General features: G+C 42.8%; 1 protein-coding gene and 1 pseudogene across 2 annotated transcripts; one reads left to right on the top strand and one right to left on the bottom strand.

Moving 5' to 3' along the window:
• Positions 1-8,673: 8,673 nt before the first annotated feature.
• Positions 8,674-70,483, top strand: PAPOLA (poly(A) polymerase alpha). Of its 2 annotated transcripts, XM_074326966.1 has the most exons (22): positions 8,674-8,900; positions 23,364-23,537; positions 23,951-24,017; positions 31,735-31,816; positions 33,760-33,869; positions 34,312-34,365; positions 36,615-36,726; positions 37,422-37,511; positions 37,602-37,740; positions 39,289-39,361; positions 40,667-40,787; positions 41,755-41,839; positions 46,977-47,030; positions 47,554-47,673; positions 48,979-49,088; positions 53,085-53,206; positions 57,076-57,218; positions 59,676-59,776; positions 60,006-60,226; positions 64,247-64,309; positions 66,137-66,211; positions 68,303-70,483. In XM_074326966.1, the coding sequence occupies exons 1-22, from the start codon at positions 8,893-8,895 to the stop codon at positions 68,396-68,398; spliced, it is 2,220 nt and encodes a 739-aa protein (XP_074183067.1). In that variant the 5' UTR covers positions 8,674-8,892; the 3' UTR covers positions 68,399-70,483. The 2 variants fall into 2 exon arrangements, with proteins under 2 accessions (XP_074183067.1, XP_074183068.1); XM_074326967.1 differs by lacking the exon at positions 64,247-64,309.
• A 2,356-nt stretch (positions 70,484-72,839) lies between these two features.
• Positions 72,840-73,347, bottom strand: LOC109457625 (small ribosomal subunit protein eS26; annotated as a pseudogene).
• Positions 73,348-127,648: the final 54,301 nt, after the last annotated feature.

The following is a 127,648-nucleotide window of genomic DNA, read 5'->3' as shown; positions in this document are numbered from 1 at the left end:
CTCTAAAATCCCCAGAATTCCCAGAATGATACTGAATGAGAAATTAGTTTAGGTTTATCTTAATGCATATATTTTATCCCTTTAAATAATGTAATCTCAATATAACTGCTCTATTTTTTAATTGTAAAATACACACAACGTAAAATTTACCATTGTAACCATTTTAAAATGTACAGTTCACTGACACTAAGTACCTTTACATTCTTGTTTGCTCATCACCACAATCGAGCTCGAGAACTTTTTTATCACCCCAGATGGGAACCCTGTACCCATTAAGCAGTCACTCCCCATTATCTACCCCCCACCCCCAGCTCCTAGCAACCACTAATCTGCTTTCTACCTCTACGGATTTGTCTATTCTGGACATTTTGTATAAACATCATCATACAATATGTGGCCTTTTGTGTCTGGCTTCTTCCATTCAGCGTGTTTTCAAAGTTCATCCAGATTGTAGCATGTATTGGTACTTCCTTCCTTTTTAGGCTGAATGATAGTCCATTGTGTGGGTAGACGATGTTTTGTTTAACCATTCATTTGTTGATGGACATTTGGGTTGTTTCCACCTTAGATATTGTGACTAGAGCTATGAACATTCATGTTAGTTCTTGTTAGAACGCCTATTGTCAATTTTTTCGGGTAGCTGCCTGGGAGTGGAATTGCTGTCATATGGTAATTCTGTGTTTAACTTATGGAGGAACTGCCAGCCTCTTTTCCAAAGTGGTTGTACCAGTTTACATTCCCACCAGCAATATATAAGGATTCTAATTTATCTGCATCCTTACAAATAGTTGTGTGTGTGTGTGTGTGCGCACGTGCGCATTTAATGGTGATGAAGTCTGTATCACATTGTGACTGAGTGTCTTTTCATGTGCTTGCTGCCCACTTGTGCATCTTCTTTGGAGAAATGTACATTCAAGTTCTTTGCTCACTTTTTATTTGGGTTGCTGGTCTTTTTGTTACTGAGTTGTAAGAGTTCTTTTTATATTCTGGATATAGGCCCTTATCAGATATATGATTTGCAAGTATTTTCTCCCATTCTGTGGCTTGTCTTTTCACTTTCTTGATGGTCCCCTTTAATGCACAAAAGTTTTTAATTTTGATGACGTCTAATTTACCTATGTTTTTCTTTTGTTTCACTGAACTACATTTGACCCTTATATTTTAATTAAAAAAATGCTAAGTAAGTAAAAAGAACACATTTTCAATGGTTTGAAATCATTAGTCCTTATAATAGTAATCTTTTCATGCCTTAATGGTGGTTACATTTCATGACCTTGCTTCTTAGCTCACTGAGAAAATCCAAGCAAGTCTGTCTACTTCTCACCCCTCCAACACTGCTGTCCTAGCCCAAGACACCACCATTTCCTACCTGGATTGCTGCTGTCACCTTGTCACTTGGCCTGCTCCTTTCTGTGACTACTCTCAACATATCAGCAAGGAAATCTTGTTAAAACAGAAATCTACTCAGATCTGCTCAGAGACACCCCCACCCCCCGCACCACCACCACCACCTGCCTCCCCATGTCATAGGAGTGAGTGGCAATGTGCCGACCTGGGCCTGTGAAGCCCGATACAGTCTGGCCCCTCGTGATGTCTCTGTCCCCCTCACTTCACTCCTCATTGCCAAGTATAGTCTGTTTGGGGGTCTTTGCCTGGAGTATTCGGCCCAAACATGTCCATGTGGCTCACTCTCACTTTATCGATGGCTCAGCTCAAGAATCACTGCCTCTGAGTGACCTCCCCAGACGGTTCTCTCTGTGACATCACACTGTTCCTTTTCTCTGCTCACACTTGACGTCATTTCATATGCCTCTGTGTTATTGTCTTTCTCCCTCATCAAAATGTAAGCTCCACGAAGGCATTTTGTTTTGTTTTCCTGTATCTCTAGAGACTAAAAAAGTACATAGCACATGGTGGAGGTACAGTAAATATTAGTGAATGAAAGCTATTTAGCTGAAATTTTGTTACACAGCCATGTTTTTTATAACTAATTTAAATCTCCAGTCATTCAATGAAGTCCATAATTTATTTACATTTCCCCATATGGCTGTGAAGGGACACTTAAGTAACTCTGAGGGTCACCAAGAAGCTTCCTTCACTAAATGGCGTTAATTTTGGCAAATTCACGATGGAGTCTAGCCCTCGCCATGCAAATGAAGAAGCACGATCTCAGCTGTGTTTTAGGATAGATAAGACCCTAAGATGCTGACTTGTCTTCACTAACCTCCTAAGCGACCAGGAGAAAAGACAGAGTATCGATGTATTAATATTTATGATGAGAAACATGATTGTTGAGTGGGATGGTACTTGCCCTGTTTCACCTCATGGAAACAGGTTACATAAGAGAGGCCAAATGATCAGAAAGGCTTGGGGGAATGCCAAACCAGGACAGGGCCTTAGCCTCTGCTAGCTCGGTCCATCGTTCCTGCCACACCTGTCCGGTGTTCCGGTCCTTGCTGACAAGGCACACGTCCCCTGACACCACTTGGTTGGGCAGTGACAATTATACCTCTGACTTTCCTCAACATATTCTCTCTTCAGACATACTCTTTCAGGTCTGTGTAGGTTAGGAGGCATTCACTCTCATTAAGGTGACTTTTCATATTTCTGGTTTGATCCATTAAGTGTCATTTTACAATTAAGCTCTCTGAAGGCAATTCCCCTGCCCCCCAAATCTGAGCAAGGCAGCTTGTCACTGCTAAGCATCCTGCTTACATAACTATAATTTCATTAGCCATAGTATTATATATTCCTAAATTTTGAAAAGACATAGCCCTATGTTACTTAAAAGAAGTGGAATTATTCACAGTAGAATACATAGGGACAAATCTAAAAAAGATGTGTAAGACCTCTACACTGAATATTAGAAAAGACTGCTGATAGTAATTTAAAAATGAAATCAACGGAGGGATAAACTACGTTAATGGCTTGTAAAGCTCAATATCATTAATACTTCAATTCTTCCCCAAATTGATGTGTAGTGTCAGTGCAATCCAATAAAAATCCCAGTATGTTTCCTCTCTCTCTCTCTCTCTCTCTCTCTCTCTCTCTCTCTCTCTCTCTCTCTCTCTCTGATGGAAATTGATCCTCTGATTCTGAAATGTACGTAGTGATGCAAAGGACCTAGAACAGTGCTGGGAATCTTGAAGCACCTCAAATTTGAAGGACTTCACTCTCCAGATAACAAGACTTACTGTAAAGCGCCAGTAATTAAGACAGACATATAGATCAATGGAACAGAAGAAGGAGTTCAGAAAGAGATCCACGCATTTACAATCACCTGATTTACAACAATGACACCACTGCAACTCAATGGAGAAAGTAAACGGTGCATGTCAGGTGAAGAGCCATATATTAATATTAAAACAAACAAACAGAAAACAGAAAAACCCTTGACAGTACTTCACACCACACAAAAAAATTATTTTGAGATGGATCATAGACTTAAATGTAAAAGTCAAAGTAATAAAGTTTTTAGAATAGAATAAAACATAAGAGGAATTCTCCATAAGCCTTGGCTGGGCAAAGGTTTCTCCAGAAAACATTAAAAGAGTGAAAAGGCAAGCTTCAGAATGGGGAAGATATTTCCATACATATATATAGGACAGAGGGCTTGTATTCAGAAAATATTAAAAAACCCTACAAGTCAATAAGACTGACAATCCAATTTAAAAATAGGCAGAAGTAACCACTTTGTGAAACAGCATATCCAAATGACCAGTCAGCATATTAAAGTGCTCAAAGTCATTAAGCATCAGAGAAATGCAAATGAAAACTGCAGTGAAATTTCACTACAAAGCTGCCAGATGGCTGAAATTAAATGGACTAGTTACACTCAGTTTGGGGGACAATGTGGAGAATCGGAATCCGCCTATATTGCTGGTGGGAGTATAGATGGGTCCTATCCCTTTGAAAACTATTTGGGAGTACTTACTAAAGCTAAATGTGGGTATACACATGATACAGCAATTCCACACTGGGGTATATCGAAGAGGCATGAGTACCTATGTCTACAAAAAGACAGGTACAAGAATGTTCAGAGCAACAGGACTCATAAAAGCCCCAAACTGGAAGCAAGCCAAATCTCCATCAATAGGAGAAAGATACTCGTACATTGTGGTAGTAGAGAATAATCCACAGCAATGAAAAAGAATTATCTGTTACCTCTGACAACATGAAGAATCTCAGACATATTGTCGTGTAAGAGAAATTAGATACAAGGGTAAATACTGTATGATTCCCTGTGTATGAAGTTAAAAACAGAAGTAATCTATAGTGACAGAAGTCAGGATAGTGGTTCCTTGGGGATGGTGGTGATGGTAGTGGTGGTGGGGGGGCGTGATAGTGACAGGGTTACCCCCTGGGAGGAAGAATACTGGGTAATGGACATTTTCTTTTTTCATTGAAATGCATAGGTTTAATCAATAGATTGATGGACATTTGCTATATCTTGATTTAAATGATAGTTACATGGGAGTATACAAGGTCTGACAAGTTCACGAACTTGTTGCAACGATGTCGCTAAACTTTTTTGATATCAGAGGAATTATTCATTATGAATTTTACCAACTGGACAAACAATTAACCAAGTTTTTTATTTGGAAGTGCTGAAAAGGCTGCGTGAAAAAGTTAGACAACCTGAACTTTTTGCCAACAATTCATGGCTCTTGCATCACGACAATGCACCAGCTCACATGGCACTGTCTGTGAGGGAGTTTTTGGCCAGTAAACAAATAACTGTGTTGGAACACCCTCCCTACTCACCTGATATGGCCCCCAATGACTTCTTTCTTTACTCAAAGATAAAGGAAATATTGAAAGGAAGACATTTTGATGACATTCAGGAAATCAAGGGTAATACGACGGCAGCTCTGATGGCCATTCCAGAAAAAGAGTTCCAAAATTGCTTTGAAGGGTGGACTAGGCACTGGCGTCGGTGCATAGCTTCCCAAGGGGAGTGCTACAAAGGTGACCGTAGTGATATTCAGCAATGAGGTATGCAGCACTTTTTCTAGGAGGAGTTCGCAAACTTGATGGTCAAACCTTTTGTAAGAACAGTGGGAAGCCATAAAGCTGAGTTTCAATGCAGGGAAGTGATAAAATCTAGTGCACAATAAAAGTCCCGCCACTGGATGGAGAGTGGGCTGGAGAAAAGTACGAATGGAAGTGGGAGAACAGTACCGAGGCAACGGCAGTGGTCTAAGAAAAGAGTGGCTGTGCCTGGGGTGGTGACAGAGGAGATGGAGAGAAGGGGATGAATTTCAGATGGATTTTGGAGGTGGAATCAATGGGACTCGGTCATAGGTTTGATGTGGGTAGCGAGGGCCAGGAAGAAATCCAGGATACTGGTTGGTTGTTTTGGCCTGAGCCTCTTGGAGGACTGCTCGTGACTGACTAGAGGATGCCCAGGTTCGGGTCAGTGCTTAACATATTATGGTGCGTCTTTCTTTCATGCAAATGTTAGAAGACACATTGTTGTAAATAAACTAACAAACATCTAAAAGGGGAATGCGAATGCAATGAAAGGACAGCTCAAGGGTACAGTACTCATTGGATGAAAGTGCTTATTATTTTTACTTTAGTGACTCACAAATCTGGTTTCAAAAATTTTTTTTAAGTATGCACCATTCATAGCCAAATGAATCATTGTACTTTTTTATTGGGATCAAAATCTCCGTATCACACAGTATCTCCAATTGTTACCACCTAAATGACACTGAAACCCAATCCACGTAATTCTAAGCATGTGAAGAGGTTGTGCTCTCAAAAATATTTTTTTGATGCGAATGTACTGTGGACGTAAGTGAACCAGCTTTGGAATTCTTCCCATTGTTTATGACATTGTTATGTGAAAAATGCAATCTGAGTGATACTGAAGATACTGGTTGAAAATATCTTCCTCATTCTTAGCAGCTGGTGGAAACAAGTGGTGGGTTGGGTGACGGCTGCAGGCAGGGGCAGTAGCAGTGGAGGGAGTGGGTCGGGGCTCTGAGGTCAAGCAAGGAAAAGCTAACATACAGGTATTGTCTTAACCAGCATCCTGGTAATTGGCTTGATCTCACCCTCCACTTTTCTTGGCTCAAGTTTATCCTTAATCGGGTCCTAAACGTTGGGAATATGTGAACACCTAGCTTATTACTCGTGTGTGAAAGTTGAGTTGGATTAGATGGTAGTGGCTGGGTATGTAAGGCCCTTCCAGAACTGACATGAGTCCAAAACACGGATCTTGCTTTCAGAGTTTATAACCTCTATCTCCAGTCCTGACTTCTCATTGGCTCCTGAAGCATGTTTTCAATGGCCTGGTAGACATTTCTGAAGGTCTCACAAGCACTGCCAAAACCCATATCAAACTACCCCCAAGATCTCATCCACTCACCCAGTTATCTTCCTGTTTCTTATTTTATTTACTGGGAGCGCCATTGATTGTTACCCTCTGTAGAACCTGTGTAATCATTTTTGTCTTCTTCCACTCCGTCACCTCTAACGACCAGGATTAAATGCATCGCCTAAATATCTCAAATTGGTCCCTTCTTTACGTCTTTATTTCAGGCTTCATCATTTACCTGAACCGTGGCAAGATCCACCTCACCTACCCAAAAACATCAAACTCTCTCCCAGTTTAAATTCATTCCCTATCCTCTGAGTGATCTTTCAAAAAACATAAATGTAATCTCATTCTCCTTTAAAACTTTCAATGGCTTCCCCATTCACAAAAAGACAAAGCCCAAATCTCTCAGAGTGGCCTCAATTCTCAGCTCAGAGGTCAGCACTTCTGAGACTTCTCCTCGGACCACCCTTATCTAAAGTTGACGTCCCCATAATTCTACCACCTGATTTATTTTATTCATGGTTCTTATCACAATCTGTAATTCCAGCTTCTGAATATACCTTATCATCTGCCCCCACCCCCGCAGAACTTAAGGTCAAAGTGGGTCAGAGATCTTGACTGTATTTTTCATAATGGAAGGTAAACCCTCAACTCAGCACCTTTCCTTTTTGTTTTTTTTTAATTGTTCCCCTCTACCTGATAGGCTGTTGTCCTCTTGTCCACGTATCAAATCTTAACTTTTCTATCAAGACATTTTTAAAGTTGCCGCTCAAGCAGGGACACTCTCACTACCAACGGGGACGACTCCACCCTGTTGGCCCAGGAAAAGCTTGGAAATCTACCTTGACTCCATCTGCAAATGTAGTTCCTTTTAATCATCTTCAGCAAGCAATATGGTACCTGGCACATTCCAGGTACTAAATATTCTTTAGTTCCTTAACATTTTACTCATGTCTCTGGATCTCAGATTTTCAAACTTTTAAGGACAGGTCTGCTAATGGGCCCCTAACCAAAGTCACCTTGATGACAAGAGGGTAAGGAGTAAGTGCAAGAATTGAGAATCAAATACAAGTCTGTCTCCAGATCAGGGCTGTTCAACAGAAATGAGAGTCACATATATAATTTAGAATTTTTCAGTAGCCACACTTAAAAAAATGAAAAAAGAGACAGGTGAAGTTAATTTTTATATTTTCTTTAATGCAACATATCCAAAACACAACCTAAAATATCATCAATGAGGTATTTCACATTCTTTTATTCATACTAAGATCACTGAAATCTATGTATTTTGCACTTAGATTACATCTTCAATGGACTAGCTTCAAGTGCTCAAAAGCCCCATGTGACGAATGGCTACCGTATTGGACAACTAAGGTTTAAATCCTGTTTTTCCCACTGAGCCATTAATCCTACAACGTTAGGCCCGCTAGATGTTCTGGGGGGAGAAAACAAATCCTTTGTCAAATTTCCAGAGGCTTTACAAGTGCACATTAGTATATTTAAAGAATTTAGAACTTTAGCTTTCCCATATTTCTTTCTTTCCCGCCGCTCCCTTCCATTCACCTTCCGTGTGACACGTTAGAACGCGCTAATTCGAAGAGCGCAGGACTATCGGTCTCTCTAATCCGAAGAGTAAAGGGACATCGGAGTCGAGACTGTCTCAGGCACCCGACTCCTGCGGGGGTGGGGGTGGGGAAGACTCCCAGGTGCCGCCCCAGGTAAATTAGGGCTGGAAAATGGTCGAAAACAGCCTTGGCTAAAATCCCAGTGGTTACTGCCATCTAAATTTCTACTGAAAGACGTCTTTACCAGTAAGTTGTAGAGCACCATCTATTAAACTGAAATTAACCCGTGTTCCAGAATTCGCTGTCATCAGTCCCACCCTGCGGATTTACTCATTCAACAAACACTTGTTGAGCGCCAGCGTACGTCAGTGGACGAGACAGCCGAACAGCTCCGTCTCGGGGAAACTCAGTCTAGTGGGGAAGGTGGGGTCCTAAAAACATCTCTGCGCCTTCGGGCCTTGGGACTCGTTTCCCTCCGAACTGCGGAACCTCACAGTGCGCCGGAAGCGGCGCCTCGCAATCTGGGGCCCTCTCCGAGTTCTTCCTCGCGCCATCCGGGCCGCGTCGCTCCGTTGGCGACAAGCGCGTCCCCGCTGGACAGACGACCTGCCACCCGGAGCCTCCGGCACCGCTCCCAGCAAGCGCATGACACCCCGCACCGAAGCGTGACGGGATTGGGGCGGAAATTGCCAGGCCTCGGGCCGCTTCTCGAACTACCCTTCCCGTGAGGCTTCGCGGCGCCAGCGGCCTCTACGCAGGCGCGCGCACGGCGTGCGTGGCGGCGTCACCGGTTCTAGAACGTTGCTGTGGTAGCGCTCGGGCGCCATGTTAGGACGAAGGGGAAGGAGGAGAAGCGCTTAAAGCGGCGGGTGCGGGAGTGGGGTTGGACCCAGGGCTGAAGCAGGCCCCCCTCCCTCCCGCCTCAGTGGATCATGCCCAGGGCGGCAGCGGCGGCGGTTGCGGGGGGGAAGTGACTGGGCGGTGCCGGCGCAGGAGACGATGCCGTTGTAAGTGATTTGTATTCTGTTTTCCTCAGCACGCCGGCGGGGCCTCGGGGGCGTCGGAGGGGGGGGAGGGGGTGGCGGGCGAGTCAGGCCCTTGCCCCGTGGGGGAGGCAGGCGGCACTGGGGCTCTTCCTGTTTCTTCACCCAGTCGCCGCCGCACTTCCCCTTGTGCCCCGTTCCCACTTCCCCCACCCCTTCCTGGCTTCGGCAGCCTTCGGGCCGGGGGCCTTCCCCTTCCGGAAGAGCCCGAGGAACCTCTTGTTCGCCTGCTCCCGCTTTTTCGCCCCGTCTGAAAAACAGAAACAAAACAGTGTGTGGCGGAGCGGGAAGCCGCCCCTCGCGGGGTCTGCGCACGGGCTTCTGTCTCGCCCTGCGCGCCTCCCGGGCTCCTTTCGCGGCTCTGTTCCCGGTCTCCCTCCGCCGCGTCCTTCTCTTCTTCCCGTTTGTAAGATGCGCAGATCGTGCGCCAGTGTTAACCCGTTTCCACGTCGGAGCTTTTTTGAGCACCAGTGAGAAGCCCCCTTTTGAACGTTGAGCCCCGCTGTTTGAGACCCTCCTGCCTCGCCTCAGGCCTCCCAGCCTTTCCCCCGCCAGGAAAGGGGCGCTTTCCGGGGTGCTCTCCGGAACGTGTCGGGTCCTGGTCGCTCGCCTGGTTTTGTTTTGGTGGGATGGCCGGATTGCAGCCCTGCTTCCTCCTCCTTCCAGGGGCACTGTTTTTCTTACTGTAGACTTCGGGCTAGTCCATCTTTTTTTTTTTTAATTAAATTTATTGAGGTGACAATTGTTAGTAAAATTACATCGGGCTAGTCCGTCTTACTAGACCTGCTCTTACACTCTTTTCCCCCCTTCTAGGGATTTTAAAAAGTGTATCTTTTTCAATGAAAGAATGAGATGTGATTTGAGAACTCATTGTTGGAATAGAAAGATTACAGCTTATTTTCTGCGTTTGTACAGCAGTGTTGAGGCCTAAATAGTGAGACTGCAATTCTTTCATTTTTGAAGATCGAGAGTAAGAGTGACCCTTTGAGACAAGGGACTAAGTTTTCTTCTTTGAAGCCCCCAAAAGAAGCATGTAATTGACACTCGAAGTTTTACTTGAATGCAAAATAAAGGTTTTATGGTTTCTAGATACCTAATGTGCCACCTCAGGTCTATTTATATTTTTAAGTAAAGATAATTTCTTTTCTGCACCTATCACCGATTATAGTTTTACGATTGTATTTATATTTATATACAAGTGTACATATGTGTGTATGTGTGTATGTCTCTTTACTGGTGAGGCTGTAACGTTGACACAGGCTTTAAAGACATGTATTGCATTGTACACAGTATTTTAAAAAGGAATTTCACACTCCTTCTCACCCACTCCTGTCATTTTGTTGAAAAGCCCATAAACATATTATTTCTGTAATGAGAATATTTGCTTTAATTAAATATATAGACCTCAGATTTTAGAATCTGCAAGATCCTTGTTAATTGATTCATTTTTCATGGAACGGTGAAAAGAGGCTCTAGGAGAGCCGAGTCTAAGCAAGATTTTTGTGGTATTTTTCAGTTCAGCAGCAATTAAAATGTTTGCAGTGATGCCATGTGATGTTTTCGTGTTAGGTCACATTTTATTGCTGCTTTAGAAAATGGACTTCTCTTGTTTATAATCTTGTTTGTATTAAAAATTGATCAGTGATAGGAAATGTATGCCTAAAAACTTTAATGAGTAAATAAGTAATAATTTGTCTTTTTTTTGTAGAAATTAAAAGTCCTTTTATATCTACTTTTTCCAAACTTTCTTGGAGAGAAGGAGGTATACATTTTCTTTGAAGACCTAAGTGCTTTAAATTTTTTGACAGTAATTCAACTGCATAAAATGGAAGACAATCAAAACAGTAGATTTATACATGGATATTGCTTTTCGAATGTGTTTCTTGAAATGTGAACAATATGGCTAGTTTTTCATTAGCTATCCCTCTCATTTTTAACCCCAAGTGTACTATTGTCCTTTAAAATTAAGCAACAAAAAGACCAGAGCCTGCCTTGGCCTTTTTCCTCATTAATTTGCTTTTTCCTGTTCTGGTGTTACACTGTCATTAAATTTTGTTTCTTTGATGTTTTGAATTGTGATTTCCAAGCTACACTGGTTTGTCTTACACTTTTCATTTTTGGTATGTCTGTCCTGTTAAATTTGGGTGGATGGGTGGGTAGGATTGAGGCTTAGACCATTGATGAGATGTCAGAATGGATTGAATCAAAATAGATTGTTAAAGTTTAAGTCGCTACAAAACATTGTGAACAAGTGTCCATACTTTGTCTAGGAATTATATGTAGTTGCATATGTAATTTTGAAAGGTTCATATGAGCCATGGTGATCAAACCTTCCAAAAATTTTGATGGATATTCTTAGGATTCATTAAGAGAGTTTCTCACATAGGTACAATTGACATTTTGGCTGAATGATTCCTTGCATGGAGCTGTCCTGTGTATTCTAGGGTGTTTAACAGTATCCCTGACCTCTACTTGGTGGATTTCAGAAGCCCCATCCCCCATTTCCCCACTAGTGACAATCAAAAATGTCTCCAGATATTGCCAAGCAAAATCTCTTTGTTGAGATTAATACAGAGTATAACGTATGGAAACTGTATTCCGATTTCTGCCCTACTCTGTGCTGGTCCGGTCATTATTTGCATCAGCTCAGTTCTGGCTATCACACTTGTAATAAAAAGACTTTAGGGAGAGTAACCAGTATCAGTGACCTAGCATTCATGCAGCATAGATGGTTGGTTGTTGGAGTTACTGGAAGAGACATTTAGCAAGAGTTGGGAGAGACAGTAGGTGTTCTCCCAAATATTTGTGGGGCTGTCATAAAAAAGAGGGACTTGGAGTAATTTCATGTAGTCATCACAGGTAGAACTGGGACCCATTGGTGGCTAGTAATATTGTGTAGCAGTGGTTTGGAGGGTGATCTTTGGAAGCCTGGGGGTAGAGAGTGGGCTGAAATCCTCTCTGGGAGTACATAAAAGCCAAACTATTTTCATAACAATATTGAGAAGTTAGGTGTTTTTTACTCTGTTGACGCTTACACTGGTGTTGCAAAAGCTATTACGGCTGATGCTGCTCATGCCTTCTGAGGAATCAAGGCAAAGGCGCCGTATTGTATTAGTAGCCGTCGTGTTTTTTCACTACACACCGAGTTAAAGTCCTTGAGGAAGCAGTAAACTGTTAATTTTATTAAATCTTGACCCTTGATTTAGTCTTATAAATATGCTGTGATAAAATGGGAAGTACACATAAAGCTGTGTACTAAAAAGTAGAACGGTGGTTTTGAGAAGAGCACATGTATGATTGATTAGTGAGCTAAACTAGTGCTTTTCTCATGGGCCTCTATATTTACCTGAAATAACAAGTGAGGAACGGGATATTCATACTTGACTATTTAGCATTTACTTGAAAATGAAGTGAACCTGTCTCTTTAAGGAAAATACAGTATTTATAGTCAATGATAAAATGTGAGCTTTCAAGCAAAAATTAGAATTTGGGAAAGCTTGACAGCTTCCCAACAATTAAAAAAATTTCTAATTAGATTTATGGTAATATTAATGAATATAGTCTTTTTTTGTTTGTTTTTGTTTTTTTAGGAGGGCGCAACTCACAGTGGCCCATGTCGGGATCGAACCGGCAACCTTGGTGCTACCAGCACCACACTCTAACCAACTGATCTAACCGGCCACCCCATGAATATAGTCTTTTTGATAGTGTATAATAATGTGTGAACATTTGGAAGATATGTATAATTCAGTGGACCCACATTTTCCAAATCACCAATCACAATGAAATAAAATCATCCATGGGTAAAAGGTACATTTGAAGTGCAAGACAGACCAATGGATGTCAGTGCAAGTGTGCAAAGCGTTTATTGATCCAGTTGCAACTTTCATAGTGTAATTAATCTTAATGAAATTACCACTTGTGGAGTTTTGGTGGAGTATCAGAGGAGAACATCTACAATTATTTGAAAAGGCCTTTAGCGTGCTCTTTTCTAGTTACAATGGTATGATGCCAGGTTTTCTTCATATGTGTCTACCAAAAACAACTTACTGAAAGGGCTTGAACACAGAAGCACACATGGGAGTCCAGCTGTTTTTGATTATGCTAGAATAAGATTTGCAAAAACGTGAAACAGTGCCATGTTTCTCACTAAATTTTTGTTTTGGAAAACATTAGAAAAAATTATGTTAACATGTAATGGAATTCTTGTTACTTAAATTAATAAACATTCAAAAAATTTGCCGGTTATAATTTCCAAAGCAGTAAATACTGGCAGATGTAATGCATATAAATGAAAGCTCTTTGGGGGTCCTCAGTAAATTTTTTTTTTTTAATTTTTATTGGTGAATATTGGGGAACAGTGTTTTTCCAGGACCCATCAGCTCCAAGTCAAGTTGTTTTCACTTTAGTTGTGGAGGACGCAGCTCACTGGCCCATGTGGGAATCGAACCGGTGATGTTGGTGTTATGGGCACTGTGCCCATAACACCAACTGAGTCAACTGGCCGCCCTGATCATTAATAAATTTTAAGAGTTATGAAAGGGTCCTGAGACCAAAAAGTTTGAGAACTGCTGCTGTATAGTGACAGCTAACAGCTGCCCCAAGCTACTGTTTCCAGTGGTGGTGTCAGTGCTACATCTATGGTGGTTTTTTATCACAGTCTAGAGGAAAGGACGCACATGATTTAAAAATTATTTGTTGTTGTCAGTGAAAAGCAATGCATGAGATACTAATAACCTTTAGGGAAGATAACTTCTAACTCTTGACAGATTTTGATAGCCAGATTTTAGGATTTAGAGATCTTGTCATGAATTGCTTACTACTTAGTAGATGTTGATTATGGTTTTGAAGCATGTTTTCAGTTCACGCTTTTTCATGGAGAAGTTGGGTGGGAAGGTGTTTGAGTCGAGTAAATGTATGAGTTGATTTCAGTTCTAGTCCCTGATAAACTCCCTCTGCCCCTTAGGCAAAAGCCTCTCAGCTTAATAACACAACTTTTAAAATGTTCTTGTTTGATTCATCAGAACATCCCATTTCTTGGTAACTAAGCCACCTTTAAGTTAACATTATAGTTAAATGTCAACTTCTCTTGCATCTAGGCAAGTTTATAAAAACTGTTTTCAGGCAAAATGAGGCCATTTGGATTCTTAGCTATTTCTCATTTTTGTGGGGTGGGAAGCATGTGTTTCATTCCATTTATTCATTGTTTTGATTATTCAGCAGCTTTTAAATAATCACACAATCTCAGTTTATGATTCACAAAACAGAATTGCAGGAGCCATTTAGTGCTCTTTAGCTTTGGTTAAATTGAGGCTCAGAGTAGTCACTTGTCCAGGGTATTAAATGGTGCTGAGGTGTAGATTGGGCTTTAATTCATTCATCTCTGGGTTCCATGTTCAATTCTCATTCTAGTACTGTACTATCATCTCCTGTGCACCTTGTTGGAAACTGATCAGCCCGGGGGGAGTCTGTTTACATGTCTTCAGTAGAATTAATTTTCAGTATCAAGTTTTTTGTATGTAGAACATTTGAATCTCAAATTTTTTACTGGTAACATAGTATACATAAAGTATAATATTCTATAGAACCTAAGATCTTAGTATGTCATCTTTTTAGTGAGTGTCTCATTTATCTAAAGCCATGCACAGATTTACCAGTTACAGACCTCATTTTGTGACCACTGCCTTCTGTGGAAGGTGTTTGTTTCTTCATCTTTGGATTGCAGGTTTGCAAAATGGTATATAGCATTCTCATTTGTGGAAATTTAAGGGTTGGGAAAAGAAAACAAGTAGGCTTTTTGTTTTTTGTGTGTTTTTTTGGTATCTTCTTTGTCATACAGAATTGTCTTTCAAATTCGTATTTTCTTTATATTTTGTCCAAAAACTAGCTTCTTGCATTTTATGGTAGTCTTTGGGTTAAGAATAGTGTTCCTGTCAATTTTGGTCATCAGAAACATCTAAATTGCATTTTCTGGAGTTATAATACTGTGATTTAATATATTTTTGGCTATTGCTTTCTGATAAATTTTTATACTTTTTCAGATTCTCAATTTTATTCACATTTCCTTCATTTTCAAGTGTATTTGGCAAATTGATACAGGAGTGCGTGGTTTGGCTGGTTTTGTTACTACTTCTAGCCCCTCTTGAGAGAGAGACAGGAGAACAGTTGAAAGTGCCCTTAGGAAGTAAGGAAAACTAGCTTGGACATTGTTATAATTGAATGCTGAGTACCCTTTCCCTGAATAATCAATCTTGCATTTCCAAAGTTTGGCATTGGGATTTATCAAGACGTATTTCTCTTGAGCATAAACTATTAGTTCGTTTGTGTTTGAGCCTCTGCTCTAAATATTGGCTGGATGATCCACCTGGAATACATATTTTAAGAATTTGGTTAGGTTCTAAATATATTTAGTACCGCTGACAGAACACATGGCAGGCGAATTAGCCATCCTTAGAATAATTTCTTAGGAGCAAATACATTGTCTTGGGTATATGCTTGACTCTTAAGTTACTAGTAAAATTAAAAAAGTTAAGCTTACTGTGAAAGGAGATTTGTACTATTTCTGCTAAGAATTAATATTTAATGCACATTCACATACTTTAGAAAGATCACTTATTCCTTTTCTGTCCAGTGTCCTTTTTTCCTGCTTTATCTGAATGGGCACATTATGTTTTAAGTTGAAGGCCATTAAACAGGAAATTATACAGTGGTGAATTGTTACATTAAATAAGTTATTGTGATTTATCTGAATGCTTCCAAAGAAAACTATGAATATCAAGTTCAGCTTTCATTTTTAACTTGACTGACTAAAACTACAAAGAAATGATAAAGTGTTTTTTTTTCTGTTGGCTGGTAGGTATACATTTTGAGGCATTTGATCCTGTTAATATAATGGGCCACAACATATACCAAATGCCCAATATAAGGAGGCAGGGATATATTACCATGTTTCTCTGAAAATAAGACTTAGCTGGATAATCAGCTCTAATGCCTCTTTTGGAGCAAAAATTAAGACCCGGTATTATATATTATGTTATATTACATTACATTTATGATATATTACATTATGTATATACAATATACATATTGTATATTATATATACAATATAATATATTACAATATGTAATATTATGTCTTGCATTATATTATAGTGGGTGTTATAGTAAAATAAGATAGGGTCTTATATTAATTTTTGCTCCAGAAGACTCATTAGAGCTGATGGTCCAGCTAGGTCTTATTTTCGGGGAAACACAGTAATAGTATTAGCTTTGTTCAAATTGGGATGCAAAGCCATTAAACATTAACTATTCCGGAAAACACCATTGGCGATTCCTTGTGTTATCTGCCTAGACTGCACTTTTCCCCCTCCCTTCCAGGCATTTAGAGTGCGCTTCTCTCTTAACTTTTTACTTTGCTGTTCTGTGTTTAAGGACCTGAATCCCCGACAAGATTTTGAGATTCACTGAGAACAGAGGATGTCTTTGTAGTCCTGATTTTAATTTAGCATTGTCTTTCATACACATATAAGAGTTCGGTAAATTTTAACCTAAGTATTTATTATGCTGTACTTTTTGGCAAAAATAAGTTAAATGAGAAAAAGGTGTTTTTAGGAAAATTGGATTGACAAAGTTTGATAGCTTTGGATGCCTTAACAGTTTTCTGGAGCAATAAATAAAGCATGATTTGCTTTGTCTTTGCTATTTCTAATCACAGAGTATTGCACTGAAAAATCTGTTTTTAAACTCTTGTTTTAATTCACATCTTTAAAATAATGTGTTTTGATTAGCATAAACTGGGTTTTTAGTTAATAATCAAAAAGCTACTTATTGTTTTAAATTGAACATTTGTTTGGTGTCCCTTTCTGCCAGGGAATGATCTTAGGGGGTGGTTTTAGCTTCCAAACTCTAACTTAATTTAGTGGTGAATAGTAGCATTAGAAGATTTTTGACTTGTATGACATCATTCATACTTATTTCTAAGAATAATTTTAACAAGTTGAAACAAAACTTCATGAAATACAAAGCGAATCTCCTCTAATCTCAGTTCTGCTTGGTGTGTTTCTATGCACATAGAAACATGATGCACAAATAATTTTTAAAGATATAAGGCGTTCTATTGTGAAAGATGTGTAGAGGCACTTCAGCCTCTGTACATACCGGTTACGATCATAGTCAGATACCTGGGTTCGTATCCTGGCGCAGGGAACTTAGGTGAACTTTTTTTCTCTTTAGTTTCTTCATCTGTGAAATGGAGAGAATTAGTAGAGTTGTTAGGAGCAATTGGGAATAATGTCAAGAAGTGCTTCCTATGCTACCTGGAATATGTTGGGGTTTCCATAAATACTAGCTATTATCATAATTATATTCTGCAGCTTTTCACCTGACATTGTGTGCATCTTTCCATGCAACTGCATGTAATACCTGCCTCATTCTTTTTATATCACATAGCATGACGTTATAAGAATCTCCTGTAATTATGCAGTGAACAACCTGGGATATCTTTTTGTATGAGTTCTATGAAAAGGGTCAAATTCCTGAACGTACAGGGTCAAGAGAGGTATTTATTTGCAAATTCCAAGCATGCCCCCTGGATGGGGGATAACCCTGGGATAGGGACTGCTCATTTCAAGCTTGTTGTCGCTGTACAGATTTGTAGCTGTACTATGCTTGGCCTGTCTTCTAATCCATTGTATCCTTACCCTGGGAATGGCCGGACATTTAGATTTTTTTTTTATTAGTTTCAGGTACACAAGACAAAATAATACTTAGACGTTTATCTTTTATATCCCCCACACTGTGTGAACCCACCCCCCCCATCCACTATCCCTCTGCCATCGAACAGAGCCATTACATTTCCACTGTCTCTATTCCTAATGCTGTACTCCGCTTCTTGTAAATACATACTGGACGTTTGGATTTTTATGTAATATTTTATATATTAAAATGTGAATTAAATAGGATATGTCTTGCAACTTCAGGACCTTCAGTTTGAATCCTGTGTCCTAGTAGTTCTGTAAGATAGATTGCTAGAGGTGAAATTGCTAGTCATAAACTTCAAAAATTGATATATGCATTTTTAATTTCGATGAATATTGCTTTTTAAAATGATGTACCAAGTTCACTTGCATTGTGATGGTTAAGAGTGCTCATTTTCTTACACCATTGCCAACATTGGAGGTTTATAATGTCTTTAGTTTTTATTAGATGTCCGTCATCTTTTCCTCCAGTGTGGCAGAAAATGGTTGTCTTAATTTGCTTCCCTGATTTGCAGTGAAACTTTTTTTTGGCGATTTAAGAACTCTATATGGATTAAGAATATTGTTCTGACATCAGTTGTGTGTCTTTTCCTCACTTATCGTTTGCTTCAACTTTGTTTATGAAGTATTTTTGCTATATAAAGGTTGGAGTATTTTTATGTAGGCAAGTCTGTTTTTGTGTATGGCTTTTGGGATTTGTGTCATGTTTAAATGTGGTTCTGAAAATAGTGTTCTTCATTTTTTTTTACATTTTGAAATAGCTCTGTAATTCTTAAATACTTGGAAATATCATTGCATCTGGAATTTGGATTTTACTATGTATTACTAAAGCCATGTGAGTATTCCAAACTTTCCTCACTAACTTGAAATAGTTATCAATAATAACATAACATGTTTCCCCGAAAATAAGACCTCACCGGAAAATAAGCCTTAGCATGATTTTTCAGGATGTCATCCCCTGAACATAAGCCCTAATGCATCTTTTGGAGCAAAAATTAATATAAGACCTGGTCTTATTTTTGGGGAAACATGGTACCCAAAGATTGATCATAGTTAGGATTTATGGCCACTAATCTGCAGTTTAAATACCATAGAGAGGTGCGCTATTTGAGTTCACTTTTTAAGTACTGTACCAAAGTAGTTTTTGATATTTCAGAGTGTATATTTTGGTTAAGTTGGATGCCTAAATTTTTGAAACAAGTATTGCCATAATCAGCCTGCAATCATATGCTAATTTCACAAAAGTGTTGCTATTTCTAAGTACCTAAATATTTGTCATAATTAGAATCAGGTCGTGGACAGCCTAGCATGGGGAAATGATGGAGCTTTCTTTAGAGTATTGGTTTAAAAACTTTCTGCGGTTGGAAACTGCTCTTCAGTGTTATAAACGTGTGATAGTTTTTAAATTCCTACTTTGCCATCCAACTTAGAGAAGAGATATAGTAAATTCTAAGGTAAATCCACAGAGATACAACTTACCAATGATAGTATATAACTAGTGGCAGAAGTGAAACCAGGCCTACTTTCTACTTTATTAGAGTGCTTCTGAGTTGAGAGCAGACTTTGTAAGACACATTTTTGAATGTCATTACCAGAAGTCGTAGGGGTTTTTAAGGAAGCTGTGTTGTATTTAGGAAGATACACTCAATAGCAGTGTAGATGGCATACTGGCATGGCAAGGGCGTAGAAGGCAAGGGGGGATCAAACTGTCAAGAGTCAGAATTGGAGTAGTTGGAATGGAATTGTTACATAGCATGTTGTTAAAATTAAAAGGAGACATGGGCATGTGTCTGTGTGAGCTTTGCCCCCGATGAAAATATTTTAAATATTATAAAGAAAGTACCCCATATTCTCAGGGAGAGAAAGGTTCTGAAAACATTTAACACTGTGCCCTCTTCTTCCCCCTCCCTGTCCCCAAAGAAGTGGGACGGGGGAAGGAGTGTTTTGCTGTCATTTGTGTGATTTTGAGAGGGAACAAAATTTGTGTATGTACTGTTTGTATATGTACTGTATATATGTAGTATGTGTGTCTTACTCTGATCCAGAAAGGATTAAGACTTCCCCCCCTTCTTCCACCTCCCCCCACTCTGGTTCTATTCCGATTCTAGCCATTGTCCCCCCACTCCAGTTGAAGCCATTGTTTCTCAGTCTAGTTGTGCAGGACAGAGCTCCCTGGCCCATGTTGGTACTATGAGCCTTGCATCCTGTAGTGTGTCTCCCCCCCCCCCGCCCCGCCCCAGGAGTCGGTTGCTGGCTGCTCATGGCAGCACACGATAGCCCATGGTAGCCCAGCTCCAGGGAGAGCCGTTGTTCACAATCTTAGCTGTGGAGGGCGGAGCTCCCTGGCCCATGTGGGAATCGAACCTGTGACCTTGGTGTTAGCCCAGCGCTCCAACCACCTGAGCCACGGGGTCGGCCCAGGATTAAGACTTTAGTCACATGTTAAAAACTATCAAGGTGTTTGTATTAAAAGTGGGTGAAAAGGAAGAATAAGGATAGAGATATAAAACAGGAAGCAATTAGGGTACTGAAATAGTTCTTACAGTAATACAGTGGTATTTGGATTTTTGTAGAGAACTTGCGGAATTGCCACCAGTTTCATTCTAAGAATTTAGGCAATATCTTAAAGGTGAATATAAATTATGTTAATGAGATGAAAGTAAATCAGTTGCTCAAGAAAAGCAAAAGTGTTCTTGATATTGAAAACCAGAAATTTTAATGAGTCACACATACTATATATCTAGTTTTTTTTCCATTGTTTCACATAACTGTAGAAGTTTTATTTTTAAAATAGCATAATGTCTGAAGAAGGCTAAATACTGGTAAAAATGTCTCTAGGAAGTGATGGACAATGGGCAAGTGTCTAATGTGTTCACACATGGGAGGAAGAGCTTGGCATTCTTGGGATTGATAGCTGTCTGGTGTTTGGTTCTAGGAGAGTCTGTAAAGCAGAAACTTTCAAATTATCCAATATTGCAGTGTGTATTTTTGTTTTGTTAGAAGAACAACAACATAAATTGTGTTTTATCACCCTACTTCATTTCTAATATTAAAATTAAATGGAAAAACTTAACTTCCTCCACTTAAAGCATAATCATGGTTAATGTTTTTACTTGGGATATTTGGAAATTCAAAGCATCTGGCAGCATGGAATTCCTAGCCCTGCCACTTAGCTAAGATTAAGCCATTTTTATTGGAGGCAGAGGTATCTTGTAACTTTTAGAACATGTATTTGTTTCTTTACTTTTGTTTGGTTGTGACTTATTTTTATTTAATTAATATGTTCTGTATGTATACTTGAATTAAATATATGTATATGTATACATATATAAATATGTACTATATATGTCCTTTCTTGAATTAGATGGGGCAAATAAATGTGTTTTATCATAGATGTGACATTATGAATAAAGTAAATAAAAATTTATGACTTGCATGTGATTTGTTGCCCAATCAAAATGTTAATGTGGAAACTAATGCAGACATCAACTTTTTTTTTTTAATTTTACGGTGAATAGACTTGGTGTGAATTTAGAAATCCGAGTCTGTATCCAAATATTCTGGTAATAGAGTTGATATAGGCGGCTTTCCAAGCATTTTTTTTTCTCTGATGGTGAAAAACCTGAATATTTGAGAAAGAAAAAAATAGCAAAGATAAGCGAGGAATCTTAACCCCACAGAGAATAGGTACTCATATTTTGTTGATCTAAACTGGTAATGAATTTAAGAAAGGGAAGGAATACAGAGAAACAGATTACTTGCTCAAAACAATAAAAACAAAACAATCTCTTTGAACCAAGTCGAGCTAGAATGAACTGTACACTCGTTTTCATTTCTGGCTCTACTCAAATTAAAATTTGTAAAACTTCATAATTCTGGGATAGTCATGAAGGGCTATAGTTCACTTGGAGAGACGCATGAAGCAGTGAACAGTACAAAAGAATGTAATTAGGATGTGTGGTAGGTGTACATTTTCCCATTTAATACCTAACTTCTCTGATAGAGTATGGTGTGAAGGAGGATTTTGAAATGACTAGGCAGTTTTGAGGGCCACCTTTTTGATGTCAGTTTTATGGAACCTGATAACTATTTGATGACTGATGAAAACGTAGTCACCAAGACATGAATACACTTACACTTAATTTGTATATTTTGTATATACATCATAGGTGATGCTACATAAATTTGAAAAATAGGACATCGATGTAAGGTATTTAATCTTCAGATGTTTCTTGGTGCCCATGTAGATCCCCAGCTCTGAAAAAATTAGATTAAGAGAGGACGAAGGGGAGCATTTAAGATCTTGCTTCCCAGCATGTCATCAGTTTGGCTCAAATAAACTCATTAAAAACTCAAGGAAAAAAAGGGAGTAGGAGGAAGTGATGAATTAACTGCTGCAAGAGATAATAAGTCTGATATTTATTTAGTAAATGTTACTGTAAAATCTGTGTTAAAATTGAGACAATGCATAACTAGACCAGGAAACATTGATTAGGTGATATACAGCCCAGTAGCTAATTAGTAACAGACAGTATGAGCTTCATGGCATTCTTAGGTCTGTGTTGATATCAGAAGACAAACTATGAAACACCGTCCAGCAGTCACAGTATAAACCAGAACCCAGCCAGTAGGCGGTGAATACATAATGGGACGTAACCTGCATAGGATTCTTGAACCTGGCACGTTATTCTCAAAGTAGATTATTGCACTTTAATTTAAAAAGGAAAAATGTATTTAGAACTTAAAAAACAGTGGAGGGGCATGTGTGTATAATAATTTTTTAAGAAACAGAATTTGGGGGATATAACTGATCCAGATGTTAGGTTATTCCTTTAGGCCCCTATCTTGTTTTGTATGTTATTTGACTTGTTAGTTTTTAAATAATAATTGTGCTTATCTTTAGAGTCCTTGTCCATTGACTTATAAAGTTAATTATAAGGATGGATAAAAAAACAATTGTTTTCACCAAAAAATAATCCAAGTCAAATTAGTTTTCTAAAGTCTTTAAAGCATGCCGTTTCTTTACACCAGTTATATTAAAATCCTATTGGTTTTTTAAAAATCTGAATTTCTCTTAAAATGGAAAAAACTTCTAGGCTAACATTATTGTTGAAGTGTAAATCTCTTACTAAAAATCTGTCACAAGCTTAGTGTGAATATAGTTCTCCCTCCCCAAAGTTTGTTATGTTTATGTTATGCCCTATTGTCTGAAATTTTATTCATTGTGAGTCATGTTCAGTTCCATTTGGGGAGTCTCTTGTATTGGTAAAGATAGTGTTTTTGTAGTATGTTTATCATTACTTTAGAAGTAATAGTGTAACAGATTTTGGCTCCTTTTCAAGAAGTAAAATATCTTGGTTTACTTCTTGTCTAGATTGCATTTTCTCCAGCAGTATATTTGATCTGGATTCTTAGAGTTTTGGATGTTTTAGGTAGTGACAAAGTTAAACTCCTTGGAGTGGGAAGAGAAATATTTCATTTGGTCACTTGCTTTTCGTTACTTTTGTTGTAACACAAGTAAAACGTCTTTTGTAAGTAAAGTTTTTTGAGGTGTGGCAAAGAACCAACTATGTTTAGAAATGTATTTTACTAAGCAGGTTTTCTAGTCATGCTGATTTGCTTCAAACTGTAGACATTCTTTGGCAGTAATTGTATCCAATTCCATTTGTAGTCCAGTTACAACGCAGGGATCACAACAAACACAGCCGCCGCAGAAGCACTATGGCATCACCTCTCCTATCAGCTTAGCAGCCCCCAAGGAGACTGACTGCCTGCTTACACAGAAACTGATTGAGACTCTGAAGCCCTTTGGGGTTTTTGAAGAGGAAGAGGAACTGCAGCGCAGGTAAACGTGTGTGTGTGTGTGTGTGTGTGTGTATTTTTATAATTTCTTATTAACATAAGAAACGAATTTTGAGGCATTCTCTACTCAGAAAAACTTATTCTCCCAAATATATGTTTCCTACAAAAGTGATACTTAGAAAAAACTTTTTCTACATAGAATTCTATTCCCTTAATTTTGATTTTTGATGCTGTCGGTTATCATAGTATAGAATTGTCAGGAGAAAGGGGAACGCCTTACTCAGCTAAAGGAATGCCTTACCCAATGTAACAGTACCTACATATATCTAGCTACTACATACTTTCTGATAACTTAAAAATTTACAATTTAGAAAGCCACTTATTGAAACCTTTTCATTTTGATAAGTAATGATTTGGAATAACAAACAACTTGATTGATCTTTGCTCTATCAACAGAATTTTAATTTTGGGAAAATTAAATAACCTGGTAAAAGAGTGGATACGAGAAATCAGTGAAAGCAAGGTAAGGTGCCTTATTTGTGCATGAAATAATTTGCCAACTGAACATAGCAGTTGTCTTACGTGACCTGTTATTTGAGTGAATTTAGTCTTTAACACAGAGTCCATTTTAGACTATTGATAACAGAATTTATATTTTGTTTCTAGTTATTTTGAAAGTAGGAAAAACTGAATTTAGTGATTTTTATAAGTCCTCTTTGGTTGCATCATTTCAAAGCTTAAATTCAGTAATTATTTATGTACTTTACTGAAATAGTAGATAGTTCCCTGGAAGGGTGCTTTTAAAATGTGTAATATTTGAAAGTCTTGTTACCTTTTAAGGAATCCTACAACAATGAGCATTTTTCAGGTTTTCAGATATTAGACTTTCAAACCGAATATTTATTTAGGTTTTTTATAATATTCTCTGAGTTCCTAATACTAATTTTGAAAAATCATACACACAACTGATGAATCCATGACTGGATTTCTGGTAAAGGAAATGTATTCTTAGAATTGTGTGTGGAGTTCATTTAATAAAAAGAACCCAAGATAGAAGAAGAGGTATCAGTGTAGAAGAAAAGTCAGTTCGTCTTTTGGTTTTTGTAAAATTTATAGTATTTTTTTCTTAAAACAGTGTATGTGTAGTTCAAGCAACTAATGAAAATTTTAACGTGGGAGTATTTTAAATTGGGAACTCTGTATTGCCTATTTCTCATTGATAGAGTTTGGTAAAAATGATTTTGAAAAGGAAGGTCTTTTGAGTTGAGGAAAGGTATTCAAGTATTTTTTAATCATTTATTGAACTTAGAATTTTTTTTGTAAGTACACACATTTTGTTTTTTTTTAATTGGGGAAGGGGAACAGGACTTTATTGGGGAACAGTGTGCACTTCCAGGACTTTTTTCCAAGTCAAGTTGTTGTCCTTTCAGTCTTAGTTGTGGAGGGCGCAGCTCAGCTCCAGGTCCAGTTGCCATTGCTGGTTGCAGGGGGCACAGCCCATCATCCCTTGCGGGAGTCGAACCGGCAACCTTGTGGTTGAGAGGACGCGCTCCAACCAACTGAGCCATCCGGGAGCTCAGCTCAAGGTGCTGTGTTCAATCTTAGTTGCAGGGGGCATTGCCCCCCCATCCCTTGCGGGACTTGAGGAATCAAACTGGCAACCTTGTGGTTGAGAGCCCACTGGCCCATGTGGGAATCAAACCAGCAGCCTTCGGAGTTAGGAGCATGGAGTTCTAACCACCTGAGCCACTGGGCCGGCCCCTGAACTTAGTATTTTTTTTAACCTTGTGTAGAAAACATAGATTTGTTTGAATGGCTTTTTTTTTTTTCCAGATGTTTAGTCTTAAGTTTAAAGCCATAGTCAAGTACACAAGACCAGAACTTAAATTTATTTAATGTGAACCAAGTACTGTCTCACTGATAGTTTTGTTTCAGGTACTTGAGTGCCCAGTAAGTTTCTTTAACCAGTAATTATTTTTAAATTATTTTTTTATCTTCCAATTACAATTGACTTGCAATATTACCTTAGTTTCAGGAGTACAGCATAGACATTTATATAACTTACAAAGTGATTCCTCTGATAAGTCTAGTACCCCCCTGGCGCCATACATAGTTATTACAATATTATTGACTATATTCCCTCTGCTTTACACCCCCGTGACTATTTTGTAATGGCCAATTTTGACTACTTAATCCCTTCACGTTTTTCATGCAACCCCCCCTCTCATCTGGCAACCAGTAATTGTCGATACAATACTTCTGCTGGTTTTCCTGAGGGTAAGAAAAATTGTTTGGATTAGTGAAGTTAATGCTTATTCCTATTCAGATTTCTCTGTGTCCTTTTTTTTTTTTTTAAAGATTTTATTGGGGAAGGGGAACAGGACTTTATTGGGGAACAGTGTGTACTTCCAGGACTTTTCCAAGTCAAGTTGTCCTTTCAATCTTAGCTGTGGAGGGTGCCGTTCAGCTTCAAGTTGTTGTCCTTTCAGTCCTAGTTGTGGAGGGCGCAGCTCAGCTCCAGGTCCAGTTGTCGTTGCTAGTTGCAGGGGGCACAGCCCACCATCCCTTGCGGGAGTTGAACCGGCAACCTTGTGGTTGAGAGGACGCGCTCCAACCAACTGAGCCATCCGGGAGCTCAGCTCAAGGTTCCCTGTTCAATTTTAGTTGCATGGGGCGCAGCCCACCATCCTTTGCTGGAGTTGAAGAATTGAACTGGCAACCTTGTGGTTGAGAACCCACGCTCCAACCGACTGAGCCATCTGGTCACCCAAGAGCTGAGCGGCAACTCATTAACTTCATTCTATTGGAGGGCGCCTCTCACTGGCCTATGTGGGAATCCAACTGGCAGCCCTGTTGCCCGGAGCTCGCGCTCTAACCAACTAAGCCATCCGTCCGCCCTGTGTCCTTTCTTTATAGCCTAATTCTGTAAGTAGTAAATTGGTTAGAGAATGGGAGTAAAGAGTTGAGGCTTCCCAAGTTTTGTTCTTTTGTGTCTGCGTTTTGTGGAGAGAATTTCTTCCTAAGCTGGTTAGTTTTAAGACTTGATACAGGATTTCTTGATGAAGTCACTATTTATATTTTTAGACTAGCTAATTTCTTTCTTAGGGGGGTGTCCTTGGATTGTAAGATGTTAACTAGCACCCCTGGCCTCTTCCTGTTAGATGCACTGTCCCTGCCCCTCCCCCCCCTTCCCCAGATTGTGACAACCAAAAATGTCTCAGACATTTCTGCGAGAGGCAGAATGATCCTTGGTTGAAAATTACAGATTTAATGTATATTTACAATAGATTTGTAATACTTTGGGGGGAAAATTGCATAAAATTGGAACTTTACTTTAGTTGTTTGGTTTGTCTGTCATCTAATAATATCCTGAGACTTAAAAAATTTTACACTGCAAATGTTTTTCTATGACTGGAATTAAGAAATCTTAGTTTGTGGGTAATTATAATAGCTGTAAACACATGTATGTCTAAAAGTGTACTAATTGGCCACTAGCTACATGTGACTATTTCCATTTAAATTAACTACAATTAAACCTTCAGTTCCTCAGCTTAGTAGTGAAGTGTAGCTAGTGGCTACTGCATTGGACAGTTCTGTTAGACAGTGCTAGCCAAGATACATGTGTGTAATCAGAGACGTCCACAGATCAGTGTTCTTAGGTAGTTTCTTCCTAACTTCCTTTGAAGGCCTGTTTCTGCACACACCTTACTCATTTCATTTAAATAATCAGGCCAACTTTGTGAGTTTTTAAAATACCTAAATATAGGCATACAAAGGCCTTGACTACTATAAAAACAAAACAGAATAGGAGAAAAATGACCAAATTTTTTATGTATGTAAATATGGGGGCCCCACAGAATATGGGGCCCTTGGGACAGATCGGACAATTAAGGCTTATATGCCATATTCTTTTTTAAGTTTTTTTTTTTAATCTTTTTTAAGTTTTTTAAAATTGATTTTTTAGTTACAGTTGACAGGCAGTATATTAATTCCAGGAACATAGTGATTAGACATTTATATACCTTATGAAGTGATCACACTGATAAACCTAGTACCCATCTGACACCATTCATAGTTATTGCAATATTCTTGACTATATTCCCTATGCTGTACTTCACATCCCCATGACTGGGGATCCCCATTTTTGTAACTGGCAATTTGTATTTCGTAATCCCTTTCACCTTTTCCACCCAGTCCCCCCAATCCTTTCCCATCTGGCAACCATCAGTTCTTTGTATCTCTGAGTTTGTTTCTGTTTTTATTTTCATTTATTTTGTTTTTTAGATTCCACATATAAGTGTAATCATATGGTATTTGTTTTTCTCGGATTTTTTTCACTTAGTGTAATACCCTCTAGGTCCATCCATGTTGTCACAAATGGCAAGGTTTCATTCTTTTTTGTGGCTGAGTAATATTCCATTGTATAAATGTACCACATCTTCTTTATCCAATCATCTATTGATGGGTACTTGAGTTGCTTCCATAACTTGGCTATTGTGACTAATACTGCAATGAAAATAGGGGAGCATATGAGTGTATGTCTTTTCTTTTTCTTTCTTTCTTTTTTTTTTTTTTTTAAAGATTTTATTGGGGGAAGGGGAACAGGACTTTATTGGGGAACAGTGTGTACTTCCAGGACTTTTTTATTTTTTTCCAAGTCAAGTTGTTGTCCTTTCAATCTAGTTATGGAGGGTGCTGTTCAGCTTCAAGTTGTTGTCCTGTCAGTCTTAGTTGTGGAGGGAGCAGCTCAGCTCCGGGTCCAGTTGCTGTTGCTGGTTGCAGGGGGCACAGCCCACCATCCCTTGTGGGAGTCGAATCTGCAACCTTGTGGTTGAGAGGACGTGCTCCAACCAACTGAGCCATCCGGGAGCTCAGCTCAAGGTGCTGTGTTCAATCTTAGTTGCAGGGGGCAGAGCCCACCATCCTCGTGGGACTCGAGGAATTGAACTGGCAACCTTGTGGTTGAGAACCCACTGGCCCATGTGGGAATCGAACCGGCAGCCTCCGGAGTTAGGAGCCCGGAGCTCTAACCGCCTTAGCCACCGGGCCGGCCCTGAGTGTATGTCTTTTCAAATTAGTGTTTTGGATTTCTTTAGATAAATACCCAGTAGTGGGATTGCTGGGTCATAAGGTAGTTCTGTTTAATTTTTTGAGGAATGTCTGTACTGTTTTCCACAGTGGCTGCAACAGTTTGCAATCCCACCACCAGTGCACGAGGGATCCCTTTTCTCCACATCCTCGCCAGCACTTGTTTGATGATTTATTGGTAGTAGCGATTCTGACAGGTGTGAGGTGATACATCATTGTGGTTTTAATTTGCATTTTTCTGATGATGGGTGATGTTGAGCATCTTTTCGCATGTCTGTTCATCTATATGTCCTCTTTGGAGAAATGTCTATTCAGGTCCTCTGCCCATTTTTTAATTGGACTGTTTGATTTTTTTGGTGTTAAGTTGTAATTGTTCCTTATATGCTTTGGATATTAACCCCTTTTGAACGTATCATTGGAGAATATCTTCTCCCATTCAGTAGGTTGTCTTTTTGTTTTGTTGATGGTTTTCTTTGCTGTACAAAAACTTTTTAGTTTGATGTAATCCCATTTGTTTATTTTGTCTTTGTTTTCCTTTCCCGAGAAGACATATCCCAAAAAATAATGCTAAGAGCGATGTCAAAGAGTTTACTGCTTGTTTTCTTTTAGGACTTTTATGGTTTTAGGTCTTACGTTTAAGTTTTTAATCCATTTTGATTTTATTTTTGTATATGGTGTAAGAAAGTGATCCAGTTTTATTTTTTTTGCACGTATCTGTCTTGTCTTCTCAACATCATTTATTGAAGAGCCTGTCTTCACCCCATGGTGCATTCTTGCCTTCTTTGTCATAGCTGAATTGACTGTATAGGTGTGGGTTTATCTCTGAGCTCTGTTCGTTCCAGTGATCTTTGTGTCTGTTTTATGCCAATACCATGCTGCTTTGATTATTGTAGTAGTTTGATCTAAGGTAGCGTGATACCTCCAACTTTGTTCTTCTTTTCAACGTTGCTTTGGAAATTTGGGGTCTTTCGTTGTTGAGGCCTTAACTGTTTTTTAAATTTTTTTTTTTTTTTAGGCCTTGACTACTTTTAACAAGTGTAATATTATGCATGTAGAGTGTCTCTTTTCCGTAAGTGGTGATTAAATGTGTTCTTATAAAACAGGGGAGTCCCTGAGTCTTACAATTTATTTTTAGGGTTTTGGAATATGAAGTAACACTTCATTTATGTCATTTTTGGCAGAGGGGTGGGTAAGTAGTCTCTTTTATGCTCTGGTACTGAATGAGACGTTACTGAGTAATTAGAAGGTAAAGAGAAATATTGACCTAACACACAGTAAAATTTTTTGTTTGAGCAGACATCGTCCTTACCGCCAGGGCCATTCAGTAGTCATCATGGTACTTTGTAGTAGTGCCAGGGTCAGGAAGGTGATTTTTAAGTGCTTTCCTTTCAAGCATCCTAGGTGTTTGTGAGCAGATGAATGGATAAAGAAGAAGTGGTACATACATATAGAATGGAACATTACTCAGCCATAAAAATGAATGAAATCTTGCCATCTGCAGCAACATGGATGAATCTAGAGGATATTATGCTGTGTGACATAAGTCAGACAGAGAAAGACAAATACCATATGATTTCACTTATATGCGGAATCTAAAAAACGAAATAAACAGACTCATAGATAACATTTTGATGGCTGCCAAATGAGAGGAAGGGAAGGGATTAAGCAGTACAAATTGGTAGTTACAAAATAGTCCTGGGGATATGTAAAATACAGCCAAGAGGGTTGTAACAACTGTGTGGTGTCAGATGGGTGCTAAATTTTATTGGAGTGACGACTTCGTAAGTTATATAAATGTCTAATCACTGTTGTACACCTGAAACTAATTAATGTTATGCCAACTGTAATTAAATAATAACTTATTTAAAAAAAATTTTTGTGATGAAAAATTCGTATTTCTGGTGTTTCTGCTTTTAAGAAACTGTCAGTAAGTTTAGTTCTGTCCAGAATCATCCCACCAAAGTCTTTTGGAAATCTAAAAAATTAAACTTCTGTATTTCCCCGAAAATAAGACGGGGTCTTATATTAATTTTTGCTCCAAAAGGTACTTTAGGGTTTATGTTCAGGGGATGTCATCCTGAAAAATCATGCTAGGGCTTATTTTCCGGTTAGGTCTTATTTTCGGGGAAACATGGTATTATCTAGCAGTATTGGTCTTAAAGTAAGTCACTTATTTTTCCCCCCTTCTTCCGCCCCCTCCTTCCTCCCCCCACCCCCACTCCGGTTCAAGCCGTTGATTCTCAGTCTACTTGTGTAGGACACAGCTCCCTGGCCCATGCTGGTGTTATGAGCCTTGCGCTCCCCCTGGCTGAGGCAGTCAGTCACTGGTCGTCAGTCGGCTGCTCACAGCAGCTCACGGCAGCTCTCACCAGCTGCCGGCTACTCAGGTTGGTCACCAGCTGCTCATGGCAGCACACAGCAGCCCATGGCTTCTCACGCTGGCTGCTGGCTACTCATGCTGGCCACCAGCCGCTCCTGGCAGCACATGGTAGCCCGCAGCAGCTCACGACAGCTCACGCTGACCTGCCGACCTCCAACTGCTCACAGCAGCCCAGCTCCAGGGAGAGCTGTTGTTCACAATCTTAGCTGTAGAGGGCGCAGCTCACTGGCCCATGTGGGAATCGAACTGGCGAACTCGGAGTTAGGAGCTCGGAGCGCCAACCTTCTGAGCCACTGGCTGGCCCAGTAAGTCACTTTTGATGTGGTAAAACTATACGCTAATATTATGGGCTATTTGGTATAATCATTGATTATAATATAATTTTTTAAGCAATCATATATTTTGTTATATTCTAACATGATTTATACAGCATCTTGGTTATGAATAGAATCTCTGATTCTAACATTGCTTCTGTGTAATCCCATGGTTTCTACCAGTCCTCTTTAAAGCAGTTTCTAGAAAGAAATGTGACAAAATTCTAAAATAGTAAGGGTCTTCATTAAAGAACACTCATTAAAAGTTCAAAAGTGCTTGAATTTCAAATTAGATTGATCTGTGAAGGCCTGGTATTTTGTAGAACTTATACAGTTTACTGTCCGTATAAATTTGCACTGAAATCTTGTTTTGTTCTGTTTTGTTTTATGTACAGTGTTACTTGAAATTTCCTTTGTGCTCCACTGGCAGAATAACTACTTCTTGTTTGTTTCAACAGAATCTTCCACAATCTGTAATTGAAAATGTTGGCGGAAAAATTTTTACATTTGGATCTTACAGATTAGGAGTACACACAAAGGGTAAATATTGTTTTCATTATTTTGGGAAGGAATACTTTCTTTAAGGTTTTTTTTTCTGGAGGGGGAGAATATTGGGGAACAATATGTTTTTCCAGGACCCATCAGCTCCATGTCAGATCGTCCTTTACAGTCTAGTTCTGGAGGGGTGCAGCTCAGCTCCAAGTCAAGTGATTGTTTTCACTCTAGTTGTGGAGGGCGCAGCTCACTGGCCCAAGTGGAAATTGACCGGTGGCCTTGGTATTATAAGCATTGAGCTCTAACCACTGAGCAACCGGCCGCCTACTGGTGGCTCAGCTCCAAGCTCGAGCTGTTGTTTCTCACTGGCCCATGTGGGAATCGAACAGGCGACCTTGGTGTTATGATCACTGCGCTCTAACGACTGAACCAAACGGTCGCCCACGTTTTTATTTCTTAAAAATTGTAATAGCATATCCATCTCAGTTACTTGTGGTGTATCATACAGCTTAAGTTTGCGTTAAAGAGAGTACTTCAAGGAGCCTAAATTGGGTAAGAAGAAAGAAATAACATGCCTTCTATACCTGTGCTGTCCAATGCAATATTAAGTAAAATGTAAAATTCAGGTCCTCAGTATAAGTAGCCACATTTTAAATGTCTGTAGCCACATAAGCTAGTGGCTACCACATTGAAAATTGCAAATATAGAACATTTTTCCCATTGGAGAATTCTTTTGAACAGTGCACCTCTCTATGTCATTTCCTCTACCTGAAGAATATCTCACTGTGGAAATCAGAACACAAATGATTTAAACTTAAAAAAAAAACCAAAAACCTATGGATTCCCCCCCCATGCTTTTATTATAGTTGTAAAATACAGTAAAGGAAAAAGTAAACCAAAAAAGTGCGTAGCTGAACCCATTGACAATTACTATCAATATTTTCTTATTTACACTTGTAATTTTTTTTCTCTGTGCAAATAAATACACAAAAATGTTATCATGGCAGAATGTTTATTGAGCTTTTTCTTTTGACTGAGCATGGAGCTAATACGTTTTTGATATTCATTGTCTTATTTATTTCTCATTCTATTCTCATGTAATATATAGGAGTCTGAGACTTAAAGAAGCAGTAAAGCATGAACAATATCTCCCTGCCACCTTTTGGCAGAACTAGGATTCTAACTTGGGGATTCTGAGGCTGTACTTTTCAACCGTTAACCACTGGCCTCTATGTTAAAAGTTTCTGTCAGTATATACGTGTTCTTTGTTCAGGCGCCCTTCCTTCTCCCCATCTCCCACTATGTGCCAATAGTAGTGTACTGTTTGCTCGTCTGCTTCATGAATATGCTAAGTGCACAGCCTTCCTAGCTCTTGAGTCTTAGGGAAATGTCTGTATTGACCTGATTCCCTGTTGCTCTCTCCTTTTTATGGTCCCAGTTACTGATTTTAATGATCTTTGTTGTGTTTTCCTATGTGCTCAGTGCTGGCCTCCTACCTATCAAGCACTAAATTAATAACAAATATCTTACCATGGTCTGCCTCATTGGATCTGTAGGTCCCATATAGGGGCCAGATAGGAGCCTATAAGCACCTATAAGTCACGTCATGTATAGAAGGAAACTATTTCTTTGTTTCACTAATGGGCACGGCTGTGACTAAATGACATCAGGATGTTAGGTCTGTTCTTAAGTAATTCCCTCTCCACCATAAAAGTCCTATCTGAGTCACCTTTCTTTGACTTCCATGTCACCTGGGCCACTGCAACTAGAGGATGCTGCAGGAAAAAAGATATATCCCATTAATTAGGATCATACTATTCCTATACTGACTGGTGTGTTTTTTTAAGGGGAGGGGTGCATTTTTAGATACTTAACAGATAATGTTAACCAATTCTCAAGCACAAATGCTGCAATAAGATATAAAATAATGTTCTAATAATAGTAATTAATGGTTGATGGGCTCGTTTTTTGTTTGTTTGTTTTTCTAGGTGCTGATATTGATGCCTTGTGTGTTGCACCAAGACATGTTGATCGCAGTGACTTTTTCACCTCCTTCTATGATAAGTTGAAATTACAGGAAGAAGTAAAAGATTTAAGAGTGCGTAAATGTTTGGGGTGAAAGGGAAGGAGTTATAAAAATTAGATAATTGAGTGAATTTTATGGCTGTCATTTATTGAACTCTTGAAATTTGCCAAACCCTTTTAAGTGCTTTTAATGTATGCTTGCATATTGTTCTTTACAAGCCTGAAATTATAAATCTAATCTCGTGTACAGAGTAGGAAATGAGGCGAACAAAATATTATGCAGTTTAGCCACTATCTCATATCCAAGTGTCAGAAATCAAGGATTTGATCTTAGGTTTGTCTGATTCAAGAGCCTACTGCGTTAAAGCTGGTTGCTGAGAATCTAGCCTGTGTCAGGCATTACGCTAAATTACCTTTTAATAATTTCAAGTATTGCATTCATTTAAAAGTACTAAAACTAGAATAGGTGTAATGTGTAGTTTCAGAGACACTGAACTTGTTTGATTTTCTTATAGGCTGTTGAAGAGGCATTTGTGCCAGTTATCAAACTTTGTTTTGATGGGATAGAGGTAAGGCGTAGTTCAAATAGACGGTTTTGCTATGTGTATTTGATCAATGTAAGTTAAAAACATGATTTATTTTAAAGTTTTATAATTAGTGAGTTGGTGTGATATTAATAAGAATTAACTTTTTAATGGAAATACTGCCTATTCTTTGTAGAGTACCATTTTTAGTCTTTTAAAGGAGTGTAGTGAAATTAGGAGCTAAAATAATCAAACTAATGAAACATTGACAATAAAATGCTGCTACAAAACAGTTTACTTGGTAGTTTATCCACATGCAAATTTTGTATACTTCTAGTCTTACTAGGATAACACAATATATTTTTACAAATAGAACTTCTCCTTGACTTCATTTAAATTAAATATTTAAGAAGCTGATAAAAAATTGTGACCTGATATTATGTCTGAGGAAATATTTTCTGATGGGAGAAGATACATGAGCTCAAATTCCCGAGATAATATGCATTTCTCTTTGCCGCTTTCACCATGTGTATTGAAAGTAATTTGAACAAAGCTGACAGTGAAGCAATTTTAGTTATTGTGTTACTTCTGCCATAAATGGTGGTGCTGGAAGCACTGATAGTAATAGTGAAGATTATAAAAATTCGTAAACTTGAAGAATAATACTCCATTGTTTTGCAAAAAAGGTGGTTTCTGTAATGTCTACATAAGATGCCCAACTCAATCTGCTATAAAAAGTCAAATGACTAACCTTAATAAATAGACATAAAGTATTAGTAAAGGATTATCAAGTTCAGGTAGTTTTAATTTACTGCCAATGTTTAAATAAATATAAAACAATCTGTAATGTAAGGTGATGTTCCGTTTTCCCAAAAATAACATTACCAACAAAAGGGAGATTTTTTTTTTTGCAGGACACTCAACCCAGTTGTGTAAACTTTTCAGGAGGGAGATGAAAGCCAAATGGTTACTTGAAATATTTAATGTGGTAGTTTTTTATCCATACATTGTATAGAAAATAATATTAGGGAATGTCTTTCCATTACAACATTTTGTGAAGTAATTTTATCCTTTTTTCAAATATCTGTGTACTGAGTTGCTTTTTGAGTTACCTGTTTTTGTGAGCATATAATCTTTATTTCTGTCTAAATTGGGGCTTTGAAATCAGTTTCATTGGAAAACTTATGCTACACCGCAGGTATTAGGTTGGTGCAAAAGTAATTGCGGTTTTTGCCATTATTTTTAACCTTTTAAACCGTATTACTTTGGCACCAACCTAATATTTATATTTGTATGCATGTATAGTTTTGTCTATCCTGTAGGTACATGTGAATCATTTTTTACAATAAGCTCTTAAAATACTTGTTTTTAAAGAGATCTTATAAAAGGCTCATTTATAGCAGCATTCAAAGTTTTGGAAGCATGAAATCATACCCTCGGGAGTAATTACCAAATCTGTGCTAAGTGTCTTTGCACTCCTACCTTTCCTTGAAAAAAGGAAAAACAGTTGTCACTTGTATTTTACAGAAGATGCCAAAAAAAAAGTATACATGTTTTAAGAACAGAAAACTATTAAAATTGTAATACTCAATATATACCGATAACAAAAGATGACTACAAGTCACATTTGACTTCTGCAATTACAAGAGGTGCTCAGCGTCAAGACACTTTTGATTATGGCAAACTACTGCTTGAGCAAAGTTGACCAAAGTGTCCACTTGTGTACATTTTTTTGACACCCTCCCCCATAAGTCTTCAGAGTTAGCCAGTGTTTGTTTTTGTTGTCTTAGTCAAAACTAAGCTGGAGGAACATGCCATAATATTATAGATATATAAGTTCTTAAATATAAGGAGCTCCTTTTTTAACTGACAGGTGTATTTGGGCTGAATATAAGGATATTGGCCTTATATTTGGGTATCTTTTAGTATGTAATCAATTCACAGTTTATATAGATGGAGAATTGAACAGTTAATTTTAAGTAATCCAGTTTATGAATTTAGCAAACTTAGTAAATCCAGTATGCATTTAATAAACTTAGTAAATCAAAGTTAGTGTTGTAAAAATGACAAGTAGGTATTTATATAAGTTCTGTTTCAGATTACCATGTTTTAACATTATCTGATTAGAATACCCATGGTATCAATTAATAGTGTTTGGGTTGCTGCAGGCATTTTCATGTTCATAATTGATGAGAAGATGCCGGCTTTAAGGAGTATGAAGTGTTTTGTTTTTGAAGAAATGCCTTAAAAATAGCCCAACAGATATGGAATGTTAAGTTTTGTTTTTGTTTTAGATTGATATTTTATTTGCAAGATTAGCACTGCAGACTATTCCAGAAGACTTGGACTTACGAGATGACAGTCTGCTTAAAAATTTAGATATAAGATGCATAAGAAGTCTTAACGGTATGTTAAAATGTGTTTACTTTTGCGTAGTGGCAGTTTTTGTCAAATATGAAATAGTTTTAAACTCAAGTTTTGTAATGAAGCTTCTTATAGCCATATTGTTTATCCATAGTCAGTCAAATAAAATGTGCTTTACTTAATAGTTAGACTGTAGGTAATTTATTTTACTCATTGGTATCTTGCACTTTTTTTTGTCTATTTACTGGGACATTTAAATTTAAAAATTGTGACATTGGTACTCTGTTGCTAATGATTTATGTTTCACTACATGATCCTAATTAATTTTGATCCTAATATCCTTTGTAAATCCTTTGTAATGTTATCAACTATTGTGTTTAAAAGGATTGCTGTTGGACACTTTTGTATTAGCATTGCTTGGTACCATGGTCTTGAAGAACAATTTTTTGAAATTTAAGTGGATCAAACTCAGTATATCCGGACTGGGAGAAATTTTAATTATGGGTTGAAAGTTTGAGATTAGGCAGATTCCAGTTCAGATTCTTTGGGTTAAGACAGTGCTTGTAATAGGAAATGAAAGTTTTAGGTTTTTTATTTGCCTCTTTATTGAATTAACATTACTGATTCTACCAAATAAGTTTTTATTTATTTGACATCGATCTCAGTAAATTTAAAAGAAGCATTAGCATTAAATTTTTGATGATTTAATGTTCTGTTTTTTTACTCCTGTTAATCAGGTTGCAGGGTAACCGATGAAATTTTACACCTAGTACCAAACATTGACAACTTCAGGTTAACTCTGAGAGCTATCAAACTGTGGGCCAAACGTGAGTTCAGAATTTGTTGGCTAGCTTATTAAAAATATTTAAACTGTTGTTCAACACTAACTTCTGTTTTTGCTTTTCCCTTATCAACAGGCCACAACATCTATTCCAATATATTAGGTTTCCTCGGTGGTGTTTCCTGGGCTATGCTAGTAGCCAGAACTTGCCAGCTTTATCCAAATGCAATAGCATCAACTCTTGTACATAAATTTTTCTTGGTATTTTCTAAATGGTATGTGTTTAGATTATATTAAAATAAAATTGATTGTAGACACTGAAGTTTAGTCTTATTTCTATGACATTTCTGCAGCTGGTTTCAGATTCAAATTTTAATTCATGATGTAACCATTTAGGTAGTCTTGGGGGGAGATCATATTGTATATAAAATGGCAAACTTAATTTCATTCCTTTTCCCCTAGCCTCCCCAGGATAGATAGTAAGACAGTTGCTATTTGTACTTCCATGTGTAAATTTACCCTCTAAATAAACTCTGAATTTTAGCTGTAATGTCTGCTAAAATCCAATGAATTAATAGGTTCGGATATCACTTTGGATAAATTTATATATACAACCTTTTACCCTTTGAATTCTTCTAAATCTATAGGCTATTAGATTCTTGCGATTTGTTTTTTGCTTTCAGCCGCCCATTTATCTTTGGTAAAATATTAAGATGTATATAGCAAGCTTTTAGGAATAACTGAAAGTGCTTGAATAAAGGCAATTGATCATCCCTTTGAGATTAGTCATTAACCGTAGAGGGATTTTTTTAAAGCTCCCTCGTTTTATTTATCATGTTCACATTTGTCAACCATTATTTCTTTTAAGAAAAGTAAGATAAGAGGTTATTGCCATTTTAAATTAGTTGCTTTGGCCCAAAAGCTTAGGGTTCTTGGTTTTAATGAAATTGATTTTAGAGATTTGTCTTCCCTACACAATTTCTGCCAACCCCTCTGCCAACTCCTCCTCTGAAAAATGAATCTTTTCTGCCTATTTTATAAAATCAGAGTTTTTGGATAGAGTTTATAATGTAGAATGTGCCACACCTTTTAATACACATTCTGTTATTTACAGATTTGCTAGCATTTAATTGTATATAACACAGGTTTGATGAGAGTGACTAAAGAATGTTAGAATTTCTCTTAGTGCTACACATACATAGCAAATGATATTTTTAAGAAGTTAACCTTGATATTAAGGATGGTAAATGTTTTCCAGTTTTTAATCTCTTCCATAAAGGACTGAAATAGCTAACCTATAGGGTGCATCTTGAAACTGTGTTCACGTCACAAAGTTTTGTAACACATACTCATAACCCTTAAGTCAAGAGATGGAGAAAAATTTTCCTAGTCAGTTTTTTTATAATTATTCATACTTCTTTGCCTGTAATGAGTTAGTTTTTTCATTCTCAGTTTTTTTGGCTGGAGCTAGTACAAAGACAGGATTTTTGTCTTTCAAGAGGGATTTCTCACATTTAGGGTTCAGGTGAACACATGAGATGTCTTGGGATAATACTTTTTAATTGAAATAGTGCTTTATCAGTTCTTTGAGAGGCAGAGATGTTTGACTTCAGTCTGAGAAAGCTACCAAACGGTTTAAGTTAATTTCATAGAAGAAAGGTATTTCAAGTAGTCTTAACATCGATGGGAATAAAAGATGATATATACCCAAAGGGCAAAATGAATGAAGAAGGATCACGTTCACAAATGCTGTATGTTTAACAAAATACGTTCAGATGGTAATATCCAATAGTCTTATCAAGTGCTACAATCTTTTTAAACAGGGAATGGCCAAATCCAGTGCTATTGAAACAGCCTGAAGAATGCAATCTTAATTTGCCTGTATGGGACCCAAGGGTTAGTGTATTATTTTTTCCCCTACAAATTCACACTGTGCAATAACAAGTAAAAGTCATCTGCGTAAACTTCAGGGAGACTTCCCATCCTTTTAACGTATGAGTGGACATGTTCGTATTACACTTTCTTTTAGATAACCTCAACTATAATTGTCCTCTGATGTGAGAAGCATAATTATGTACCCTGTAAACTACATTTAATTGTGCATAGTTTATAATACCAAGTTCACTAACATTTTAATTTATATAGAACTACCTTGTGTAAGTCCAAGTTGTGTGGGCATTTGTGCTTAAAAAAAATAAAAGGATCCTAAAAATTCCTGTATTTTTTTATTTGATCTAAATATTCTGTTAAAATTGGGTTGTTATAGGAAAACCGTTGCTTAATGTTTACCTGGGGCAGATACTAATTAGTATGATGTAATTATAAAAATTGCTTTGGGTATTTCAGATTACAAAACATGGTTGGGCCAATGAAGAGCTTCCATTCTGCCTTTTGGGAAGTTACGGCCTTTACTGCTTACTCAAATGTTGACAACATGCACTTTATTAATTGGTAAAAAATTTAGGTCTGTGGAAGGCTTCATAGGGTTATAAATATTTTATATTTCTATATTGTTTTGCTATCTTAATACAGTATCATAAACATTGTCAGTTTGAAGTTCTGTTAATTATATCAAGTTATGTCTTTTCAAGTTTTCCAAACCTCAAAGCATTTAATTTTGGAGGGATGTGAGTTTACAATTTTCTCCAGGGAAATATACCACTTATTCTTAGTATATGAATTAAGGTGAACAGTTACTAAATCATTACCTTTTAAAATAATACCAACATAGATAATGTAGTTCCGCCATGTGTTAATAAGCTTGTATGCTTTATAAGTTGAGGGTATGTTAAAAAACAAGTTTCCATCTTGTTTAAAGTTCATTTTACACAGAATATTGTAGTATAACATTTCTCAAAAGTGTAATTGTGTATGCATCCCCATTTCTGTTGTTGAAAAAGGAAAAACTAAACATCCATAGATGCCCAAGTAGAACCTTTTTTGCTCAACAGGCACACTGTTTCTAGTAAGGTCGCCAAAATAGTCATGCCCAAATGATTGAAACAAACTTAGTTTAGACCAAATCCTGATTCTATAAAGAATTCCCATAAAAACAGTGTCTCCTTACATGGTTTTTCTTTCTCAACTCCAGCTGTGAATGAAATGAAATTTAATCGTTGGTTCAGTTTAACAAGGGGTAAAAAGTCCAAGTATCTGTTGCATATGTACTTGAAGAAACTGATTGGCTGTTGTTGTATGTAGGTAAACCCCAGTGATAGGTACCATCTTATGCCTATAATTACACCAGCATACCCACAACAGAACTCCACGTACAATGTGTCCGTTTCAACACGGATGGTCATGGTTGAGGAGTTTAAACAAGGTAAGTGGTTATCCTTATGCTCTCCTTTATACACAAAGGATTTACCTACCATTGTAGACTCAGTAGTTGGGTATGCAATCTAAATTCAAGAAAGCACTGAGGTGAATTTTGATGTTTTTGTTTATTGGTTACAATATATATTAGAATTAACTTGAAAGACTTAGCTTAATTCCTTTTAGGCAGTTCATTTTTGATTATGTATTGGAAGATTAACCAATATTTAAAGCTGTATCCTTAGCACAGCTTTTAAGGACTGGTTTAGTGCCATACAATTGCCATGTCAAAATTTAAAGTGTCGTAGTTTGTTTCCATTGGGTGACGTGAGATGCTTTTTTAGCAGGCTATATTGGAAAGAGCTTTGATCAGGATTGTGGTCAAACTGCCCACTGATTTGGAAGACCCTCTAAACTTTCATGACTTCCAATAGCACTGTTAATTTGAAGGTACAGCTAGCTATTGGCAAATGGTCTGAGGGAGGTTACTGGAACGGGGTGGTTTGACTTGACTGACACCAGTCTAGGAAGTAGAATCAGCTGTCCGACTACCAACTTCAAACTCAGAAGTGTAAAGTTCTTTTCTGTGGTCTAAACAGGCTCTTCATGAGAACACATTGCTATTCTTTTAGAAACAGCAGGAAGCTTGTTTTTAGAAAGACAAGAAACAAAGCTGATGGGAAACTTTTCTTGAGTAACTACAGTGCTTAATTGTTGGAGAGAGTCAGTCTATGGGCATGGCATTTAAGAGTAATGGTGATTTACCAGAAACCTGGCTCTCAAAAACTACCCCAGTTTTTTTGAAAAGTATGTATATATGTAAGAATCTTTGTGCTCTAACGTCATAGACTGAAATTGCTATTTATTAAATTTATTGTAGGATCATAGTGAACGCATGTGGTATGTTTAAGATCTTTAAAACTCTAGATTGTTAGACCAAACCATGCAAACATTTTAATATGTTTTTAATTTAGGTCTTGCTATCACAGATGAAATTTTGCTGAGTAAGGGAGAGTGGTCCAAACTTTTTGAAGCTCCAAACTTCTTTCAAAAGTACAAGTATGTATTTTAAGGCATGTCGGACATGTTGCTCTCTTAAGTAATGGTTGCATATGTGAAATCTCTTCTTGCTAGACTAATGCAGTTTTGAATTTTCCTTTAAACATCTTCTATAGAAGTTTCCTTCTGTCACAAAGGGTGTACTGTTTTTAGTTAAACCCCTATTTTTACTTGTCAAGCAAAAGTATAACCCCTACAATTTTGCTGTCCTCTGAAACTGAACTCCTACTCCATTTGTAGCAGCATTAATTTTCTAGGCATATGGTATTCATCACCAAATCTCAGACTCTGTACACCTTGGCATGGAATGAACTGTAAAATTTGTAGTTAAGAAAGTATTTTCAGCTAGTTCTGGAAACATCATTAAGATTAACTATAACAGGCAAAGCTCATGTCACATATAGTCAAATGTTTTCAATAGTTACAGCACATGATTGGCCTAAAATTTCCCTCTGTTAATGAAGCCCCTTCAGATATTTCTACAATTTTTTTGGAATCTAAGTGGGTGTAATACTTTTCACTAATGGTTTTGATGGTTTAATACCTTAGTACAGGTTAAAAGCCTGCTTGTGTTGGTTTTGATGAAAATTGTAAGTTACAATAAATCTTACTTTTAAAACAATGGACTTGCACTTTTATTTGCCCTGAGCTGAAAACTTTCCAAAGTCCCACTTAAAAAATTTTTTTTCTTTAATGCTCAAAACATTCCTGACCATTTGATCTTGTGGATTGTGTTTTGTAATAATCTAAGCAAGATTGCTTTATGCTATTTCCCCAATTAAAAACAAGAATGATGACCTTCATGATGTCTCTGTGTTTTGTTTCTGTATCTTTTGCATGAAAAAGCAATAATGGAGCCAGCTTAATTGTTGTGTTCTGGGAGCACTACCTTCAGTAAAAATTTAAATAGCGTAACATTGAATGCTCATGTTTATTACTTATTCCCCATTAGTTGTGCTTTTCCATTTGGCAGATGATTTGTCTTTTATTTAAACCAATGTTGAGGAAGTACTTTTGAACATTTGATAAACATATTCTGATATTTAAAAAACTATAATTGTACAGAGAATAGTACATTGGTTCTGTAGAAAAGGATCAGCATCTCTTAATCCCTGAGAATCAAAGATGAAGCTTGATTCATTCTTTTTCCTATCTCACTTGCTTACAGGAGTAAGGTAGATAGAATGAAATTCTTGAAAGTACTCGTGTCTTTCTTCACAAGACACTTTTAAGAAAGATTATTGTTGAAATTCAACAAACCTCGATAGTATTATCCATTTGAATACATTTGAATTACTAGAACTTTGAAGATTTTCTTTTAAGACTTGCTTAATCTTTTTCTTTTAAAACTTCTAAGCTATCTTTCAGTCTGTGCCAAATAGTATCTATAAGCTCTTCAGTTGACATTAAAAGATTATAGATTACTATCTTTACTCTTGAAACAAATGATTTTAGGTTATCACAAATGACTTTAAATATAATTATATGAAGATGTAGCAACAAATAGAAGAAATTATATCAGGAAAATTAAAATTTCAACTGAGTCCTGGGATAAAAGATTTGAAAACATGACAACAATGGGCTAATTTTATTTATATCAAATTGTATTTCCCCCTAATTTCCCTCTACGTTTTGAGTAATTTTTATTAGACTTCAGAGGTATTCACAGATTTGAATTTTTCTTTTAATATATAAATTACCCCAAAGATTGACTGTACAACTAAATGGAAAATTCTAGTTTTCCCTGATTCCAAATTGGTTAAATCTTATTTGAAGACTATCTTGCAAGTATTTGTTATATATAGGATTTTAAATCGTATGTAATGTACCTGCCTGCCATTCCTGGAAGGGAGGGAACCATGGAAGGCCTTTGTCTTAAAAAGCAGACAAGTCATCTTCTAGAAGAGATCAGTGTTCCTTGTGAAAAGGGGTAACATTATTTTGTGAAGTTTTAAATAGTTTTAAGAAAATATTTTTCGTGTATTTTCTTGAAGGTACTCAAATTGACAAGTAACAGTAAAATAAATCATTGATATAGGAAATGTGAATACTTATTTCAGGTGTTCCCATTCGCTAGGAAACATGGAAAGGTATTAGGAAAACCAAAATGTTGTCTAAGATGTTATTAATAATTTGTAATTCCAAGGAGAAAACATGTATACAATAATTTCGCATTAAAATGTTTTGGAAACTTTAAAAACTGCACTGTACCTATTGAACCTGAAGTAAAGATGGAACTTCAAAGATTTTTGTCTGAGAGAATTAGGTTTTTCAGTGAGCTATAATCTACCCAGATAAAATCTTAATGTGATGAAATGGCCAGGAAACCTATTTACAGAAATATTTTTTGGGGAGTGGTAAATAGTTATTAAGTAATAACTAAGTGTTCTTAGGAGTTTTTAAATAGGTTTTAATTCATTTGGGGCACATTTTTATAGTTTATTGGAAACTGATAATCTTTAAATTTGAGGGAAAGTTAGTCACTATTCCATTAAGAATTCAAAGTGTCTTGTGAAGGCATTTGAGCATCTTAAGCATGATAGTGGCAGTGTGATACAGGGGATCACGTTTTTTGGAATAGCAACAAAATAGAGTCTAAATTTAGAAATACTACTTGGTTTTGTGCTCTGATAGGGATTTGAGAAACTGAATACCAGTTCCGGTTTTTAAAACAAACTGAGTTGGGATTCTGTTTTCAATTTCTTGGATGAGTTTGTTTTATAAACAGATTCCTAATGGCAGGTTATTTGTATTAAACATTGTATTTTGTATTTCCACTTTAAATTTGCTTAAATGTGGCTGAGTAAAGGACATTTAACCAGCATAAATACTTGTTAGCAATTGATCACTTTTAGCTATATTTAAACAAATGCATTTGTGTATAAACAATGTAGATACTCCGCCCATTTCATTAATAACCAAAGTTGAACTCTAAGCTTCAAAACTAAACTTTGAATTGCCAACAAAATTACGTTCAGATGTATTGTACATTTTTCCTTAAATAGAGACCACTGTACATTATTTGAGCTTTTGTGGAAGACTTAGGTGGTTATTAATTATATACATTTTAATAGTGCAGTAAAAGTGACTCAGAGACTGGGAGTTTGGTCCCTACGCTGCGTGAACCCAGACAGTTTGCTGTCTTTGAGTTTTTGTATGCATGCTTGCTTTTTATACTTGGTTGTCTCCTGTTACAAGTTGTACTTTGTCAGAAAGCTCTTCCTCCATCTCCCTTTCCTTTTTTTTTTTAATATATTTTTAAATCTTGCCCATTTACAATCTCTCAGGCAATTGGAAATTGGTTACTGAGCTGGTTAAGATTTTGTTTGATTTAAGAGCACTTCGGTCTCTGAGAGCAGATTTCTGTATACATAAATGCATGAACTTTTAGTGCTTTCATGTGACTTATTTATTTGAACCATCTGTGTTCTATATATAGTTGACCCTTGAAAAATGCGGTGGTTAGGAACTGTAATCTTCGTACTACTTTTGACTCCAACACTTAACTAACAGCCTACTGTTGACTGGACTCCTTACTGATAAATAGTCTATAAACACATGTTTTGTATGTTATTTAAGTATTGTATACTCTGTCCTTAAAGTAAGGTAGAGAAAAAAATCTTAAGAAAACCATAAGGAAGAGAAAATACGATATTTATTTTTAAAAATCCACGTATAAGTGGACCTGTGCAGTTCAAACCTGTGTTGTTCAAGGGTCAACTGTATTTGGTTTGCTCCAAATCATGCTGAACAAATTAAACAGGTAAAGGAAGTACTAGTCTGTGTGGATTTGGACTGCATAGTCACATATCTGACTCTGTTTTCATATTTACATATATTACCTCTGTTACCATAAGATTATAAATACTTGGAAGTTAACTCACTTGAACACAATTCCTCTGCCATAAGACCAATATTATCCCATTGTATAGATGTTGTACACAAATCTTAGATTTAGATTACATAGCTATTAAGAATTAGAACTATTTTCAAATACTTGTGAGCATAAATAATCAAATGGTCTGTTTTAAGGAAGTATGGTTAAAAAATGTTTCAACATGCCAAGTCTTCAGTACCCCTTGCTTAAATGTCTTTGTGTGTGGGGGGGGGGTGAGGGTGGGGGTAGGGAGGCGGGAGGGAAGGTGAGGGGCAGTTAATTTGAACTAAGGTTGGTAGTTTTTTTCTGGAGCTAGGTCAGACATTTGCTCTTAGCCAGAAATCTCATTTGTAAAATGTGAAAGAAAGAACATCATAAAGGTTTTATCCTTTTGAAAGAATTTAAAATTTTTTGTCATGCTCTGATTTTTCCAAACTAGTATCCATACTAGATACAGTTTGCTTTTTAAGGTAAAGTTTCTGGTGAGAAGTTTGGCTTCCAGCACCTCTAAAATGGATTCTGTAGAAGAGTATATGGGACTGAACTTTTTCACCTTATGAAATTGAATTATACTTAAAATAGATATTTGGTCATGATGGTATTTTCTCAAAACTTGTCTTTTCTCTAATTTTGATGGAATTGGATTCAAATTTTGATGGAATTGCATACAAATCAGATTTCTTTGTTGCCCTCAATTAGTGATGTCTGCTGCTTTGTTACAGAAATTTATACTCTTGCTTGAAGAGTCGTGAGGCCTAACTTAAGTATTAATTGAGTTTAACTTTTGCTGCCTTTTAATTTGAGTTAAACAACATGATGTGTTCGGTACTGTTTTTGAAGTTACTGGTGTAATAAGTATATTTAGTGATCCTGTTTTTGTGGCACAGCCTTGGTGCTTCATTTCCATTAAAATAATTTTGCTTTAATAAATTATATTTTAGTGAGCAGCTCTTGAATTTTACAGATAAAGCACTCCACTGGAGTCATTGAACCAAATTATCAGTTAATGTGCATTCAGCATTCTTGAGTTAAGGGGCTTTTGGAGTAATTATTCATAAAATAAGTATTTGTCAGAAGAATTACACTTGCCAATAGTTAGAAACTTGTGGAATTTAGCTTTTATGATTTGTGTGCATATTGAGATTGCAGTTCCCCTTTGCTAAATTGATGCTGATGTATAACTGTCACGAAGCTTATATATTAATATCCAGCACAAAGCACTTAAGTGAAATAAATAGCATGTTGTCTTTATCTTCAAAGGCATTATATTGTACTTCTAGCAAGTGCACCAACAGAAAAACAACGCCTAGAATGGTGAGTACAAGATTAGACTTTACAGAAAAACTAAACTTCAGAATGAATCAGATAGCCACAGAACGTATTAGGAGATGGGAGAAAGTCCTTAAAACATCCAGCTTGGTTTTATTCATAAATGGAGTTTTACTACTTACAATAGAAGTATAGGAATTTTGGGGATTCATATACAACTTTTGTTTGTTTTTTAACCTTATAGAAATCCAAGTATCATTTCCTAACTATATTTTAAGGTGCTTTGTTTTAGCTTACTATATTTTTTTCATTAAATACTTCTGGGGACGTCTTCTGTAATCTTCATAGTTTGAAATGTGGTTTGATTTTCTTCTCCCCTAGTTTTCTCTTCAGCATTTTTGGGTAGAGCATGAGATTTTGGTTTTATCTGTGGGGGTCCAGACAGTTGAACTGCTCGTGTATTTAAGTGTGATCTTCATGTTACTGCTTTACATAAACATTTGATTTTGTGCATTCTATCTTTTAAATTAACCAGAATTTTTATTAATACTAAGTGACATTTGTTCAGGGTGGGCTTGGTGGAATCAAAAATCCGAATCCTGGTTGGAAGTTTGGAGAAGAACGAATTTATTACACTGGCTCATGTGAATCCCCAGTCATTTCCAGCACCCAAAGAAAATCCTGACAAGTAAGCAGTTTTCTAATTTAATCTAGTTTCCTCTTCCCATTTTCAGCTTTTACTCGTAGAAGCATTTATAGGCAATTTTTAATAGCTACAGTCACTATTTTACTGATTACATACGGCTCAAAACCAATTTGAGATTTGTAATTTAGGTTTTCCTGATTAGAAACATTGAACAGAAAGACTTTCTTGAGAAAAATCACCACTGAAATAAGTTGTTTTCTCTGATGATAATAGTTTGTTATGATTGGGTCCCATTAACTAATTCGAGTTCAAATTCTGTAGATCTGCCCTTGAGCATTTCTTAACATCCTTTCTTGTCCTGTTTTGTATAGTGGTTGTCAGAGTAGCTATCATACTAAATATCAGTCTTTGCTTTCTTAAGTTTTAAAAAAGAGAACACACTTGGATTTGACTATAAAAATCTGATTTGTGATGTATTCTGGAAAATTGTGAAGATATGCTAAAGCAGGCTCACTTCATACTTTTAAAGGTCTTTTATAGATCGTTTTGTGGTTTGATTATTGCTGTATTATTGTATGAGATTCTATTTTGCAGACATGTACTTTGTTGCATTTGGAGGGTGATGGGAGTTTTAGTAATGAGCTTTTAAAAAAAATAAAATAGTATTAAGGAAAGATTGAAAAATATGAGCAAATGGGTCATTTAAGATTGTGCTGTAATAGAATAGTTGCTTTCTGATTGTTTATACAGATTATTTTCTTTTGCAATTATGTAAAAGAGTGATTTGAGCTTTTACAAATTTTTGTTGCTACAATCTTAATTTTTAAAAGATTGTATGAGCCATTCAGTTGATAGGTCATTAAATGTTCAAAGGTAACTGAATTACCCTTGTTCCTGTTACTGCACTGTAGTCGAATTTTTGTTCACATGGCCTTTCAATTGAGTTTTAAAAGTTTAAGGAACATATAGTAAGTTCTAGTTAAACTTTTATATCTAGAATATCTGTTCCTGTTTCAGATTTTTTTAAATGCGTTAATTCCTTTTCCTTTATTTTTCTTTGTTTGCAGTGCCTCTGGTACTTTAGGGTCATCATTAAGAAAGGTGGCTGTCAGTACATAGATAATATGAGTATATTTGCCCTAGAACTCTGTTTATATATTAATAGAAAGACAGAGGATAGATGTCAGGGGAGGACTTTGAATTTTGATGGAGTTTGGGTTTACAACTTAATTTACTTACACATTTATATTCCCAGTTTTCCCACATACCTCAGATTGCGAATCACCTTGATAACTGTATTTTCATGAAATCCTGATAAACTATAGTAATACTCTTCTTACTTTGCAGGGAAGAATTTCGCACGATGTGGGTGATTGGGTTAGTGTTTAAAAAAACAGAAAACTCTGAAAATCTCAGTGTTGATCTCACCTATGATATTCAGTCTTTCACAGATACAGGTATATCTCTATTTGGATAATCAAAACATGTAATTGTATATTTGGATTTGTCTATGTATACCATAGTGATATTTGTAATAACTGTTAAAATTACATGGGAATATTGAACAATGGCCATCAAAATAATTTTAATGTTTTTGGATTAGGTAATAGTTTCAGAATTGTCTATTATATAAATGATTTTTTTCTATTGTGGCAGAGCTAAAGTGAAGTAGAACCATTTTAAATTTGACTTGTCCACAATTACTTATGAAATTGGAAATCACCTGCATATTTGATTGTCTGAAAGACTGTGTCTAACTGCCTTAATAATCTGGAACCTTAGAAATTTATGTTAAATTTTAGTGAAACTTTTGGTAACTTGAGGAAATTTATCCTCTACATCAAATATAGACTCAAATATTAATTCATGGGTGGGGGATAGGATGATGAGAGCTGTGTTTCAGATTGACCTGTACCCTGAGATCGAAGGTAGTTTGATTTCAGTAAAGACCAGATGGTGGGTGTGGTTGGCAGAAGCTAAGGCTTTACATACACACAGCTTTCCAAGGGAATGGTGAACATGCCCAGAGATCGTGAGGAGTGTGCATCTTCTTTACCGACTAATTTTTCTTTGCAGCATCTCTCCTTTCCCCCCCCATTTAAAAAAATTTTAGTGTGTGTCATTTTCACTTGTCCCCAGTAAGGAGTTTTCCCCTGAGCACATTCAGATTTAACATGAATTTTTTTAATCTCCGTGGAGGAGAGGCATAAATTGGTACAATTTGTTAAGAAGTCAGTGTCACACTAAACATAAAGGAGAACTAGAACACGTGTATTTCCATGTGGAAATGCTCAGATGCAATGACTAGAAGGTACACTTTGCTCAGGTGATTGCACCTGTATGTAGAGTCAGTCAGCAGTGTGACATCTGTGAATTCCTGCAGATGGAGGTGTTATCTGCTGTGGCTCAGGGACCACCAGCAGCAGTGCCATCGGTGACATAATAAAAGTTAAAGTTTCAAATCTAAAGGTAATCGTTTGATACATATGGTAGTTACATTTCTGGAAAATTCAGATGAAAAATACTAGGTTTTTATGTAAAATTGAGTTCTTCGTTCAAATAATTGATAAGTAGGTTTTTTTATCTTTTCAAATGTAAGGACATGGTACAGCCCTTCGTTGTCAGGAGCTCTCCACATTGAAGGATATTTAGTGTCTCTAGCAAGTAATAATCCTTAATTATTGTGACGACAAAAGCACCCATACAGGTTTTTTAGCACGTGATTTGCAGGGTGATAACTATCTGCTGGATACCACAAGTCTTTCAAAGTAGAAATTCTGATGTGAACTTAAACTATTTATGAACTAGCAAATCATGTGGAGATATTTGAATTAGAAAATTTATTTTGTGCATTGCATCTAAGTTGAGCCATATATCAAAGGTTGTATTAATGAACCATCAAAATTTTTAAGGAACTTCCAGGTATTTGGAGCAGGAAATATTTAGTTATCCTGTATCTTGAAACATTTTAATGGAATACTTTGTGGGATTCTCAAATAAAACAACTTTTACATTTTCAAACCTCACAGTCTTACCTCCAGTCTCTTCCAGCTACTGTAAATCTTTTTGATTTCAGGTTTTGGCAACTGTATGCTTGTAATTGTTCAGGCTAGGAATCTTGGAGTCCTCCTTGCCTCTTGTTTTTCTCATGTTCAGTCCTTATTTAACATCTTTGATAGATTCTTGGAAATGCGACTTCAAGCCAAACGATGTATAACAAAACCAATTTTACCATAACTGCTACCTGTATAAACACTAGTGAAGTTCCTATGGCGTATTTCTGGTCTCAAAAACATCACCAAACTTCTAAATAAAGATCTCAAATACTTCTAATATTAAACATTGAAATAAATGTGAGCTATACAAACATTTAAGAAAGTTTAATAAAAACAGAATTATTTCCACTTACTCCAGCTCAGGGTGGTGGGTGGCTGGAGCCTCTCTTGGCAGCTCAGGGCACAAAGTGGGACCCACCTGGACAGGACACCCTTGTAATGCAAGGTACACACACACACACACACACACACACACACATACACATGCACACTCAACTCAGATGGGGACAATTAGACACGCCAGTTCACCTAACTACACATCTTTGGGGTGTGGGAGGAAACCAGAGTACCTGGAGGAAACCCATGCAGACAGGGAGAAGGTGAACTCCACCCAGACAGTGGTCCTGGCCAAAAATCATGTTTTTTCTCATCAACGTTATCATGAAACAATGTTATTTAGGGACCTGGTGTACTTGATGTAAATCCATTAAAAAATTCTATTGCCTCTGCTTTCAGAATACAGTGAGATTTCTGCTACTAATGTCTGCTGCTGTCAACCTAGTTCAAATCCTTTATCACTGCTTAGTTGGATAACTGCTGTTACCATAGGATCCCTGTTTTGCCCTTGCCCACCTTCAGCTATGGCAGTCAGCATCCAAAATGATACTAAATTAAATCATGTTTCCCGTCCGTCCGTGTAACTCAGAATAAAAAGCCTTTATTGTGGTTTGCAGGCCTTGACCTGATCTGACCTCATTATGTCTCTGACCTCATTTTCTGTTACAAGTTCAGAATTCTTTATCCATGTGTCTTGGGGCCAGTAGGTTATAAAGTTAGTAACTGACATTTCCATTGGGGCCTGGAGCAACATTTGGTAATCAGAGACTAACATTTCTGCAGGCAAAGGCAGAAACCAAATAGCCACGGATAGTTTAGGATTAGGGTTTGTTGCCAGATGAGTTTTGGTGCCAGTCTTTGGAAAAACTGTGTGGTGGGAGCTTTTGGGATTTGAGAGTTGCAGGTGAAGGATTACTGATCTGCACTTTTCCTCTTCCTTGTGGCCTTTTTGTTGTGTCCTCAAACATTCCAGATATGCTCTCGGGACATTTTGTCCTTGATATTTGCTCTTCCTGGAATGCTATTCCACCAGGTACTATCAGCTCCCTTCATGTCACTTCTTCACTTTCATTTAAGTCTCCACTCAAATGTAATCTCAATTTCCAGGTTGAGCTTCTTCCCTACTCAGTTTTTCTCCATAGCACTTAGCATCATCTGCTATGAAATACAGCTGGCCCTTGAGCAGCTGGGTTTGAACTGCAAGGATCCACTTAACATGCGAAGTTTTTCAGTTGACCCACACAGTTCAAAACCCATGTTCAAGGGTGAGCTCCATGGTTAGGAATCCACTTATGTGAGGGGCTGACTGTGGTTAAGTATTTTTGACTTTTGGGAAGTCACCACCCCTATCCCCGCGTTGTTCAAAGGATAACTGTTTTATTTTTTTTCTATTTATTATATTCTCCCTAGTGGATTGTAAACTTTGTGAAGTTCTTCTGGTCTCTTATTCCCTGATGTATCCCAGTGTCTAGAACAGCATGCTACAGTGTAGTGTAGCCACTCAATAAATATTTGTTGTTTGAATGAATTTTTTCATTTGGGGATCCTCTGAAACTAGATTATTTGGATTTAATTATTTTTGTTCTTGTGACCTGTTATTTGCGTTATTTCTATAATACAAAATATGTTATTGTCTTATAATTTTATCTTGCAGATTTTTGAAAATGTATCTTTAGGTATAGTTAATAAATTTGACTTTTGCTGCATTTGTTACATACTTAGGCAAGAATTTAAAATTATACTGGTAGCATAAAAGGGACAGGTTTAAGAACCCCTTTTCCTCCAGTTCCGCCATTTCTTAAAGAGGTACTACTTTAAGAGTTATTACACTGAAAGAATTAATACGCTTTGTTTTGATTCGGTATGTAGGCCTTGTGGTAAAAGGGACTTAGGGTTTGCTGAGGCCGTGAATTATCAGATTAGAGATAGGTTCTGAGCTAATAATTTTACAGATACAAAGTGTTGATGAAAAAGGATCCCTACTTAGAATAGCTCCTGCGTGAGTTTAACTGCCTTTATTAATATGTTTCTGTTTCTTGTAACAATTTCCTAATTGTATAGTTTATAGGCAAGCAATAAACAGCAAGATGTTTGAGGTGGACATGAAAATTGCTGCAATGCATGTAAAAAGAAAGCAACTCCATGAACTACTACCTAATCATGTGCTTCAGAAAAAGAAAAAGGTAAATTTAGAAAGTACTTACAAAAGCATTACTAACAGTATTTTATGTATCCAGGCTATCAGTATTTCAAAAATTTAGGTGCAGTGAATTAGTTATATTTGAAACAGATCTCAGCATTTAAAAAATCTGTTGTTACATGGAGCAGTTCATTATGTGAAACCTTGCTCCTAAGGAATCAGGTGTATTGCGCACAGTTGCTTCAGACTTCAGAAATATTCGTGGTGATGCTTTGCATCCTTGTTTTATATATACTGTCTTAAATCTTTTATTCTTATCTAATATCCCAACATCAGTATCTAATTTCCTTTAAAAAGTAAACAAATTAAATTAGATATTATGTCAATCAAGTTAATTATATGACTTTTTTTAAATGAATGGGTTCATTTTGGTAAGAATTATACATGTATTTTATTTAAAAACTTATAAAGATCACTAACAGGTAACTAGAGTTAATAGTTTATATTGTTGTTCTGTTGTTAGTGTTTCCTGTTGAATAACTTACAGCCTTTTCCTCATTTGGACTTATTATAGAGGGCATGTTAGGATTTTAGTGATGATAATTACATTTTTACTTTAAGTGGTTTCAAAAATAGATGACTTATTCCTATAATGGATTACTTAGCCATAGCAGTGAAAATAAATTAGAGGTGCATATTATGTTGAGTTAAAAAGGTACAGATGAATATGTACCATTTGCTACATTAAAGTTTACAAGTTTAAAAAATGTAAACTATATGATTTAAAAGAATATGAGATAAAAGTATATGTTGGAGAACAGTAACCACCACATTCACGATAGTGGTTGGTTAACGGGCTGGGAAGAGAGGAATAAAGTTTAATACTTAAGGGACTTTGACTTTATAACGTCCTGTTTCTTAAGACAAAATACATTGCAGTACAAAAGCATCTAAATCAAGGGCAAGGGCTTTGGAGTATTTGATTCAGTTCCAGGTCCCACTGCTTCCTAGCTGTGAGACTGGGGCAAGTTTTATAACAAATACCGTGTTCTGGATTTGCCTCATTTCTAAAATCAGGATAATATTTTTACCTTCCTCGTTAGGTATTTTATGAGGATAAAATGAGTTAATACCTGTAAAAGGTTGTTTAGTGTCTGGCACACAGTAAATGCTTATATTTGTGTTATTATCACCATCTTCATTATTCAGAACTCGGGGTAGAGGTACTTATTTAAATAATTTTGGTCTAAAATGAAAAGTTTTTAAAGCATCTTTTATTTAAAAAAAATAACACATAAAGCCTTTTATATGGCTTAACTTGTTATTCTCTTCTCAACCTAATGGTTTCATGAGTTAACTGAATAATCAAGAAAGTGATAAAAATGTAGTTATCTTGAACAGTGTTTTTTCTTTTTCTTTCTTTCGTTGTCATAAAATATACATAACATAAAATTTACCATCAAGTAATTTTATTTTTAAACTAAAATGTGAAGTCAAACATTTGTCTTCTAATTGTCCCTTGGTGTTACATTATTAATGGTTTTAAGCAACCATACTTAAATACATATTCACTACACACACAGATGTATAAACATTTTATATTTTCAGAAGTAAATTTAAATAATCAGATTTTTTAAACACAACCCATTTCTATTTTATTAAAACAGCTATTTATAATTGAGGTAATTAGATTTTCCAGAAACCTTAATTCGGATTACCTTTTAAAACTCCTGTTTACATGGCAGTATTGATATTTGGAACAACTAATATATGCTTAAGTAAATTTTATTTTTATTCTATTTCTTAAAGTAGTATCTAGATATAATCTTCTAGAATGTAAAAGGAATCATTAATGATCAGAAATTTATTGTTTAGTCCAAAAATGGTATTTATCAAATAAAGTTTAACCGTAATCTCATTACCCAGTAATAGTTACTCTTAACATTTTCATTTCTTTCCACACAGACTATTCAGTGCACATCACATATGTAACCACATATAATGTGTATTTTTAGAAGGTCTTTGATGATACCTTTTTGTGGCGCTTGTTAGTATATTGTGGCCACCTATCCAAATCACATTGCAAGTACTAATAGCTGCTTAGTGTTTCTTTGTATGGCTACACTGATTAAGTCTGTCTTCTAGCTGACATCATTTAGATTATTGCCAAGTGTCCACTAGTAAAATAGCACTTCACTTGTTTTTATGAATAACAGGTGTCTAGAAATGTGTATTTATGAATCTTTTCTTTGGACTCTTACAATAGCTTCCTTTTATTAACTGCTATTTGCAAAGCACAATGTACAAGTGTTTTTCTGTATTGAATGATACGGCAACCCATACGTTTAATCTGTTTTAGAAGAAACAGAGTGGTTAAAAAACTTGCCCGAGTTCATGTAGTATGAGGTGTGGATTGGATCTAGGTCTCAGTGCAAAGGATGTGTGTGTATTTCTCTCTGTAGTATGGTCCATATTTACCCTTTACTAGGAAGTTTTGATAGAATATTTATGATTTATTGGCATTAAAGTCTCTCGTGCCAATAAAGACACAGAGACATAGACACCTAGATACAGACACAGGCAAAGCAAAGCAGCTTGATGCTGCTTTGTGTTCAGAACACCAGTTAACGCCTCCATGTTCACAGTTTATCCCTAACGAGAGGCCTGGTGTCTCACAGGTGTTTGATTATCTGGTCAGGCAGGTATAACTATTTAGAATTGAGTGTAATTTACTGAACAAATCCTTGTCTGGGGGAGAGAGAGATTGATAACATTTTTGCATTGGAAAGATGCTCATTTAGGATATTAGAAAATTTGTTTCACAACTGACTTCATAGGTAAGTGGCATTGCTCTCACCTCCTCTCCCTTCTGCCAAATCTCATCTTCCTCATGTGATCAATATTGATTTATGTCCACAAGTGGTGTCTTTGTAGTTCTAAATTAACAATTAGAATAGAACATACACGCACACACATGGGGTATGGGCTTTTGTCAGCAATGCAAATTATTTCCGTTAAAATGTTTCTGTAGGTAAGTGAACACTGAGGCTAAAAATATTCTGGAGAAAAGGAAGCTGAAGAAATAAATTTGTTATTATAATAGCACTGATTACAGAAATGGAGACTTTAACCCACTTTAGAAATCAACTTTCATCCCATAGAATCTCGCAAAGTTGTTGTGTTTTTTTAGCTTTATTTTGGTTTTCCTACATTAAGTAACTGTCTTTGAAAGCTTTGAGTTTTAAGAAGCAGGACCAAGATTAGGATTTACATGTGGATGTTAGGTTTAGTTTTCAGAAAACTATTTTTGCTTTTTTTTCATTGGATAATTTACTCTATTAAATGTATCATGTTAAAATCCTGTTTCAGTCAGCACTAGAAATCCCTTTCTTTTGGAGAGACTAGGTATGGCACTAAATTGTATTTACTGATCGTTTTTTTGAAATTACACAATTTTTATGTTCGTTGTAGAATAATTTAAAAATCTATAAACAAACAAAAAATTACTTCTAATCCCACTAGCCAGAGATACTCCTTGTTAATATCATGCTTATTATTATAAGAATTTTTTTCTAATATGTGTGTGTGTATTTAAACCCTCTGATTTAAGATCCATGTGTTTTCATGTACTTTTTGATTTGCAATATGTCTTACATTCAGTGTGTACGTTTAATGCGCCATTCCTTTCTCCTTTTTTGTTTCGTGGAAGAACTGTAGGCAAATTGAAGGCCTCCTAGGAGTCAGGAAGTGTCTCGTCAGATCTTTGCCATCATTACGACACTTGTGATTTTCAAAAACTTATGATTTGTGCTTTGTAGTAGAAGTAATTTATCAGTGAAGGAAAAGATGTTAGTGTTTCAAAGATCTGGGTAAAATAAAAATATATTTGATTAAATATTTTATTAATTGCAGCATTCAACAGAAGGTGTCAGATTGACACCTCTGAATGACAGCAGCCTCGACTTCTCTATGGACAGTGATAACAGCATGTCTGTGCCTTCACCTACTAGTGCTATGAAGACCAGTCCATTGAACAGTTCTGGCAGCTCTCAGGGGTAAGGAAACGGAATGGAGTGTAGGGGCTGCTTCTAAGCAGGTTAGATAGACTCTCGTCGTTCAAGTCATTTTTGTAGAATATGGTTTTTATTCCATCTTGTAATATTTTTAAAATTGCTATTTAACTCTTAGCTTTGGAGCAAGTAATTTTTATTTTTTCCTACTGTGCCATGCGTGTATTCCATTACATGTCTTGATTCAGATGTGAATGTCAGTGCCGTAAGCCCTTCAGGTTTTCATATAGACTGAGGCAACTGCTGCCTACAGTGCACTGCATGGTGTGCTTAGGAGAACAGACAGAGGGACAAATCACCTTTCTGTCCTAGAGCTGCTTATACCTGTGGCAGGAGGACAAATCTGGGCAATATTAGGGACCTTCTAAAGAAGGTGTACATCTGTGTGGGTGGGTTTATGTTAGTGGAAACTTTTGAAGAATTAAATGTCTCTAAAAATATTTAAGGCAGCTAAACATTTTTATTATGAAAGAAATACTAAAATTAGAATAAAAGGCATTATTTATATTTAATTTCTATAAATCTTTGTAGTGTATCCTTACAGAATTTTTTTAAATGGATAAATGATGATTTTCAAAGGGAGCTGTTAATGGTAGACTTGGGGTACTGCTTGTGTTTTCAGTTGTGGAGGTTGTACTGAGCACTTGCTAACGCGGTTGATACATTTGAGCACTTAGGAATGCATGGTATATTTCAATTTTTAAAAGCAGTTTTGAAAGTTGGATAGTTAAACTATTACCAATGTGAGAGGCTCGGCTGGAATGATTCTCCGGATGAGTATGAAATAGAAAATGCCGAGGCATTGTGGATGGGGCCAGTTTTCTTTTGGGCTTTGAATGTGTGATGTGTTTTTAGGCTGATCTTGCACAATCTGAAGACTTCACGTGTGAACATGGCCTCTAAATTTTGTAGTTTTAAAACAATTCCCCACTTATAGAGCATTAACTTCTGGATTTTTACTTTTAATGGGTTTTTTTTTTTTGAGCATAAAAGAAATTTTAAGAATTTTAGGATTTGTATAAAAGCCTTTGTGTATTTTGAGTTTGTGCACATACATGTAAAATAGGTGTACATACTAAGTAATTTCAGAAGTTTTAATACTAGTTTCAAAAGTTTAATGTTAGAAGTAGTATAACTTGTGTAAATAACATTTCTGGATTTTCAGTTTATGATTATTTGCTTAAGAAATAAGAGTATTTATTAGGTACCACTTTGCCAGCTCTTTCAGGTGTTTTCCTGCATCTAGTTCTCCGGTCAACCCTCCTTTTCTGTTTAATCATTAGAGGTTTGTGCCCCTGGGGGCGCTCTCTTCAGGCCTTCCTTCCATCTTTGTACTTTCCCTGGGGTTGTGGTGTCACCTGCTCTGTTGACTTCATTTACTTCCATGTACAGTAAGTCCTCACTTAACATCATTGATAGGTTCTTGGAAACTGTGACTTTAAGCAAAACGACATACAACAAAGCCAATTTTACCATAGGCTAATTGATACAAACATGATTTAAGTTCCTATGGCGCATTTCTTGTCACAAAAACATCACAAAACTTCTAAATAAAGACCCTAGACACTTCTAATATTAAACATTGAAATAAATATGAGCTATACAGACATTTAAGAAAGATGACTACAAACAAGAGAATTCTTTTCTACGTAACACACTTGTTCCTGTGCAGAGTCCTGGTGGCTAGAGATTCTCTCTCTCTCTCTCTCTCTCTCTCTCTCTCTCTCTCTCTCTCTCTCTGTCTGTCTGTCTGTCAGACTGGGGCAGTGTAGACATGCCACTTCACCTCATGTGCACAGCTTTGGGATGTGGGAAGAATCCAGAGTATCCGGAGAAAACCCACACAGACATGGGGAGAACCTGCACAACTCCCCACTGTCCCGAGCCAGGAATTGATTTTTTTTCTTTCTCATCAACATTATAATGAAATGACGTTGAATGAAAACGTTATTTGAGGACCTGCTGTACCGGTTAGCTCCAAAACTTGAACAATCTGCATATTCTCTGGTTTTTTATGTAAATGTCACATAGACACCAGGAATCTGTAAGTCCTCTCGTGTTGCCCACTTTGTCATTACATCATCACTCAGCAGTCACACCATGTGCGCTTGAGCGGAAGGAGAGAGAGTGGCCCCAGAGGACTTTTTGCTGTTGTTTTTCTCTCAGGAGGTAGTAAAGATGGGATTTTTAAATGCTTATATACAGAATTTATTTGAAACAGAAAAGCTAAAGAGATAGGAGTGTAATGGAGGAATGAGTTGTATTTCCCGAGATGACAGGAGGGAGTGGATCCAGAACCCGGAAGGCAGGGTTGGGCTTTGAGAGCCTGTGCCATCTATCTGGGCCCCTAAATGGGATTTTAGGGTTTCATGAATCCTTAGATTTTGTGTGCAGAAACTTCTATTTTGCCCACCATTTTAACTTTTTTTTTTTTTTTAATAGCAGAAACAGTCCTGCTCCAGCTGTAACAGCAGCATCTGTGACCAACATACAGGCTACTGAAGTTTCTGTGCCACAAGTAAATTCCAGTGAAAGCTCAGGGGGTAAGGAGATTGGTTTGATAGGTTTGAGGGTGCTTATATTATGTGGAGTTTTAGCCGTCATTTTGAAAGATGGCTTTCTTTGTTAATATAGTGATTTGAATTCAGTTCTTTAATGCCTTTTTATTATTTGCATGTAAAATCAGTGAAATCAAATTTAGAGACATAAAGCTTTACTTATAACTTGATGTTGGTATAATTTAATTTTTATTAATGTATACTCATTACTTAGGTACATCGAGTGAAAGCATTCCTCAAACTGCCACACAACCAGCCATTTCATCACCACCAAAGCCTACGGTCTCCAGAGTTGTTTCCTCAACACGTCTGGTAAACCCAACACCTAGACCTTCAGGAAATACAGCAACAAAAATACCTAATCCTGTAGTAGGAGTCAAGAGGAGATCTTCCCCTCATAAAGAAGAGAGTCCCAAGAAAACCAAAACAGAAGAGGTATCTAGCTCTATATTAGTTACCATGGGAATATCAGCTTAACTGTTGTAAAATCCAGCCAGAGAAAACCTTTGCGAGCACAAACAGAAGCAGCAAGGAGGAAAGTGTGTAGAAAAGTTTTGGGTAGCTCTGCAGTGCCCTAGCTTCTCTTCACCCTTCCCACTCTTCTCGGTAACTTCCTCTCCCATCAAGCCGTGCCTCTCATTCAGGCTTCTAGTAGCAGGTCTAGTTTGTAACACAGTTTAGCATGGACTTACATGACATCTCAATTTATTACTCTCTTACAATTATAGCTTCTTTGTGCACTGATTCTTTAATAGCATAACCCCTCTGGACACAGTTTTGTGCTTCTGTGATCCAAATGGAGTTTGGGAGTTTCTACCCTGTACTTAGTATTATAGGGTCACTGAATACAAGTGGTTCTGAGGGAATTCTTATTGAATGACTGACCAAAGTTGCAAAGGCAGATTAGTTTTGGGACCTTGAATGATTATGTTTGCTAACCCTTCAGGAAATTTTCTAGCAATACTTTAACTTTTTATAGTGGATAGTTTATCTTGTCAAAGTCTCATATAGTTTTAGGAAAAGCATTATACGTGTAAATTGATTTTTGGTGTGTGTCTTAAAATAGAAATAGCCTTATTACACAATTTTATTGCTCCCTGGAATCACTCTCCTGTTGTTTTCCTTTTAGTGAGACATTCACCATTGCCGCAGAGATGACAGTCCAAAAACACCAATTTTGTAGTGATTTTGGCAGATCATTTCTTATTTAGGAATTTAAATCATTATAACAAAGTTTCTTTAGAATGGGGGGGAAAAATCTGTTTCTCTTGGAGTGTTTGATCTGCAGTGGTGAAAACTTATTGTGTAAGTATTCTATTCCCTAGGTTATACTGACGTTTTTGTTTTAGATTTTTTGGAAATAGTCACTATTAACAAACTATGAATAATTTGATAAATTTTGTCACTCATATGCTAAATGCTAATAAAAAGTGGGTTATAGTATGTTTTAAAACATGTATTCTAAAAACCCACCTGTGTCTGTCTAATTATCTCTTAAGGCAGTGATTTTGAACCTTTGTTATACATCAGAATTTTTCAGGATTTTTTTTTTTTTAAATGTTTTTCCTTAATATAGATTTTATGGCCTCCTCCAGATAACTAAATCAGAGACTCTCCAGGAGTTAGGCCTGGGAATTTCTCTTTTTTTAAAATGAGAAAATAACTTTATTTCTGTTTCTGTGTAAAACTTAAGGGTGTTTTTTGTGTGTGTGTTTTTTTTTTTAAAGAAACACCGCCAAAAGGGGATTAGCTCAGTTCATCCCTTCCTCAGCCATCTGCCTCCCCCCATCTTCTAAATACTGTCCTAAAACCTTTTGGAGGCAGGGAGTGGTGGGGAGGCAGCTAATCAGAGCCTCTGGTAATCCTTTATTAAAAGCCCCAATGCTACATGATTGCATTTGTAGCTGCCTGAGAATATATTGGTTTTGGTGCAATTCCACATTTTGTCTATTGATATTTGTTTGGAGTTGTCAGACCATGTCAGAATTCACATTTCTTTTTACCTTAGTGTAATACATGGAAGCATAATTCTAGACACCTATCATTCTGTTTCCTTAGTTTTAATGGCTTAATTTCTTAACTCTGCGAGCTCTAACTAAACGTGTACCAGCACGATGTTTGCGATTTCATTTGCTCTTACCTTGGTAGAAAACACTCACGTTTCCTGTCTTAGAGAAGCATTAGGAATATAGAATTTTTAAACTTAGTGTGGAAAGTTTTATACACATAAGTAAAGAGAATCATTTCATGTACCCATGTACTCATCATGCAGCTTCAGGATAATGAACTTGGCCAATCTCTATACCCTTAATTCTTTCAGCCTTTCCCATTTTCCGTTGTTCTTGGATTATTTAGATGCAAAATCCAGACATCGTATTATTTCATTAGTATTTTTAAAATCTCGTGTCTAAAAGGTCATTGACTAAATCTGTAACTAAATAAGATCCCTGGTTAGCAATTGATTGATGTCTCTTAAGTATCCTTTAAAATACAGGTTTCTCCCCGTATTTTCTTGATTTTTTTGTTCTGTATAGTTTCTTGTAGTCTGGGTTTTACTTATGGCAACTCCATGGAGTTGACTAATAAAAACAGAATTTTAAGATACAGAAGGGATCTTAGGATCTTAGTTATCTACTAGACTAATCTCATTTCTTAGAAGAGAAACGAGGTTCAGTGGCTTTCTCATTTATAAAGCTAATTAAGATCAGAGCCAGAATTAGGACCTAGGCCTAAATCTTGAAGAAGATTGTTATAAATATCCTAATTTTGAAGCTCTCCTAAACTGGGTCTTGCATTCTCTCTTAATGAGTATTTGGTATTAGAAATTTTAGCAAACCAGAAAGAAGCACTGGTCCTTCTCGATTAATAATCCTCTAACACGTATATAGATAGGAGGGTTTTAGATATTATTAGGGAGTTTAATTCTGCTTAATTTGCATAATATACTAAAGCTTTTCAAATACATATAAATGGTAGAAATGTAAAATAAAAATAAAAATGTTTGCTCTGTCACCTGGATTACGTGGCTAAATGATGATATATATACTGGGGGTGCCAAAAAAATGTATACAAGTGGACATTTGATCAACGTTGTTCAAGCAGGATTTCGCCGTAATCAGAAGTGTCTGGACGCTGATGGTAACCACTTTGAGCACCTCTTGTAGTTGCAGAAGTCAAATGTGACATGTATTCATCTTTTGTTATCAGTATATATTGAGTATCACAATTTTAGTACAGTTTTCCTTTCTTAAAATGTTTATACATTTTTTTGGCACCCTCTATAAATATTCTAAACTTACGGAAAATTTCAAACATGTACAAAATTATAATGAACAGTCATGTTTACATCACTTAGCTTCAACAGTTAACTCATGGTCAGCCTTGTTTCATCTACACATCTACTCCTTCCCCCATTGTTATGAAGCAAATCCCAGGCATATCATTTCAACCACAGATATTTCAGTGTGTATCTAAGAATAAGAACCAATAAAAAACACAACTATAGTATACTATCACCATACATATTTCTCTGTGTGTGTGTACACACACATATATGTGTATGTTTACCAGTATTGACAATAGTTTCATAGTGTCATGTATTCAGTTAGTGTTGAAATTTGCCCAGTGGTGACTTAAATTACTATTTGTTAAGTTTGTATGTTTGTAGGATACAAATGAGGTGCTTACCGGAATTTGTTGGTATTGCAATTAGCCTATGGTTTCTATAATTGTTTTAAAGCCACATTTATAATTAAATTTTAGTTCTGCCTAGTAAATCAGAGAAATTAGTGTCAAAATTACTTTTCTTAAGAAAGTGATGTTTATTACAAGTCACTGTAGGAATGGGAAAGTTATGCCATTTTTGCCTTTCCCTTTTCTCTCTTTATCAAAAATGAATTGTTTGTTTTGAATAGAATTATAATAAATTTAAAAATGAAGACCCTAGGAGAGCATTTCTCAAACCTTCTATTCAGGATTTTAATAGCTCCTACTAAACAGGGGGACTCTGTGTTTAATTAAGTTTGGGAAAGTTAAAGGGGTATTATTTATAGAGCTTCCCAGAACCTTTTATGTGCTAATGTGTGTGAATCTCTCAGAATACAGGTGGTAGTATTCCAACTTCCTAAATTGTTTGTTCAAGGAAATCTTTTTTTCCTCTTTCTTAACAAAAAATATTTTATGGACTCAGTGGTTTTAGGAAGGTACTTTAGGTGGTGATGATCAATAACAGTTTTCCTCATGTTCTTTTTAATTTTGGAAGATCCTAAAGCCAAGTTAAATTTGTTCATGTGAAAAAAAGTTTTAAGTGAAGCAGTCATCTATTTTAAGGCCATACTTGATCCTACAGGTTAAATTACTTTGTAATTTTAAAAATTTGTATAAATTAAAGCATTGATTGGCAAATAATCTAAAATTTTCATTTAAGAGAATAAAGCTTTTTTTTTTAAAAAACAGGATGAAACAAGTGAAGATGCTAACTGTCTTGCTTTGAGTGGACATGATAAAACAGAAACAAAGGTATATAATTTAGCCTTGGAATACATAACACAATTAAGAGTACAGAAGATGTGATAGAAATGTCTCTGGAATATTGTACTGTATTTTGTTCTGTAGGTTTTAGGTTGTTTTCAGTATTGTTTTTAGAGAAGTGTTTGTCCCTTTTAATGTTAATTTATAATACTGAAATTGAACTCCTCAAATGTTTGTGGTCCTACTAGAGATGCAGGGTAATCTGGTGAACATTTAATGAATAGAAGGATAAGTTACCTTTAAAGGAATTTAGATAAAGCAGAGAAGATTAGCAGTAGAAGCAATTAATTACATTATCAAAGAAAATCAAAGTAATTGAGGATGGTGGGGGTGGTGATAGGCGAGAAGAGTTAGATGTTACTTTTTGACTGCAGAAATAGCAAAGGCTTCATAGAAGGAAGTGGTAGTATTTGAGTTGTCCTTGAAGGATAGGATTCTTGGCCGTCCAAGATGAGAAGGTCATTTCACTTTTGGAGTGAAAATATGGTATGTTCAGAGAACTGGTTTTTGGCAGAAGGTTCTGGCTAGACCTGGGGTGCATGGGACTTGAAATAAGGTAGATGGAATGGAAGAAATTGGTTTAGCCAAACCTTATTAAAGTTTGAGTGAATGTCATTTTTTTCAGAAATTGACATGTACTGAACGAAGCCTTTTAACTTTTTCCCGTTGCTGTAGAAAAATTGGAAATCTTCCCCAAATTATCTAGATTCCCATTATTGATATTTTAGCAAGTATTGTTTTGATGTGTTTATAGATTTTGTCTGTGCATACATGCCAGTGTCTTTTACTTTCAAATCTTTATTCACTCTAAACCAAGAAAAAGCGACCAAATATTAATGGCTGCAATAGAATGCTATCGTAAAAGTAGTTACCATTTTTTTATGCAACCTGTTCCCTATTGTTAGCAATTGTTTCTGTTACAAAAATAAAGTAGCTCTTTCTATACTGTAGTATTGGCTATTGCTAAACACCTGCCATCCGTTTATGTTCATTTCATTAGGATAAATTCATTGAAAAGGAATTACTGAAGCAAACAGTATGCTTTCTTTTAAAGCTTGATACGTATTGCTTCAGAAACACTGTACTTCTACTCCCTACACCCTATTTTACCCTTTTCAATTTTAGAGGAGAAAATTGCTATCTCATGGTTGTATTGTTTTATAGAAATTCAAATTTTTGTTTTATTTTCATTTGTGTGTATATATGTGTGTGTTATTTTCTTTTGTGCACTACTTTAAAAAAATGTTTAGAGCAGTGGAATGACATGGTTCGCCCTGTGTTTTCTGATTCTACTTAGAGTGGAATCAGTGCATTGATTATTGAGGCGGGGAAGAAAAACCAAAAGGAAGAGGAATGTTTTAGAGATATTTTCTACTTTTAATTAAAGGCGTGGGAGTGAGTTTTTTGCTTCTGGGTAATTTTATTTAATAATATTGAATGAGCTGTGTGTTTTTCACATAGCCAAGAGCTTGGGTTTATATTCTGTTAATTATTGTCTGGGCAACGTTTCATAATGTGCCTGTGCGTGTCTTTAATTATTATTTGCTTAAAATGTCCAAATTGGAGCGAGTTGGAAAGTCATGAGATGCGTTGACCATTCCTTGTGAGACTTAAGGAGGCAAATAGAAATTCATGTGCATATGGATGGTGTGATGACCTGCAACGTGGATTCATAGATGATTTTGTAATGTGGTTGCATCTTTCTCTTGATCCTTCCTGTCTTCCAATTTGTCTTCTTTATTAGCCACCAAACCCAGTTATGTTCTTTTATTCTTTTTTAAGTCTCTTTCCTCCCCCATCCTCTTTGTCTCACAGGAACAAGTTGATACAGAGACAAGTACGACTCAATCAGAAACTGTTCAGACAGCAGCTTCTCTGTTGGCCTCTCAGGTACTAAGTGCAAAAAGCAAGGAGAGTTTTATTAATGTGGTTAAGATTAGTGTGGTATAATGAATTAAAATGAGCATATACAGAAGACTGTTAAAATTATCTTTGTGAAAGTAATTATTTGCTAGGTTATAAATGTGTTTATTGTAATTTAAAGGTAGAACACTGGATTTGTTGGAACCTTTTTTTGTTTGTTTTGCTCTGTGAAGATGCCAATTCATCCCCTTACATATTTGGTATTGCAAATCATTTAAATCATCACTAATCACAATATGCAGTGTTTGTATAGAGGTTTTATTTATAGCTCAAAGAGTGAAATTTAAATTACGACAACTAAAAACCATTCTTCATGGGGTCTTTTTTCCCCATGGTTGATAGGATCTTTTTTTTTTTTTTTAATGTGTTCCTGCCTCACTTTTTACCTCTGATTTTTCAGTTATTAATTTAATGTAATCTATAGTTTAAAATTATTTTTTCATTTGTCCTAGAAATTCTACTTGTGATAGTCTCTTGCATATAGTAGGCACCTGGAATCTTTTCTCATTGATTTGGGAGCCTCCATTTTGTTTGTGAAACAATTTTCTTTTTGAATTCTTTCAAAATGAACATACTGCAAAGCCTAGGTCAAACTCTTCACACAAAGTAAATATTTTCTTTAACTAGATATTAAACTGGTTAACCTCTACAAAAGAATTGGGTAACAACTGCTACATAGTGATGTTGCTGAACTAATACAATGCTATTTTGCTGCTTTGCGGTTCAGAGTTGTTTTAATATAATTCTAAAATGTGTTGTTTTTGTTGGTTGTTAACCTATGTCATAGTCCCTAAAGATAAAAATATTATGTTTACTGTTCTGGAATGTCTTTTAGCTAATAAAAATTTTTGGAGGGGAGTAACTAAAAGAACATTAGGAAGTGTGCTTGATATTGATACATGGACAAACCTGTTTATCAAACTTAAGAACTGTGCTGTGATTGTAATTGTGTGTCTTGGTTTGCCACGTTACTCTCCAAGAAACTATTTTCATAGTTCTGTCTCACCGAGTTCATCCCTATAGCGATTAGTACCCATGGCGTTTGTTATTTAGCTATTTTTATATAGGAAGTAGGATTTTCTTTTTAATGAAAAGATTCCTAGAGCCATTGAAAGGAAAATCACCCAGTTACAAAAGAGTGATGATGTTGATTTTAAAAATACATCCCTATATTTAATGATAAAAGGGGAATTTTTTTTCCTGGGGAGGTGATTAATATATTGTGGCTGTGTTTAGCAAGGAATCCTTTTTGTGTTGAGAGGAGATAAACTTGGAATATTTACAGCTGAAATGCTAGGATCTCTGGGATTTGCTTCAGGATAATCTGAGAGTGATGGTGGGAGGACAGTGGCTTGGCTTTCATTGGACAGTTGATGAAGCTGGATAATGAATGCATGGGAATTCATTATATAATGCCCTCTACTTTTGTGTATTTGTGGACTTTTCCATAATAAAACATTTAAAAATTACTATTATGTTTTTGAATGTTAAAGAAGGCTTGCAATTTAATTAATTTTTAACATCAAACATCTCTAAAATTTAGAATAATTAAGTTATTGCTCAGTTGTATAGATTTCATTTTATAATATACAGGGTCAGAAAATAAATTTACTGATAACTGCTGCTTTGTGTATAAGGTGAACTTTAAGTATTGTCCCACACGGGGGTGCTCCAGCACCAATTAATATTCCAGCCATTAGCTCTTAGTGTTCTAAGTAAAAATAGTTTAATGTGAGCTTAATAATTATATGATAGGTGGTTCTTAGAGGAGTGTGTTTATAAAAGCTGTATTCGAAATTACTCAGCAGTTTTCTATATATTGCTAAAATATTCCTATTATTTGAAAATTTCGACAAGTGGAGAAGAAATAATTTCATAGTAAGTCATATTTATTTGCACTCCATTTTGATAACGTTTTAGAATATTTTTCTTTAAATTCTTAATACTTCTTGTGATAAGGTCCCATCCATGTCTTAGGAAGTAAAGCAGTGGAAAGTAAATCTCATTGTTAAGTTTCAGTGCTTTGAACAACGTTATGTTCTTTGCTTTTGTTCTCAGAAAACATCCAGTACAGACCTTTCTGATATCCCTGCTCTCCCTGCAAATCCTATTCCTGTTATCAAGAATTCAATAAAACTGAGATTGAATCGGTAAAAACAACCTCAGGGGTCCATAAACAATATCTGCCAACTCAACCTGTTGTCTTCAAATGCTAAAAAAGGAGAATGGAGGGTACAAGACTAGACATGACTGAAAATGGATTTAGGTTTTTTTTGTGACCTCCCTTACTGGGCTAATCAGCACTTGATCGGAAGACCAGGTTAGTATGTGAAGCCAGGAGTACTATTATTATTGTGTTAGCAACAGTTGCATTAACTATTTCAAAAAATTACTGCCTTTAAAAAAAACGAAAAAAAAACAAAAACAAAAACAAAAAAAAAACACCTCAAGCTATATTTGTATCCATAATTGACATCTGGACTGGGTTTATGTTGGATGCATTATTTGGGAAATTTGCGATAACAAACTGGCATAAGAATTCCTTATTCTGATGATGCACTTTTATGTATTTTTTTTATTAGAAAGTAGACTAATTTTAGATTTTCAGCTTGATGGATTTTTCATTTTTCCTGAAGAATTTCCTTTACCATTGGTCTTCAAATCGGATACTATTGTGCAGTGATATACTGTTGTACTTCAGAGAAAGGATAAGAATACATCTGGTTCCGTTTCTGTGAGGTAGCTGTAACCCTTAAAAATGAAATGTCAATTCTAGGCTATATATTTGACATTGAAAGAATAATTAGGAAATAACTTGGTTTTGATGGGGTCATGATTAAGAAATGATATTTTGGTTTTATTTATAGAATTGTTTAGAGTGCATACAAATCAGCGATCAGCCGGCAAATATTTTTTTTTGAGCTTATTAAAGTTCCATATTCTTTTGCCTTTAGTCTGTTGTCTTTGAAACAAACAAAGCTTTTGCTTCTTCCCCCGTTTCGTTTTTCCCTTTTTGCTTGTATGCATAAGGTAGGATTTATTTCATACAAAACAAAATGCCAGTATTTCCTTAAGCCATGATGTGAAACCAATGACCCTGTGACCACATGGCACAGAACACTATAGTTTGGTCCCATGGCTGTAATTTCAGGGCGACTAAAAGTATTGCCTGTGAACATGATCCCTATCTCGATGGCCATTTGATCTCTAAATGAGAGGAATTTTGTACACTCCACAGAACTCCTGTCTATAGTAAAGTTGATTTTCAATTTTAAACATGTGGGCAAACAGGCATTTTCTCCAAGAATTTTAAACTAATTTTTACTTTTAAACAGTTGACCAAAATTTGTCAGTAAATTTTACATGTAGGAACATTTTAAAAATCATTTCTAGCAAGCACTTGCCATCTAGTCAGCTCTCTCCGTTTTCATTTTGTTTTATCCCGTCAACAGATTAGGAACTCTTTTCTTTAAGGAAAATAAGTCCTCATAATTAAGCAGCAGAACATCCATCTTTACGAAGTCTGAGGGATGCCGGATGCGATAAACTTACTCTTTCTTAATCTGGACAAAGCAGACCTGACAGTTTTCTGACGAGCATGTTTTATGAGTCCTCCATTGTGCTCCTTCTATCACATGTGCATTTTTCATGTTAAACTGCAATTCCTTCAGCCCTTCCCCATCCTTCTAAATTAATTTTCCAAAGTTGGAGTGTAGTCTTTCCCCCTTAGGCTAGGCATTAATTGAAGCTTTTTTCTCACCACTCTCGATCACGTGTAGTATACAGTATTTCTACTTCCCACCTCTGCTCTGCAGTCACCTTCCCCTTTCCCTCCGCCTAAGGAAAAAGATGGTCAGACAAACAGGTGAAGTGTACAAGGTGTCTGTGTGTTTTGTGTAGCTGCAGAGTTAGATTGAAATTGTCAGGCACAGATTTAGTCTTGTCATTTTGTTTACACATTGGGGGAAAAAATTCAGTTTATTAAACGTTTCATGTAACTGCACCCAAGTTTTGCCAAGCTGGAAACTTGGACCTTTTCTGTGTAGTGACTTTTTAATTCTAGTTTTCATAACCTGGAGGTCAGACTGTTGCTTTCGCATGATGTACGTAGTGTCTCATGACTGGAGTTTGCTTTGTTTTATAGTATCTGTACTCCTTGTATTTTTCAAGAGCTATTTTGTAAACAGATGATGTATTTCTCCATTGAAAACACAATAAAAAAAAAACAGCACAATCCCACAGTTGGCTGATTTCTTTTGACTGACTTTGTATTCTTTCGTTTTTTTCCGTGATCTAATAGGTTCTACTTATAAGTTTATATAGTATGGCTCTAAGTGAAGATTGGCAAAATAATATACTGCGGTTACTTTTAGAAAAGATTTGTTTCTGGTTAATTTATGCCATTAGCAGCAGCCTAATATTAATTGATAGCTCACATAATTAGGTATTGGTTTTTCATACACTTGCTCATTAGGGAGGAAAACATGAATATGTTACTATTAATTCACTTTCAGCTGTCCCATCATCTACAATATGTATTCTGTGTATGTAGACACTATATACATCTTTTCTGTATGTTTATTTCATGCATGTGGACAATACACCGCTGATGTGCTTCCTTTTCAAAGCGATTGGTTTTCAGAGCAGTTGGTACTTGAACGTCAGCAGGTGGCACTGTTGTTTTTCAGTGAATTTAGGATTATACACCACAACCAGCCAGGATCCTGCGTTTCTCATTTTACTAAACCCGGATCAGATGCTGCTTTTCTTTCTCCCTTTCTCCCTTTCTCCCTTTCTCCCTTTCTCTCTCTCTCTCTCTCTCTCTCTCTCTCTCTCTCTCTCTTTTTAATTGAAGTTTATTGGGGTGACAATTGTTAGTAAAATTACATAGTTTTCAGGTGTACAATTCTGTAATACATCATCTATAAATCCCATTGTGTGTTCACCACCCAGAGTCAGTTCTCCTTCCATCACCATATATTTGCTTTTCTTAAACCCCCAAATGCTCAACATTGCATATTTAACTCCTGGGTTAGGAGTGAACTGTTCTGTATGTTTGTGATGGCCAGTTCTTGGGTATGGTTCTCCTAAGTGCTTTGAGTGGAGGGATAATCGCATCATGTAAAAGCCATTGCTCTGCGGGACATGTAGGTGTGCTGCTTCATTCCTGAAATTCTAAATTCTAATGCCTTCACTATGTATCAAAGCTACATGACTACAGTGTGGGATAATGTTTTACTAACTTCTGTGACTATTCAGTAAAAGAGAAAATAGTGTAAAAATCACCCTCGACTCCATTGTTAACACCTACAGAGTTGAACTTCCTGTACTTCCTCTACCTTGATAGACACCTAACCATGGGACTGAATGTCACACGTTCTAAGTTTTTATCACCCACGTACGTGGCCTTTTGGCATTTCAGTCATCTCGATGAATTAGTAAAATGGTAATTGAAAGTTGTGTGTTTGGGGTTCTGGGTATATTCTGGAATAAAGTTTGTATTTTTCCAATTAACACCTCTTTTTCCTCCACACAGAAAAATTTTTTAGAGCTCTGTGTAGTATTAATTCTGGCTGCACTCAAGGTGGCAATAAATGATTGGCAGCTCCAAGTACTAATTGATACCAGAAAAATAAATAATTAGCATACCCAAACTTGTGGACAGCGCCCTGGGAATATTAACTGCTAGTGCACTTAAACGCATTTAAACAAAAAGGCATTCAGCAGTCCTCTGGATATACTTTTGCCTATTTTAATTCTAACGAATAATACAAGACAATTAGTTGCCTTTTAGCTGGAATTAGGTTTTTTGTTTTTTAATTCTCTACTTTATTCCTCTTCTGTTAGCTTTTCTTCACACCAACATCACAAAATGGATGATGGTGTCTTAAGTGAGACCTGAAATGTTAAGTGTGTTCTGTAATAAACATGACCTTCTGTCATATAGAGACAAGTGGTCAGTTTAATTCTGTGTAATACTTGTTTCTCATATTTGTGGAATTAATGTATTCATCCTTTCTCTATACTTACCAGTTTAAAAATTCTTATGACATTTTATATATCTTTATTGGCACCAAGAAAGATGGCATCAATATTTCTGAGCCACGTATTTCAGAAATGATTGTATGTACTTCGTTCTAGAAGTGATTTCATATACTTGCGAAGTCATTTCAACATTTTTTCCTCAGAGACATGCTTTTGTCTCAATGTTCTGGGAACATCATTGCAGTTGATCAAACCATATACGTATGTTGTTGAAAGGCATGGAATTTTAAGTACTTTTTCCATTTTTCATCCACTCCCAATTCACAGGCCTTTCCTTGAAAGGGTAGAATTAAGGCAGGACTCATGTCCACGTTTCTGAAAGCTCACATGGGTGTGAAAGGTTGCCGTTGTAATTACTGTGTTTTTCTCCAGTTACCTTTTCCAATGCTCCACGTTTTCAGATAGCTAAAAATCATATCTTTTACAAAGAGCACAGTATTGTTTAAAGTTTATGGAATTTAACCTTCTGCTATTTAAAATGTAACTTTGAAAATATTCATAATGAATATAAATAAAATAATGCAGCCACTTTCCTTCTGTTTTAGGTATCTTTCAGTTCCACTAATAGAATGGAAGATGTATCTTGAAATGACGAGCAGAACAGTCTATGTGCTTTAATCAAAGCTTTGTATTTTTATCCTACAGACTATTTCTTCAGTTCCTAAGGACTTGGCTCCTTACATGGGCTTTGGCGGAGGTCGTGGGGCGGCACCCGCAGATCTAAATGGGGGTGGGGTGTCGCGGGAACAATTCCTGACGACCTTGCGTGAATGGCACAACTCACAGTGATGTAGTTGTGCTCACAGCCTGGGAAGCACAGAGGCGGCGGAGACGCTCGCGGGGAAATAACCCTGCGCCTCTCCTGGCGGACGTCACGGCCCTGCCCTTGGCGCGATCGGGCGCAGTTGGTGCTCCGCGTAGGCAGCACATGGCCGCGGCACGACCTTTTTGGCATGACCACTGTTCCTGCTTTTCTTGGTCATCTTGGAAGGGGGGACCCGAGAGAGTGTGTGGTTTCTTTTTTAGGGGTGACAATGTGTTTATGCTAAACCCTCCACACAACCGTCCACACCTCCGCTTACTGGTCCAGAATTGACCAGGGAAGCCTAAGGGTGTGTTGGTTTTTGTTTTACATTGTGGAATAAAGAATAGGGTCTAGAAGCCCCAGAGCTGAATCACCCTGGGCTTGAACTTGCCACTGCCACTTTGGTGGCAGCAGAGTCCCTTTTCGCCCTAGCACAGACACCGCAGCCCTAAACCACTTTACATAAGCCATACCCAGCAAAATGCGTTATTGGCAGCAGTGTAAATTCAACCACACAGTATCACTTTGAAAACATTGTGTGAAAAAATGTTTTACCTATAGTTTTGAATATATTTCAAACAATTGCATCAATAGATTGACATACACAACAGATTAAAGGGAGCACTGAGGGTGAATCCTGCCCTAGGGTAGGTTTAAGTCTTGGACTGAGGAGAATGTCATTAACAGCTAAATGATAAAGCATCACCTACCTGGTCTCAGTAGGATGTGTCTCCACACTTGCAAGTATTCTCAGTTTTCAATTAACTTGGATGTTTTTAATTTCATATTAATCATGTGAGTACTTTAAAAAATATGTATATATATAAGTCTCTTAAAAATACTTTGCAAACCTTTTAGAAACATTTCCTTTAAATAAATTGTGAGGTGCTATTTTTGGATCCAGCAAATTTAAATATGAAAATACGTATTTTCAGTAATTCAAAATTTGGATTTTATGGGTTTCTTACAGCTCAGTGCAGACATTTATCTCAGTCTTGTATGTTTTCTAATGTCTTATAGCCCTAACATCATTAAATTTATTTTCAGTATAATACAATTTTTGCTCAAAGAAGACTTGCGTAAATGAAAATAACAAAGTTATTTCTGGGGAATAAAATGATCTTATGTCACTGTTATGCCACATACATAACACGCATATGTGGGTATTTGGGGGTATTTTCAGATTTTAGGTGTAAGAAAGTAGGTATGTGTATTTTAATATAATAATTAACTTTGTGCTTGTTCCCTGTGGATGCTGTCTCTCTCTTGGCATAACACCCTCCTTACAAACTTTCACACTGTGTGGTGCCTGGTGCTATGTGATTTCCAGAAATCTGGCATGAGAATTGGTCCTTGTTTGCGTTTTCTGACTGCAGTGGAGCTGTTAATAAAGAGATTGATGATAAAGTTGTCGAAAAGAGACAGTTGGGCAGAGCTGCTCCCCATGAGTGACAGAGGGCATGATCCGCCTTTGCAGCCAAGAAAGCCGCCCCCAGCAGAGAGCCGGCCGTGCCTGGACACGGTGCCAAGACTATTAGGAGGAGCCGTACTGCCCCGCTAGACTGCTGTGCCTCTAATTTAGACTTGTTTCACGTGCCCATTTTTATCTTGAAGTTCATGGAGTGCTCAGGACAAGTACACTTGCACAGAGGACACACTTCCCAGCTGTGAAACAATCAGTTTTGAAAATTCTTGAAAGCACTCATAATTCATCCTAAGTTGGTTTAGTAAAATTGTTTTATTTCGAAAGTATTACGACAATTTTTGTAGAAAGCCTGAGTTTCTTCTAGCCAGCAGCCTCCTCAGAAGCCTTGAGGGAGTCCAGTCTGACAGCCTCAAGGAGAACCAGTGGCTGCAAGAGCTCTTGGTTATGGGTAACTGTCTTAGAATGGTTGTGTGTATTTTCCACGTCTCGCTGCTGGTAAGCTTCGGCTACTGGCGTACACTCAGCTGTTACTGTTTTGTGAGGTCTTGATAGCCCACAAGAAGTTTGGACACTAGTACTAAAGGCAGATTGTGCCTATGAGTTTTAAGCTGCCCTGGGTTACACGTTTTCTGCTTTTGTTTCTCAAATATGAGAATGTTTTATTGGTTAGGTTTCTCTTACAAGAAAAAGTATATCATTGTGGCCTTTGCGTCTTTGCCTTCTTAAATGACCAAATGTGGACTCTATAGTTTCTGGACAATGAAAATTCTTGAAAAAGTTAATTTTGCAACTATGGTTTTTGCCATCTGCCAAAATGCTTGATTACTTTCTCTTTCTCTCTGTCTCTCTGTCTCCCCCCCCCCACACACACACACACAAATTTTAGATTGGGCTCAAGGTGGTTTCCTTGATCCCCAGGGGTCTTACTGTTCCTTTTAGAAGCAAGTTCTGACCAATCTCTACTTCCTTTAACATGAGACCTTCAAACATTTCTGAATTGTCATTGGTTGGTTTTCTTATCCCAAGTAAAATCATATGCCGCGGTGTGTTTTTTGGCCAGAGTGCATTAAGACTACAAGGCCAGACCAGGCCAGAGGACGTTAGCATGCCACTCATTGCTGATAGTCCTGGTAGCCTGACCCTTACTATACATCTCCAGGAACTGGACAACTGAAGGGGAATCCCATCAAGCCCCCTGCCTGGAATATATCACAATCAGGACAAATCCTCCAAGTGCAGTAGTTCTCAGAATAACACACTGACTGGTACCTTACGGTTCTAGCAGGTTCTTTTCGGCATCTGTGAGGTTCATGGTGAGCATGAGCTGTTGCTAAGCTGGGGACTCGTATTTGCCTCAAGGAAAGCATGGATGTACGCCAGGAATTTACAGTAGACAAATCAGCTGAAAGAACTTGTCAAATTTCATGTCATTTCTCTCCATGTCTGTGTGAATCAAAAGTGGTTTTTTCCTGCTATTCTGCATTGTTCTCTTGACTTAGCTTTGATTTGGGAAGGAGCAAAATGGCATGTTTTCAGGAGCCTGGTATCATGAGCCTCCGTGGTGTCCTTGAATCCTAGCATGTTTGTGAACCTGCTCTCCGAGGCTGGGTTTGATCTGAGTGCCCTGGCCTCCCAAGAAGTTTCATTGGCCAGATTGGCCAGGTTGGCTTCCCAGGGTCGGTTCCAATCACAGGCCTGTAAGCTGTAATCCCTACAAAGCAGGCTTGGGTACTGTGATGGGTGGAAGCAAGGTGAGCCGCGAGGACTCCTGGAATTTTCCATCAGCCCCCTTTTGGCCTTGTTATTACTTTCATGAAGAGCCTTGGATTTGGCAAACAGGCTGTAGGAAACCTTGAACATTTTACTTCATTTCCAGAAGGGTTTGAAATGATTTAGATTTTTGACGTGACTAAGAATGAAATTTTTTTAAAGGGTAACGCAGTCAGGATAAAGGAAATAAATGTATAGTCGGGTCAGGCCAGAAACCTAGGGAAAATACCTTAATGCCCCCCTTGCCCCTTGTTTATTCAACAGATGTTTTCAAGTTCTCTCTCGAGCACTTTTCTAGTTGTTGGCTTCATGGAATTTACATTCCAGTGGAAGTTGACTTCTTTAATTACATTTTAATTAGTAATGGCTAGTTAGTTGCTAAACCACAGAAACAGGAAAACTTCATTAATTAAGAATTATTTGGAAATTCTCATATGTAATTGTTGGTTTGATCACCACTCAAGACTATACCATTCAAAGCAATGGAGCTTCCATGAAGGATTAGAAAGAAGCATGGAAGGGGCTTGAGTGATGTTTTACTTGAAATCTGCCGTGATGGTTGCCTTGGGGAGAAGACTGGAGGGAGAACCCCACCCGGGTGTTTGAGGCATGACCAGACAGCAGCCTTTTGGGAGGTTGGGGCCCCGTGGAGAATAGGAGGGGACGATGAGGTCTGGGCTTTTCAGTGAAAGGCTCGAGCTGCCACTTCTGGAGGAGGTGGCCTTGTGGCAGAGGTGCCTAGTCCCTGGTATAAAAACGGACTTCCACAGGATACTGGATTGTCTGTGTCAGGGATGGCACATGCTAGAAACAGCCTTCAGCAAAGTTGCCCCTTAAGCCAGCCATCCTGACTGCCATTTTATCGTGGCCACTGAATTAAAACATTTAGCCAACACTGTGTGGTAGTGGAAAGAATGCAGTTTTCAAATCAGAGCTGCAGGCAGATCTTGGCTGTAGCACTTCACCGTTCACCACGGAGCACTCATTGGCCTTAAAGTTTTGACTAACAGTTTTATGTGCGTGAGCCACAGTGGTCTGGCGATTCGAGCTGTGGTCCAAGGGGGGGTTTAGGCAATCCAACATTGGAAGGAGATTGCATGTTTGAGATTCCATTCAAGTTTCAAATTTGCGTCAGATCAACCTGGTGGATTTTGTTTGTAAATAATTTCAGCCAAATATTATCACCAGTTCTTAGAATTTTATATCTAGTTGGTGTGAGTAGCCTAAATCTACCCCACTGAAGGTTTCCAGGTAATAGTGGGAGAGGGAAAAAAAGACTGTTAGGTAATTCTGATTTATAAGTTGAATGTTGCCAAGCCTTGGTCTTTTCAGTTGAATTGTACTCCCGTTGGCCTCAAGTCCTGAGCTTTGCACTTCTGAGGTTGCCGCCTGTGTGTGTAATATCTGAGGAGTGCTAACAAGTGCTGAAGAAATTTAAACTGCTCAAGAGTAGAGCAAATACAAATAGCAACGATACCTGTGAGGTGGCCCAGGTGGTGCTTCACCATATCCTAGCTGAAGGAATTCATTTGATAAATCTTGTTAAGAACAAAATTAAGGCAGAAGTCCCCTTAGAGGAGTTACATAAAAATGATACTTAATATTTTAGAAAAAGGTAAAAATAGAAATCGATAATCTGAAAACGAATTTTTTTGTGGGGAGGCCTTGTCCATTACATTGTATGTAAAATGCCATGACTGGTAAGTATTACGGGTGAATATGACATTTAGAAAATTCATTATTAGGTGAATTGATTTTAGGGAAATTGATGCTCTCTAGAATTTGTTAATACTGATTTTTTTCTGATTATAATAGAAGTACATAATCATTGTAATACTTGAAAAACACACAAAAAATATGAAGAAAATAAAAGTCATCCATAATCGACTTCTCCAAGTTAGTTTTCAAAATCTTTTATGTATTTTCTTTGTCTTCCTTTTTCTTTTTTTTTACATAGTTGAGATCATGCTAGTAAGCAATTTTGTATTGTAGGCATTTTCCCTACAAGTGGTCACGGCTGTTGACGACGGTATGGTGAAGAACGCAGGAGTATTCTGTGCGTCCCGATGCACCAGCCTTCAGAGTGTGGCTTTAGGGCCGTGGGGAAACGTGGTGGTGTCAGTACCCAGCAGGGACAGCAGAGGGGAGAGCAGGCTGTGTGATGGGGAAGCCCGCCCCTGCCGAAATTCTTGAGGAGAGGATTGAATTATGGCAGTATACTGTGATGATTGGCTTTGTGTTGAACTGAATACCCCATCAGACGGTTAAAGAAAAAACAAGTTCAGAAAGCCTTCCTTCAGCCCGATCGCCCTGCCCATTTTTGTGGTGTACTGATGTAATTCTAATGGATACTTCTGTGAGTGTTCACTCATTTAGCAAATGGTCACTGATCCTACTGTGTGCCAGGTGGAGCTAACAGAATCGGCAAGCAGGAAAAATGAGCCCACATCCACTGCACGCCCACAGTGTGCCAGGCACTTGGGGCGCTCACTGACGTCACACTGAGATGCAGTAACAACTCTACATGGGAGTGAAGAAGTGGTAGGGCCAGTAATGGGTCGAACCTGGCTGGTTCCAGAGCCCAGGCCCTTTTCACTGGTTCATTCAGCAGCTGTGTAGACACCCTGCTTGTTTGTGAACAAAACTGGCCATAGCCCCTGTCCTTGTGAAAGCTGTAGTTCACCAGGGAATGCGATGGCAAACAAATGACACCCGTCACTACAAGCCTCAAGGAACAGAACCCAGAGCTCAGAAAGGACAGAGACTCACCTTTATACTAGGCAGGCTGTGACCTGGAGGGTGTGGCATCAGCCAGGCACAGAGGGACCGGCAGCAGTTTTCCAAAGCAAGGAAGAGCTTAGTGAATTTAGAGGAACAGGAAGGTGATGGTTTCTGGAGCTGGGGTTGAGAGAGCTGTGAGTGCCCAGAGGTGTCACAGTATCAGCGCTGCTAGAGTCCCAGAAGCTGCCGGGAAAATGGGCAAAATAGGTACCATTTGGACGGTGAGTTAGTGGTGGTTCATGAAACAGCAAGGGCTTTTGGGGGGGGGAGGGCAGGAGACAACATTCCAGGCGGAGAGGAGGGCTCGTGCCCAGGCACTGAGGGGAAGGCATAGGGGCTCAAAGTGACAGCAGGCTCGTGCGTGGAGGGGGCAGGAAGCAGTATGGTAGGTTAACCAGAGAGTTGTGACAGCTCTCATGAAGGGTCCCGAAGGTCAAAACATTTCACCATGAACATGACATGTTCCAAGCTCTTCGTGGGGTTATAACCTCAGTGGGGGAGAACAGAGCACAAACCAAGTAAACAGATGGCCAGGGTCCATCCCTCTGGAGCTGTACCTGACCCTGACTCCCAGCCGCTTGCTACCAGCTTGCATTCTGCTTAGGGTAGCTGGTGGCCAGAAGAAACAGCCCTTCGCCAGTGACCAGCCTGCACCGGGACATTTTGGACCCTCATTATCAGGTCCTTGCTCCGCCCCCCCCTTCATTCCAGACCCTGTTACTAGTTCATGTCGCTCCCCTCTCACCCAGACTTCTGGGTTACAGCTTAGTGCCCTTGGGGTCCCCCCCTCCCCGTGTTCTCTGATCGGTCCATTTGGGGACAAACCATTCTGCCCTGCAGTACGGAATAGCATGTAGTGAGAGCCAGCCTTGCACTAAGGACCCCACCTCGTGGTCCTCCCAGCAGCCCCGCGAAGGGAGATGTCTGCAGACCCGTGGTTCTGATGCAGGACGGGCCTTGCTTGGTGTGCTGGACCGCTGGGCTCTCTGCTTGCCTCCGTGTCTCGGCCCCTGGGGGGCTATGATCCCCAGGCCTGTGCTAGTAGCACTTTCCTCCTGGCTGCTGTGGGCCCAGGGTCCCTGCAACACAAGTTCACTTGGCTTGCAAAGCAAGTAGAGGGAACGACGTGTCACTGGAACCAGCAGAGGCTGTGAGCAGTGTGCCCTTTCCATTCCGACACTTACGTGGGGGCCGTGACATGACCTATTAAGCCAGGGGCTGCTTCTCTGCAGAGTCCTCCCCCAGACGCTCCTAGTCCTTGACAGCCGTCATGGTGGGGCTCAGCTTGGCGAAGATGAATATTTATGAGTCTTTATTTAATTAGGGCTAGAAACAGCTCTTCTGTGCTCATTGATTAAAGCAGCCGCCCCACTACCTGCCCTCACCCCACCTCCCACCAGCCCACAGCCAACCTGCAGCCCTGCTTTGCTGCTCACTCTCCACCGTCCACCGCCCGAGGGTCAGAGCCCGCAAGGCGGGGCTCCTCTCACTGCCCCAGGCATGGAGGCGTCATGGAAGCACTCACACTCACGTTGGTGGGGGATGCTGTCGTTTGGCTCCATAAAGGGCACCCCAGTCCCAAAGCATTTAGCAACTTGGAACCCAAGTGGAAGATACTGGAGAAAACCTAACAGGCATTTGGGGAAGCACCCACCCGTCCTCCTGACGCTGCTGCTCTGTCTGCTGGTTCTAATTACAGCCTTCCCTGCAGGCTGAAGGGGAGGGTACGCAGTGAACAATAAACATCTCAGACAGAAGAGGGGTGTTGGGAGGGAGGCTGGAGCAGGGGCCGGGCAGGAAGAGGACACATGAGGACAAATCTCTGGGAACCTTTGCTAAAAAGAGGCCAGGGGAGTGTGGGCCTGGGGCCACCCACAGTCCTCGTGGTTCTATCTCCTCACCCCCTGAGCAACCTTGCCAGAACCTTGGTTCCAAACCCCAGGCCACTTGGCAGCACCCCTTGGGGCCCCAGCCCATTCTGGGAATCTGGGGACGCAGGGTGTGAGCTGCTCTCCGTACAGCCTGGCCTGGGATACTCACTGATGCCTGGGCACAGCCTCCCACTTGCTCCGCTCTTTTGTTGCTTATGCTCTGCTTCTGGCTTCTACACGGGAGTCTCTTCCCTGGAGACCTAGGGTGGCACCTGCTTGGGGAGGGAGGATGTGCGCCAAAGATAAGTAAGGCGGGCGCTAACCATCTGCAGCGGGCTGGAGGTTTACTTGCTCTGCCCTTCCTGAACCCCAAGTGCCTGGCAGGAGTTCTGGGTGTTGGAGGAGGGAGACAGCATACCCCTCCCCCACTGGCCATTGCATGCTCTTCCTTAGGCTCAGGAACGCTTGCCCCATCTCCTCACTATGCATCCCTTTTGTGCTCGGCTGGCTTTCACTCCCCCTGCGGGTGGTCGCTTAGCTGTCGTCATCTGGAGCAGCCCTTTGATCCCTCAGGCTGGGTTAGACCCTCTACTCCCAAAGCACTTTGGCTAAACCTCTTCGCACCTGCAATGCATATTGCATTGTGTCCCCAACTGGAAACCGAGCTCCTGGAAAGCAGGGCCATGTCTTGATACAAGTCTGAGGCCACAGCCCATGATGTGTGGTAGATGCTTGTCAGTGAAAGTTCAGAGAATGAAGGATGGAACAGTTTCTGTGCTGAGGAACCCCCAAGGTACTAGGGGAATACCAGCTAACGTTTGTTAACACTTGGGCTCCCACACTGTGCTAAATGCCTTACAGGGATTATCACATTGAATCAACAGTCCTTGAAGCAGATATTATAATTCCCATTTTGTAGGTGACAAAACTGAGGCACAGAGCAGTTCCATACTTGTCCAAGGTCCCAGTTGCTGTGATGGGGATGCTCGGAGCAACGGCGCGGACAAGAGGGGCACCTGATTCTGTCCTGGGCACTGTTGGCACTTGCTGTGTCTCATTCAGTTCTCAGAACAGCCCTGTGAGAGCAGTGTTGTTGCCCGGAACCTAAGAATTCAGAGAAATTCGGTGACTTGTTCAGGGGCACCAGCTGGGAAGCAGTGAAGTCAGAATTCAGACCCTCTGACCATTCCTGAGCAGGGGGACCCTGACGACAGGACTGTGAGGCCAAAGGCCCCCCAAACCAGGGGTTGTTTCTTCCCATGTTCCCTCCCCCCTTACTGGGAAGGCACTGGGATGTGACAATTCTTATTGTCATTACTGAATAAACCATGACAGGGAGCCCTGCTAATGGGTCCTTCCAGGTCTCAGTGGTCACTGTCCAAACCCTTTCCTTGTTTGAGGGCTAGCTGCTGGTGACCCAAAGTTTCCCAGTTCACCATGTCCCTGGCTGCGGTGGGTTTTGTGGAATCAAATGACAAGGGCTCAACAAGTTTGTGAGTATGGCCACAGCACATGTAGCGCGGGGCTGGGCCGGTGCTGGGAAAGGAAATGAAGCTGTAACTTACGTGATTTCAAAAAAACCCATCTTGGCCTGTGATTCATTTTTATAAAACATGAATATGGTATCACCTCCCTAATTCTCATTTCTTTCAATGGAGGCTAAGAGCATTCAAGAGAGAGCAGTGCCAGACTCGCATTCAGCCTTCACAGTTTGTCCTTCACAGGAGTGCGGGCTGACTTAAGAGTCATTGCTGCGATCATCACCAATGGAGTTGGCGCGGAAAAGGTGCAGAGAAGACGCGGGAAGGAGGGCAGGCGATCTGTGCGGAGAGTGAGAACCCATTTATCTGGGTGTCTGGCTTGCACATACTCTGTCCCTCGGGGACTCCACCCTGAATCTCTGAATTGTGAGTGCAGAAGGCTTTCCAGCTCTGGGAAGAAATGTCACACAGCGCAGGCACCCAGGCTGTGCCCCGTCTTTGGGCACGTGTCGAGGCCGTTCGTGGCTATGTCCCATCACACACCTTTGGTGGTTAACATCCCAGCTTATGTGTCTGTTTTCACAGCTCACACCAGGTGATCCTGGATGCCTTTACCTCCAGCAGCCTATTGACCAGGTACACGTACCTGATGGTCTGGACTCCTCGCCAAAAGCCTGTGACGTGGCCTTGTGAACTGCATTTCACAGGTTAGGAAGCTGCCTCAGATAAGAGGTGTGTAGCTTGTAGGCTGCATGCATCTGGCCAGATAACTGCTCTGCTAATCAATTTGCTAATTGTGCCGGGGGGGGGGGGGGAGGAGGGCTGCTTTGGGGCCTCAGTTGACTTTTTAAGAGACACACACTTTGAACCGTTGGAGCTGTTTTTTCTCTGCATCCATCTTTACACACTGGTGAGGTGTTTGGCACACCGTTTCTCTCGGAAAACCCTAAGGAAGGGGACTTGTGGGGTGGGGAGCCAGAGTGGGGCTCAGAGTGAAATGAGAGGAAGGTGCAGGTGGGAGTATAGCTGTGAGGCAGCTGAGAGCCCCTCCCCCACGCTCTGGGGGACACCGACCCCACGGGGATCCTGCCCAGCCCTGCATGGAGAGTGTGTTCATGACTTTGTTTGAGAGCACACAGTGTCCCATCCTTTAGTTGTTACTACAGTTTGTTTTGTGTTGCTGGCTGTGTTCTCAATAGCAGCTGGTCATTTTATTCCCAAACAGTATGGACACATCCTGAAGGTAAGGACCCCACCTTAGGCTGCTTTGTTTCCACACACGCTGCTTAGCGGAGTCGGCGTGGCCTGGGGATGACTAACCTTCTGAGGGTCCCCTGAGTCTTTCTTCACTATATGAACAAGAATTAGAATGAAACACAACCGTATTCGTATATGAACCAAACAAATTACAACTGGCTCTGCATGTCTCAGCAAACTAGTTTTCCTCTCTGGGCCTCAGTTTTCCCGTCAATAAAATGAGGCCAATTGACAGGGATCCTTGGAGGAGCTTCTGCCTCTCAGCTCCTTTGGGCTCTAAGTCTCCTCTTGGAGGATGTCATTCCCCCTGAAAACTGTGCTTTGACAAAAACTTGGTCTCTCCTCCCATCCCAGCGGCTGCTGCTTTCCCACCTGACTGTGGCCCGAAAGTCTGACCGCCCCCGCCCTCTCCGCATGCCCCACCCATCTGTCTTTGTGTGGCATTCGAGAAGGAGCCCAGCCCCTCCTGGCTTCTCAGAGAGTCCTGATGAATACAGATACTGCATTTTTTGCATATTAGCACTAGTGCCAGTCTGAACCCAGCTGTGTGCAACGTAAGGTGAAATACAGATTCCCCCACCCCAGCCACGGCTCCTCCGCGCATCTAATGGAAAAGGCAAAGCTTTTGGAGTGGGCTCGCATTGCATATGCATAAGCTCTCCTTTGGCTGGGGAGGGGGGTGACAATTTCACTCTCTCTCCCACTGTGTCTCTTTGTGCTTCTTTGAGTTTCCTTCAAGAGTAGCAGGCCATCTGGACTAAACAGCTATTGGAAGTGACGTGGCCGTGCCCTGGACTGCCCTCTGGGGATCTCTCGGACTTGAGTCTTGAACCAGAACCCACCCTCCTGCCCACCCACTCAGCACAGCAACAGGAGTCTTTGTCAGCAGCCTCCTGAGGGAACAGGCCCGTGCAGGATAAAGAGCAAGCCTCTTTCCTGGCATTGGAGGCCCTGCCCTGTCTGCTCCCTGGCTCCCACAGCCCCCGCCCTGGCCTGTCTGCTCCCTGGCCTCCACAGCCCCTGCCCTGCACTGTCCAGCCTAACTGCCAGCTCCTAGACTGGCCAGGCCTCTCGTGCCCCAGAGCCTTTGCACAGGCTGTTTCTTCTGCCCCCTTTCTGGCATTCTTGCAGGGCCCCTTCTGTGTTCCTGTAGCCCAGGGGCCTGCCTCTGGCCCACACAGGCGCTTGGAATGCACACCTGTCCCCACTGTCCCCTGGGCCCTCCCTGCCGCCGCCACTGTCTGGACACAGTGAAGAAGGCCAGGGCCAATGCCCTTTTAACCTCCTGTATCAAGAATTCAGTGTTAGAACTTTCATGAGTCTTGTCACAGATGTGTTGTGCAGGGGATGAGATTAGGAAGGAAAGCCAGTCTGAGGGGATGCTCTCTGCACTTGAATGGGAAACCTGAAAGGAAGGAGGGGTGGCTGGTGCAGGTTTTGTCGCTATTGTCACAGCTGCCACTGAAGGCTCCTTGGCAGGAAGCTCTCAGTTCTCCTGTGGGAAGGAGAGCTGGGCTGCCTGGTCACATGGGAGTGGTGGGTGCTGTGGGTGGCCACCCCGCAGCCTCCCCCACCTTCTCCTCCCTGCCCTCCTCTGCCTCTGCCAGGTCTCCTTGGCGCTCACTCGCCTTCCACTTCTCCATTGGAATAGCTGGGAGAGCAGAGGGGCTAAATTGAGTTCCTATAGCTTTCCCTGTATATATTTAGAGATAAGAAGTTCATTTAGGGATTGGGGCTGTTTCTTGTCTATGCATCATTAAGCACGCCACATCTGCTACTGAGCTAGCAATCAGCAGAATATTGAGAAAAGTTATAAAGAAATCTTTGCGTGGTTCATTTCCATGCCCAGCTCCGGCGTCCTGGCTCAGGCTTTCAGGAGCGAGTGTGTGGGAGGAAGTGGGGCTGGGGCTGTTGTAACCAGCCTCTCCGGACCTGGCACGGGATGAAGAGATGCAAAAGTAAATCCATGTTGACTGGCCACCCTCACAGTGTGTGTGGGCACGCGCGTGTGCGAGCATGGAGAGTGGACGTGATGGTCTGTGAAAAAGCTGCACGTGCATTTTCCCACGGGGGCCAGGCCAGGGAGGGCACGTGGCCTTGCCGGAAGCTAAGGGCCCCTGGCATTCCCGAGCACTGCTCTGCAGTCAGAGGCTGGAGACCAGACTTCGGTACCACCTCTCTGGGTGGCCTTGACCGAGTTGCTTCCCCTCTGTGGTCCTCAGTCTTATCTGAAATGTGAGGGTGTGGGACGAGGTGGGGTGAGGGGGCCAGGGAGCAGGTGAGAAAGTGCTGCACAGAGGACGTTCCTAACACATGAGCTCTCTGTCCTATCTCGCCGCCCGGCAGGTGCCGGCCTGAGCGGGCCCGGGTCTGCTTGCGGAGCGCTGGCTTTGGGGTGGGGAGAGCCGCAGGCTCAGGTCCTGATTCTGGAGGCTCAGAGCTGGAAACCCCAGCGGCAGGTGGGGCTCTGGCCTCTCCGGCTCCTTCACAGGGGGAGTCAGAGCTGAGCCGCCTCACCCTCTACGTGGGGAACCCTGGACAGCCTCCCACCCTGGCCCCAGGAGGGTGGCGGTGGGGTGGTCGGAGGCTCCCTCCCAGGCCGGCTCTCCCGCTGCATGACATGTAGTGGGTTAAACTGCAGGTGTCACTGTTAGCCCTGAAATGGGGGCCGGGGCGGCCCACAAAGGAATCCGCTCGCTCCCGGCCAGTGGGCTCCGCGAGCTGTGGCTTGGCCCGGGGTCCGGGAGCCGACGCGCTGCCCCTCTCCTCCCGCCGCCCCTTCCGCCTGCACCCAGATTAAATAAAGACAGCGCGGGTCCAGCACAGCCCGGCCCACAGGAAGCACCGCATCCCCACGGAGCGCCACGGGCTCCCCCAGTGCCTGCGATTAGGAGGAAGGAGCAAAACGGGGTTCGTGGGATCCCACTTAACCTTAGAGACCTCCCGGGAGGAGGGGATGCGGTTGCGCCCCGCGGAGGAAAGGGGGAAACGCGGGTTTGACACGGGGTGTCGGCGGGCTGCTGCTCGGAAGGAGGGGGCCGCACGCAGCTGCGTGGACAGTTGGGGCCGCCGTGGAGGCCTCGGAGGCCGCCGAGGGCCGGGGAGAGTTGAGGACCTGAGCGGAAGGCTCAGCGCGGTTCCCCTTCCTGGAGAAGCCGCCACGGAGAAGAGACCAAATGGCGGGGGTGTTCCCGCTGGATTCCCCGCACCTCACAAGGTGGCACCACCCTTCGCAGACACCACCAGCAGTTTAGTGGTTTAGATTGAAAAAGTCCTCCTTCTAAAAGTCTGCTTTCCAAAAACGAGCGGCTGGGTGCTGCTTTTTCAGGGAATTCGCCCCAGAAATCACAGCCCCCTGGTCATCCCGTCCTGCACTGGCTGGGAGATGCCAGCCACCTCCCGGCCATGGCCACGGAGATCCCTACAGCTGCCAAGTGAACCCCACCCTGAACTCGCTTTGGGGGGTTGCTCCATTTCTTTTGCTCGCCTTCGCTTTAATTCTGCGTTTCATTCTCGCTTGAGAAACCTCCTGGACATGGAACCAGGTTTTTTGGGGGGGGGTTCCCTATCTGGGAGCTGGAGGTCCTCAGGTCCAGTGGTTGCTGGGGAAGGGGCTGCAGGGTTCCGGTCCCCCTTCTCCTAATTCCTGTTTCAAGACATAGAAACGGCATGTACACGTGTGTTGGTGGGGAGCAGGGGCACCTAATATTTCCAGGCCTTAAAAAAAGAAGAAAAATAAATTTTTGAATAAGAACGGTCCGTGTACTGTGACCGCAGGGCAAATGCAAATGCGGGTTTTCAAACACAGTCTCGTGAATTCTTATTAAGAGTTCGTGACCGTGCCTCCAAGCAGGACATTACATATTCATAAGTGTGAGTGAGGGACCTGGCTCCCCACTTCAGGTGTGGCCTTCCCAGCACCCATGTCCCTTTAATCTGGGGGGCAGAAGAAGAAAAAGCAGGAGAAAAACCAAACCCCCTGACCAGCGCACTTGGTCTGTTTTCTTCAGCTCCTAAAGTGTTAAGGGAATATAGGAGATGAAAAGATGCACGCGGAGAAAGAAGCAGCCACAGCCATCCTCCGAGAAGATCTTTTTAGTGTCAAGTTAAATGTACACAAATAGCGGCTGCTGATCTCTTTTATTGGACTAACATGTATCCAGTAATATCCACACACTTTTAAAACCATTGAGGCCTCCTCTTCAGGTGTTCATTTGAATAGAAATAGCTGAATGAGTGTTTTTATAATTGATCCCCTGAGAACTGAATGTCTAGTGCTGCATAACCAACATTTTCCCATTGCTGAGGTTTCCCCGCCCGCCCCCCTCCCCCAAATTGCCACTCTGCAAAATTAGGATTTTTGTACGGTTTTGATAAGAGAATTAACCTCCCCCGTGCCAAGCTCCCCGAGTATGCAGCTCTCCCAGGGAGTCAGCCTGTCCTGGGCCAGCTCCAGGGACTGCCCCCAACTGAGCTACAGCCTGGCCTGGGGAGAAAACTCCCAAGATCCCCCCTGAGGAGGATTTAATGGAGGCAGAGGGAGGGGAAGCAGCTTCCTCTCACACCCACACTCCACCCAGGCCAGGCTCCTGAATTTTTCCGTCTGTGCAGCAGGGCGAGCCTTGCACTTGCCAGAAGTGCCTGGATGGTCAGCTGTGGCCTGATGTGCAGTCTGGGTGCTTGGAGCCTTGGACCTTGGGAACAAGATGAAAAGTACAGCACAGGGAATTTAGTCAATGATATTGTAATGCTGGGTACTAGACTTATGGGGGGGTCAGTTCGTACGTTATATAAATGTCTAATCACTATGCTGTGCACCTGAAACTAATATAATATTGTGTGTCAACTGTAATTGAAAATTAAATTAAAAAAAAAACAAACCAACAAACCCAAACCCAAAACTTTTCTCTCATTCCAGTGCTTTCTCGTGGGCTGTCGTGTGCTTTTTCTTAATGTTCATGCTAGTTTTCAGGTTACAACTGTAATATATGCTCAGTGTAGAAAATTAAAAAACTGTATAGAAATGTAAAGCTGAAAATAAATATTACCCCAAATTCACCATCCAGAGCTAAACACCGTTGTATTTCCTCCCAATCTTTCTGTGTGTGTGTGTGTGTGTGTGTGTGTGTGTAGTTGAAATTGGGATCATGCTGTACCTTCAGCTTTGTGTCTTTTCTCTCCCCTTTAACGGTATCTACAAGCGTCGCCGTGTGTTCAAGCACTGGTCATCACGATCAGTGTAGCAGCTGCACGCATAGCCACCAAATGGTTGTAGTTGAATGAATTTAATCACCACCATTGATGGACAGTGAACTGGGAGTTTTCCGGTTTGACTGTGTACGAAGGAATGTTCCTGGCCCTTTAGAGGGAGACTTATTTAAAGAATAAGAAAAAGTAAGAAAGTTACTGAGGAAAAAATGTTCCCTTTGTGGATGAGAAGAGACCGGAAAAGCAGTTTCTTTCGGCAGAAACTGAGCAGTGAAAGGCATCTCAGATAAGAGAAGCCAACAGTGATCAGGCCCCGCCCCCCCGCTCCCTCTAGCAGGGCCTGGGCCCCCAGTCACTCCTGGGCCACAGGCTCTCGGCCTGTGGACATCCCTTCCTGCTCTAGTAGAGCTGCAGCCAGTTTTAGTCCTGGTATCAGGCAGGCTGCCTTCAGCTGCATGGAACAGAAAACCCCTGCTCAACTAGCTTCAGAAGCAAGGCCACTGTCTTTGTCACATGACAACATTTCCTGAGGAGTCAGCTCCAGTTTCACTAGTTCGGGGACTCTGCAGCCTCACCAAGGACCACCACTGTCCCCCGCCATCCCCAGCATGGCAGCTCAACCTCAGGCCACCTCCCCTCCCAATCCAGACATGTATCCAGACGTGATGAAGTCCAGAGGTAGAAAAGGGACTCTTCCTTCAAATGGGATGGGTTTTTTTGTTTATTGCATCAGCAAGGACGATCTTCTCTAGAAGCCCATCTAACTTCCCTCACTTCTCATTGGCTAGAACCTGACACCCAGGTCTGAGCCGGTCAGTAGCAAGAAGAAAGACATTCATCTTTTCTGAGGCTGAGACTACATGGGAAGGGGTGGGGGGCACTGTGGGTGCCTGGGATGTGCCCTCTGGCGCTTCTGGCCCCCTGCACCCCATGTCTCCAGGCCCCTCTAGGCTGTGGGCATTGACTTTGAGTTGCAGGTTCGCACAGACCCTAAGGCAGCCCTCGCCAGTGAGCAGAATGTTAACTGTCCCAGCCTCATGGGTTGGTGGTATACCCAGGGCCCTGGAGCCCACTGTGCGACCTAGGCCGGTGTCCGTGGTGGTCTCCCCAGATCTCAGCAGGCCCCAGGAGCCTTAATGAGGGCCACTAGAGGCCCTCGTTATTGCCACTCCCTCCTCTGCCCTCTGTGCCCTGCTCTGTATGTGTTGTCCTGCCCTCTCAGTCCCTTCCCTCCGACTTCTGGAAACAGAATGTTAACTTTCTTAGGCAGAACCCCTCCTCCACAGGCCGACCCCAGTCTGACCCCAGTCCATCCCCAGCGCCAAGGGTGGGCCCAGAGTGTTGCCGGGCCAGTCACTGCATCACACCCCCAGCTCAATCTGGGGATGGGCGTGTGATCCAATAAAAGTTGATGTCTGCTGGGATTCACGGGACAGAGGTGTGCTTCCTTGCCCGAGGTCTCTAGGATGTGAGTGTGGAGCTGGTGGTCCCCATCCCACCTCCACAGGGTAGAGTCTGAACCAACATAGAAGAAGAAAGTCAGAAGATGGAGAGAGAAGATACAACAGGTTCTAATGACTTCTATTGAACCCCTGGATCTAGCCATGCCTGAAGCAGTCCTACCTCTGAAATGATCATTTATGGAAACCAACAATTTTCTTGTGCACATAAGCCAGTTCGAGGTGGGTTTTTGTTGCAACTGAAAAGAGTTTTGTCTAAACCACCCAGCAACAGGCTACTCTTCCAAAACCTCCACCCCAGCGCCCCACTTTGTAACCATCCCCAATGCCCCAGTGAGCCTGACTTTGCCACTTCCTCTGGGCGCTGAACACTGAAGGCTGGTCACACCTCCTGGGCCCACCGCCTCCAGTTCTCAGAGCTTCTCTACAGGACAGCTGCTTGCCCTGTGCCTGCTGAATGACCTGGGCCCCCTTTGGAGAAGCCAGGCAGACACAGAAACGTGTTTCCTCCCTCCCTCTGCCCAGGCTTTCACACCTCGAGGGGTGGTTTCCTGATAATTCAGCTGGAAACTTCCATGGCTCAGTTTCTGCTTCTCTGAGTTTCCCTGGCGGGCTCCTCTAAGGACTCAGCTCCTTGCCAAGGCCTGTGGTCAGAATGCATCTCTGGGCACGTCCCTGTTTAGCCAAACTTGGCACATCTCCTGGGTTCATCCTCCTTCATAAGCATGGCTCCCACCTGCTAACTGCCATGGACACATTTAAGGGATGCTTTGCAATTTTCAGCAGCTCTGGTGTTGAGAGGCCTCCTAGCTTCTTCTAGGAACTTTCCCCCCAAAAGGCTGCATGTCCCTGTGTCCAAAAAGTCATGGGACTGGAAATGAAACAAACTGAAGGAAGCAGGCCTGGAGTAAACTGGGGTGGGCATGCAAAATAGGGCCCATGACTTACCCAGAGGGACAGCTACCTCTCAGGGCCAGTCAATTGTCGTCACATGGGAATCAGGCACAATGTTTGTAGAGGTTGTAATTTCTCAGAGGAAGATGGAAATCCATGTTTTTATGTGAAATTTCTTTCTTTTTTTTTTACTTTTTATTGGGGGAACAGTGTGTTTTTCCAGGACCCATCAGCTCCATGTCAATTCGTTGTTTTCAATCTAGTTGTGGGGGGCTCAACTCAGCTCCAAGTCAAGTCATTGTTTCAGTCTAGTCGTGGAGGGCGCAGCTCACAGTGGCCCATGTGGGAATCGAACCGGCAACCTTGTTGTGAGCACTGCACTCTAACCACTGAGCGAACCAGTCGCCCCTGTGAAATTTCTTACGTTTCTCAAACAGCTGTCAACAAAATAAAAAATTTTGAACGCTGTGAAAACCAACCCTCTCTGTCCCAGTGCATTAATAAAGCAACAGGTTCAGACCACAAAGAGCAGGGCGACCTGGTGGATGGATACCAGGCAGGAACTGGAGGCCGAGGTTCTGGGCCCACACAGCGTGTAACCGTGGGCATGTGATTTAGTTTCTAAACATTTCTAGCTGTTTATCTTTTTATTTTTTAAAGATTTTTATTAAAAATATAACTAACATACAATATTGTATCAGTTTCAGGTATACGCCATAGTTAGTCAACATTTATATACCTAAGGAAGTGATCACCATGATAAGCCCAGCGACCATCTGACACCACACTGTGCTGTCACAGTATTATTGACTACATTCCCCATGCTGTGCATTACATCCCCATGACTTACCTATTCTACATCTGGAGATTTGGACCTCTTGTTCCCCTTCCCCTTTCACCCCCTTTTTAAATGTATCAATTACAGTTGACATTCGATATTATTTTATATTAATTTCAGGTGTGCAGCACAGTGGTTAGACATTAATATAATTTAAGAAGTGATCCCCCTGACTAGTCTAGTACGCACACGGAACTATACATAGTTGTTACCATATCATTGACCATATTTCCTGAGTTTTACTTTACATCCCCATGACTATTTTGTAACTACCAGTTTGTATTTTTACCCCCCCACCTTGTCCACCCTGCCCCCCAACCCCATCCCATCTATCATGCCAACAAATCTAGTGCCCATCTGATATCCATAGATATTACAATATCGTTTACCATATCTCTTATGCTATACCTTATATCCCCATAAGTACTTTGTAACAACCAATTTGTACTTCTTAATCCCTTTCCCTTCTTTCACCCACACCCAAATGGGTTTATTTCTGTTTTGTTTGTTTATTTTGTTTTTAGATTTCACATATAAGTGAAATCACATTGCATCTGTCTTTCTCTGTCTGCACTCAGCCCTCAACCCTCCAGGTCCATCCGTGCCACTGAACATGGCAAGAACCCATTCCCTTCCCTGGCCGAGCAATATTCCATTATATATATGTATCACCTGCTCTGTGTCCATTCTTCCATTGACACCAGGCTGCCTCCTTGTCTTGGCCATTGTAAACAATGCTGCAATGAACATATGGATGCACATGTCCCCTCATAGTAGCATTTTGGGTTTCTTCAGATAAAGACCCAGAAGTGGGACTACCGGATCTTTCATTATCTCTTCATATAGTAGGATGCTTACCTCCATTTTATTTAGTTCTTTTTCTGGATTTTTCTCCTGTTCTTTCATTTGGGACACATTTTTTTATTTCCGCGTTTTGCTGCCTCTCTGTGTTTGTTTCTATGCATTAGGTAGATCTGTTATATCTCCCAGTCTTGTCCGGGTGGCCTTATGTAGGTGCCCTGAGGACCTGGCACAGTCTCACTGGTCACCTGCTCTGGGTGCTCCAGAAGTGTCTCTTGTGTGGGTTGTGTGTACTCTCCTGCTATAGTTGAGCCTTGATTGCTATTGATACATCAGTGGGTGGCATTGACCCTCAGGCGGACTGGCTGTGGGGTTTGGCCACATCCACAGCTTATGGGCTGCTGTGTGGGAGGCTTACCCCACTGAGTGGGATTCAGCCCAGCATGGTCTGGTGCCTTTTGAGACCACCCTTTGTGTGTGCTACTTGTGGGGCTGCTTGGGTGGTGCTCTGCTGTGGTCTGAAGCCAACCTCCAAGTATATTGGTTCTGGGGCCTCCTGAGAGGGGCTCTGGTATAGATCCAGGTAGGCACTGCCTGTGACCAGCCGAGGACTACCTGGTAGGAGCTACAGGTGATCTGGGGTTGTTCGCTGCCTGTACTAACCCTGCAGGCATTTGGGAGAGGCCACACTGAGAATCGAGGATGGCTGCCACCCGTACCAGGCCTGGGGTAAGTTTGCAAAAACTGGGACATCCAGAGGCCTGCTGCCACCTGCCGGCTCCCTTAAAGTTCAGCCACTGATAAAGCCTCGTGCAGTGTGTGAGTTGGGTGGGGCAGGGTCTCAGAAGTCACTAGAGAGGGAAAAGTTGTGTTCACCAGGTTAATGTAGACTCTGGTTTGGTGTCAGTTCTGAGCCTGGAGTTATTAGGTTGGTGCAAAAGTAATTGCGGTTTAAAAGATTAAAAATAATTGCAAAAACTGCAATTACTTTTGCACCAACCTAATACTTAGCAGAAGTCTCAGAGCACACCAAGGCCAGTCACCACCAGCCTGGGGCCCATGGACTTGGATACTTTTCCTACAGAGTGCAATGTGGGAGTGGTTGGCTGCTCAAGGAGAAAGTCTTCCAGCTGCCAGGAGTTGCATGGGGTGTGGTCCCAGTGAGTCAGCAGGGCCGTGCTGGAGCTCAGCAGGCCAATCGGATTCAGAGTTGGCCGTAAGCGTAGGGGGCGGGCTCAACCAGGAAAGATGGCGCCCACCTGCTGGCTGCGTGAGGAGGACGTCCCACAGGGAAAATGCTGACTGCCCTCCAGTCCGTCCCCCACCAAGCCACACACCTCAGTCTGCCTCCCCAGATGCCTGACATCCATTATGTCACCGTCCCTCTGCCCAAGGTAAGGGCCTGTGAGTGAGTGAGTCTGTGCGCGGGCCGTTTAAGAGGATGTCTGGGTTTCACGCAGCCTTGCGTCCCAACCGAATGGTCAGAATCACCACTGTTTTTCACAGCCAGATGTTGTGGGAGCTCCTCTTCCCAGCAACAGTATTCTGGGCTGGGGAGTCTGGTGTGGGGAGCGGGGGTCCCTCGCTCCTGGGAGCAGGAGGTAGGAGAACCTTTGCGGCCGAGATATCCCCCCTGATTCTCAACTGCCACAGGGAAGATTGGGGCCCGTTCCATGTCTCAGCCCCTCCTACAAGTCTCGATGTGTTTTTTTCTTTATATTTTTAGTTACAGGACTTCTGTTTGGCTAGATTTGAGATGGTTCTCCAGGTTGATTGTTCTGTAATTTAGTTGTAATTTTAAGGTGTTCAAGGAAGGACGCAGGCAGTGTTTATCTACTCTGCCATCTTGTTTCCCTCTCCTAGCTGTTTATTTTTTAATCCTATCAGATGGACTTCATTATTCCCATTTTGAAGAAGAGAAAACCCAGGTCAGAGAGGTGAGCAGCCCCCAAGGGCAGAGCTGTGAAAGGGCAGAGCCTCTGCTGCCAGCACTGGGTTGTTTGGGTCCTGCAGTCAGCTCTTGGCTCTGAGTCCCCAGACGTCTCCAAGGCGTCCAGGAGATGCCAGTGCGGAGCGGGAGCCTGATCTGCCTTCAGCAGCTCAGGCTGGTTGCAGAGTCCAGGGCCCTCAAGGGTCACAGGCTTTTTCTTCCTCTGGACCTGATATTTTCTTCCTCCTCTCTCCTCCCCTCCCCTCCAGTCTGCCCTGTCCCTCTATGTGTGCAGCATATTTTATTTCTGTAGCCCCATTGTCTTGTCATGTTCCTGGTTTAGGTGATGTTTCTAAAAGTACTGGCAATGGGTTAGCGATTTCATGGTCTAAGTCAGAGAAACTCCGAGAGGAATACTGTGTGTGCACTGTCCTGCCCATGAGCTTGTGTCCGCCTCGCGACTAGGACTGTGGCGGCCTGGTCCTCATCGCTTTCTAGTCTTCAGTACTCTTTTCTCTGCCCAAGATAATGCTTTCTAAAAAGAAGGACATTCAAACACTCACGCATCTAGACCTTTTAGCTCTCAGCCCTGGCTTCTTGTTTCATCATTGGTACTTAATCATGATAACGGTGACACATTGGAATGTCCCCTTGCCACACTCTGAGAAGGTCACCGTAATTTGCAGAAGCTTTGAGCTTTTATGCTGCCCTTATATAATAAAACAGACAATGGCAAGCTATTTGTGTTGTCCCATTTTACAGATGGGAAAATAGAGGCCAAGCCTACTAAAATAAGTGGCTCAGTCAGCCCACATAGCAAAGTAATAGATAAAACTCACTCGGCCTAATTTTTGATCTTAAGGTCTAGGTGATGTCCTCCCCCTACTCAACCATTTCCCCATTTGCCTTGTTGGCGCATACTAACTAATTTGGATTCAGAAGCAGAACTTATATGTTCCTAGAAATTGTTATCTGGCACTTACTCATCTTGGTTCCGACTCTCTCCATTATCTCTTCTTCGGGAGTGGTTCTTTGACTTCTGGAATATAAAAATCAGGCATGGACTAGGAACCATGGGGGGAGTGCCAAGCTCCGGAGGGACAGGCAAGAATGGGTTCATCATCCCCCTTCCTCCTCCAAACCAACCTTGGACTCTGCCCATCCTGCCCAGAGGGTGCCTGCCCCTCCTTAGATGCCAAGGACAGCTGCCGAGTGTCAGGGCCCTGAGAGGGAAGTGACCGCCCCTTCCCTGCACACCCAATAGCCATGCAAACCTGACCTCACATGCTTGTCCCCTGGCCACTGGTTTTTATTCCCGCAATTCTTAGGCGAGCTTAGCACATCTATCTGCCTTTGTGCCTCCTGCTGGCCTGTGGGTTCCCTCTGGTCTTAGAGTAACCAGAGGAACTACCCTCTCTGTGTGTGAGGGGGCTCGCCTCAGTGGGAACTCCGTGCTGTATTTATCTGCCCCACCCCTTGCGTATCCTTTCTCTTCACGCTCTGCTCTGTCTGAATCTGGCAGGCCTCTACTAAGAGGAATTTCAAAGCTTCAGGTCTTGGGAGATGGAGCCCTGAGTCTGGAGTGGGGACAGAAAGAGTTGAGTTACCCTAAGAAAATAGGAGGAAGGGCTTGTCACTAGCCCTGAGAGATGGAAGCAGAGGCCCAGGGGGGAGGAGAATCTGCTGGGGTCCAGGGACTAGGAGGGGACAGGGAGGTGCCCCAAATCTCAGTAATCAAGAGAAATGGTATTTTCGTGCCATATTTGAAAACTCAAAATTACTGAAACAAAACAAAACAAAAAACCCCACAATGAAGAAAATACCAAAATTTTAAAGACAGGATTAGCTGTGCAAAGGCAGATTGGAGCTTGAGACGAAGGAAACGTCTGTAAGGACGAGCCCGTCTTTAGTTAAAATGGTGATGTTTGTTCACCGTGGATTTTCCCCATTACTTTTTGGGCAGCGTCTTAAATTCTGCACCCAAGGCGAGCGCCCCACTTGCCTCACCAGAATCCCAGCCCAGGGAGGACGGTGGGTCCCTGAGCACACTGTGAGGCCACCGTGGGACCTCTAGCGGTTTCACTGCTGCCATGGGAACCCCTGCAGCCCCCTGACTTCACTAGGATCCCTCACTTACATGGAGGCTGCACGTGAGCATTTTCCTGTGAAAACTAAGGAGAAGTGCTACTTGTAACATCTGCAGGGATGCCAGAGGAGCAAAGGTGACGGTGTGACATGACCTGTGGACTGGGCACATGGAGACAGGGGTGGGCATGGACCTTCCTTGGGAAGATCTTGGGGCTGCACCCGCTTATCTAGGGCAGGGTGGGCTGGCTGACTTCAGGTCACAGAGTGACGCCGGCTCCCGAGCTGTCCCAGGCTGAACGCTTTGTCCTAACCCCACTTGGGTCTCACTCACCTCTGGCCAGGGCACCTACAACTGCAGGGGCTCCTTGGGGCGGGCAGGGCCCAGCTCCCCTACAGTTGAGGGCATCTGAGTCTGGTCACAGGCCCCCAAACTACGTAATGCTCACTTTTGTAGTTGGAGGGCCATCCTTCTGGTTCCACTCTGCTTTTCAGGGACAAATACCTGCCAGGAAAGCTGCCTCTTTTCTCCGACGTCTGGGGCAGACATAACTAATGGATCACAGCTGCCCAGCCCCTCCTAACACAGGAGTGTATGTCGTCACAGCTAACTCACGGGAGTTGGTGCAAAAGGATGAGATTTGTCATCTTTGGCTGTCAGTTCTTCTCTCTGCTCTTCTTGGTGGTGATAGTTTTGTGCTTGAAAGCCTCCTGGAGGGAGAATTTGTGGGTGAAGAACTTATAGGGAAATTTGTATTAAGGCCAGCGAGATCACAAGTGAAACTGTGACTCTGTGGAAGTAAATGCATTTGTATACCTTCGCTAAAAAACTGGAAATAGCAGTCCAGCTAAAGAGACTATCACACACATTGTACAGGTTGTAAGTCTGTAATGAAGGGTGCTGAATGGTTAATTCCCACGTACTGGTTACGTCAGAACTGTTTCAGGGCCGTCGGTGTCAGCAGTTCCAGTAAAACCCTAAATGTTCACTCTGCCTTCCCCCAGGTCCTGGGCACATTGGAGCCCACGATGTGTAGTAGGAAAGGGGAGGCCCAGGTGCCCGCAGACCTGAGTTTGAATTCCAGCTCCACTCCTGGGACCACCTACTTCTCTGAAGTCCCGTCTCCTCATCTGCAAAACGGGAGGAGGCTTTCTCTCAGGCTGTTGGGAAGATTAACTAAGATCATTATTTAGAGTGCACAGCATGCTGTACACAGTAGGTGCTTAATGAATGCCGGCCTTCTTGTCCTGTTCCCCTCCCCACCCTGACTCTCTGGCCTCTTCTCTGTAGGGTCTTCCATCCAAGAGCAGGTACCTTTCTGATTTTCACATTCAGCCTCTCCCAACCCCACTTCTGACTTACTCAATTTGAATATCCAGATCTCAAATCTCGGTGTAGATGAAAAGGTGGAGATGAAAACTTATACCAGAGGCAGATCCAGGTTTTGGGGGGCCTTGAGCTTATACATTTTGGGGCACCCTCTTACAAAACTATGAATTCCAGTTTGGGCTCAAGGCTGTGGAAGGGGCCGGGGCAAGCTTCCTTAGCTCTGCAGCAAACCCCTTGGATCCACGCATGTCAGAATTTCACAGGAGTGAGGGGCCTTCTGACCTCTGCGTGCTGTGCCTACGGGCCTAGACCCAGTTGCCTCCTCCTGGGAGCCCTCCTTGATAGCTGTCTGTACGCCCCAAGAGCGGAGCTCGTGGAGGAGGAAGGAGTGGAGCTGGGGTCCTCCCCTCCTTCATCCACACCCAGGTTTGTCAGCTCTGGCGGAAAGCCCTGCCGCACTTTGCCAGGTCCACTCTTGAAATCTGGCCGACATCCTGCCAGAAGCTCCTGTACCCTGGGACCGAGAGGAGGTGCTGGGCATTGGCTGGAGCCCGGCGCCCGGCCAGGCTTGCCTGAGCGTGCCCAGATGGGATGAGTCTTCCTGCACTGGGCCTGCCCTCCCTCTCCTTCCCATCCTCCTCCCCCTCAACGCTCCTTTCCCCCTCTAGCCTTCTCCCTGCTCCTTTCCCCTCCTCCCTTCATGTTCCCCTCACTCCTCCCCTTCTCACCCTCCTGCCTCCCCCAGGGTCACTGGGCTCTGGAAGGCGCTCCTGCCTCTGGAGATGTCTGCTCAGGGCTGCGGGACTCCCCCCACTGTGCTAACACAGGCCCAGAAGACACATCCTGTGATGACAGAGCTGTCCAGTTGCCTGGAAAGGGCTGACAGCACACACAGCCCTGGTCAGGGCAGAGCAAGTCCCCAGCCAGCTGGTGAGGGGATGGGCCTGCGCCAGGTAATTATTGCCTGGTGCAGAGGTCGAACGCCACAGAGCGCCTGGTGTACTAATGAAACACAAATGGGACATCTGTGTTCAGGAGTTCAGCAAACCATGGAAAACCCAACTTTGCCAAGAGTTTATGTACTACTGAGAGCAGAATCGGTCCTTCCAGCTAAGGGAGCAGTAAACACACCAGAAACCATTTTCCTCTGTTTATCTACACATTCTTTCTCTGGGAGGCGTTGCAACTTTTCTGGTCCTCAAGAAATTGTTGGAGCTGGAGGTGTGGCAGGCGGAGAGACTCTGCCAGTGTCCTGAGAGGCCCTGGGCCTGGGGCTCCTGGACGGCCTCAGGGGGAGGGGACGAGAGGGACAGGCTGTCTTCCCCCAGGGGTCTCCATTTCCTCTTAGGCACTGAGCAGGATCTGGGCTTCCCTTCCTCCTGCAGCATCACGAGGTGGGGCTGCGAGGGTGCTGAGTCCCATGGACTTAAGCAATATTAGGGACTGAGGGATGATGCCACAGAGCCAGGGTCCTCTTCCTGTGCAGCCTTGGCAAGTCGCATGATCACCCTCGGTTTCCAAGCCGGTAAAGTGAGGGTGTGGCTAAGGCCCTGGTGTTCATTCAGGTTCTTTGGGGGGCAAACAACACACACTCACTCTGACCGGCTCATCCAATAAGGCGGAGCTTACTGTCGGAAGGGGTGGAGGCACTGCCTCAGGAAGCCCAGGGCCCAGAGCGGCAGGAGATGGGGCGCTTGTCCTTACTGGATTCACTCCAGTGCCCCTGTCCCCAGTCTTGGCAGCACTCGGCCTCAGTTTCCCATCCTGGGGACAGACTCTTTGGCCCAGCCACTTGGGTGCCTTTCCTGGGCGTGGTGTGGGCACCATCAGAGTGGCCATTCAGGGTCAGCCCTTGCACTGGGGGCTACTTCGGAGGAGGGGAAACCACGGAGCGCCAGCTGCCACGGTGTGGCTGCCTCAGGGCTGCACAGGGCAGCTGTGAATGGGGTGCACCTGTCCTCTTACAGCCTGAAGCCAGGACAGCTCGGGGGCCTGACCCCCTGCTTCCACTCGACCCTCGCTCCTCACTTGGCCTCACTTCCAGCCTTTCCCTCCCGTCCGGGGCCCATGCTTGCGCAGGTCTTTGGGAGCACACCGCGACTGGGGTCCACATTTGTACACAGGCCACTGCTGCTTCCGTAACCCCCGACATGTGTTGGGCCTTTGCTGGGTGCCCAGGCTTAGAGCCCCCCAGACCATTTGTTGGGTACTGGCTGCCTTGGGGCCCTGGTTGGCAGTTGCTGGGGCCCGTGGCAGAGGCATCAGGAATGCCCTGGTTAATGGAGGCCAGCCAGTGGGGGTTGGGTCCTGAAGCTGAGGCTGGGCTGTGCACCCCTGTCCAGGTAGCGTGGCCCTCAGAGCCACGCCGGCCCACTAGCCAAGGCTCTGCACATGCCGGTTTTAGAGGGGCCAGAGAGTGGGCCACAGCCAGGGCCCCGGAGGTCAAAATTGTGCTGTTGGGGGGTGGAGCCGGGAGAAGCACAGCAGGAGCCAGAAGGCGGAGGCAGGTCCCCATGGGCTGGGGGCTGGGACTCCACCTCCCAGGGGCAGTGAGTGCCTCCCCGCCCCCGCCTTTCCCAGTCAGGTGTAACCCCTAGGCTTCATGGAGATGTCTTAGGCAGTCTCCACGACAACTTGCCAGACCAAGAGTTTGACCTGAGACTGTGGCAACCAGGGTGCCCAGGGCTGCTTCCTTCTGAGCTGATGGCGCCTGGGTGTGGAGCCCCAAGGACAGGCTCGGGCATCCTTCCCAGGCAAGGCTTTGCCACTTCGGGTTACTCACCTCTCAGTGTCATCAGGAAACGCTAAGACTGCTTTGTGAGTAGATGGACACTTGGTCACTCAGCGCTCTGGTGTGGGCAGGTGTGGCAGACCCTCCTGCTGTGACTCCCGTCCATTCCTTCTGCTTCCTGCTGGCGGATTCCGGTTGGTTCAGGGTCCACCCTCCTCCACACGCTGCGGCTTTGGGACTTGTGATTGGTCTGGGGTTTCCCCCTTGACATTGAAGCTGGTCAGAGGACCTACCAGGTCTGAAGGTGGCGCCGCCTCAGGGTCTTTGTATGCGAGGCAATGAATCCCTTTATTTACTGTTTAAACCTCTTTGAGTTGGTGTTTCCATTACTTGCCTCCTGAAGCAACCAGCTGATCGTGCGTATGAGGAGGGACTTTCTGCTTTCATGGGAGACATGAAACCCAGTCCGTGGGTCCTCACAGCAGCCCCCGAAGTGGGGGAGGTGTGGCACTGGCCCCATGTCTCAGATGAGGACAACTGAGGCCATGGGCACACAGGTCCACAGTGAAAGGGACAGACCTCAAAGTCAGGAGGGAAGGGTTGCAGGACAGCGTGAGCTCATCCTGTGACCTGACAGCTGAGAGGAACATGGAAGCCACCCTGAGCTGGAGGAGGACACCCCATTTTCGTGTAGCTCCTGTGTGTTGGGTGTGGGCAGCAGCGGTGGGTGGGTAGGAGGGTCTCCCTTTCGTCACAACAACCGTGGCGTTTATTAACTGCTTACTCTGTGTGGCACCATGCATGACCTCACATCATCCCTGCAGCGTCCACATAAGGTTAGTCTCCATGACTTGCATTTTCAGGGGAGGAAACTGTGAAGAAAAGTAAGTGTGGGTATCTGGGTTGAAACTCAGTGGCCACTGTGTAAACTAAAATGATGACTCTCCATGCAGAAGGCAAGCAACTAAAGGCCACAGATGGAGCTGCGGCTGGTCCAGGAGCCAGGGGGCCGTGTGTCATTTCCTGGCTCAGCAGGCACCTTATCCAGGAGGGCTCTGGGTCCCAGATGGCCAGCAGCTCAGACCGTGTCTCAGTTGCTCCAGTGCCCCAAGGCCCAGCACAGTGCCTGGCACGCAGGAGATGCCCTGGGAGTGTTTGCTGAATGAATGACTGAGTGTCAGTGGTATCAGTGGCTGCATTATCCTGAGCAGTTGTTAGGATGAGAAAACCTACCCTGGACCAACAGGGCCGTAGACCAGAGACTCCTGGAGTATAGATGTAGAAACAAGCAGAGGTCTGAGATCACGCAGTGAGTTGGAGAAGTCAGGCCAGGATTTGGGTTTCCTGCCATCTAGTCCAGTGCAGCCCAGGGGCTTTGGGCTTCCTTGTTTTATTTGCAGGCACACCATGTGGTCAGGAGGTGTGCCGGGAGGGGCAGGAAGGTGGGCATGCACGTCTGGGGGGAAGTGGGTGAGAAAAAGCCAGAACCCTGTGGGAGGGGTGAGCTACCAGGAGCTGTTGTCTGGCTCAGGGCCTCAGGGGCAGGGCTCCCAGCTGCCGGTTTTGCCCTGGCCCTTCTCTGGCCAGACTGGGTGAGGAGGGGCCTCCAGCGGCCGGCCAGCCCTCGGGAGTGTCGGGAGGAGGAACATGCACTGCTCTTCCTTCTGGTCCAAAGCTGCTAAGCTGTAGGGCTCTTGGGGTTGTGATTAGGGTGAAGAGAGGGCCCACCAGTCTTGCCCTGGGGTGGAGAGGGTGGGCTGGGACAGTGGCCTGGGACCCCCCCATGCCCACAGCCCCCGCCCCAGCACCCTCTGAGCTGGCAGGATGGACGGGAAAGGCTCCATGGGGCTTGACATTGTGCTGCCAGCAATGAACTTGGCTCAAAAGTGCTCTGTAGGCAGAAAGAGAAGTAGTAGCAAGAAGGCTTTCATGCGCTATTTTAGGATTCCTGGTCCTGAACATTTATCACTTACTGATGCATATAATTTGCCTGATGACTCAGTTTCATATATTTTAGTTTCCAAAGATAAACAGTTTTGCATATTTCCTGCAAATGGGGGTTATATTTAATAATCTGAGGGTAGGAGGGCTGGGTCCTGGGGACAGGCAGTTCAAGGCAGGTGGATGACTCGGGACAGCTTGGGCACAGAGGTCTGGGGTCTTAGCCCATGCTCGGAATTGTGACAGGAGGTGGCTTTGGCTGGAAAGACCGATGGGGAGAGGTGCAGAAGGCTGGCCCGAAGAAGGGCTGGTTTTAGAGGCGGATGAATCCAGTGGATACAGCCTTTGGTGCCTGATTTCAGGTCGGGGGGCGAGGCTGGGCTGGGCATCGGGTGGGAGCCCTAGGGTTTGGAGCCAAGGTGAAGACCCTCAGCTGTGGCTCACGGAGTCCAGGCCCGGCCCTGGCCGGCCGTCTCACCACCCCGGTCACAAGCAGGTCGGCCGGAGTGGGGGGATGTGGCCCCTTCATGACAGTCAGAACCCTGACCCAGAGCACTGACAGCTGGTCTGGACGCCGCGGGAACCATCCTGCCAACAGCATGGGCAGCGTGGACTCCAGGTCCAGCTCGGTTACAGACTCGGGAGCGGCTTGGACAGAGTTTAATCTTTTTGAATCTTGACAGTAAATGCACGTTATGGTTTCTCGAAGGTGGGGATGATGTGTGACATGTAAAAGTACCACATAGAATGCCTGACATAGAGTAAGTGCTCACTACATGCTTCTCCACAAAGCGTGTGCTCAGTTGTGTGTTAGCTACCCAAGGTGACTAAAAATATGGGCTATGGGTTTCTATCTTTATGGAGTTTATGTCATGTGAGGGAGGCAAAGCACACCCATGGGTAAGGTAACAGGTAATAGTCAAAGAGAGGGTCTGATTAGATTGTGGTATTCATCGGGAGTCTTTTGGTGGCAAGTGACAGAAAGCCAGCTCAGATGGATTGAGCAGATTCTTGACCACGGGTAACTTCCTTCTCAACTGGCTACAGGGGCCCAGGTGATGATTTTGTTGGGACCTGGCCTAACACTTGTTGTCTCTGGGAGGGTTCCATCCTCATGCAGCCTGTCCCTGCAAGGTGCCAAGACCGCTGCCGGAAGCTCCACATTCTCATCTGCCTTCTCAGAGGCTCCAATGGCACTAAATGCTTCTCTTTCTCTTCAGCCCAAAGGAAAGGCTTAGAAATGAATCATGCCGACTCAGTTGGCCTGGCTTGGGTCACATGCCTATCCTCGAACCCACGCCAGTGGCAAAGAGGTTACCAGATGAAGTGGGTGGTAGTTCTACTATTGCTCTCAACTCTTCATTCTCCTTTCCTGTCAGAGGATTATACATCCCCTGCCCATGCCATGTGACTGGCAGTGCCTCCTATGGGCGGGGTTTGCCTGCCCTCTGCACTGACCTTGAACTTGGCATGGGACTTGCTGTCGTCAATGGCATGTGAGCAGACGTGATGTAGGCATGTCTGAGTGGCAGTGTTAAGAGTTATAACATCACAGTTTCCATCGGCTCCCTTCCCCTGTCCCCTCTGCCTTTAGAAGGGGCTGTCACAAACAGAGGCTGGATCTGAAAATAAAAAGGCAATGGAACAGAGCTGCAGCTAACCTGAAGGCGGTGTGAAATATATGTGAGAACAGCATGTTTGCTGTTGTGAGTTGCTGGGGTCTGGGGATCATTTGTTACTAGCACCATCCAGTAACTGCTGACAGATGCAAAGGGGGAATTGATGCTGGACAGACAGAAACGACAGAGAAAGGCAAGAAGGTGATAGAATCCAAAAGCTCTGTGAGTTCAGAGAGCAAACGTCCATGACGTGCGTTGGGCTGGAAACAGAGTGGGCGGCCATTGGCGTTTGGTGAATTTGCTGCAGCGGCTGACATGGCCCAGGAGCTGGTTTTCTAGGTTATTATCATGACAGGTCAGACTGAATCTCATCCTAGAGTCAGTGTTCTCAGGGGGTTTCCTTTAAAGCACAGTCCTGATCACATTACTTCCTTGTTTAAAATCCCTCAGTAGGTCCCCACAGTTTGTCTTGACCTTTCACAGGGTGTGGTCACTGAGTGTGCCAGTGAACTGAGCTGTGCGTGTTTCCTGATGGTGCCCTTGCCACTGCTTGCACCTGGGCAAATCCACCACCATCCCTCAGCTGAACTATGGCGATAACCCCTAACTGCTTCCACTCAGCTCCTCCGTTCCACTCTCCACCGAGCAGCTCACACAATCTTCTAAAAATGTCAAGTCACGTGCCATCTCACGGCATGCTGTCACATATCCCGTAAAACCCAAATTCCTTGTCAGATGGGGCAACTTGTATTTTCCCCAGCTGACCATAACCCTGTCTCCCATCCCCCATGCTCTTACAGCATAGCCCTGCACTCCTCTCAATGAGAAGTGGGGTCTATGTCCCCTGTGCTTGAATTTGGGTGAACTTTTGACTGTGGTGGAAAAGATACCTCTTCTGGGGCTAGATCACACACTAGGTGATACAGCTTCTGCCTGGTTCTTGGGGGATATACTCTCTTGGAACCCAGCCAGCATGCCCTGGGAGAAAGCATAAGCAGCCTGTGGAGAAGCCCCTGTAGAAAGGAACATGGGCCTCTAGCCCACAGCTGAACCAACTATGTGAGCGAGCCGTTTGGAAGTGAACTCTCCAGCCCCCTGTCCAGCCAACTCAGCTGATACCAGTGCAGCAGAAACGAGCCTTCCTTACCAAGCCCTGCCCAAATTGCATATCTGCAGTGAAATAATTTACTGCTCTTGATTTAAGTCACCATGTGCCAGGATGTTTTGTTACACAGCCCTCGGTGACTGATGCACACAGCCTGCAGGGCCCTGCGGGATGCGGCTGCTACTAGTTCCACCTCCTTCCACTCTCATTCTCATGTTCTGTGCACTATTTTCTTTTTATTTTCTATTTCTTGGGCAGGCCAAGCACAATCCTGCCTCAGGACCTTTGTCAGTGCCATTTTCTCTGTGTGGTACCTTTTCCTCCATTCCAACTGATGGTTGTGGTCTCATTCTTCAGGAGTCTTAAATGTCATCTCAGAGAGAGCTTCCCTGATCACCTCGTTAAAGAAACTCCTGCCCCCCATCCACATTCACTATCAACTGACTGTTTCTGTTTTATTTTTTCCATACCACTTAGGACTATCTGAAATTTTCTTGCTTAGTTATTTCTATATTGTCTGTCTCTCCCTGGGAGACTATGAGCTGTAGGAGGGCAGAGGAAAGTCGTTCTTGTTTAGCATGTGCGGTAGTTGATTTTGTATCAATGTGACCGGGTCCCAGAGTGCTCAGATGAAACATCTCTGGGTGTCAGTGAGGGTGTTTCTGGATGAGATTAGCTCTTGAATCGGTGGGCTGAGTAAAGCAGATTGCCCTTCCCTATTTGGGTGGGCCTCAACCAATCAGTTGAGGGCCTGAATAAAACAAAAGGCAGAAGGGGAATTCACTCCCTCTGCCTGACTGTCAGCTGGGACATCAGTCTTCTTCTGCCCTCACTGGTACTTACGCCGCTGGTCCTCTCATTCTCAGCACGACAAACTGGCTCTCCTGGGTCTCTGGCTTGTAGTTGGCAGCTCGTGGGGCTTTTTAGCCTCCATAATCCTGTAAGGCAATTCCTTATAATAAATCTTAGCTATATACTTGTAGCTACTTCTGTAGCTTTCTCCTATTGGTTCTGTTTCTCTAAAGAACCTTCACTAACACACGATGTCTCCCCCACTTTTAAATGATGCTTGGCACATAGTGGGAACTCAGTATTTGTCAGATGAACTGACACGAGGCTGCTTTGTGCAGCCTCTATGGTCCAGGTTACTGTTTCCCTGAGGCTGCTCCACACCTGCTTCCGTCTCGCTACTGCTCGTTTCTACAGACTCCGCTCAGCACTCCCTGGGGCCAGGAGCATGAGGTGGACGCAATATTCTCTGTGATTTCTGTTGCTGTTTCCTTAGCATTTTTTCCTTTTTCTAGCTTTCTGTTAAAGGCTCTTCTCCAGTTCTGGAGATCATTGTGGTCGTCCGTAACTGTCCACAGTTAAGAGTGAGGCACTAAAAGGCCAAATGAGGAAAGGGGGCGTGGATCCCGCCATATTCTCTGGGCAAACTTTCTCTTAACCCCCTATTTTCAGTAGGGTCTTCACTGTGCCTGGGGTTGTTGAGTACACAGCTTGGTTCATTTTCATCACAAAATAAATGTTATTCCGCCTTCTCCTTGGGTGGGGGGTTGGGGGCACAGGAGCACAGGGTGGAGGCTGGAAGGAGACCTGGTGATAGTGTGACTGGCTCACCCTGGTTTGCTGGGGCTGTCTTGGTTTTCGCACAGGAAATGCCACATCCTGGGAAACCTTTCAAGTTCAGGTGAGCAGGACAGCTGGTTGTCCTGACATCAGGTGGTCTTGCTGTCCTTATGTCAACTTTCCACCAATTCTGTCTTCATTCCCATCTTATCCTCCAGCCTTCAGATATTGTTGGTCCTTCTGGTTCCTGGGCCTGACTGGGCTTCTGTGTGTGTGTGTGTGTGTGTGTGTGTAGGGACTGGTTTGCTTTTTGTTGCGCACGCTCCTCCCCACCCCTTGAAATCAATTGGAGTTTAACTCTCATGTGCTAAGTCAATTACCACTGTCAACTCTCCATCTTCCCAAATTTTGTTGACATCTCTCCTCTTCTGGGTAATCGTCCCTGTTTTCTTTGTTCTTGTGGGTTTATAGCTGTTTTGTTCCATTGTCATCATTTAGGTGGGGTCCCTGGACTCAGAGGAAATGCATGTATTTCATCTCTCCTATTAACTGTAAGTCCCTCCATGTTCCCACTTTAGCTACCATCAACTGGACTCTGTGCTCTGAGGCTGACTCTCACACCTCCTCCCATCCCCACCCCCCGGTTGTGATATTTTATTATACTAAGTCTCTTCTAAAACCACAATGCCTCGATTATTGAATTTTAGTTCTGTATTTAAATGGATCCAATCCCTGCCACTTGTGCTTTCACCATACTTGTTCCTTTTGTGGTTCTTTATTTGAATTGGTTGATTTCAATCACAAGTCATTTTTCTCAAGGGCTTGGCTGCTACATTCCTGGAGTTTTATCATGTTAGAGAATATCTCCTGTTGCCAGTGTACTCAAATAGCATCTTTTCAGGTTATGATTCTCTCGGTTAGTCTTGAACTCGAGAGCTATTTCTGCAGTGCTTCCTGGCATTGAACATGGCTGTAGACAAGTCTCTGACCAACTAGATTTTTTTCTCCTTGTGGGTGATTTGCTTTTTCTGTCTTGGCCTTCAAAGAACTCACTTTGATCCTTGATGTTCTAGTGTTTAATCAGGCGGTGTTTCAGTGTTGATGGCTCTGAGTTAAGTTTTTCTGGAACACTGACTATAGATGTACACGTGGTCTGCCAATTAAGTTTGCGAACTCATCCTAGAAAGTGCTCCATACCTCATTGCTGACTATCACTATGGTCACCTTCAAATGACTCTCCTTGGGAAGCTTTGCACCAATCCAGCGCCTAGTCCACGCTTCAAAGCAATTTTGGAACTCTTTTTCTGGAATGGCCATCAGAGCTGTCGTCATATTACCCTTGATGTCCTGAATGTCATCAAAATGTCTTCCTTTCAATATTTCCTTTATCTTTGGGTGAAGAAAGAAGTCATTGGGGCCAGATCAGGTGAGTAGGGAGGGTGTTCCAATACAGTTATTTGTTTACTGGCTAAAAACTCCCTCACAGACAGTGCCGTGTGAGCTGGTGCACTGTCGTGATGCAAGAGCCATGAATTGTTGATGAAAAGTTCAGGTCGTCTAACTTTTTCACGCAGGCTTTTCAGCACTTCCAAATAATAAACTTCGTCAACTGTTTGTCCAGTTGGTACAAATTCATAACGAATAATCTCTCTGATATCAAAAAAGGTTAGCAACATCATTGCAACAAGTTCGGAAACTTAATTGTCAGGCCTTCTTGTGTGTGTGTGTGTGTGTGTGTTTGATCTATTGAAAAAGTTATTAATTTAAGAGAAACTTTCTTGTATTATCTCTTTAAATTCATATTCGGTTCCATTTATTGATTGTTTACCTCAAGGACACACATTTCTTATGTTGTACCATCTTCATCCATTTTCAGTATTAACTTATCTCTCATTGTTTTGATCGCTTCCTCTGCATTCACCAATTTTCTCAAGCTTTTCCATTACGTCGGCAGTTTTGGTTTTAAGTGTGTTTTCTGTTCCTGGTTGGTCAGGACACTTGTCGTGATGTTTCGCTCCAGTCTGTTCCCTTAAGTCTGAGTAATCTGTCTTTTCATCTCTTCCCCGTGTTTTATTACTGTTTCTTTCTGCTCGTGTTTTATGAGTTACCATAATCTTAGTTGTTCAATGAGGACCTTCCTTCACTTCCCAGAGTTATGCTTCCCTGGAGGTCAGGATCTTGGTTTCTCTTTGTCTGTCTGTCTCTGTCTCTCTCCCCTCCCGCCTCCCTTCTTCTTCCCTGTGTGTTACCACATGACGCCATGTTACTGTCGTCAGGGTTCTCTCCTCCATCAGGACAGCTCTGGCCGGAGTTGCGTGCTGTGTTGGAATGAGCTTGGGGAGAGACCTGTGGGTGTGTGGGTGACTTCCTGGCTCCTTTCCCATCGTATATGACATCAGTTTGTTTTGTCTTCCAAGCTGCAGTTGGAGGGCGTGAGGGGTTCCGTCCACTTTTCTATAAGTGGGATATGGTTGGGGGGGCAGTTCTGCTCAGGGGGCGGGAGGTGTTTGACATGACACAGGGGTTCCACTCCATCCGTCACCTGAGATTCTGTGACGGTCCTCGGTCTGAGCTCATGTCCTTGGTTGTAGAGTAGATCTCATCCCATGTTGAGCTTCAGATGGTTCCTGGTTTGGACCAGCCCTGAGGACCTTCTTTCTGTGGAGTTGTGGGCTCTTCTGGCACCGTCTTCGATGGGCCACTGGGGATGGGACTGAGGAATGGGGTGGTAGGTGGGCTCTTGGGGTGAAAGCCTAAAGAGAGAATGGGGCAGAGAGAGGATGCGGGGTTGGGGGTGGGCATTTGGATGTTTGGGCCCGAGGGTGATGTCCACGTGGCATGAAGCACTGGCCATCATCCCTTCTGACTTAAGTCTTTCCAATATCCCCCTGCTTGGGCCCCACTGCTGAGAGTGGTCCATGGGTGGTCAATGGCTTGGCATGTCCTGGGTCTGCGAGGAGAATTCCCTCAAGGGGCATCACTGAAATGCTCAGAAGCTCTGGGGAAACAAAGGACCGAGGGCTGCTGGTCAGGCAGCCTGAGACCTGGCCCCCGACAGGCTTCCATCCCATAGCTCTCAGACCTCAGGTGCCAAATCACCCATCACCCTATGAGACCCCACCACTCTGCAACCCTCAGGCCTCTGCAGGCCCACGTGGGGGGTGGTATCGGTCACCAGTGGCTTGGAGGGAAATGACTGCCCTTTGCCAGCCCATAGGAGCAGCAGGAGGACAGGAGAATGGTCCCCCAGGTGTTCCTCATTACAGACCCCAGCTCCCCAGGGAGAAGAGGGATGTGGCAAATCCACCCTTTCTCTGAAAGCAGACCCTGGGCTTAGCTGCTTCTTCCACTGGCAACTGATTTCAGACCTCAGAGTGAATGGTGCCCGCTCCTCACACGTGCCTCCTGGTTTTATCTCCTTCGCAGCACCTATTGCTCCGGCCTGTCACGGCCTGTCAGTGTGTCTGCCTACATGAACTTCTCAAGTGCAGGTACCACGTCTCGTTCACCCAGTGCCCGGCACATAGTAGGTGCTCACTAAATGGCTACTGAGCGCATGAATGACTTCACTGACGACAAATATAGCTTCTCTTCGCCACCCGTGCCTCTCCTCACCCCACACACCAGGGACACATACACAGGGACACGCCTTTAGCGAGCAGGCAAGTTTAAGGCTGATAGGATCCATTCATAATGACATAGTTAAGTAACATTTATGTTTGGCGGAATTAGCTGGGCTCCCTGAGGGCAGCATAAGCCAGAGAGATGCTCTGTTTCAGAGTCCTGTCTCCCCATTTCAAATAGTTTGTCATTCTTTTGTGGCAATGGTTAAGTGCTCCTGGAGGCACGCGGAGGCTTATTTACTGATCCACAGATGACGGATGGCGTATCCCTGCTTTGTTTGGAAGGGAAAACTTGAACAGCTTGTCTGCACCTCTCCACTCGGACATTAAATCAACATGGCTCTATTAGTGGCCTTGGGATGCCAGCTGAGCTGTCTCTGAGCCTGTCACCGTGATGTCTTCATCTGTAACCAGAGCAGACGTGAGCTCCTGGCAGCTTCAGGAGGTGACAACAAACCCAATTAGCTCCTCTCCACGGCGCCACGTACTCCGGCAAAACGGGCTGACAGGGAGGGCGGCTGCAGTGCCCCGCACAGTGGGATGTGGCATTCTCGGGAGGCAAGGGGGGAGGAGAGAGAGAGAGGAGAGAAGAGAAGGGAGGAGGAGGGGAGGGGAACAAAGGGACCCGGCTTCATTGTTGGAGGGACTTTCTTCATGAGTGGAGTGACCTCGTGCCAGAATGGTCTACAAAGGGCCAGGCCCCTCTGGCTCTTGGATGGCTGACGAGGCCGCCAGAAGCCCAGCTGATGGAGTCCATCTTACACTGAAACCTTGCTTGACTTTGATGCTGGTTATCTCGGGGCACATTCCCTTCCCCCTCTGCCTCCGTCCCCACTCCTCTCCTCGTTCCTCAGCTCCAGGCACAGCCCAGAAAAATCCAGAACTTCTGGTGCTGGTGGGAGGTGAACATTTGGTATTTCTCTTGGTCAAGGTGGGTGCCAAAAGACAGATTTTCTCTTGGAAGTGAGAAGAGGTGGGGGTGGGTTGCAGGGTGGGGTAACATTGCAAGGGGAGAAGGGGCTGGAAGGATGCAGAGAAACACAAGCTCACCACTTCAAACATCAAACGGGGTGGAGGAGGAGAAAGCTGGGTGCAAGACTTGGCTGTTTGCTCTGTGTTTAGATACTGGGGAGGGTGGAGGGAAATGAGAAAAGAAAGAAGGAAAAGAACAACCTCCACAAAAGCGCAAACTCGCACCAGCTCGCCTATGTGGGAGTTCACTAAAGTTTCCAGGCTCCTGAGAGGAAGACATTAACGGTTTCTTGGGTCATTTACTTCCTAAGAACGACTCTCCTGCCAGCTCTGGGGTATTCCAGCCATCCGCCTGGATGCCCTTTCTGGAGCTAGGCATTCTCTGTGCTCCGAGAATAGCCACGAAATGGTGACGAGGGAGGTGGGATGGGGACGGCCTCGTGGGAGGGGACCCTGGAGATGGAGAATGTGCGGCTTTGGTGGCGAGGGACCAGTAAAAAGGGGAAGAAGAGGAGGAAGCAGGCTGGCCTCTGAACACTGCCGGAGACTAGATGTACATGTCTGCTCTGCACAGCCTCCCGACCCCGCCGTAAAGGGCTGGAGTGACGGGGTGTGGGGGCGGTGGTGCAGGCGGGCAGGTGTGTAGGAGTCGGGGCCACGCCCGGCTAGCTGGGTGGCCTTACACACTGTGCTCACCCTCTCTGAGCTTCCAGTTTGCTGCCCATTAACCAGAACAAAGAACAGGGTCCTCATAAGGCTGCCTGGAGGGAAATACAGGGAGAGTGAGTGCCTGGCAGGTCCCCTGTACAGTCTTCCCCTTTTCTGCCTCTTGTCTTTCTGGTTCTTAGGGGAAACGCTAAGAGGGGGAAACAGGTCCCTGCCTGCAGGAGCCAGGCCTCAGGAATGCCTCCAGAGTGTCAACCACATGAAATGGGCCAAAGTCACTTCCAGGAAGGGGCTCAGTGCATGGACTCCTTCCCGGGAGAGACAGAGAGCAGGCGTTTGCAACCGTCGCCTGCTGGAGCCAGCGGGAATGTAGTCAGTGGCTAGTGGCTGGCAGTGCAGTGGTGTTTGCTGCCAGCTTGCTGGTGGGGCTGTCGCTTTCTGCCACAACCTGGTACCATCTACCTGTGGGGGTCTGGCAGCAGCACGGCCCTCAGGTGAGCGATGGGAGGGGGAGAGGCAGGGAAGAGGCCAAGCCGCCCGGAAGGGGCTTTGTGGTCCTTCTTTCGGAAGCAGTTTGTTGGGAATGCACATTCTCACAGTCCAACTCATTCCAGATTAATTGGGCAGGATATGGAGGCATCTGGCTGTGGCATAGAGCAACCAAAGCTCGTGCGTGCGCTGGAGACCCGGACGGCTTCTGGAACCAGCCCAGTGCTGCCAGGCACAATTATTTTCAGCAATGTCTTTCTGCCACCGAAACTTAGGACTGTGGACTTTGGCATTCAAGCTAAGTGCCAATTTGTGAGCTCACAAATTGACACGATCCTTGATGCAAGATGTTGTACGGGGGCCGAATGGTGGAGAGACAGACCCCCACACCCGCAGCCACGTGGTGGTTGGGCCTGTTTGGAGAGAGCTCTTTGTGTGTGTGTGTGTGTGTGTGTGTGTGTGTGTGTGTGTGTGTGTGCGCGTGCTGGGCGTAAAGATGAAGTTGGAGGTCATCAGGGGCCAGCTCACAAAAGACCATGTAGGCCAACTGGAGAGTGTGGACATTAGCTTGTGACAATGAGGGGACCTTCTCATAGCAGCCATCATTCCCTCCAAAGAGCCGTGCATGGTCCCCTAAGACTGTGCCAAGTGGCGCTGTGTGCTCCCGCTGTACCATTTGCTAGGATAGTTTGTAATCTGTACGGCAATTCATTCTTTATCTGCTGTTCTCATGAGACTTTGAGCTTCTGCAGAGAAGAAAGGTGCTTGGTCACAGGGGTTGCCCGATGCCCCGACACCCAGCACAGTGCAGACGCTGTTAGACCCTCAGTTGAGGCAGGTGGAACAGGCCACCATTGTTGGGAGAAATCTGACCAGGTCACCTGCCACAGTGTGAGGAGGGATTGAGGTCAGGAGCATGTGGGCCAAGCAAACACCACGGCCTACAGCTTCAGTGGCCCAGGTCGGACAGGAGGAGGCTTGAGCTGGACTGCAAGAAATGGGAAGGACGTGACGATGAGAAAGGTGTTTCACAAATTAAATCAACAGGGTTTGGCCACTCTTTCAAGGTGAGGCACAAGAAGGAAGGAGTCCAGGGTGACTGGATTTCCGTTTTGGGTGGTGGGTGGTGGGCGTGCAGCCAGGGGAGGAGCAGGCATTTGGGGGAGAGAGGAGTTGGGCCACGGGCATCCTTAGGCAGTGGTGCCTGTGGGACTTCCGGATGGAGAGTTGCCGTTGGATCCGTGGGTCTGGGCCTGCAGGACACACCTGGGTAGAGGAGCATGTGCGAGAACACCCAGGGAGAGGCTGAGGGTTGAGAGGAGAGGGCGAGGGGTGGAGGCAGCAGCTGAGGGTGGGGACGAGGAGCCTGCAGGAAGAGCAGCAGGAAGAGCAGGTGTGGTGATGGTGACGGTGACTCAGGAGCCAGGGAGCCACGGGTTTGGGGCGAGGGGATGGAAGAGACCTGAAAGCTTTGGGTTTGGCCACGACGTGTTCCCCGGAGGCCTGGGCGTGAGTGCTGGGGGGGGACGCAGGCAGATGGCAGTGGACCGGGGAGCACAGGGTAACTCTTGGTTACCAACGTGCTGCCACTTAGAACCACTGATCACAGATGTGTCCAGAGCATAACTGCAGCAGGGCGTGGGAGGTGAGGAGGGCTGGCAATAGCCCTTCTTTGGACCCCTTTCTTCCCCAGGGCCAGGCAGAAGAGCTGCGTCCAAATCTTGGCTCTTCCACCTGCTGGCTGGAAACCTGGGTGGTGCCTTGTAACTTCTCTGAGCCTCAGTTTCCCTCAAGCTGGGAATTAAATGGGGATTAAGTGAGACGATGCATGTAAAGTAAACAGAGTCCCACTGACGTCGGCCCTTACTGCTCCTCAGTAAGAACCAGTGGCTGGATGCTACTGCTCCTTGGACAAGAACCTGAGGCTCAGAGACATCAAGTGACTGGCTCATAGCCACACAGCCAGGAAGGGGAAGGATTTGGTACTGGGCAGCCTGACTCCAGAGCCCAGGACTGAACTGTGTGCAGGAACGCACCCCCCCCACACACACACACACACCACCCCGGGTCTTGACTACACTGCTGTTAATAAGTGAATACTGAATCAGCAAGTATGTGAGAAGGAAGAGAGCCAGCATCACTTCAGGGAGAGCTGGAGGATTGTACGAGACACGAAATCCTTCTCCCCATGGGCTGTGGCCTTGGTCCTGCAGGCAGTCCCACAGTCTGTCTGCTCTGCTGCAGGGACCCATGTGTGACCGTCGCCTTGGTGTCCCCACCTATTTCCTGAGACGTAAGAGGGCCTGGCCAAAGCCACATCCTTCCTCGCGGGTTTTGCACTGAGTGGCCTGTATCCATTCTCCTCACAGTTCCCTTCTCCCCCTTCTTTCACGACCAGCACTCAATTACTGCCCTCCCTCCTTCCTCCCATCCCTATGGTGGCCCTGGGGAAGAACCCTAGGTGAGTGACCTGGTGCGGTGGAAGGGCCCGAAAGGCCCACCTGCTGCCATGCTGTGCTAAGAGCCACAGGAGGTGGGTGTGCCCAAGGCACTGGGGAGTGTGAAGGAGGGTCTCAGCTCAGCCTGGGGTGAGGTGAGGGGTCATGGCAGGCTCTCCAGGGGACGTGACATTTGGACTGGGTCTTATATTCCCAAGGTGGGGGCATAGTCCAGGTTGCAGACACACTGTGGGCGACAGCAGGCACGTGGGATGTGTTTGGGGAGTGGAGAGCAGTTAGTACAGGATGGGTCCATCCTAGGTGTGACCTCTTTCAGCCTTTCACCCTGCTCACCAGTCAAGGCTTCCCACCCTCTTCAGCCCTCTCCCCCACCCTCCAGAAAGAGCTCCCTAGGATTGCCGTCAACAAAGAGAATGCCAGCAACGCGTTCCCAACGCCCTCTACATCTGGTCTAATGTGGATGTGGAAAGGCACTGGGGCAAGGAGGACCTAGAGCCCCCGGCTTCCAGATTAGGGGCAGTGCCTGGTCATCATGGTGGCAAGAATGGTTCGGAGTCCAGGAGGTGGCAGGAGACCCCAAAGGCAGGTTCTGACCCAGGGCGGGGAAGGCCCGTCCTCTCCACACCTTCTTCAACCTGCTATGACTGGGGACCCGAGGACCCTTCTCAGGAGGGGGAGATAGAAGGAGCCATAAAACCAGAGCAGAGCGGGTAATTCAGGAGAGGAGCAGCTTCTCACTGGGTGGCGTTCCTGTGCGAGCTCCGTGACGCAGGAGCCATGAATCCCCAGTGCCCCGTGTGGCACCAGACACGTAAAAGGTACTCAGCAAATACTCACGGAATGAATCCATGAACCCATGGCTGCCCACTTAGCCACAGCCACCCATTCAGATAACTGCAGCAGCCGTTTTGCCCATAAAGTCTCAAGTATGGCCGTCACCAACTTTATCCGGACAATGGGACAGCCCGGCCTTTCTGACAAAAGGGGTGGGTTGCAAGACGAATCAGAAACGAGCAACAATCAACAAACAAAGCAAAGCGCTGAGTGTTCATACTGTGTGTGTGTGGGGTGCTGCCATGGGAAGGTGGGTTCTGCCTCAAAGCCTGTTGCTAAGCTTTCTTCTACTCTCTACGAACCCCCCTTGGCCAGTTTCCCCTCTTTACCTTCCTCCTTCCTGGCTCCCTGTTATCAAGATTATACTTTCCTTTTGAAATTATTCTGTGTGTTAGATATCAAGTGCACAAATTAGACCCATCTGTCCACCCATCTTTCTCCACACCGGTCTAGTCCCAGCCCCCCCTCCACGCCCATCCCATTTGCCACAGCCACCAAATCTCATGTAGTTAAGGCGTATCCCTTCAGACACATTCTACGGAGCAAGAAATATACACAGTATCTATGCAAACAATATGTGATATTCTTTTTGTATTTAAAAATTCCCGTAAAACCCTACCATACTATACGTTCAATTCTACAAGTTGTTTTTTTTTTCCAATCAACAGACTCTGATTCATACAACTCGTAAACAGAGATCGAGTTCACTTTATAAATTGCTGTACAGTGGTCTAATGCACAAGCATGCTGTTTTTCATCTAGATATTCTCCCAAGGGTGGGTGTTTTATGTTCGTTTCTGCCGTCACAAACGATGCTGTGACGAGCGTGTCCCTTTGCGTAAGAGCCTCCCAGGCCTCGGGCGTTCACTGAGCACCGGAAGTGCTGAGCTGTGCAGAACGTGTGGTGCATGGAAATACATGGCCACCCCGTTTTGCAACTCCTCCTGCCTCTTGCATCTCAGCTGGCGTAGGGATTTCCTTTGACCAACAGACTCGACCTCTTCATGAAAGGAGCTGTATCAACTTGTGTGACCATAAGCGAGCCACCTGTTGGCCCACGCCAAGCTACCAGCCACTCGATTCCTCCCCTCCTGACTGTCCCAGGCTCTCTTTAGGGCCGAAGGTCCCTTCCAGTGAGAACAGTTGTCAGCCCAACAGCATCTCCCTGGACCAACCATCCAGTAGGGAGAAAGGCAGGAAGAGGAGAAAAGAGGCAGAGCAGTTATTACAGCTGTCATTCCTCCCAACCCACTCAGGTGAGAGAGGGCTGAGGGGGAAGACGGCCACGGTGGGGAGGGAGTGTGGCTCTGTTCTGACGGTTTCTAGGCCTTTCTTCTCCAGAGAGTTCTTTAGTCCCCTCTGCGAATGAGTCCTTGATGCCTGAGAGAGTTTCCTGGGAAGGCAGGGAGGACCAGATGTGCTGGCCACCAGGTGAGCTGGCCACCAGGCCACCCAAGTGTGTGGCTATGCATCTCATAGGGGAGAAATTCGGGGCATCTCAAAGGAAATGCATCTTGGAAGGTCGATTTCTAACCTTCTTGTAGCTCCTTAAAACCCACCTGGGTCCAAGGAGATGTGAAATTCAGCCTTTTGGGGCCTTTCATGAGCATTGAATCAATGCTGTCCCCGGAAGCTCCTGAAACACGCCAGGCCATCCAGGTCCATCACACATTTATCCAAGGCCTCTGGAAATACCAGATTCAGACCCAGCCCCCAGCCCCAAATCTGCTTACCATTCAGCTCCGTCCGGTGTCACCTCCAGAGAAACCCATCAGACACGGTCACACCACCTATGGCAGGCAATTATGTCACCACTGCGCCAACAGTACGCCAAGCAAAACATGAACCACAGCATGAAATGCCAACATATCGGCCCACCTCACGAACAGGGTACTTACCGCTCTCTCCTGTTCAAAAGTGGGACGCAGTTCTCAGTCCTTATTTTCCCAGATTGCTTTGGAGAAATTAAAATCGTGACCCTCCCCAAGTCTCCCTCCCACCCACTGGCCTCACGTCCTTCCCAGCGCTGGCTGGGTGCACTCACCTGGGCATCGGGCTGAGCCTGCGCCTCTTTCTTTCTATCCCTCTGGTGAGGCTCTCCCCACCTCCAGCCACCTCCCCAGGCTCAAATAACTGGTGATTCTGCTTCCTCTTAACTCATCTTTCTCCAACTGCAAGTCCAAGGAGAAGGGCCATGCCTGACACCCCCCCACCCCCAGTGTCAGCCCCTGCACAGTTGCTGGGCCTTTGGGCTTCTCCAGGACCCCGCCAGCTGTGCACTAATTAACATCAGATCCAGGAGCCACGAAGGCTCATGGCAGCAGCAAGTGACCATCCGATGGCTCCTGAGAACCATGTTCCTCAAGTCAAAGTAGTGCCCTCAGAGCCGCACAATGACCCACGTTTGAGCAGCAGTCTGGATTCTGGCCACAGAGACTGGATTTTCCCAGCGGCTGCACCTGGGAGGGGACGTGTTTTTGTTTAGGGAAAACAGATGTGGTCACGCTGCATGTCCGCATGTCTGTGGCTTCTGGGCCAGTCCTTAGGATGGCCCACCTGTGGGCCTGAAGTGCAGTTGGGGGGAATTTCTCAGCAACAGATTGATTTGGGTTCCCTGCTCCCCCTTTGGAAAGATTCTGTTCCCGAGGGGAACACACACTGTTCTTGGAAGGTAGCCTGCAGAACACTTGGTAAAATTTAGGGCTTTGTAAGTTGTGCTACCCAAGTTTCCAGGTTTGGAAGAAGGGCTTCCCACTATTCGGCTTCACTCACTCCATCACCCTCTGTGATGGGTGCGTTCTCCCTAGTCTTCTGTTTTCCTGACACCCAGGTCCTGGATGGAGAGAGGGTTCCCTTTCTCCTTGGGAACAGGGTGGCCCACGGACAGCAGGCTGCTCGGCAGACCTATGGCAAGCTCCCAGCCCTCTCCACCACGCACTCGGCCTGGTGTCCTGGTGGCCTCCCAGCCAGCTCTCCAGCGCCCGCTGGGGCCCTGCAAAGCCCCTCTATTGCTCTGCCTTCTACTGGGGTGCAGACGGACTTGTGCTCCTGCCTGCAGGGCCGCCATCTTTCCCTGTGTGCCTCATTATTGGAAGCTGGAAATATCGGACAACTTTGCTGAGCCAAGCCTGTGCTGTCAGAGGCCCAAAGACAAGCACAGAGAGCTCCCACCGCCAGCACCCCTTTCTCCTTCCCTTGACACCTGCCCCCTCCTTGCAGTCTTCCATCCCGCGCCCCCAGGGAACTTCTCCACACCTGTGGCAGCCCCCGTGGCCCAGCAGTCACCTTCTTTCAGGCCGTGGAGCTCTGGCCCTGTCCGCCTGAGGCCCAGGCCCCTGCAGGCCTGGCGGGCTTCACCTCTGATTTCCTGCCCCCTAAACCCAGGCTGCCCTCACTTCCCGCCTCTTTCTCCTCCTTGTAGCTCTTGTCTGCACTGCAAGATATAACACTTCTCAGTTGGTTCCATGTTTCCTTGAGTTTCTGATGGTTCTCCTACCAGAGTCAAGAGAGATTCTTAGGGGGCAGTCTTCTGTCCCCAGGGCTTCAGGGGTGCTGTCTGCTCCCCTCCCCTTCCCTGCAGACTTTGTGCAGACTGCAACATACACACTTGACTTCGAAGCTTCCTGCCTGCTTTTCTGACATCTTACTTTCAAAGCCAAGCCAGTCTCTCTAGTGAGGCTGCTTCCTGGGGGCAGCTGATGTGGCTGCAGACAGTCAAGGTGAATGTCTCTCCCTCCCCAACAGACACCTTCTCACTCTGGCGTCCTTGTCTGGCACAGGAGAGATGCCCACAGAGGGAATCTGGAGCTGACCAGGAACGGCTGTGTGAGCATTTCAAGGAGGCCTGGAAGGGGTGTGGGGGTGGCGTGGGGGTGGGGGAGCTCTGGCTCCTAGGAGGCCTGGCCAGGGGGGTCCACACAGCAGCCCTGGTTCCCTGGGGAGGTCGGGCAGCTGACTCAGCCTGCCCCTGGCCAGCCGCGTGCTCAGGTCACGTTGTACCCGCCGCCCACGCTGCCCTGAAGCCCCAGCGAGTTGTAGTCGTGGGAGGTGGAGCCCACCCCGGCCGGGGGAGGAAAGAAAGAACCCTTCTTGCCAGCGCGTTCTTCCCGTTTACGGTTTTGGCCCTGCCCCCTGGTGCTCGCACTGCGCCATCTGGCTCTCTCTGCTGCGGCCCAACCCCCGCAGGCTCCCGCCTTCTTTCCGGGAGGGGCTGTTTGCCGTGAAAACCCAGGTCTGGGGGCGCAGCATGTAACGTGCCAGGCTGGAACTTCTGAAATTGTGGGATGGCTCCCCAGCCGGGTCCGTGGCTGGCCTCTGCCTCGGTTTCTTCCCAGAGCCGCGTCGGAAGCAGGCGGGTCCCTGTCTCACATCTCAGCTCAGGGGGAGCAGAAAAACTCCAGTAGTCTTGGGGGCCACTGAATGCTACCTTTGGGCATCAGTCTGCCTGAAGCACACTCAGAATTCCGCTTCACGGGCTGGCAGCTTTTACGGACTGCCCCCCTCGTCCTCCCCTCACACACATTCCCTTGATTTTATTTTTAAGGAAATAATAACAGCAATTAGCAATTCCTTTGTATGGTTCCAGTAAAGGAACAATTTAAAGGGACCTGCACACTGGAATTGCACCTCTTATCCTTGGAGGTGGGGTGGGAGAAAGCTCGGAAGGGAGATAGCCCACCCCCCACAGATTTGGGGGTCACCCTTGCGCCACTTTTGGAAGGCCACCCAGCTTCCGGGGCCCTGAGCCCTGGTGTGGCTGGGAGGGGTTCAAACGCACACTCAAAAGGCGCTAACACAAAAACCGACAGACAAGCTAACATCAAACAGGACACTTCAAAGAGGGAAAGAGCCACAGGATGAAGCCATGCAGCACGCCGGTCCCTAAACGCAGGGGACACAAAGGCTCCTCCCCGCCCAGGGCTCTGCCGCCATCCAGATCCCAGCCCAGGGCTCGGGATGGGTCTTCAGGGACTATGTGACCAGTTATTGCACTCTCCGTGCTCAAGCACTCGGAGGGGCTAATTAGTGCTTTTAATATGCAAATCAGAGCCTGGGCAGATTAAATCTAGGAAGAAAAAAAAAACCAGCTGGTGAATATGTTATTTTAATTATTACTCCAAAGGAAATATGGGCCTGGCTTAAGAGGAGAGCAGGCTGGTAGGTATGACAATCTGTGGAAGGGCCCTTGGTGAAGGGGAGCCGCGAGCTGGGAAGGGACAGGGAGGGTCTCTGCAGGCTTGGGCTCCTAGCTTTTCTGCCCTGGGGCCTTGCTTTCATCATTCATAACATCAGGGGTTTGGATAAGCTGATTCATTCATTCATTTGTCCCTTCATTCATTCGGCAGATATTTAGTGGGGACCTACCACATGTCAGGTGCTGTGCCAGCAGCAAGGTCCCTGTTTTAAGGGGCTTGCTTGCATTGTAGGGGGGAAGGCTGACAATCAACAAGTAACATACAAATAAGTCAAAGGACTCCAGGTGATGGAGCTGCTAAGAAGGGAATACAGCTGCTCTATGGCAGAGAAAAATACAGAAGACGCTTGTTTGGACAGGATGGCCGGGAAAACTTCTCATGAAAGATGTCATTGTAGCCGAGGCCTGGAGGACCATATGCAGCCGGGAGCATGACAAGGACAATCCCGGTCCTTTTAGGCTGCGCTGAGTGTCCCCGTGGCAGTCCCATCTGACACTGGGATCCGTGATTCTGTCTCAGTTTATGGGAAATGGGGGAGCAGGCAGGGGCGCGACATCCTCCAGGCAAACAGAAAAACCCAGGTCAGCTGATCCTGACTCAGTTTCTCTTGCAAACGAGAGCGAGGGAGGAAAACTCATTGGAGAAGTCTGTTTTTCCTGGTTCTCATCATGTTGGCTCCAGGGACTCAAGACTCTGACCCCATAAATGTATTTGTTAGGGAGAAGGTGGCATCTGCCGAGGACCTCCCTTTCGTGTGTCTGCGCGCACATGCGCAGCCTGCATCCTTGGCTAGAAACAGAACTTTCAGCTCTTGCATATTTGGAAACTCGAAGACTTTCTAGCAAGTTCTTATACTCCATCTGGGGTATGAAGCCAAAGGGAGCTCCCCAGTCTCCTGTCTCCTGGAGGTGCCGATGGGCTCACCACTCTGATGCCTAATGTCTGGTGCCTGACTTCTTGAGTGGGGTTCACTTTCATGGGACACAGCAGAACAGAACCTGGACATCAAGGTGTGTCCTATCTCTAGTCACAAACAGAGGGTCGTGAGTTCCACTTTCTTGGGTACAGGAAACAGGAGCAGGATAATGGAAAAACAAACGAAAAATTCAGTTTTCTCCACCAACTTTGCCTGGAGGCAGCAGGGGGAAAATTCTTTGCACAGGATGGAGAGTAGAGAAGGAAAGTGTATAATGAATGAGAGTAAAACAGCCAGAGAATAGAAAGAAAAAAAAGAAAGAAACGAGAGAGAACACAGAAACAACAGAGGAGAGACAGATGATATCAGAGAGGAGAGGAAGAAGAGAGAGGAGAGAGGAATGGAAGGGGAAGGGGGTGGAGAGGAAGGGAGAGAGCAGCCGGGTGGCAGTGGGCAGGACACCCCAGGTGCAGGTGGGCGGTATGGACGCCAGGGCCAGCTCCCACCAACGTGCCTCCCCCAGCCTGGCAGTCTGTCCACGAGCGCCCATGGGTAAGCTTAAGGACAAGAGGAACCTGCTTTCCAAGAAAACAAGTTTGCAGCACATATGTGTGCCCCGGGGCTCCTACAGTCCATCGGGAAGAAATGTGTGGGGGCTGGCGGGACAGACTGGTCCATGGCCGGAGTGTGGGTGCCCCGCGCGGCAGGTTCCTGTGGAGTGACCCTGGGCAGTTGCAGCTCACTGCACAACCGCCCCCCGGAAGAGGCACTGTCATTTTCACCCCCATTTAAAAGAGTGAAGTGAAGCTTAGGAGTTGGAGCTGTCTGACCAAAGCCACGCAGTCGCCAATGACAGAGCAGCGGGTGCCAGCACATCGACAGTTACAGTATGCTGCTTGCCTTTCCCTTCATGTCTCAGATCTGTCCTCCAGTTCAGCAGATGCCAGGTGCTGTGCAGGCTCTCGTGGCGGACACCACCACCTCATCCTTCCACTGGGGGCTCCCAGTTGGACAAGGATGTGGCCCAATGTCATGGGGTGGGGCAGGGTGGGGTGGGGATCCCAAGGAGAGCACAGAGGATACCCCCTGTGAATTGCTAACCACAGGCCAGCCCTGTGCGGGATGCCCTGTTGTTGCTCAACCAATCCGATGGGTGTCGCCCCCGTTTGCCCAGGGGCACGAGGTCGAGGCAGAAGAGGATGTAGCCAATGGGCACTCAAGGAAGGCTTCCTGGAGGAGATGGTATCTGAGTTTTGGAAGATGGCAAAGAGTGAGTCAGGTGAAGAAAAGCAGAGAGGGCACGAGGGGCAGGAGGGCCAGCGCAAGCCAAGGCCAGGAGATCAGACCGTGTGGGGCCTGAAGGCAAATAGAAGACATTCGGAGTTAGCACTTCTTCCAGTGTTAGTGCCCCGGGGAGTGATGGGAGCCGAGGACGAGTGGGTTGACTAGGGACGGCTCACAGAGTGTGATGGGGATTTGCTGAAGAGTGTTAGGAACGGGACTGACTGAATCCAGTTCTGGGAAGTTTCCTGTGGCTGCAATGTGGAGCTGCGGGTCTCCACTTCTTAGATCTTAGATCTAAGAGAGATCAGTGAGGAACCTGTCACAAAGGTCCAGCTCAGAGATGACAAGTCTCCCCCAGGGCAGTGACTGTCAGGGTAGAGCGAAGGGGACAGATTTAAGAACTATGTGGGGAGAAGCGTTGGTGGGACTGCTGCGTGTTGGGAAGTGGGGGAGCATGTCCCTGGTGACTTCCAGGTGTTGGGTTTGAGCCACGTAGGCAAGGAGGTGGCACGCCTTGGCAACGTGGCCCTGTCATGAAACTGGCCAGGAAGAGGGACATCTCTCTTGGGTGGCCCTCAAGCTTGTGGTTGGTGCTCAGCAATCTTCCTGGAGGGTCAGCAGCAACATCGAGCAGAAAATCGTGGCCGCACAGATCCAGGGATTGTCGGAAGGCGAGTCCTGCAGAGCGTACTGTGTGCAAGGACTGCACAGAGACTGGCACACAAAGATGAATTAGACGTGCTTCCCTCCTCATAGTCAAGTTTCTCACGGTCTGGTGGGAGAGACAGACAGACAGACAGAAAGAGACTGTGCATTGTTTTCAGTGCTGTGATGGAGGTGAGCAAATGGCATAGCAGGAGCCCAGGGACGGGTCTTCATCCCGGGTTGGGGGCTCCCCAAAGTGAAAAGGGGAGGGGGGAGCTTGCTAGTGGCCTGGGCAGACAAGTACACCAGGTCATAGTGATAAAAATATCTAGAGAGCTCCTGATGAAAACCAAGCCAATCATAATGGTGCAAAGTGACAGTAATAAAAACTAACTTTATAGTAGTGTGCAATCATCCCCCAAATCCAGTATTAGAACCTTGAAATCACCCTAATGATTCCCCCATGGCTATTTTAGGTCAGGCCCTGCTCCCGCTCCCAGCCCATGACAATCGTTGATCTGCTTTCTGTTTCTATAAATTTGCCTTTTTGGGGCCATTTCATAAAAATGAAATCATGCAATATGTAGTCTTTGTGTCTGGCTTCTTTCACTTTGATTGGTGTTTCTGACGTTCATCCAACTTGTGGCATGTTTGACTAGTTCCTCCCTTTTTATTGCTGAATAAGGTTCCATTGTAAAGATACACTACATTTTGTTCATCCATTCACTAAGTGATGGACATTTGGATTGTTTGAGGTTTTTGGCTATTATGAATAACGTTCCTGAGCATTCATGTACAAGTCTTTGTGTAGTCAAATGTTTTCATTACTGGGAAGTGTGGTGGGTTTATGTTTAGCTTTTAAAGAACTGCTACACTGTTTTTCAAATTGCCAGCACCATTTTAAATCCTCACCAGCAGTGGGTGAGGGTTCTAGTTTGCTCATATCTTTGCCAAACTAGTTATTGTCTTTTTTTATTATTAAAGATTTTTATTACAAATACAGCTAAGATATTATATTAGTTTCAGGGATATACCATAGTTATTCAGCAGTTATATACCTAAGGAAGTGAGCACCATAAGCCCAGCGACCATCTGACACCACACTGTGCTGTCACAGTATTAGTGACTATATTCCTCATGCTGTACATTACATCCCCATGACTTCTTTGTTTTATACCTGGAGATTTGGACCTCTTATTTTCCTTCACCTTCCCCCCTTTTTTAAATTTTAAATTACTGTTGAAATTCAATATTATTTTATATTAATTCAGGTGTACAGCATAGTGGTTAGACATTTATATAATTAAGAAGTGATCCCCCTGACTAGTCTAGTACCCACCTGACACTATACATAGTTATTACCATATCATTGAATATATTCCCATGTGCTTTATTTTATATCCTCATGACTATTTTGTAACTAACAGTTTGTACTTTTTAATCCCTTCAACTTTTCCACCCTGTCCCCTAACTCCCTCCCATCTATCACCCCAACAAGTCTAGTACCCATCTGACACCATATATAATTATTACAATATTATTGACTATAGTTCTTATGTGCTTACACATAAAGTTCACGAACTTAATTGTCTGACCTCGTATACCCTATATCCTCATAACTACTTTTTAACAATAAATTTGTTAAACCCTTAATCCTTTTCCCCTTTATTCACCTACATCCCCAACCCCCCTCCTGTCTGACAACCATCAAAATGTTTCTGTATCTATGAGTTTGTTTCTGGTTTTTGTTTGTTTTGTTCTTTAGATTCTGCATGTATCACATTGCACGTCTTTCTCTGTCCGACACTCTGCTCAGCAAACCACCCTCCAGGTCCATCCATTCCACCACAGATGGCAAGAACTCATTCTTTTCCATGGCCAAGATGCCACTGTGTATATGTACCACCTCCTCTTTATCCATTCATCCATCAACAGACACCAGGCTACCTCCACATCTTGGCCATTGTAAACAATGCTGCAATGGACATATGGATGCATATGTTCCCTTGAAATAGTGTTTTGGGTTTCTTTGGATAAATACCCTGAAGTGGGATTATTGAGTCTTTTCTTGTCTCTTGTTATACACATTCTTTTAAAGTCTATTTTATCTGGTATAAGTATTGCTACTTCAGTTTTTATTTTATTTTATTTTTTTCATTTCCATTTTCATGAAATAACTTTTTCTATCCTTTTATTTTCCATCTGTGTGTGTCTTTCAATCTGAAGTGAGTCTCTTGTAGGCAGCATATGTAAGGGTTTTTGTTTTTTCAATCTTATGTCTTTTCTTTTCTTTTTCTTTTTTTTAAAAGATTTTATTGGGGAAGGGGAACAGGACTTTATTGGGGAACAGTGTACTTCCAGGACTTTTTTCCAAGTCAAGTTGCTGTCCTTTCAATCTTAGTTGTGGAGGGTGAAGCTTAGCTCCAGGTCCAGTTGCTGTTGCTAGTTGCAGGGGGCATAGTCCACCATCCCTTGCGGGAGTCGAACCGGCAACCTTGTGGTTGAGAGGACGTACTCCAACCGCTGAGCCATCCGGGAGCTCAGTGGCAGCTCAGCTCAAGGTGCCCTGTTCAATTTTAGTTGCAGGGGGCGCTGCCCACCATCCCTTGCAGGAGTCGAGGAATTGAACTGGCAACCTTGTGGTTGAGAGGATGCACTCCAACCAACTGAGCCATCCAGGAGCTCAGTGGCAGCTCAGCTCAAGGTGCCGTGTTCAATTTTAGTTGCAGGGGTCGGAGCCCGCTATCTCTTGTGGCACTCGAGGAGTTGAACTGGCAACCTTGTGGTTGAGAGCCCACTGGCCCATGTGGGAATCGAACCAGCAGCCTTCGGAGTTAGGAGCATGGAGCTCTAACCGCCTGAGCCACCCGGCCGGCCCACAATCTTATGTCTTTTGATTGGAGCATTTAATCCTTTTACATTGAAAGTAATTGTTGATAGACATGTAGCTATTGCCATTTTATTACTCATAATTTTGATTTTTTTTTTCACTCTGTCTTAAAGAAGACCCTTTCACATTCCTTGTAATACTGGTTTGGTGGTGATAAACTCCTTTAACCTTTTCTTGTCTGGGAAGATCTTTATCTGTCCTTGGATTCTAAATGATAGCCTTGCTGGGTAGAGTACCCTTGGTTGCAGGTCCTTGCTCTTCATCATGTTGAATATTTCATGCCAATCCCTCTGGCCTGCAAAGTTTCTGTTGAGAAATCAGCTGACAGTCTTATGGGGGCTCCCTTATAAGTTACTAGTTGCTTTTCTCTTGATGCCTTTAAGATTCTTCCTTTGTCTTTAACTGTTAGCATTCTAATTATAATGTGTTTTGGTGTGGGCCTGTTTGTGTTCATCCTGTTTGTTACTCTCTGTACTTCCTGGAC

Source organism: Rhinolophus sinicus, linkage group LG03, assembly GCF_036562045.2.
Source record: "Rhinolophus sinicus isolate RSC01 linkage group LG03, ASM3656204v1, whole genome shotgun sequence".
Lineage (NCBI taxonomy): Eukaryota > Metazoa > Chordata > Mammalia > Chiroptera > Rhinolophidae > Rhinolophus > Rhinolophus sinicus.
The sequence above is the reverse complement of the archived record's forward strand: the minus strand, read 5'-3'. Positions and strand labels throughout refer to the sequence as shown.

What these genes read in the sequence shown, in the direction of transcription:
- PAPOLA (XM_074326966.1), top strand. An exon ending in GGTTGAGGAGTTTAAACAAG is followed by an intron (nt 40,788 to 41,754) that starts GTAAGTGGTTAT and finishes TTTTTAATTTAG; the next exon opens with GTCTTGCTATCACAGATGAA. An exon ending in TTCCAGTGAAAGCTCAGGGG is followed by an intron (nt 59,777 to 60,005) that starts GTAAGGAGATTG and finishes CTCATTACTTAG; the next exon opens with GTACATCGAGTGAAAGCATT.